At 43.3% G+C, this 124,489-nt stretch overlaps 9 protein-coding genes across 12 annotated transcripts in view; 2 read left to right on the plus strand and 7 right to left on the minus strand.

The window, feature by feature from the left end:
• pcare1 (photoreceptor cilium actin regulator 1) overlaps nucleotides 1–3,847 on the minus strand; it is a 5,595-nt gene extending 1,748 nt beyond the window's left edge. Inside the window, exon 1 of the mRNA XM_079527596.1 lies at nucleotides 205–3,847. Coding sequence (XP_079383722.1) covers nucleotides 205–3,698 — 3,494 coding nt within the window. The 5' untranslated portion in view covers nucleotides 3,699–3,847. The remainder of the gene's footprint in view (nucleotides 1–204) is intronic.
• A 1,287-nt stretch (nucleotides 3,848–5,134) lies between these two features.
• Nucleotides 5,135–11,201, minus strand: LOC306941958 (G-protein coupled receptor family C group 6 member A-like). Of its 2 annotated transcripts, XR_013792219.1 has the most exons (7): nucleotides 10,998–11,201; nucleotides 10,218–10,506; nucleotides 9,253–10,113; nucleotides 8,892–9,104; nucleotides 8,229–8,346; nucleotides 5,762–6,985; nucleotides 5,135–5,669 (listed from the first exon to the last, which is right to left on the minus strand). XR_013792219.1 is itself a non-coding variant. In XM_079527601.1 (5 exons), exons 1-5 carry the CDS (start codon nucleotides 11,186–11,188, stop codon nucleotides 6,941–6,943), a joined length of 1,599 nt encoding a protein of 532 aa, XP_079383727.1. In that variant the 5' UTR covers nucleotides 11,189–11,201; the 3' UTR covers nucleotides 6,831–6,940. The 2 variants fall into 2 exon arrangements, 1 of the variants encoding a protein (XP_079383727.1); XM_079527601.1 differs by lacking the exons at nucleotides 5,135–5,669; nucleotides 8,229–8,346 and having other exon boundaries at nucleotides 6,831–6,985.
• A 2,480-nt stretch (nucleotides 11,202–13,681) lies between these two features.
• On the plus strand, nucleotides 13,682–25,800 carry utp25 (UTP25 small subunit processor component). The gene is made up of 12 exons (XM_079527783.1): nucleotides 13,682–13,817; nucleotides 14,547–14,586; nucleotides 15,998–16,178; nucleotides 16,507–16,743; nucleotides 17,128–17,216; nucleotides 17,509–17,910; nucleotides 18,944–19,160; nucleotides 19,792–19,994; nucleotides 20,340–20,522; nucleotides 21,955–22,064; nucleotides 23,017–23,262; nucleotides 24,218–25,800. Exons 1-12 carry the CDS (start codon nucleotides 13,717–13,719, stop codon nucleotides 24,474–24,476), a joined length of 2,268 nt encoding a protein of 755 aa, XP_079383909.1. The 5' UTR covers nucleotides 13,682–13,716; the 3' UTR covers nucleotides 24,477–25,800.
• A 4,173-nt stretch (nucleotides 25,801–29,973) lies between these two features.
• LOC306942885 (b(0,+)-type amino acid transporter 1) lies at nucleotides 29,974–42,828 on the minus strand (the record flags this gene model as incomplete). Its single annotated transcript, XM_079529048.1, has 6 exons — nucleotides 29,974–30,204; nucleotides 30,723–30,810; nucleotides 31,169–31,293; nucleotides 31,807–31,936; nucleotides 36,810–36,943; nucleotides 42,127–42,828. The coding sequence occupies 6 exons, from the start codon at nucleotides 42,826–42,828 to the stop codon at nucleotides 29,974–29,976; spliced, it is 1,410 nt and encodes a 469-aa protein (XP_079385174.1).
• A 966-nt stretch (nucleotides 42,829–43,794) lies between these two features.
• LOC306942884 (mitochondrial ribonuclease P catalytic subunit-like) lies at nucleotides 43,795–49,427 on the minus strand. 2 transcript variants are annotated; one of them, XM_079529046.1, is made up of 9 exons: nucleotides 49,297–49,427; nucleotides 48,875–49,109; nucleotides 47,905–48,212; nucleotides 47,498–47,545; nucleotides 47,231–47,360; nucleotides 46,275–46,382; nucleotides 45,144–45,292; nucleotides 44,315–44,516; nucleotides 43,795–44,024 (listed from the first exon to the last, which is right to left on the minus strand). In XM_079529046.1, the coding sequence occupies exons 1-9, from the start codon at nucleotides 49,383–49,385 to the stop codon at nucleotides 43,860–43,862; spliced, it is 1,434 nt and encodes a 477-aa protein (XP_079385172.1). In that variant the 5' UTR covers nucleotides 49,386–49,427; the 3' UTR covers nucleotides 43,795–43,859. The 2 variants fall into 2 exon arrangements, with proteins under 2 accessions (XP_079385172.1, XP_079385173.1); XM_079529047.1 differs by having other exon boundaries at nucleotides 48,875–49,130; nucleotides 49,297–49,370.
• Nucleotides 49,428–50,146: 719 nt separating this feature from the next.
• Nucleotides 50,147–51,721, minus strand: LOC306941768 (C-C chemokine receptor type 7-like; the record flags this gene model as incomplete). The annotated part of the gene is made up of 2 exons (XM_079527412.1): nucleotides 50,147–50,151; nucleotides 50,506–51,721. The coding sequence occupies 2 exons, from the start codon at nucleotides 51,719–51,721 to the stop codon at nucleotides 50,147–50,149; spliced, it is 1,221 nt and encodes a 406-aa protein (XP_079383538.1).
• A 7,050-nt stretch (nucleotides 51,722–58,771) lies between these two features.
• On the minus strand, nucleotides 58,772–59,734 carry LOC306942385 (ubiquitin-like domain-containing CTD phosphatase 1; the record flags this gene model as incomplete). Its single annotated transcript, XM_079528237.1, has 1 exon — nucleotides 58,772–59,734. One exon carries the CDS (start codon nucleotides 59,732–59,734, stop codon nucleotides 58,772–58,774), a length of 963 nt encoding a protein of 320 aa, XP_079384363.1.
• Nucleotides 59,735–60,477: 743 nt separating this feature from the next.
• On the plus strand, nucleotides 60,478–60,918 carry LOC306941769 (succinate dehydrogenase assembly factor 2, mitochondrial-like; the record flags this gene model as incomplete). Its single annotated transcript, XM_079527413.1, has 1 exon — nucleotides 60,478–60,918. The coding sequence occupies one exon, from the start codon at nucleotides 60,478–60,480 to the stop codon at nucleotides 60,916–60,918; it is 441 nt and encodes a 146-aa protein (XP_079383539.1).
• Nucleotides 60,919–92,784: 31,866 nt separating this feature from the next.
• On the minus strand, nucleotides 92,785–110,230 carry mocs1 (molybdenum cofactor synthesis 1). 2 transcript variants are annotated; one of them, XM_079527731.1, is made up of 11 exons: nucleotides 109,906–110,230; nucleotides 106,367–106,502; nucleotides 103,804–103,971; nucleotides 101,418–101,582; nucleotides 99,375–99,436; nucleotides 97,324–97,435; nucleotides 96,735–96,847; nucleotides 96,413–96,523; nucleotides 95,912–96,032; nucleotides 95,492–95,539; nucleotides 92,785–95,003 (listed from the first exon to the last, which is right to left on the minus strand). In XM_079527731.1, the coding sequence occupies exons 1-11, from the start codon at nucleotides 110,152–110,154 to the stop codon at nucleotides 93,877–93,879; spliced, it is 2,412 nt and encodes an 803-aa protein (XP_079383857.1). In that variant the 5' UTR covers nucleotides 110,155–110,230; the 3' UTR covers nucleotides 92,785–93,876. The 2 variants fall into 2 exon arrangements, with proteins under 2 accessions (XP_079383857.1, XP_079383858.1); XM_079527732.1 differs by having other exon boundaries at nucleotides 94,863–95,003; nucleotides 95,477–95,539.
• Between the last annotated feature and the right edge of the window lie 14,259 nt (nucleotides 110,231–124,489).

Genomic DNA, 124,489 nt, shown 5'->3' on the forward strand with positions numbered 1-124,489 from the left:
ACAGTAAGAGGGAACAGTGTTCTGCAGCAATCCATTATATTTGTAAATGTTCAGTGTGTAAACAATGAAAATATGTATAATTTTAAAGCTTATTTCTACTTTGTCCTATGTAAAGTCAGACAAAATCAAAAATATGTTTTTAGTTTTTGTCATTTGAGTCAAGTATACATTTGCCTTAAAAGATGACGCATGTCAAACACTCACCCTTGTGTATTTATAGATGGCTCACTTCCACAAATCTCTGCCACTGAAAAGTTGCCACGTGGTCGAAGTGGCAGGGTCAGACTTCGATCTGAAAAGCTGCGCCGGATGAAGGGCTGGGGGCCTCGGACAAATTGCGGAAGCGTGCCCAGATTTCTCCAAGACTGTTGGAGAACAGAGACTCCAGTGGAGGCCCATGCTTGAGGTGGACAAGGCTGTGCCTTGAAGAGTGATGGGGAGACAGGGCAGAAGACGGAGCGAGCATTACTTTTAGGCCGAGTAGATGAGTCTTCACCGCTGTTCTCCCGTGTCCATCTTTGCACTTTAGGTGAGGCCGGTGGAGATGGCGCTTTGAAACGGTACGATGAGGCAGAGTTTGCGTTTGAAATATTCTGTCTTTGTACTTTAGGCGAGGCAGGTGGCGACGGTGCCTTGACGTAAGAGTGTACATAGTTTGTGTTTGAATTATTCCGTCTATGCACTTTAGGTGAAGCCGGTGGAGAGGGTAGACTGGAAGAGTTGGAGGATGCCGAGTTTACATTTGGAAAGCTCTGCCTCGCAACAGGTGAGCTTGGTAACATCCTCTGAACTGATGGTGGTGTAGGGAGTTTCCGGTTGGTTGGGGGGCTGATTGAGGACGAAGAGCTGGGCTGCTTTGTGAAAGAATGGGGACTGGGCAGTCTTCGGTGTGAGCTACTTGGAGTAGGTGTGGATGGTAGCATTCGGGCCCTAGACGTTGGTGGGGTAGAAGACGGTTGGCTACCGACTACTGAAGTGGGAGTCACCATACACAGTGAATCGTTAGAACCACGGGCCAGACGGAAACTGACGTCTTCTTCCTCTGCTGATGCTGCTGGGCTGAGAGCTGGTGTTGGAACGTGATAGCACAAAGAAGAAATGTCCAATGCAGAGTCTGACGAGTGCCGCAGGTGTATGATTTTTCTGGATTGTTTATACAGGGAAGCAGCGTGTTCTGCGTCTGAGTCGACCTCTGGCTGAAGGTCAGGTTGGCTCTGTGCTTCAGCAGATGTGTCCTGGTAATCTGTCATGGCAGTGGAAACAACCCTAGAACCTTGGGGCAGGCTCCCTTTGCTTGGCAGTACTGCCACAGACTGAACGGAGGCCCGCAGTCGTGACACCGTGGCCTTCTTCCCAACAGCCGACCTCTCTGTATTTGTAGTCCTTTCGTCTGTTTCAGAGGAAATACTTCGGGCTCCCTCAAATGAGTTGTCCAGTAATACTTCCAGTGGTGGCGGTGGAAGATTAGCCAGATCCAGGTCCTCCATTTTATATGTTGATATGGTTTCAGCTCGACAACTGGTCATTCTACTGCTGAGCGCGGCCTCCATGTTTCCCAAACCTGGCAGCACAGGAATGCCACACCTTCGCACGCCTTTGAGAGGCCCCAATACTTTGGGGCTCTCTAGTTCCTCTATACCCTGACTGAAAGTATCAATCAGTCTCTTGACTGAATTTCTACCTCTGGACAGCCCAGAAGATGGGCGTGATGAAGGTGGGCTCGGAGGTGGGGTGGCTTCCAATGGACTCTTAGAGGTTTTCTTTTTGTCTTTCTTTTTCTTAACCTCTCCCACATCTTTGGTTGCTTCTTGTTCTCCGTTGCTGTGCTTCATGAGGCCTGCCTTGTCCTTGATAGGTTGACGGCTGTTCTTCTCCAGTGCAGGATGTATCCGACTGGCTGCTACAGAAGGCATAGGCGCATTTCCCTGAGTTTGTTTGGATGGAACTTTGTTACCTGTGTTTGTCCCTGTCTGTCTGCACATTCTCTCTATCCTCTGACTTAGATCTCTCTGGGTTCTCTCTAATTCAAGAAGTGTTGGATCTTCTGCTTTGCTTCGCAGTGATTCTGTAGACCGTGTGCGCCGCTCTTTGGCAACAGGGCTCTTTTTGTTGGCTCCCTTCCGAACAGGAGCTGCCGTCTGGGGTCTCCTTGGGGGCCGATCCTCATCCTCTGCCCACTGACGTCTGCTCGTTTTGGGGCTTTCTGTTAACTTAGCTTTGGCACAGGCATGTTGTGACGGAACAAACTGTATCCGTCCACTGATAGCATCTTTCATCTTCAAAGTCATCTCTACGTTTTGAGGGTTCTCTATACGCTTCGGCGGCAGGCGGCAAGGTTTTTGGTCCGGTTTAGCAGGTGAAGAGTTTGATCGCTTCCTAACACACACTTCGCTATCTCCTGTGTCTCCATCTGTTTCCTCCTCATCAGCGTCTTCTTCCTCATCATCTAAGGAGACTGATCCCAACAGAGACTCTGTGTCTTTTTGGTCCCTAGCTATAAGAGTACATATAGAATCTAGGGAGTTGAGAGAAACACTAGGGCTCATTTTGCTTGAAACCTTTGGCTTTGATGCTCCTTGCCTCATAGTCCTGATGTTGCATCTCATAGGACTGGGAGTCGTCCTATTTGTCCCTGTAGACTCACCACTCCCACGTCTATGGTGTCTTTCAGAGCCAGCCAGGGATTCGTTCTCGGCCCCAATACCACTGTCCTCACTAAAGAGAGATGAATCCTCCGGTCCCGGCTTGCGCAGCGAGGCTACTTCTATTCGGGTCAACAGTCTCAATAGCCTGGCCTCTACTGCATGCTTTGCTTTGAGCTTCTCGACCAACAGCTCAGAAAGAGACGCAAAGTACTCAACGGCCTCCTCCATTGCAGAGTCTCCAATTCCACCAACAGTTTGGCTCACATTCCGCATTCTCTGAGTCGTATACTGAAGGAGCTGCTGCAACAAATCTGGCGGGGGCTCGCTATCCATCTTCAGTGACGAAGAAGACAGGTTTTTCATAGGGCTCGGCCAAGCCAGATGTTCCCCGTTCTCTTTCAGAAGCCTCTCCCCCTCGTCCACCACTCCCTCAAGGGCCCGGTTTATTTCCTCGTAACGTAGAACCATGAAGGCCACCATAGGCTGCACGTTAACCTGCGTTTGGGTTGCCTGTTCCAAAAGACCCAGTAGAATGTCATATTTATTTATACTAGGATTCAAAAAGGCATATGCAGCTTGGTGTGCTTTTACCAAAGGCTCTGGAAAATCCACTTTCTGCTCTGACAGTGTGGCTTTTTTCTCCTTCTCTTTCTTTTTCAGTGGTTTAACGCCTCTGTTATTCTTCTTCGGCTTCTTTGCAGTCTTTTTGTCTGTTGCGTCCTGCTTGTCTCCTTGTTTCTCTTTTCCAGGTGTCAGTCTACCGACGTCCATCCCTTGCGTCCCCTGTTTATCCAAGTTGACTGCTTCTGGGGCCAGCTCAGAAACTGAAGCTCTCTTTTTTTGCGGTGTGAGAGGGGGCTGAGCGCAGTGGGTCGGTCCAGCTGGCTTCCTTTCCCTGAGGTCCCCTTCTGCTGGTACTGCGGAGCCCCCACCCTCTCCATCGTCATACTGAGGCTCTCCAGGACCATCCTGGGTCCCAGGCAGCAGGGTCCTACCCCTTCGGAAAGGTCCCTGGGTCCCAAAATTGTTGCCCTTTGATGGAGAGCAGCCCATTTCAAATGTTTCAAATAGAAGAAAGCCTGTTAGTGCTACTCAAAAAGTGGCCAAGTAGAATTTGAAGTAAATAATACAAAGGAAAGGCATGGGCCCTTAGCCACCTTCTGTAGCTGTCGCATTCAGATGGCCCCTCTGCAGGCTGTTGAGTCTGAAAAAGCTGTATTTCCGAAACACCATTACCCAAAACAAAATATTGATAAATCCATCTTGAAAGACTATTCTACCAATCATAAATTGGCAAATATATCCAGAGAGTATTCTTCATGTTCCTTAAGTTACTGTACTGTATCCTCCTGTATGTCACGAAGGACAAGCAGCTGAAAGGATTAGTGAGGCTTTCAATGCACTCCTCAGTGCACACATGTCAGGTTAAAGCATATAAAACTGCACCCACTTGTAAGACCATAAGCTCATTTGTGTAATGACGGCTGGCATCAGGTAGCTGCTTATAGCTTGCTGCACAGTATCACTCACTTTAACCCATGGCAAACAAAAATAATTGTCCAAATTGTATACAATCTCAACAGTTGGAAAACCAAAGTTATGTTGTTTTAATTTAAATTAAAGCCTGAGTTATGCACAGGTGTCACACACTGAAAAGCGCATGCCTATATTACCAGAAACAACTGGTATATTATGGTATATGACCAATTAAGATATGTCAGATCTTCTTAATTGGTCATAATAATATAACACATATATACTATACCAGTTATTTCTGGATATTTAGTATGATGATCAAATGGCAGAGAATGATGGTAACCTGATTGAACTTTAACATTTTCACATATAAAACTCAGTTAGTGTTTGGCATGTGCCTTCAAGTTTGTTTTTGGTTCAACAGATCTGCTATCCCAATAGTCTCAGTTCCGTGCACAGCACACTGTGGTAGGCTATATGCTTTTCCTCTCCAAAGACAAAAAGGGATCTATGCATGTTTACAACACTTGAAGGGAGCAAAGCAACAACTTGTGGAGATAAAAGCGATAAAATGTAACATAAAACTTAAAAGCGGGTTTGGCAGCTAAATAGAAGTGTGCTTGGCTGAACAAGAACTAAAAAAATGTCAAATAGGAGAGGCACAATTAAAAAAGATCTCACAATGTGCCATTAACGACCTGAGGCCGATCCTGCAAATGTCTTTTAAATCCTTAACACTTGTCAGTGGTTCTCAAACCTTTTTCATGGCAAGGATCCCCAAAAATGATATGTATTTAGCCACAGATACGTATGATCCTAGATTCCAATGCATTTGATGTATTACCTTGTGTTGTCCTTGCTCTGGATTAAGAGCATCTGCTAAATGCCTAAATTGTAAATTGCTCGACTTCTTTCAAATGATTTGGGTAAATAATACATTTTTAACAACTTCATTTTTATGCTTGTTCCACTGGAAACACATGGCAGTCCAATCAGATTTGATTCATTTTGATTCATTTATTACATCCCCATTAGCTTGCTGTACATGACAGCAGCTACTCTTCCTGTACATACAGTACACCATTCACACGACACAACACAACACAACACAACACAACACAACACAACACACAACACAACACAACACAACACAACACAACACAACACAACACAAAATATCACCTCATAGCATGTCTAATACATTTGATAGCTAGCTCAAAGCTTCACATTAACATCAAAACAAATACCATATTATATCGGGATCAGTGATTATGAATTATGAATTCACTTCTTAAGACCAGAGAGAGAATGTTCACATCTAATAATTGAGATGACAAGCTGATCCACAGACTTTGTTGTTGTTATTCTGTACCATATTCCGCATTTTAAATGCAAATAAACTAAACAGAGACACTTATTTGTTGGATGCAGATTATTTGCTGTACATTTTTTAATTGAATGCTTCATTTTAAGTTGATCCTTACAGTTGTTGTATATTCAGGCTTCATGTCAGATAATACAGGGGATGACACAGGACATTCCTAACTCCTCAATTGGAGATTGTTTTATTTTTAGGCATGCAAAGCAAATACAATTTCATCAGATATTCCTATACATTAATACACATACATAAAAAGTACATTCCATCTGGCTGACATGTGTATGTCATGAAGGCAAAGAATAATGTCTTAAATGTTTTAGATAGACACACAGACACACATAAAAATAAAACAGTGGATCTTTATCTCAATGGGATTTTGATCTGAACCTTTGCCTAGTTGAGGATATGGCAATACACCTTGAATCGTTTATATCACTCATTGTTATAACTGCTATAGAAGATTCTACTGTGGATATGCCTGAATCTGTAGAATCACAACTGTTGACTGAATTCCCTCTACATGGTGCTACCGCCTCCACCGAATCAAGAGAGATATCTAACAGTATGGGTTTGGTGGAGCTGATTGAATACATGCGCACTCTGTTTAAGTAAGCCTGCTGACTGATATCTTTTTTCTTGTACAGCATCATGTAACACTTGGGCAAAAAAAGGCAGAAGAGCACACCAAAGTTGGAGACAACAATGGCAGATGCTTGGACAGATGAGCGCTGTTGACTTTTTGTCACATATATTGGGATGAAACACACCCAAACAAATAGGTAAATAAGCATGCAAAATATAATGTAGCCCGTCTCATTAAAGCGCTGCGGAACCTTTCTAGCTTTCAGGGCGAGAATGAAGCAAATAAAGGCAAGTAGGGCGATATAAGATAGCATAATTCCAAATCCCCAATTAGATCCTTCATTGCACTGCAGCAGAATGGTCATGCTTTGCCGCAAAATGTGGATCTCGACCTTTGGACCCCTAATGATCAACCATAACAGGCAGATAAGGCCCTGGATGGCTGTACCACAAATAACGATGACAGGGGGTTTATAAAGTTTGTTCAACTTATGCTGCCGATGTCCATCCAAAAGGAATGCAAGGAACGTGCGGAAAGCTTTGACCAGGATACAAGACACAGTCAGTGTGAAGCCAAAGCTGTACATGGTTTGACGAGATCGGCAAATGTGATCATTGGGCCTACCAATGAACAATACCACTGCGCTGAAGCTAACTGCTAGCCCAGCCATCATGATAAAGCAGAGATTCCCACCTGCAACTTGGAAAACAACAGTCTGGCGACTAATCACAAAAATGATCAGGACAGATAAAAGCAGCAGATAACCTACTCCAGTAGCAACAAGCAGGACAATTGCACCGATGTCATTCAGCCTCAAATAGCCTTCTGTTCTTGGCTCACATTTACTCCACCCTCTCAAAGACCATGTTCCATTTGGACATACCAGGCAGTGGGGAAGGTCTGTAAAAAAGGTTGCATTAATATATTAGGTAGTAGAGGTAGTATACAGTGGTGAAGGTCTGTAAAAAAGGTTGCATTCATATATTAGGTAGTAAAGGTAGTATACAGTGGTGAAGGTCTGTAAAAAAGGTTGCCTTAATATATTAGGTAGTAGAGGTAGTATACAGTGGTGAAGGTCTGTAAAAAAGGTTGCATTAATATATTAGGTAGTAGAGGTAGTATACAGTGGTGAAGGTCTGTAAAAAAGGTTGCATTAATATATTAGGTAGTAGAGGTAGTATACAGTGGTGAAGGTCTGTAAAAAAGGTTGCATTAATATATTAGGTAGTAGAGGTAGTATACAGTGGTGAAGGTCTGTAAAAAAGGTTGCATTAATATATTAGAGGTAGTAGAGGTAGTATACAGTGGTGGAAAAAATGTCAATACTGCAACGTAGAAATACTCTGTTCCAAACAAAAGTACGGAATTCGAAATTGACTTGAGTAGGGCGGTCCGGGAAGGGGGATAATTGTCACTGTACAACTACGGGCTGGGGAGGCACCTGTCAGGGGGGGTCGAGTGTTGGGCGGGAGGGGTAGGACAAAGCGGGATATGGAACATATTGGTGATTATCAGTTGATACAATTCGAAACGGGTGGGGCTCCTCACTGGCAGGTGAGTCAGTAGGATATGACAGCAGTGTGTGTGGAGAGGAATCATTTGGTATAACGACTACATTTGGGAGAAAAAAAGGGGTGTAAAAATAATTGGCTATTCTACAAAAATACCTCACAATTGTACTTAAAGGTATATTCAGTGAATTTACTTAATTCAAATATCACTTATTTTTTCTTTTTTTCTGGATAATCCTCCCTACTATAGAGTGTGCTGACCATATAAGGAGTTCCTCCCTGTCCCCAGTGAGCCCCTGGGGTAAAAAAACCCTAGTTTCAGTGTTGGTGGCGGGTGGCAAAGCCTTCATCCAATCAGGATGAGAGGGGCCTTCCTCCAATCATGATCGACTGGGGGCGGGCCTTGGTGCACATGCTGTTGGCCTGTTGCACTTCCCCCCACTGTAGAGCGTGCATGTGCACATTTTGTTGCCTGGGCGGACTGGGTGGTTTTCCAAATCACCCAAATCACTGAATGCTCCTTTAAGTACAGTAATTGAGTAAATGTAATTAGTTACTTTCCACCACTGGTAATAATACAACATATTATATTAATAATGTATTTAGTAGTAAGGACAGAATTGTGTACTGACTTGAACCATTGGTGTAAGTTCCTTCTTCACACTTGCTACAGTTATAGCAGCAGTGTATCATGATGATTTTCTTGGCTGTCCCTGGGGGGCAAGATTCTGAGCATCTCGACTTTGGAACCTAAAAGGGTCAAGTATTTCTTAATATCTTATTTCATTTAGCCTATGTTTGATTAAACCAGTGGTTTTCAACCATTGGTCCACCAGTGGTCCTTGGAGGGGTTCCAGGTGGTCAACCCGGCTAAATGATGGAGAGTTGGTAACCAAATTAACTCTTGAGAGTGTAAATTGACGCTTACGGGTCCATTTGGTTTCATTGTACGCTCTCAAGAGTTAAATTATTGTTAAACACCTGCATTAGGCTACTTAATTTACAAGAGGTCTACTGCCACAATTGGAGCACGTCAAATAATTCTTATTTTGATCAAAGTTTGCCTGTTATCTCTATGTTACCACATCAATACAGCATGGAATTGTGGACAAAACCTTACCCAATGATGACAAAATATTCTTTAGTTTTGGGTCTGTGAGGCAAAATCTGATCAACTGGTGGTCTGTGGCTCAAATGACGAATAAATAATGGGCCGTGATATAAAAGAGGTTGAAAATCACTTATTGAAAACCATGCAATAGTGTTGTACAATGTTACTATAGCGTTACTCTTACTGTTCCGTTTGGAGTTGCCCAGTTTATACTTGCTGATCTGATCTCCACAACACTTTCCATCAGATTATACCGTCCGATATCTTCAAAATGTCTCCTGTCTCCCCTCTTTGCCCAATATACCAAGTCATAGCCATCCGCAAAGCTGCCAGAATCATCAAAGAAAAACTGCTTATTGTCAAGAGTGAAATTAATTTTCTTCAGTTCCTGGAGAAGCTGAAACAAATAAGAGCATAAACACATGAACATCATCAAGTGTCAATAATCCTAACCCTGGAAAGGATATATAAAATGTCATTCATAAAAGGAAACAAAACAACAACACCACACCATTCCATGAAACATTGATTTAAGTTGTTCTTACTTTCCATGGTAGAATGTTTCCCTCTCCTGAACAATTAAACTGATTGCATTTGAGAAGAGATCGCAGTGCATGAGCAACTGACCATACGGCCAGTGTCTCTGAATATGTCAAGCTCAAATCGACTGCATCTGTTAGAAAGTCATCATTTGCATTTTGGGGGTCAGGCAGCGTGCAGGCAAGTTCAGATTTCAACATCAGGGAGTATGACAAAGGACAGTGGGCAGCAGACTTGCTCTTGAGGCACTCTTTGTGTTTTATTAGTTCTGGAGAACATCCAAACCTGGCATTTTTGTACTCTTCGATGAAACTGTTCACCCCTCCTGGGCCAGGCGCAAGATTTGTGAGGAAATTGTTGAATCCCGGGTTAAGGCCTTTGATGAAACTAAATCCAAAAATGTCGCCAATTGCATTGATACCTTTCACTGAGGCCAAAGTTCGTGACATGGACCAGCTGTCAGTGGCAATCCAGGTCTTAGAGATCCCTTTCCTGATCATCTCTTTAAACAGCTGTTCAACCAGCGCACTTCTCAGGATCAGTAAGACTACCTGTGCACTGGAAGACTGAATGCGGTCTGCCACCTCACGGATCCGCTGCACTCTGTCGCTGTGGCCCAGGTAATGAGGCAGGACCTCCTGAAAGGCAGCGCACACGTGTGCATTGTCAGCCTCTATCAGGAAACTCTGAAGAGCATCCCTGCCGTACGTATCATCCCCTGACACCACACCCACCCAGTTCCAGTCAAAGTGAGCCATGAGCTTGACCAGAGCACGGGTCTGGTGTTCATCGCTAGGTATGGTGCGCAAGAAGGATGGGAAACGGAATTTATCATCTAGGATGGCTGCAGATGACGTGGTGCTTATCTAAAAGGGACAAGAAAGTTATAAATAAAAGTGTTATGGCACTACATTTCAACCTGATTTTAATCCAATACAAGACACATTGTCAAATTGTTAACGCTCTGCACCTGAGGGACCATGTAGATGCCCAGGAGCCGAGCCACAGCGATGGACACTTCAGAGGTGCGTGCTCCAATAATGGCCTTCACTACTGGGCTCTCGGTGAAGTCGCATTGTGTTGTCGTGGAGCTGTTGATGGCCAAGAGGTGCAGGGTATTTTGGATGGCTTTGCTTGCATCCACGCATGTGTCACAGATGATGTAACCAAGACGAATGCCGGGCAGAAAGCCAGAGTCATTGATTGTATCAATGGTGTGGATGACAGCCAAGGTCTGAACAAATGACCGCAAATCAAACCTGGAATCAGAAAACAAGTACTCGCTTAAAACTACAATTCTTAATGAATTCACCACAGAACAGCTAAAAAAGTTATCCAACCCACCAAAACATAATTATAGTCATTACTTATTACAATTACATATTACTATATTTACAATAATCTTCAATAATCCACAAAATATGTCAAAATAAATGTGTCTGTAGGTATATTGTGTACATTTGAAAATGTATTGAGTTGTGGAAATATACCCTAAAGCTCATATGGGGCCGGGGCTCATATGTCATAGCCAATTGTCAACTGCCGTATATCTATATCTGCAGTAGAATATGGATTGTGAAGTTCAGAAATAACTATACGGCAAATTCCATAGTTCAAGAAAATGATTTAAATTACATGAATAATTAAAGCATAATTATTCCCAGCTTATTCTAAAATATGTGAATTCATCTCATTATGCTCATTGCAATTAAAATACGGTATGTGTAGGCTATACGCTTTGAAAACTTACTCTGTGCAGTTGAATCTTCCTGGCTGGATTAGACTGTGCAGGTTCTCACTCTCCACCTTAGCATGGCAGGCACACAGCATTCCAATTATAATGTCCCCTGGACTACTTGCCCCACATGTAGACTCACAGCTTGATCCCAAGCCCAAGAAAATGGTCGCAATCAGAATGTAACACCTCACCCAAGGGAACATGATAGCAACAGAGAGGGATTCTATCACACTGTGAGAAATACTAGGTCATCACTTCACTTTATAGACTGCATGCATGCTGTTCCCTCTACTACACCCCCACCTGTGAAATGAAGAAGGAAAAAAAGAAAAGAAAGAAAAGCCGTGGAGCTGTTGATGGCCAAGAGGTGCATGGTATTTTGGATGGCTTTGCTTGCATCCACGCATGTGTCACAGATGATGTAACCAAGACTAATGCCGGGCAGAAAGCCAGAGTCATTGATTGTACCAATGGTGTGGATGACAGTCTGAACAAATGACAAATCAAACCTGGAATCAGAAGTACTCATGCATGCTGTTCCCTCTACTACACCCCCACCTGTGAAATGAAGAAGGAAAAAAAGAAAAGTCTTGTTTGTTTAGCCTCCACCATTCTGTTTAACAGCGGATTAGGTAAAGTGTGTCATGACAAGAAAGTGAAATGGGGTAAATAATATACTGCCGAAACCCATTGGGGTTGGGGACATCATTAAAAACAATTGAATTCACCCATTTTCAACCTTATCTTCATATAATTGGTACCTCACTAATACTCATTATATGGTATAATTTCCATCTACTCGCTCTGCAGACATAAAAAGTTCAATACTAATAGAAAGTATAAACATTAAAAAATGAATATAGGCATAGGCACAACTGGCACACCGTCCAAAGGAAAGTACTCTACATAATGCAAAATACATGGAATAGCTGGGGGCTTGCAGATCATTTGGCGTTTTGTTTTGTTTAGCTCTGTTAAATGTACGTCTGTAAAATAGACAAGCGCATCAGTGATCACGGGAGGAAAGGTGGGACTGAAAGCTGTGATGATCCTCGCAGTTAGTTGTTTTGACCACTAGAGAGCACTAGAACTTTAAATAGTCATAGTTGATTTGAAACGCTTCATGATGAATATGCTTGTTAATGTTAATAGACTCGTCCTTATCTATTTGTTTTTAGGATCTATGGTGTAATTACATATTAATAATAAAGTCAATAGTCCATATCACTTATAATGTATTTTCATCGCTGTAAATGCATTTTAAATACGCCGCTTTGTCCATTTCTTATTGGAGCATGGCGAAATGCGTCATCAGTTCGTTCCAGGAAGTAGTGGAGGTTGATCAGTGATCAGATCAGAGTTAAATGTTTCGTTTATTGGTGCGTTAAGACACTAGACACACGTTACACACTTAATTACAGACTAGAGGGTTTTGATGTGTGTGACAGTTTTATATTTTTATTTTGTGGCAAACAATACAAACCATGACAGAGTGTGGTATGTTCCAGGGTGACTTGGCTCTCTCGAGTGTTGCTGCGGTATCGCTTCTCGGCCTTTTGGCTAAGATCAAGTGTAGTATCTGTTCTTATCAGTTTAATATCTGATACGTCCCCTACCCGGGGACCATATATTAAATTGATTTTTGGAACTGGGAGATGGAATAGGGGCTTGCTCCGTCCACTCCACGCATCGACCTGGTATTGCAGTATCTCCAGGAACGGTGCACCCCCCTTACATGTGAAATGAAAATCTTCTATTGGTCCTTAACTCCATGGCCATTCATTCCCTGTGGGAAATGTATTTATTTTGTATTATTGTGCGGTGTTGTAAATGGTATTTGTATTCCGTATATTTGCAGTGATGGAGACAACTCAGCTCCATATAGTCCAGTAATAATGAAGGGCTAAATTTGGCCATAGCAACTTGATGTCAGCACATTTGGGCAAGTTGCTATGGCAAAATGTAGCCCAATGAGTGTTTTTATGCAAAACTAATGCTTGGAATGGATTCAGCATCATGAAAACCCCTTAGTTTGATATGTCACATGCTACTTAAAGCATAAGGCAATTTAGAAAATATTGCCTTATAATAGGATGTCAATGGTGGCCATACTGTAGCCTACAGGCCATTTTCAACACTTTCCCCTCAGACAATTCCAGGCAACTTTTTTTCTGTTATTCAGGATATATTGAAGATATATCAGCTGAGTTCGGTTTTTTTGCAATTAGTTAGAGGTTGATCCTGTATTTTCCATAGATTTCCCTACTAATATGGAGATCTAAGGGTTTGAGGTCAGATGTAGAGTTGTTTGCTGGCCTGGCTCCATATACAGTATACAGATCTAAGTGATGATGATCCAGTCTTCTCCATGTGGCTATCCATCCAGGTAAGGGTTTGATGAGGTCAGTGATCTTTCTTCATATATGGAGACGGCCGTCACGGCCATATATACGGAGCGTGTCACGAGGCGAGACGGATTGACCCGCCGCCATATATGGAGCGTGTTGTCATGTCAGTAGTTAGTTGTAGGCTAGCTATATATTCGTTTTTATCTTTTGCCATTCTCTTCTGCAGTCGATGCTGCAATCCCACATCTGCACTGAAGATGGCAACAATGATACAACACGCCTGCCATATATTCCTGCCAACGCCAGAAGAAGACAGCCACATAAACACACGTGCAATCCACTCCACAGACAGAGCTGACCAGCAGCAGCTAAATGTCAACATCATGGGTAAGAGAAAACAGAATAAATCCATTTTCACAAGTCTGTCCAAAAAGCAGAAGAAGCACCTGAAAGAATTTGGAGAAGAGCATCCGTTCCATGATGTGTAAGTATAGTGCACGTGGACCTGTGACTAGACTATAATACACTATTATTATTGGTAGCTCAGTTGCTAGCCAGCCAAGTAGCCTTGGATTAAGAATGACTGACTGACTGACTGGTCGATTCCGACATTAATTTGTTTGTGCATACACAAATGTCAGAATCGATCTGATCGGACGTCTCACATACACATTACACAAATAATGTCAGAATCAACAGAAGAAATGTATGACAGCCTTTATCAAGGCTAGCCATCCAGTAGCCTCTGCTAGCTCTGGTCCCAACACTGGTCCATAGCCTTACTGCTTCTATGATTCTAAGCAGTAAGGCTATGGGCAGAGCCAAGCCTCCACTAGAACAGTGCGAACCAGGGGTTTCGATTAGCCCTAGAATGTCTGTGATCTTCAGTGTGTCGTCCACAGACAGCAACAGTATTTGTATTGAGTTGTGCTTTCATGTGAAATGTACCCATTCTGCAAACTGTTAATACATCTTTCAATCAATCAATTCATCTTATACATACATTTCATGTATGACTATAAAATTCTAGGGCTAGGGGTTTTGATCAGCTCTGGTCCATAGTGTTCGATGTTCTCCTTAACACTATGGACCAGTCAGGCTTTGATCAGTGTGGGTTAAAATGATGCATGAATTGACTCAGAGTCCAATAAGAGTACATTATTGCCAGGCAACAATGTACCGTAACTGAATTCTGATATTTATGTTTTCACAGCGTGAAAGAAAGGCCTGAAAGGACTAAAATAATAGACCTGGTGAGTACTCTACTGACCAACCTCTACTCATACTCTAGCCGCAATTTGCAACTCTAGATTGTTTTATAATGGGATGAATCTAGAGTTGCAATACCCTCCATTGACTCCCCACTCATCCATTTGCGTATGCGATCTGCTTGTCTTAAACGACGTTAAACTCACCAACATTGCAGCTGTAGTCCAAGCTTGAATTATCCTCTTTCAATCTGCCTAGCTTGTTTTTCATAAAAATCCCCCGTAGACATGTTATGAGCTACTTTCTGTCAAGTGCTGGAGTTTGGAAGCGCTCGTCGTAAGTCACTGAACGGCCCTGCATGCATCCGTTTCGCATTTGCACATAATGCAGGAGGCAGCAGCGCGACCCCTTAATAAAAACGAGCGCTTCCAAACTCCAACATTTCTTCTTCTTGACAGAAAGTAGCTCATAACATGTCTACGGGGGATTTTTATGAAAAACAAGCTCGGCAGATTGAAAGAGGATAATTCAAGCTTGGACTACAGCTGCAATGTTGGTGAGTTTAACATCGTTTAAGACAAGCAGATCGCAAACGCAAATGGATGAGTGGGGAGTCAATGGAGGGTATTGCAACTCTAGATTCATCCCATTATAAAAAAATCTAGAGTTGCAAATTGCGGCTACTCATACTCCAACCTCTACTCATACTCCATTAACCACTTTTTTGGACATGTCATTGTTGGCGTCGCACATAAAATAGCAGATCTACAAGCTGTGACACTTTTTGATCTTGTAAATCCAATTTCCATATTTGTTAAGTAGTAAGTAAGTAGCCTTGCCGAGCCATGAAGCCCATAGGGCAGGAGCCTATCTCCTTTTTCTGTAGCGTCCAATCCAACCCTTGATGCTGAGTGCCAAGCAGGGAGGCACTGGGTCCCATTTTCAGAGTCTTTGGTATGACCCGGCCGGGGATCGGACACTCTAACTACAAGGCCACTGAGCTGGTTAAGTTGTTAGGTAGTAATGGGTTGATTGAATACTTTATTAACAGTACAGAAGACTACAGTTTAATACTAATAGGGTGTTGTATGGGTTGGGGGTCACTACACCATGTGTCACAGCACATTCCTTGTATGTACACGTGTCGTGTACAGTACAGTACACCATAATCTGAAATGTGCACTGCTCATTGACAGACCTAATTTAAAATGGAAAGATCAATAAACATAGAGCCAAAAAGTGTAAATGCATTAGTCCATCATGTTATAGCCCATTTTGTAACACTTTTAACTTTAATTATATAGCATTTTCCAACTGTATATTTAACATCATATGCATGGCATGTTTTACCAGGTCATCATTGTCAAATACTTTATAAGATACAGTACTTATCAGCAAAGGGTGTGTACAAAGCAAAAGCTGAAACGTGCCATCATGTCATCCTCTGTGCTGTAGCCAGCTAGCCCTGAACGTTCTGGCAGCGACAGAGAGGACGAGGAAGACGAACCCGATGAGAAGACGGCCTATCAGAGGCTGCTTTCAACTCTCGGCGACCCTGCCAACCATGACCACAGTGAGGAGGAGGAGGAGGAGAGCACAGATGATGAAGACGAAGGCGAAGAACTTCTTGAGGAAGGCAGGTTATTTTCCAGGACATTGTGGAAACTCAGACCATTCTTTTCTTTTCTTTTTTCGTCGACAATCTGTTTATGTACTGCAATTAATTGATGTATGTGCTTACTGTAAGTCGCTAAAAGCCTATCCATCCATCCATCTTCAACCGCTTATCCGTAGTCGGGTCGCGGGGGCAACAGCTCCACCAGAGTGCTCCAGACTTCCCTCTCCAGAGCAACATTAGTGACTTCCTCCTGGGGGATTGCTAAAAGCCTAAATTAGACATAATACATATAATGCATAACAACAATAATAATAATGTTCCTGTTGAAATCACTGCTTGCCGCTAGGAGAGGGGGATGGAGATGAAGATGAGGAAGAACTTGATGGCGAAGACGTGACTGAACAAGCTGGAGGGGAGGAGAAGGGGGAGGATGAGGAGGAGGGAGTGGGGAAGGAGGTGGCAGAAGGAGACGAGGAGTTCATCGACAAGGAGAATGAGGCTCAGTTCTGTCTGGAGACCAACGTCACTGCTGAGGGAGATCAGGAGGAAGACCAGTGCACTGCTGAGCCAGACCACAGTACAGGTAAAAGTTCACATTTGACAGTTTGAATGCAATTTATTAGAACAGAATATCGTCTGGTGGAAAGTGTCCAAAAACCTTTCAGGATTCCAAACCTTACAGGATTCAAATTCCAAAATAGTAAAAGTAGTATGATACTAGGGTGTTAATTTACCTCCAAAAAACACAAAAAGTTAGACAACAGCGATATAAAACGATTGTTTGCCTAGATGCATGTTATTTATTGTGTGTGTGTGTGTGTGTGTGTGTGTGTGTGTGTGTGTGTGTGTGTGTGTGTGTGTGTGTGTGTGTGTGTGTGTGTGTGTGTGTGTGTGTGTGTGTGTGTGTGTGTGTGTGTGTGTGTGTGTGTGTGTGTGTGTGTGTGTGTGTGTGTGTGTGTGTGTGTAGACACTTGGCTGCAGCATGTGGATACAGAACTTAGTGAAGATGATGTGATGAAGATTACCTCTGGCACTAAAGCCAAGACAAAGGTCAAGGTAAGGTATTATTTTAAAAAAAAAGAGAAAAAAACAGAATTTTCTATAACACCTGTTGTCATCATGAAACTGTAATGTTAAGAATTGTCTCACAAAACCATTAAAAAGCTCATTTGTAGGGGATGGAAGGACTGTATGGGTATTGTTGAAAATGTAATCTTATACCTGCCCTTAATATTTTCTGGTATAATTGTCGGATTAAACACAATTTTGTTTAAAGTTTAACATTGTATTAATTCAGTAAAGTTCCAGATTGCAGCTTTAAACCTGTCTTCCTTCCCATTGCACGCAGTGGCCAAAACTGGGCACTCTTCTATGCTCCAGTCCCCTGGAGAAGTACGGCTCCATGGGCCAACGGAAGGACGCAGGCCCCCCTGTGTTCCACAAGGTCCTGAATGGCCGCTGGAAGTCTCTGAACCAGGCAGCGACGTCGGTGGCAGAGGAGGTCAGCCCTCTCCAGCTGGAGCTGCTGGCTCTCATGGGCTCCTATAAAGATCTCTACTTCTCAGAGTGCTCCCCCCTCGTCCAGGGCCCTCAGGTCCGCAGTGCCTACTGCCTGCATGCTCTCAACCACGTGCTGAAGGCAAACTCCCGCGTCCTGTCTAACAACGCCCAGCTGAAAAAGGGGAAGGCTGCTAAACCCGGAGCCGCGCCACAGGACGAGCCCAGGGACCAAGGGCTGACCCGCCCCAAGGTATAACTACACATGCATCTCCCCGATGTTGACTAAGGTCGCATTCACACCAGAATGCTTTACTGCGATTAAAACGAATCCTGCTGCGTATTGTCGGAAAGTGCGTTTCGTTTGGCAGGTGTGAAGACTCAATCGAAGTCTGATACGGAGGGGGTTTTGCTTCGCTTACAAGCGCACCTTACTTCGATTCACTACAGGAGTGAATGCAATCGCATCAAATAAAGGAAATATAACGTGAGGAGTAAACACAGTTGGAGACAGAGAGGGCATATTTTACGCAGCGCAAAGATGTCACGTTACCGTGGATAGACGTGGTTGAATGAGGATAAACGTCGGATAATTCATTTTGCACTCCTTTCTCCACTGTGCCTCTGCAATGTGCCCAAAAGAACAGTGTGTGCGTGCGTGCGTGCGTGCGTGCGTGCGTGCGTGCGTGCGTGCGTGCGTGCGTGCGTGCGTGCGTGCGCGCGCGCGCGCGCGCGCGCGCGCGCGCGCGCGCGCACACACACACACACACACAGTCCAGTCGCTGTCTCCCCGACAACACACTGCTGCATCCTTGCACGTACCGTCACTTTACATCCTATATTTTTAACATGCACCATAGATTTCACTGTGTAGTTTATGAATGGAACACATAAAATAAACGATAAAGGTCCCTGCTGCGTTTCCAATTGCTGCGGATGACAGCGCAGTGTGAAGGAAAACGCAGCAAATAAAATATGCAAAAACTATGCAACTTCTCCGCCCATTCGCATCAAGTCTACCGAATTAGAGGTGTGAATACGATTCTCTGATTTTGGGCATGTCATTATAGGCAAAGAGATTGTCAAACAAACTGAACTTTTTAAAGAATAGCAAAGATAGCCGATCTACAAGCTCACCATGTCACGTTGTGAGCCTCTAGATCGGCTATTTTCAAGTGTTTGTAATGTAACAAGTACAACCTAACGTTTGCTATTTGACTTTAAATTATTTATATTCATTACTATGGCTTTGTGAGACTAATTCTAATGCTTTGTGTTGGTGACAGGTGCTGATTCTGGTCCCCTTCCGCGACGGGGCGCTGCGGGTGGTCCAGACGTTGATCAGCTTACTGGAGACACCGGGCAAGAAGATGGACATCAGCAACAAGAAGAGGTTCAAGGATGAGTTTGGAGATGACGAAGGGGACAAGCCGGCCAACCTGCACAGGCCGGACGACTACCATGCCATCTTCTCCGGCAATGTGGACGACCACTTCAAAATAGGTTCAATATACTGAACTATTAACACTATTATGGTGGTCTTTATAGTAGAACTGTGAACTTGTATAATAGGTCAGGCTTAGGCCTGTCACTATCGCAATTCTTCTTTTCATAATCGTCATCGTCAAATTAAAAAAAGAAAGCAGAAATAGCAGATCTGCACGCTTGTCGATTTCTTTAAAGGATAAAATGATTCCATATGTCATTACTTTCTTTGTATATGATCTACGTCCTGTGCAATGTTTTATTACGAAGCCTTAAAGACGATCTGAAATTTAATTTCAATTCATATCAAAGTTCCAAAGTTAAATGCCAAAATCACAATTAAATTGTTAATCGCAATTATTTGTGTATTTGTAATCGTGATAACCCTAGTCATGCTATTTTACTGGTTAAATAAATACTTTTTTTCTTTCTTTCTTTTTGACTACTATTCCACTCTTCCTCTACCATGTGAAGCCCTCTTACTGTCTTGTTGTCTGTCTCCACCAGGCATGTCTTCTATTCCACTCTTCATCTACCATGTGAAGCGCTCTTACTGTCTTGTTGTCCGTCTCCACCAGGCATGTCTTCTATTCCACTCTTCATCTACCATGTGAAGCCCTCTTACTGTCTTGTTGTCTGTCTCCACCAGGCATGTCCATCCTGAAGAGAAGCGTCCGTCTCTTCGCCCCCTTCTACTCGTCGGACATCATCATCGCGTCGCCGCTGGGCCTCCGCACCGTGCTGGGGGCCGAGGGAGAGAGCAAGAGAGACGTGGACTTCCTGTCCTCCATAGAGCTGCTGGTAGTAGACCAGGCAGACGTCTTCCTCATGCAGAACTGGGAGCATGTGTTGGTGAGAAACATGGCACATGTCTAATGTATTTAGTGTACAGTTAGTCCAGATGTTTATTTGGCAGTGAGGATGGGCGCCCTTATCCTTATTACTTGGAAGAACTGGAAGAACATTTCAGGCGTTCTATGCACAAAGTTGCTTGTTCTCCAGATTTTCTTTACCGTCACTGTCACGTTAAAAAAATTACAACGCATGCCTCACATTGACCCGTTCAAAACTCGACGCCAAGATGAACCAGAATTTGTCTGCGAGACGTCCCATTCCCAATGCAATCCTACCTCCTGAGCCACTGCTGGTGTTGTGGTGGGTCGATGTTGTGTGATCACACCTTCTCTGCCCACACAGCACGTGATGAACCACATGAACCTGCAGCCACTGGCCTCCCATGGGGTGGACTTCACCAGGGTGAGGATGTGGAACCTCAACAACTGGGCCAGACACTACAGACAGAACATGGTGTTCAGCTCCATCCAGGACCCGCAGATCAACAACCTTCTGTCCAAACACTGTGCCAACTACCATGGACAGGTAGGGACTACTGCTACCCCCACAGTCTGTATTAGGATATCGGCGCTGTCGGGCAGAAACCTCAACTCCAGATTTTAACTTTTCTTTTTGTTACTGTACATTAATGCCCTACTTCAGTGGTTTGTCAACCAGTGGTCCTTGAGTCGGTTCCAGGTGGTCCCCAGCTAAATGATGGAGAGTTGATTGACAAATGGACCCTTACAGATCTTTAACTCTTGACGGCGTAAAATGGAACCATTTGGTTTCATTTTACGCTCTCAAGAGTAAAATTATTGTTAAACATTTGTATTACTTAACTCACAAGAAGTCTACAGTACAAAATCGTATCCAATGACAACAAAATATTCAAAGTTTTGGTTCTGAGAGGCAAAATCTCATCAAATGGTGGTCAAATGCCGACTAAATAATGAGCCTCGATATGAAGAAGATTGAACACCACTGCCCTACTTGATCATACTACAGCGTGACTCAAAAGTTGCAGATCCACACGTGACGTGTTTTGAGCTTGTAGATCTTTTTTGCTATTTTGAAGGGGCGCCTAGCCCCTTCTATAAACAGCTTTTGTCCCCACACGTCTCAAGATTTGCCATTGACAATGAAAGGGGAATGCCGGTCAAATGTCCGCTAAATCTTGTGTCCGTCCGTCCGTCCCCCTGCCTGTCTCAATATTTGCCATTGACAATGAACGGAGAAATGACAGAATTCTGCTAAATATGACGTAAATTAAACATTAAACGCCATTGACATTGAAGGGTGTCATATGTAAACGAGCAATTAGGCTAACCAATCACATGTTGGTGGGAGCGCTTGGCCAATAAGGGACCACCGTATGTACCTTATGTAGCAATGTCAAATGTCCGCTAACATAAATTGATGTACGATGACAAGAGCGCCCCTCATTTCACACGGGTGGGTCCGGAAAGTAAGGTTTTGGGCATATGATAGACGATATTTGAAAAAGAAACTGGTTCAAGGGATTTATTGTCAAGGCCATGACATACTGAAAGTGTCATTGACACGGGTCAGGTATTCACATTGGGAGCGTCAAATGTTCTATACATTATTGTTGCTTTGCATTTCTTTCCCCTGTACCTGCTGTCTTTAATGTCCCTCATTGCATCCTGTAGCCGGCCATCTTCTACACAACGGCACATCAGTTAGAAAATAAACAGTCCACTTGTATCCCGTCTGTGTGTTTGATACTTTTGTGTGATGCTGTAGTATGATCAAGTAAGGCATTAATTTACGTTAAAATACAGAGATAAGAGGTTTCTGCCTGACCGCATTGATATAGGCCTACTGTATGTAGACTGTAGAGCGAGAAAATGTGGAGTCCTAAATTCGTAAATTGATGAAAATAAAATGATACATGAAATGCATGGTTTGATGATGTTTCCCCTGGGGCCAATATTTCATGTGCTTTCTTTCCTAGATTGTCACTAAGAATGTTCCCAGTACTGGTTCCATCTGCCAGGTTCTGGTGCAGCTGCCTCACGTGTTCCAGATGTTCTCCTCTGACAGCTGCGTGGACCACGATGCCAGGTAACACAGCCTGATGCCTCCCGTCTGCTTCCTTTCTAGTTGCCATCAGCCTGAAGTTAAGGCTTGCTGGAGCATTGACTTGGCTTCTGCTAACACATTGTAAGTCAGTTGACATATGCAATGCCAGTTGGTACCACAAGGTGGTGCACTGCTTCCTTTTTGGTTGATCTTCAGTGTGGACAATATATATCTTATCACTTCCATTCTTCTCTTTGTAGTGTGTTGGCGCACATAGTAGACACACTACTGTATGTTATGTTCCCCTTTTGATTTATTATGTTAGTGCCGTAAGACCTGGCTTTATATGGTCAATGTTCAGATTTAGTTGGCTGCTAAATAAAATCAGCTTGGTCACCTTGGTGACATTTATCTGTGGTGTGTCACCTGGAACATCTGCTGGACCTATGCTACAAGACAAGTCCTCTACTCCAATCCCAACACATTACAACATACATAGAATCAAATGCATAGAATAAATGTCGTGATTTTGCTTGTCTATGGCACTGACTATTTACACTTGCCATTATGCTTTTTTAAGTGATTTGTAAAACCGTGCATGTATGCAGGACGGTGAATATTGTAAACAAGCCGTTGGTCCGGTAATACTGGTACATGCTTGTTTATCGAGCATTTCACAACTCGGCCAATCAGAATCAAGCCAACAGAAAGGATCTGTTTTATATAATTTTGGGAGAACTTTCAAGTCAAAGTCCTACAATTTGTCACACACACGTTACCGCAGTGAAATTTGTTCTGAATTTGACCAAACGCTTGGAGCAGTGAGCCGCCGCCGCCGTGCCGCGCTCAGGATTAATTTGTAGTTGATCTGACCCCCAACCTCCCACCCCAACCTCCCAGTTTCAGGGCGAACACTCTAACCACAAATCCACTGTCTGTTTCTTTAAATTGATTCTCTGTGGTTACCCCCCCCCCCCCCCTCTCTCCCTTGAAGGTTCCAGTTTTTTGTGGACAAAGTTCTGCCCCAGTACAGGGACTCGGTCATGTCCCACACCCTCATCTACATCCCCTCCTACTTTGACTACGTTCGGCTGCGCAACTACATGAAGAAATTGGACATGAACTTCACCAGCACGTGCGAGTACTCTAGTAAATCCGAGGTGTCCAGAGCCAGGCATTTCTTCCAGAAGGGAGAGAAGCAGTTCTTACTCTTCACCGAACGATTCCACTTCTATAAGAGGTCAGTTCTTCAACCATTTCACTTCTATAAGAGGTCAGTTCTTCAACCATTTCACTGGTTGTTTGTGTTGTGTTCTTCAGCCTTATTGTCTCCACCAGGCCGAAGGCATGGGGAGAGAGTATGTTTTGCACTCCGTCCGTGTGTGTGTCCTTCCTTCCTTCCGTCCAGATTCTACACTGATTGGCTAACATTGCCTTCTAAAGTTTTCAGGAGTGGCCCGTTTCGTTCAAAATGCTGCACATGTCCTGCTCATCCACAATTCTATCCTCAGAGATTCTATGAGTGATCTGGCTCTGCATTTCCTCAACAAAATGAAGAAAATTGTTGCAAAAAACAAACAAACAAAAAAACATGTTTATATTACTCCTAAACATTTTGCCAAACATCACACACACTCCTATCCTCCTGGTGGAGACCTGTGCCCAGAAGGGCACTTTTTCTAGTTTGCATTTGGATCTTCAATGAGGAAGAAAAATAAACATACTAACATTTTCTAGTTATATTGCTCTTTTGACCACAGGACATGAAACTCAATAGTTTTTCGTGTACAGGTTAGAAACTGCAGAATGGTAAGAACATGGCAGTCTAGAAAGCACAGCAGCAGCAACTTATAACCTATTAAATCTAACACACCCATGGCTGCAGCTGATTGCTTACTGTACATCACGCTGTACTATAAGGTCAGCATGCATGCTTTTACGACATCTGTAGATTTGAACCTGAAATGGTGGACATTATCTTTTAAAATATCGTCTGTCTGGTGCAAACCTCAAAAACTGTTACTTTTCAGGATTCAAATTCAAACATAGCAAAACGTTTTGAACTTGTAGATCTGCTATTTTTGATGCCCAACAGCAACGATATGCAGTCCCAACTACATTCATCCTAAAATCCATGATCTTATCTATGGTGCCATCATCATAACACCAGATTTCTACCTCTGTCCTCTCTCAAGATACACCATCAGGGGGATCCAGAACCTGGTCTTCTATGGACTGCCCACCTACCCCCACTTCTACAGCGAGGTGTGCAACATGCTGGCGGCCGGCGGCAGCCAGGGAGGGGAGGCCAGCTGGACCTGCACGGCTCTCTACTCCCGCTACGACGTCCACAAGCTGGCTGCCATCACCGGAGGCCAGAGGGCCGGGCAGATGCTGCACTCCAACAAGACGGTGCACCTGTTCGTTACGGGCGAGAAGGACAAGGCTTTCTGACCTGGCTTCCACGATGGCTTCATAATAATCAAGAGACCAGTTGAACAGAGGCCGTGGTGTAGGGCAGTGGTTCTTAAACCATGTTCTTGACCCTACCTTAACTCTGACAGTATACAAATGAAACCTATGCTATGGGTCCATTTGGTTCCATTTCTATAGGCAGAGTTACATTAGAACCCCTTCAGGGAACCGTGACAGTCCCTGGATCCCACTTTGGCCACCGAGGTTGAACCGGTTCCATTATTATTTTTTCCTTTCTAATTTTGAACCAAATGAATTGGTTCAGATCCTTAAAAAGTTGGTTTGGAACTGGAACCGAAAAAATACTTCTTATTGCTCTGAAGCGGGAACCAAAGTGGACGTGTCACTATTCAGGTTGGAAGATGCAGATGTGATATACTGTAAACCACCATAAAAAAAATAAAGAACGGTACTAGTTCTAGAACCAATGTTCTTTTGGTGGAAAAGGGTGCCTTTTAGAATCACTAGTGTAGGCCAGGGATTCCTTAACATTTAGTTTTTTCAGAAAACTTGGGTCAGGAGGATTTAAAAGGCATTTTTAGAATTGGCCTCATGTCTAAATGGGTTAACCACTTGTATCCTAGCGTCCCCCTATTCAGGGCATCTCTTGTGAACATTCGACGGTAATGGCAGATCCACAAGCCCCCAACATGACATGTTGTGAGCTTATAGCCATGTTTGCTATTTGATGTACAAGTATACAGGGTGTAAGTCAGGGGTGCCCACACTTTTTTGACTTTTAAAATGAAGAGCTCAACAAGATTTACCCACCCAAAAAAAAGAATCCCATTGCTGAAAAATACGTAAAGAATATGTATCTTCCTCCCATTCTGTATGGAATTGGCAGGTTTTCGGGTTATTTGCCTCGCACATTTTTATATAACTTTGTAATGCTACTGATGCTTGCACGCAACACTCTTGCAGTGGGGTTTTGCCTACTTTAAAAGCTGTAAAGGGAGCCGACGGGCCCTTCTTGATATCAATCAAGTCACCAGGATATTTTATAATTTTTAGGGGGATGTGATGTGTTCTACCTGCACAGCCTTTGAGATCAACCTTTAGAGCACACGGTGCTCTAGTCTATAGTAATGAGTACTATCAGAATAGGGTCGTTAGTGTCGTTAGTCCGACTCGCCTGTTTGCCCCATGTTCATCTGTCATGACATGTCCAGAATAGGGCATACTAGGGTTCATGTGGTTGAACGTGTTTGCAGTGTTTATGTTTTGCTGCTGTTTTTTTTTTTTTTTTTTACCTACAAAAAGACATTTGTATTATTATGTTAATAAAGATTCTGATTTCACAATTTTTATTCCAGTGTTTAAATTGTCATTTAAACACTGCATAGTGTCCACTGTTGAATACTACAAAATTTCCTGTTTGTGTCCCGAACACACTAACGTACTACTACACAGTAATAGTATGCTATTTCCAGATGACTATTTTCTAAGCACCAGGGTTTCACTTCAGACCTACTGACAAAAAAATGGTATAGTCTACTAAATAGTATAGTGTCTGTGCGATTTTGGCACCTGAATTTAGTAGTATGCATCTCAAGTACTAGTAGCTAAGCTTTCTGAAATAATAAAATGTAATTTGGTATACTAAATAGAGGTTATGAGTGATACAGTAGACATTATTAGAAGTTATTATGATCTACTTTCAAATTCTGCGCAGGTGTTTCTCAAGTGTATGATGATGTCTTGACCCACATGACATCACAGCTAGAGACCATGACTATAGTCAAAAATTATATGGAATTAAAAAAATCACACTCTGACCATGTCCCCTTTATGCCCATATATGGAGATAAATATATATATATATATATATATATATATATATATTTGATATATATGGGCCTGGCCATGGACAACTTGAGAGAATATCAGTTTCCTTATTAGTACATATTGGAATTAAAATAACCAGCTTGAACCCGAGCATTCCTAGCCCAAACATTTAGACGAAGAATCGAAAAAAAGAGTCTAAATGTTTGGGCTAGAGCATTCCTATTCTGGCATTAATAGCCAGCGAGGCGTTGAGAGCTGGCTCTGCAGGTTTACAGTAGATCGATAACTAAAATCGCCTGCTGTGGTTTAAATTCCGAGGCTACTTGCACACCTGCAAACTAAAGGCGACAGGTGCTACTGCTAGATGACCAAGAGGGCTCAAGGATCGGGAGGCTATGTCGTCCAATTGCCGCGCCCTCCCCCTCTCACACAAACACTAACCTTGCGTCACCAGGCTTTAGGCTACACAAACACTCACTGTTTTGTGTTTGTTACTAGCTCTGCTTTTGTTTGGAAGTTTAAAAAAAAGTCAAACAACTCAAAATATACTCGACATCGACATGAGTAGACAGTTGTAACTTGTCAGTGTTTAAGGTTGGTGAAAGAAAAAGAAAAACAAGAATTCTCTCCATCCTACCATGAAACACGTGAGTTTCTTCAGGTGTTATTATTGGCTAATTAGCTGCTTAGCATTAAGGAATTGAAGGACTTGTGTGCGTCCTTTGGTAAAGCAACAACTACAGGATGAATTGGTGTTGACTGAATGTTGTAGCCTGCCTATGTATTATTGTCTTGAGCTCTGTTTGTGATGCTGAGACAGGCTAAAGTAGGCCTAGGCTGCTGAAGTAGGTGCTTTTACTTTAGGCTACTGGAGTATTTCCTAATTTCAATAGCCTACATTTACTTCTACTCCACTACACATCTCAGGCAGATATTGTAGGCTACTTTTACTCCACTACAATTATTTGAAAACTCTAGTTACTAGGCTATTACTTTGTAGATTTTGATTATTATTACAAAACATACATTAACCACTTGTCCACTTCAGCCCAATATAGAGTGATATAAAAAATCACACCTGTGTGAAGTGAGGGGCTCTCTTATCGTACATGTCGATTTGCTCAGACACAGACATAAATTCTCCATTGTTAATGGGAATTTAATGTTTGTGTATGTAGGACAAAAATAGCCACTTTGCTCAGACACATGACGTAAATTCTCCATTGTCAATGGGAATGTAATGTTTGTGTACAGTGTAGGACGAAAATAGCCGATTTGTTCAGACACATATTATGACGTAAATTCTCTTGACAATGGGAATTTTGTTTGTGTAGGACGAAAATAGCCGATTTGTTCAGACACATATGACGTAAATTCTCCATTCATTGTGAATGGAAATTGAATGTTTGTGAAAGACAAAATCTACAAAGTCTGGCTTTTTTAGGCTTCGTAAACAAAAGCTGCGCAGCAGCACAGATGACAAATAACTTGCATATATTCAATAACTTAATACTAAAACATTAATAATGGTTGAAGTAGACAATCTATACAAGCTCGTAGATCGGCTAATTCCACTATTTTTTGGAAAATGTTTGAAAATATATGAACATTTTTCAACTGAAAACTGAAACCAGTGTCCTACTTTCATTTTCTTTTTTTATTGATTTTACAACATCAATGTTCATTACATGGACAAAACACACAACCAAGCAGACAAGCTTACAAAATAAAGGAAAAAAGGGAGGTTAAAAGATAGAGATACACAAATTAATGGTAAGTGTGCATCATAGAATAAATCATGGCTGAACCAAAAACAAAGGTCATCCCACGAGAAATGTAGGTTTATATATTATCAATATATTATCCAGCAGGCTTTCAAAAATGAAAACCGTTACCTTTGGTTATGAACCCATGCAGTTGCTATGCAAGTACTGTATTTTGCAAGGATTCCCAAATAATTGACACATAGGCCTACAGTAGGCCTACAGGCCTACAAAAAACAATAGAAGGATCTCTATGTAAGGGATAATGCACTGTGAGAAAGTCGGTTATGAGAAAATAACTGCACAATAGAGGGTATGTGCATGCATAAAGTGAGTTTAACATTGTTTACGTCGTTTAATGCAATCAGATTTCTGTTTGGATGTATGGGCCATAGACATATCTATGGTATGGGCTGTCAAGGCCAGAAAGTAGTTCTTTGCATACTTAGGCGTTCCCACATAACTTCCGGGTATGCCATGTGTTCTTGAAGCTGACTCGGATAACTTGCCAACTAATGCACATTCGTCTAGAAGTCAAGGAAACGTACATTTATTTAGGAAACGACCATGGTCATCACGGGGAGGTAAAAAATGGTAAATGTTGCATTTATAGCGCCTTTATCCAAGGCGCTTTACATAGATTGTGCATTACATTCATCACAGGGAGGTAAAAAATGGTAAATGGTGCATTTATATAGCGCCTTTATCCAAGGCGCTTTACATAGATTGTGCATTACATTCACCCATTCACGCACACATTCATTCATACACCGATGGCAGAAGAAACCATGCAAGGCACCAACCAACACATCAGGAGCAATTAGGGGTTCAGTGTCTTGCTCACTGACACTTCGACACCAACTCTGGGGGAGCCCGGGTTCGAACTGGCAACCTTGCGGTTACCATCCAGCCACTCTACCCCTGAGCCACCGCCGCCCCTAAGAGGAAAACTTACTAGGTTCACAGCTACAAAAATTAAGTGGAAATATTTAGCTCTGTCTGCACTGTAGCCATCACAATGAATTATTGTTTTCTTGTTTGTGAGGCCAGTCAAAACAAAACGTCAATGGGCCATGCATATGTTGTGGGCTTTTGGTGCAATTTACTTATTTATTCAAATTGGTATTTGTTTGTTCAAGCTTTTGTATTTGTTTGTCTTTTATGGACAGTCTGGCATTTCAGCTGTAAACCATGATTCAGGTTTCAAGAAACATTAGTAGGCCTACTTAAATGGTAGTGTTGTAGTCGAGTCCACCTAAAGCCAGTCAAGACTGAGTGTGGGAGGGGTCGAGTCTGAGTCGACACCAAGACCGAGGCGAGGCATGATTTTTTTTTTTTTTTCTTATTTGATAGGTAGCCTATATAGAAGACAATCTTGATCTGAAACACTGCAATTACATTTGACTGACTTTGGAAAAGCTCAAACTTGGGTATACTACAGGCTGGTCAGTTCTACGTTATGCCTGGCCTACTACAATGAACATATGCATAATCTCTTATAATGTTCATGTGAATGGGCTCCCCATTTGTAGGCTATAATAAAATTATTTCATTGAATTATTGTAGTGACTCGAGTGGACTCGGTGGGGGAAGAGTCCCGAGACAGAGTCAAATGATGGGCGAGACGAGACTGAATATATTAAAAAGTGGACTTGAGAGTTGAGACTGGACTCGAGTACTACAGCACTGCCACTATTAAATGGGGTGTGGTATTGGATTCTTTATTTGACCAAATGGAACAAAAATGGTAAAAAAGAAAAAAAAAACTTAAATACAAAAGTTATTGTTATATTACACGATGATGAAGTCACCCACTCACATCACTTGTTATGAGGTCTTACTAGTTTTACTTAATATTAACAATGCTGATTCAGCATTGAGAGGTCTAACAATTGTTTCAGTGAAACAGAGGCAATCAGTGAAAATCAAAGGTTTTTGTCTGCTGGCGAAACCTCTAATAAAAGCTGCAGAAACACGGTGAGCTTCTCCAACACACCAGGGCACAGCTTATAATGGATGAAAGGCACGTAGACCAGTACTCCACTGAAAATGAATAAGGTCACATACAGGTATTCTATTTGGGGGTCGTCTATGATGGGTGCCAGCACGAGAAAAACTGCCGCAATGACCACCAGTATGGGGAGTACAATTGGCACCTGCAAAGAGAAAAGGATAAATAATAACACACAGGCTATACCAATCTGCAATCTGTACTATTTCTTTACTTCTCTGAGTTGTGTATTCACATTTGGCTCCAATGTACAATAATACATTAATTAAAATAAGAAATAAAACACATATGGTATGAATGAATGATATCCCACCTTTTGAAGAATATAACATTACAAATACAGCAACACTTTAATCAACTACACAAAAAACGATTTAGTTTTCTTAATTTAGATAAGAGAAATCTGGGATTTGTCCAGAGCTCATTGTGTTTACTTGCTCCCTGGCAAAATAATCTGCTGAAAGGATTGGAAGGCAGTACAGACAAGTACACACATTAAACATACATTAAATTAAACAATTAAAAGTTAATTGCTTTCACAGCTATTTATGTAATTTAGTGTAATAGTGAAGACCCACAAGTGTTTCATCTTTCACACAGTTGTAAATGATAGTTTATGCTGTCATGACTGTAGCCCGTGCTCTTTGCATTTGTTGGACTCACCCTGTATGGTCTGGGGAGCTCTGGTTTCTTGATCTTGAGATACAGGAGTCCAGACAATGTGATTGCATAGAAAAACCAGGCAGTGAAACTGAAAATATCAATACAAATGGCTGTTAGACAAAGACAAAACAGACTGTAACATAAGATATTATACAATGTAAAATATATAAATATACACCATTTTGTAAAATAATCCAAAGCCTAATGCTGCGTTCACATGGAATCAGGCAAGCGGTAGACGGCAAAACCTGCTGGACGGCATGGAGCGGTAAAAAGATTAAATATTTTAACATTGATGCCGTCTACCGTTACCGTCGCCGGTTCTGGCTGCCGTCCTGTTCCGTTTACCGTCCTGCTCCCGTCCACTAAAATGACATGCCGTCTGCTGTCTACCGCTTGGCTGATTCCATGTGAATTCAGCATAAAGAACCATTTCTTATCCTTACCTGAAGAAGTTGACAATACTCTGGAAGTCCCCAGGGATCAATACTAGAAGGGAAACAGTCGTGGTAAAGATGAGTGCTGGAGAAGGAGTCAGTCTATGGACATTGGCCATGGCCAGTATACCTGGCTTTGAGGAAAGGCAAAAAGTAAAGTTTAGTGAACTATAAAAATGTAAAAGTAGTTGCAGTTATTTACCGGTATGCACTTTATCCCTTAGATTATTATGGCATCAGTATGACATAAAAATGGAAAACTCCATAGACCCACATGACGTCAGAAGTTACTCTAGAAACATATATAAACTGACAATAACAATAGTGTGGTTGCCCTGTGGCTAACCACAATAACAAAATAAAATACATACAATGTTACTGTATTTGAGTGTTTTGTTTTGGTACACATGGCCATTTTTGAGCTACTAAAACAAACACAGGGCAAACAGTCAAAACACCAAAATACAGCAAGAGGGCAGTGTTTCTGACCGCGGATATAGAGGGAAATGATCAATAAAAGGTAATAAAATGTATACATTGCTATGTTAAATGGCCTACTATGACTTAAAACGTTTGTCAGAAGCTGCTATACCCCAGTGGTAAAAAATAATGGCGCCAGAAGCAGAGAATGAATGTTTAAGTCTGACCATGTGTCCTTCCCTCGCTGCGACAAAGCACACACGACCACCACTGAAGAATGTCCCGTTCAGAGAACCAAACGCAGATAGCGCTGCAGCCACTGACATGATCCAACCCCAGCTCCCTAGAACTTTGTTCCTGTTAAAAAGAACAAGTGGTGGAAAAAGTTGAGATGTACTGATACCATTTTTATCCTTGCCGATATTGATTTCGATAAGTCAATAGCGAGTACCGATCTGATACCAGTGTGTAATTTAACAATGACACCTGTGTGAAGTGAGGGGCGCTCTTATCATTATATATCACCATACATCATCTCATGAAATGAATTTATGTGATTGGCTAGCCGATATTTGATGGAAATTTGACCTAATTTATCATTTCATTGTCGATGGCAAATATTGAGACGTGTGTGTGTGGACAAAAGCTGTATATAGGAGGGGCTAGCACCCCTCAAAAATCACACCCGTACATCATCATGATGTAACATGTCGATTTGCTCAGACACTATGACGAAAAATTGTCCATTAATTGTCAATGGGAATTTAATCTTTGTGTAGGACAAAAATAGACCCTAAGCCGATTTGCTCACACATATGATGTAAATTCTCCATGCATTGTCAATGGGAATTTAATATTTATGTAGGAAGATAATAGCCGATTTGCTCGTCCACATATGACGTAAATTCTCCATTGTCAATGGGACTTTAATATTTGTGTAAGACGAAAATCTACACTAATAGTTGAATATAGGAGGCCCTCAAAAAATCAAGGACAGCGGTTCTCAAAGTGGGGTCCAGGGACCATCAGTGTAAAATAGCTCGAACCAGTGCTGGTTATTTAGTTAGGACCCACGACAGTGGTGTTCGATACGAACTTAACCGGGATGTGGAAACCTCCAATGAAAAGCTCTATAATTTGCTTGGCCAGATATTCCGTCCTATCCAACTGACTCAGGCCAAAGATATTAGAAGATATTCTGCCCCCTTAAGTCTCTGACTGTAATCCTTTTATACTTTTTAGTTATATGTGTGTCATAATGACAATGCTATCCAATCGCATATGACGATGACACACGTGTACATCCCTATATGGGGTTCCCACATCAATCCGATGTCAGCATTGGATATTTCCATTATCTCCACATATGGGCCATAAATCATCATCATATGTGGAGATCCAAGTGACAGCCTTTTATCCCCATATATGGAGATCCATTTGAGAGCCTTCGCAACAGCCACCCCCAGATTTCCCATGGAAATATGTAAAATATCAAGAAGGCTTGAACAGTTCGCCCATTGCAAGCGTACCTGGCCCTTGGGCCACCCCATCGAAAGCGTACCTGACCCTTGGGCCACCCCATCGAAGGCGTACCTGGCTCTTCGAGCCACCGCATCAAGAGCGTACCTGGCCCTTGGGCCACCCCATCGAAGGCGTACCTGACTCTTCGAGCCACCGCATCAAGATCGTACCTGGCCCTTGGGCCACCCCATCGAAGGCGTACCTGGCTCTTCGAGCCACTGCATCAAGAGCGTACCTGGCCCTTGGGGTGCTACTACCGTACCATGCATGATGACTGTTCGTCTCCGGTTATGCTCATGGTTATTTCTGCAAGAGTGACCGTCCAGCCTCCTTGCTGGACTACTTCGGTCCCTATGAACCTGGACTTCTGGTCTGTCAGCTTGCACTTTCATCTCGATATCCTATCGGTGAACAAAGCCTCTGCCGTCCTCCGACTGCTCCAACATCTATGGGAAGGTTGATATAGCTCCGATGCCCTTGCATCATCATGCTGTCCAGACAATGCTCTCATGATATCCACCAGAGCGTTCCGCTTCCGTCCTCCGACTGCTCCAACATCTATGGGAGGGTTGATATAGCTCCGATGCCCTTGCATCATCATGCTGTTCAGACAATGCTCTCATGATATCGCCACATTGCCACCCCCAGATTTCCCATGGAAATCTGTACCATATCTAGAAGGCTTGAACAGTGGACCCCTCAGGCCACCCCAATACAAGCATACGGAGGCTTGAACAGCAAACGTCAGCCATTCAGGCCACCCCATTGAGGGCATCCAAGCGTCTCGCCAGACCTTCACCAACTGTGTCTTCCTGGTGAACGAGACCCTCGTCGGATGTTGTATCTTGCTGGTGAACGAGACCCTCGTCGGATGTTGTATCTTCCTGGTGAACGAGACCCTCGTCGGGTGTTGTATCTTGCTGGTGAACGAGACCCTCGTCGGATGCTTGTGTCTTCCTGGTGAGCTGGATCCTCGTTGGATGCTGTGTCTTCCTGGTGAGCTGGACCCTCGTCGGATGCTGTGTCTTCCTGGTGAGCTGGACCCTCGTCGGATGCTGTGTCTTCCTGGTGAGCTGAACCCTCGTCGGATGCTGTGACTTCCTGGTGAGCTGGACCCTCGTCGGATGCTGTGTCTTCCTGGTGAGCTGGACCCTCGTCGGATGCTGTGTCTTCCTGGTGAGCTGGACCCTCTTCTCTCTTGCTGCTTCTTCCTGCTCCTCGTCGGCTGCTGCTTCTTCCTGCTCCTCGTCGGCTGCTGCATCTTCCTGCTCCTCGTCGGCTGCTGCATCTTCCTGCTCCTCGTCGGCTGCTGTATCTTCCTGCTCCTCATCGGCTACTGCATCTTCCTGCTTCTCGTCGGCTGCTGCATCTTCCTGCTCCTCGTCGGCTGCTGTATCTTCCTGCTCCTCGTCGGCTGCTGTATCTTCCTGCTCCTCGTCGGCTGCTGTATCTTCCTGCTCCTCTTCGACTGCTGTATCTTCTGCTCCTCGGTAGATTCCGCCATCGGTGGTATATCCATCGTAGTCTTGATGTCCGAGCCTGCTCTGCTGTCCCAAGAATCGATTCCCATGCCGTTTTGAAGATGAACTCTCCTGTCCTACGCCGGGTCCTTCAATCTCTGCTGGACATGGAAATCCCACAACGTCGGGTCCCTGGCATCCAACCAACTGATGCCCAGAACCTCCGGAGCCCACCTGCTCCGAAGGCGAAGTGTGTCCCACCACTTCGGATCCCTGGCATCCAACCAACTGATGCCCAGAACCTCCGGAGCCCACCTGCTCCGAAGGCGAAGTGTGTCCCACCACTTCGGATCCCTGGCATCTAACCAACCGATGTCCAGAACCTCGAAGTGTGTCCCACCACTTCGGGTCCCCGGCATCTAACCAACCGATGTCCAGAACCTCGAAGTGTGTCCCACCACTTCGGGTCCCCGGCATCTAACCAACCGATGTCCAGAACCTCGAAGTGTGTCCCACCACTTCGGGTCCCCGGCATCTAACCAACCGATGTCCAGAACCTCGAAGTGTGTCCCACCACTTCGGGTCCCCGGCATCTAACCAACCGATGTCCAGAACCTCGAAGTGTGTCCCACCACTTCGGGTCCCCGGCATCTAACCAACCGATGTCCAGAACCTCGAAGTGTGTCCCACCACTTCGGGTCCCTGGCATCTAACCAACTGATGCCCAGGACCTCCAGAGCCCATAGACTCTGGAGGCAAACGTCCAGAGCCCGTAGGCCCTGGGCCCAAATGATGATTGTTGAAACTCACCTGCTCCACAAGCTATACCACCTGGTGTTGTGACCTCCTGGCTCCTGGGGAATCCGTCCCACCACCATCCTCTAAGGCCTCCGACATCCTGTTACTGCCGTACGCCCTAATCCGTTCTCGAATGGACCATGTAAAATAGCTCGAACCAGTGCTGGTTATTTAGTTAGGACCCACGACAGTGGTGTTCGATACGAACTTAACCGGGATGTGGAAACCTCCAATGAAAAGCTCTATAATTTGCTTGGCCAGATATTCCGTCCTATCCAACTGACTCAGGCCAAAGATATTAGAAGATATTCTGCCCCCTTAAGTCTCTGACTGTAATCCTTTTATACTTTTTAGTTATATGTGTGTCATAATGACAATGCTATCCAATCGCATATGACGATGACACACGTGTACATCCCTATATGGGGTTCCCACATCAATCCGATGTCAGCATTGGATATTTCCATTATCTCCACATATGGGCCATAAATCATCATCATATGTGGAGATCCAAGTGACAGCCTTTTATCCCCATATATGGAGATCCATTTGAGAGCCTTCGCAACAATCAGGGTTTCTTGAAGGGGTTCCAAATGGACCCTTACAGGTCTGTAACTCTTGAGAGTGTATAAATGGAACACGCCCAGAATTATTTATGAAATTAAAATGTTTTGAGAACCACTGATCTAGCAATAAATAAGTTCCATTAATAAATGTTAAAGTGCAGCTGCAAGTTAGTAAAATAATAACATCAACAAATGGGACAAAACAAATATAAAAGTACTTATTACTGGGCAGAAAACACAAACTGAAAATGGACAAAGCAAAGACTGCTAGTACTACTCTAAAAAGTGAAAAGAGTATCCATAAAGTGACAATGTTATTATGTATTAATGCCTATCAGCTGATTACCCACTTGGGTGTTTAATCTATTTATTAACCTTATTTTATAGGTAGAGAGAGGATGTGGTAGCCACTACTATGCTGTAAATGGGTATTCCACAAGGAGACACTTTATATTTGATGGAGAACTGCCCCCTGGTGGTGCCATGTGTTGGGACATGCAGCTGGTCTGCCTCTAGTAGGGTCTGAAAACTGGAATTTGGCTGGAGGTACTGTTTGAAGTGGTCTGGGAGATGGATACACTGATATTTTGTCTTGTAGGTGAATGCATGTTTGAAGGACATTTATATTGAAGATAGACAGTTAGGGTTGAAAACAGAAGTGTTGACGGATCCCATGGACTAGAATTGGTTGCTATTCTGACATACCTTTTTGTAGTACTGTATATAAAACTGATGGAGGTAAGAAGGACAGGTACTAGCCCACACAATGTTAACAATAAGTTGGGAATGGATATACTAAACTGTAGTATAAGCTTATTAAACAGGCTCTATTTGTAAATTTACAGATTTTCCTGGTGTCCAGGAGAAAGGGGAGTTGTGTCTTACCCCCAGGTAACCGCTACTGCACTGGAGGACATCAGCTCCTTGGGCGTCAGCACTGTCAGGTAGCTCACATTCACCAGGAGATATAACACTGTCACCATGGGAACGGCTATTAGAACGGCTCTGGGAAGGTTCACCTGATCGATGCAGAAAAGAAAGTCACAACTGTAGTTCGTTTACTATATGCTCAGTACGCAGCACACCCCTTTTTAGATGGATAACATGGAATAAATCACTATTATGTAGTAGTTAAATGTTTGTTTATGTTTTGTTGTTGTGTGTGCGTGTTCACAAGTTAAATGTTCTTATACAGAACATACATTAATCAAAACCTAAGTTCAAAGTTCAAGGTTTCTTTATTGTAACATTACAACATTACACAATTGTTTTGTTCTGAATTTCCCTAGACATTGTACTGTAGCAGTAATAACATTTAATAATTAACATATATTAGAACAACAAGGAAATAACACACAAAAAAGAATAATCAGAGAATCAAAGAATAGCAGTAGTATCAAGACATTTTGACCTTTGGTCCTGGTGCTTAGGGTGCTTGGGTGGTACTGTGTGCAAACCAGATCTTTACTCCTAACTTATAAACATCTACATGTATCTGTGCTAAATAGATGAAATCGGTGGTTTTACAAAATATCGGTCTGGCTATTTTCAGTGATGGAAGAAGTAGTACGGTACTCACATTTGTTACTATTTCATTTTCAAACCATTTTAACGTAATCAGTCTTTTGTGAGCACCCATTTCTTTTAAATGGCAGATCTACAAGCTCATAGGGCTGAAGTAGTTATAAATTGGAAATAATCAAACTGTACCCAAGTACAGTATTTGAGTAAATGTTTACTCTACACCACTGGTTATTTTTGGTTTATAGTCTTACCTCTGGTCTCTTCAACTCTTCCACCACATAGTTCAAGTTGTACCAGCCAGCATAGGACCAGAGTCCCTGATAGAAAGCCATCCCTAATGTGCTTACACCCAACTGAGTGCCATCAAAAGCATTTTCAAAGTTCAAATTTTGTGCTATCGTATCCGAACTCTGTGCGAGGCTGACAATCCCTCCGACCACAATTATGATCAAGCCAAACACTTTGGCCACCAAGAACACCACTTGAATTCTGATGGCAACGCGCACATTCAAAACATTGACTGTGGATACAAGCAGTATTGCTCCGACTGCGGTGCACTTCACTATCATTTCAGGGGGTTGGCAGCCCGGGTAAAAGGGTGCTATGACATATTCTGCAAAGCTTAGTGATATCGCGGCAATGCCTGCCGGCCTCACAACCAGCAGGAAGGTGAATGCCGCAAAGAAAGCAGGACACTGGCCATAGATCCGCAATATGTAGATGAAATCCCCACCGGATTCAGAGATGATTGTCCCGATCTCTGCGTAAGAGAGCGCTGCAAACATAGCTACAAGGCCAGAGAGAGCCCAGATCACTAAGCTTGCTCCCGGGCTTCCTACATTCGACAGCACAAACTGTGGAGACATGAATATACCAGATCCTATCATGGTTCCTGCAACCAGAGAGATGCCGCCAGGCAACCCAAATGACCGCTTCATTCTCAGTCGTTCAGGTTCTTTATTGTCAGCCATGGTGGTCAGAAAGCACTTGTGTTCCAGTGACACCGATGGTTTGCAAGAGCGATCGAATCACTCAAAGAAATTAGACTTGTTTGTGTGGCGGGCAGATCAGATATGGCATTGGCAAAAGATGAAACAAAGATAGTGTGTGTCAATCTGTCACTAGGTGTGAGTAAATATTAACTTTTACACAATTGTTTGTTGTATTGTTAGTTAAAGATTGATACATTACCCCCAACTCATATACAGTACTGCACATAGTATGACTATGCAGCTGCAGCTGCAGTTGTTTTGTATTCCATTATTTTACTCCGTTATTTGGGCACCATGCAAGTTTATTATACAGTTCAGTTCAGAACTAGCATAAGTATTCAGTGTCTTAAGCTGGTCATTAACTACTAAGATATCATATGAGTTATTGTGATTGAATCCAGTATATCTACTACTACTATAGCATTATGAATAGCAAATGCTGAATTTCCCACCTCTGGATTTTTCAGCTCTTCTGTAACATAAAACAGAGTATTCCATCCATCATAGGACCACAGGCCCTGGTAAAAGGCGATCCCAATAGTACTGACACCAACATTCGTTCCCTCAAAGGAATCCTCAAAGTTCTCCGTGTGGCCTTTGAAAAGCATCACTATGCCTCCCAGTATAATCCCCGATAGTGACAGCAGCTTGATGCCCATGCAAAACACCTGGATGAATGTTGCCAAACGGACGTTCAGACAGTTGATGATGGTCAGCAACATGATGGTTCCTGCAGCCACACACTTCACCACCAGCTCAGAGGGAGGGCACCCGCCATAAAATGGTGCCACGACGTATTCGGCAAAGCTCAGTGCTATTCCCGTGGCACTGGCGGGCCTCATGACAATGATGAAGCTTAGCACGAACATGAAGGCGACCACTTTCCCTGAAGTGCGCAGTATGTAGATGTAATCCCCTCCGGATTCGGGGATGACGGTGCCTAGCTCAACATAGCAGAGGGCACCCCCTATGGCTATCAGTCCACAGCAAGCCCAGATCACAAGGCTGGCCCCGGGGCTGCCGATGGTCGACAGCACAGTCTGGGGGGATATGAAGATTCCCGATCCCATCATGGTGCCGGCAATGAATGACACGGCTCCAATAATCCCCACTTCTCTCTTAAGGTTGAGTTTCTGTGTGCCATGGTCCATTCTGCAACTGTTCTATTCTATTTCTTCACCCCTTTGATCCAGTGTGTACGATGACAAGGAGTATCTAGTGAGCCTGTTAATTATTGCAGTATTGACACTTGGGTACAAGGACGTGGAGGACATGCGGCTGTTGTTAAATACTTCAGATCCCTTCAGTCTCAGTGAAGAGACTTTAGTGTACAGTAGATTCCTTCAAGGTGCAACACAAGGGGATAAAATGATCCAGGAACCATTAGAATTAAACAGGGTTCAGCCTTGAGCAGCTGTCCAAGTGACCCTTGAACACAAGCCTCCCTCTTGTCTTGTATTTTACGGTTAGGCCAGATTGTAAAACTGTAAAAACAATTTTATTATCCAAAGTCCAATGAAATGCGATTGACTCCTAATACTTTGTTTACTCTAAAGATGATTTATCAGAAAGGAGGACATACATTACAAGCTATGTTGCTCATTGAGATTGCAATAGTGCATCCAGCTATGTCAGCCTATACACATTTCAAAACTCCAATCAAGACAAATCAAGTGACGTTTACCATAGGTGAACATCAACAATGACAAGAATTGGCAGTAAAAATGCACCAATGCTTTTTACATCCTATAGTAATAGGCTAAGCATATCTTTGTTGTCATCTAACATTCCTAATTAAACTAATTATTTGGGGTTTTAAAGTGGTCTACGTGTCAAAGTGTCCCTGACTCCCTGAGCAGACATGTAACCCCTAACTGCTCCCTGAGGTGCTGCCCACTGCTCCTGACGGGATGGGTTAATATTACCACATTAGGCGTGCAGACCAAATAATAATCATTATAATTTATATATTGCAACAACACCAACACCACCGACACTACACAACACAACCTATTACTACTACCTGTTGTCTTACTGCAAGAACATCTATTCTCACTGCATGACATAATGAGCCATTTGCACACAATTAACCATTTATTTAAACTGTGTTTATGGGTTAAAAAAGAAAACAGACCATTTCTTTGCAGTCTCCATATATTCACCCTATTATTTTGAATAAAATAATAATGAATAATAATAATAATAATAATAATAACTAAAAAAAGTGCCCTTCTGGGCACAGGTCTCTGTGTGTGTGTGTGTGTGTGTGTGTGTGTGTGTGTGTGTGTGTGTGTGTGTGTGTGTGTGTGTGTGTGTGTGTGTGTGTGTGTGTGTGTGTGTGTGTGTGTGTGTGTGTGTGTGTGTGTGTGTGTGTGTGTGTGTGTGGCGCGACTTGGCCTGTTGTAGCGCTGATTTGAAAACTGTCAAGTGACATTGCGTTGAGGAGCTGTGACGATGTGTACAAAGCGGGTTACTCTTGAAAAAGGAGCCAATCGTATAGCCAATCAGGTTGGATTATGAGAAATCAAACAAACCCGTCTTGATCACATGACTATGGAGAACATGTGTACCGATTTGCGTGAAATTTAAAGGAGTAATATTAGAAAATGTGTTTTAAATATGTCGGCCTCCTGGTGGCGCTATAAAGAGCAGATGTGAAACATTCCATGCAAAGGTTTATCCTTGGCCTCTAGGGAGTGTGCATAAAAAGTTTTACACAGTTAGAGGTAAAAACACTAATCAGCCAGTTATAGTGCCACCATGAGGCTGAGTTGAAAATGTTCCAATGGCATTTCTTCCTCGGCCTAGTGGGAATGTGCGTGCACAATTTCATGGAAATCACACAATGTGTTCATGATTTGTGGCATTTTGTTTGAAACTGAGCACTCCTGCAAATTTTGGAATCCAATCTTAGCCAATCAGGATGGAGTCTGAACAATCTGAAAGACCTGTTTCGTTGAATGGCTCTAGAGAGACTGTGTACCAATTTGCGTGATGTTTGGACAAAATCTGTAGGTGTACTGTCCAAAAAATAGTTGTGCACAAAGCGGCCTCCTGGTGGCGCTATAAGAGGCCAATGTGAAAACCTTTGGGCAGAGGTTCAGCTGTGGCATTCAGGGAGTGTGTGTGGAGAGTGTGGCTGCGATCAAGCCAACGGTGCCGGAGATTAGCTGTCTACGGACGGACACATGGACACACGGATGGACACACACACGGACGGACACACACACGGACGGACGGACGGACGGAGTGCAAAACATACTCTCTCCCCATGCCTTCGGCCTGGTGGAGACAATAAACAAATGTAGCTTTGTCTCAATCTGTTCTTCCCATTCCCAGATGTGTGTGATGTTTATGACTACTAGATTTCAAACAAGATTTGGTTTCAATTAAACCACCGTCTAGTGGCAAGCGTTGTCTATAATTTAAAGATAGCCCTCTTCGACCAAACGTTTTTAATGTTCATACAAAGTTAGGGAACTACACTGATCGTTTGTTGTGCATTTTCTTCCGTTTGGGTGCTCCATTGACCTAGCACACACACACACACACACACCTAAACACACACAGCCCCCCCCTTGTCTTATTTGAATGTATGGATGTATTATGTAGTAGGCTATAGCTAGATGTTAGGTGGGGAACAGATCAACATAACATAACCTCCTGTGACCTGTCTTTCTATTTACCTCTGGGCGTTTCAGCTCTTCTGTCACATAATTCAGATTGTTCCATCCATCATAGGACCACAGTCCCTGGTAGAAAGCAACCCCAATTGGACTGATGCCCAAGTTTGTGTTGGCGAAGGAGTCATCAAAGTTGTCTGTGTGTCCCTTGATAAGCATCACCACGCCTCCTATAACAATTAGCACGAGAGCCAGGACCTTGGCTATCATGAAAAACACTTGGACCGACATTGCAAAGCGCACGTTCAAGCAGTTCACCGCGGCCAGCACGATGATCGCAGCTGCGGCCACGCACTTCACCACCTGCACCGGCGGGGTGCAGCCCGAATAGAACGGGGCCACCACATACTGAGCAAAACTCAGCGAGATGCCAGCGACACTCGCCGGTCGCACAAACACCACAGAAGTGAAAATCAGCATGAAGGCAAGGACTGGACCCGACGTCCTGAGGATGTAGATGTATTCTCCTCCCGACTCTCGAATGACGGTACCCAGCTCCGCGTAACAGAGCGAGCCCATGATGGCCAGCAGGCCGCAGCATGCCCAGATCACCAGGCTGGCACCGGGGCTGCCGATGTTCAACAGCACGGACTGGGGAGACATGAAAATGCCCGAGCCGATCATCGTCCCCGCGATGAGGGACACGGCTCCAACCACCCCCACCTCGCGCTTCAGTTGAAGCTTCTCCGTCTTACTGCCGTCCATTGTCAACAGTTAACAGTCGCCTGTACACGCCTTTAAGCTCCTGCCTCCTGGCCAAGAATGTGAAGTGTGAAATCTGCTGTCCAAATCTGCTGTCCAAAGTCACTCCGTCAAATTTTAGTTAATAATTATACATGTGGTGAATCTTGACTACAGCAACAATGCACACAGCCTGTCACTCAGTGAAACGAAAAAGGCCCTAAAAGTGTCATAAGGTTACCCAACTGTTATATAAACCACTTCATTAAATTAAGTAGGCAATAAAACCTGCTCAACTGGTTGACCAAAGAGATCCGCACTCCGCAGGTCAGTCTGTGTTTCTCAAATAGGAGTATAGTACCCCTATTGATCAATTATTGACATTTTATTTACAGTTTGCAGAATGGGTATACATTACACTACTATAGTATATACACTACTATACAGAAGAATAAAGCCAGAAAAAGCACCAAGACTTGTTTAGATAAGGGTCCTCCAAGGGGTACTTTGAGTGAGGTACTATATATGTACTGTCTGACGTCAGTGTATGTTGATCTCCATATGTGCATTTGACATGAGGCATCGAAGTCCCACCGAGTGACCGATCCACCCACCCATTATTAGACCATGTAATATAGGTTAGAAGGCAGTTACCCTTACTGGACTACCTTTCCTTCATTCAGTCATTATCATTTTAAAGTCATCATTTGTTTACTTCAGGACATAATCTTGGTTACTCTACCCACTCTACAAAACACATGAAAAAAAGGATGATAAAGATAATAATACGTTTGAAAGAGTTCTTCTGTTGCATTACATTTATTAGAGGATTTCATTTGCAGTTCCACAGTTGAATAATGAAACCATATGACAGTTTGATGTGAGTGGATTAATTTGTTCATTGTGGGTCCATTTGGTTGCATAAGTGGAGTTAAATCAACCACCTCCACATCCCCTATTCTGGGGATTTTGTGAGCTTGTAGATTTGTGGCGAAGAGATTTGCAGTAGAGTTGTTGTAGATGGGGTTAGGTGTAGAAATAGGTGAGCCCAGCTGTTATGAATGAACAGTTCGTCCCACATGAACAGTTTTGTTTGTCTTTGTGAGACACAGCCATCGTTGTGGTACTTCACAGCTGGTCCTCTCCTCATCCGAGTCTTCAAAAGGAATATGCCAAGTGTTGTCTCCACTCTGTACTATGGTGTCATAAACAGGGATACTCTGAAACACGCACACACACACACACACACACACACACACACACACACACACACACACACACACACAGACACAGACACAGACACAGACACAGACACAGACACAGACAGCAGGGAAGCAGAAATTGTGGACGTACAGTAACTGTGATAATATAGTTGGTCTCTGTTCTCTCATATCTGTACTCTACCTGAAATATGAGCAACCTATTTATCATATGCCCCCACAGCCATTTCAAAGACGGTAAACTGGCTAAACTTTCCCTGTCTCCTCAATGCTCCACCTCCTCCTCTCACCTGGAAACAGACACTCCTGTTGGCTGCGATGCATCCGTCCACCACCAGCCGTTGTCCTCGCTGCCATTTGAAGAACAGGCGTCTGGAGCCTCCATCTGGCAGGTACGCCTTCACATGGTCCCTCATCAGGGCGCTACTCAAGAACCGACAGTGTTTCCCAGAATGCAACGCGGCATACAGGAGGAATGAGGAGTCCTCTGAACTGATTAAAAAAAAGAAATGGTGATGGAGTGATGAGACGAGCAGGCGAATGGAGAGGCAAGTAGATGAATAGATGAGACGAGCAGGCGAATGGAGAGGCAAGTAGATGAATAGATGAGACGAGCAGGCGAATGGAGAGGCAAGTAGATGAATAGATGCAGATTGAGGTTATGTAAAGTACAGACTGGCAGAAAGAGATGGGTAGGTCAGAAAGAAGATGGATATATCTACTGCTTATAGGGTTAAAATCAGAATTCGGTTCAGTTTACTGTAGGTTAAGAGTTAAAATGGCTGTTAAAATCACTCTTTTATGACGGCTGACTGGAGTATTGGCCACTTTTTATTGACTATGTTTAGCAGAGCGGCTCAGAGCCTCAGTCTGATGGCCTCAAAAGTCTAATATCTCCCCCAGTCCATGGGGATTGTAGCCTGGGTAAACCCCTCCCCCTCGCCAGATTTGCAGCAGGGGGAGTGGGTTTACCCAGGCTATGGGGATTGTCCCTTTGGTCTAGTGGTTAAGATATTGGACTTTCACGCGGGAGACTCGCGTTCGATCCCCGGGTGTTACATATGGAATCACCAATGATCATAATGTATCTATGTATATTATATTCTCAGAGGGACTTACACGTTGTCAGTGAAGAAGCAGTGTGCCTTCTGCTGGATAAGGCTCATATGGTGTTGGTCCCAGGACCTGGATGGCTCAAGCATGTGTTCCCTGCCCAGAACCAACACAACCTGACCCTGACGCTCCAACTCCGACACCACCGCTAACACCTGGGATGGAGAGAGAGAGAGAGAGAGGGGTCACAGGTAGGGTAAAACAAATGCATACAGTAAAATGTGATAAGAGCATGCCATTTTGAGAAAGAAAAGCTTATTTGAACAGGTCATTCTATTCATGAATGAATCTTGAAATGTCAAGGGCATTGATTGTCTCTCTCTGTCATACTGTAGTATGTTACAGTAAAATCGAGAAACCAGTCAGATTGATAAACGGAGGGGGGTGCCCGTTTTTCTGGAGCGAGAGGCCGTGCCCGGGTCGGGGTGGGGTCTCTCCTCAGAGCACAGGTCTCTGCAAGGTTGGGTTGCCTACCCAGGGCCCCCAAAATGTGGAAGGCATGCATATATACCACCCCAGAGATGTGTATCCATATGTGTGAGGGAGTAGTAGAAAAAGGATTTTAATTGTACGACCTACGGTTCAAGAGTTATAAGCCAAACATGAAGGCATGAGGCCAATTTGAAACAATTTTGGCTGTTCTATGTGTTCTGAGTGTTTCCAGTGCAATGTGAAGTAGGCCCACAGTCTGCTGACCAGTACTGTGTGAATCAGTGTGGCAGACAGGCCTGAACATTTGCCATTTTTAACTTGTTAATAATACTTAATTAGCACACTTTTGACTTGAGCTTGTTAAAAGAAGACACAAAAAGACAAACATTTGGGGGTGTGCATTTTGATTTGTCCTGGATCACAACACATGCACCATCCGATGCGAGACGACGCAAAATGCGTCGCATAGGACCCAAATAGCCCATACCCGCTTTACCATGGGACCGCAACCATTACTACAAGTCCTTTAAAACCACGGTGATGCTATCCATACATCAAACCACTTTTTTTGTAGATGATTTAGTACCCGGCATATCTCTAATCTACAGTGTGTATGTGCCTATGTGGAACCTAATGGATGGCATCTCTTAGCTTCCAATCACACTTCATGTACAGTATATCTGTCTGCATGTCTGGTTTTCTCACCGTCTCCGACTGCTTGCCTTTGGTTGTGATATTGGCCACATTCAGTCCATCTACGACCACATTAAATGCCGGCTTCTGCTTCACAAATTCCTTGAACCTATTAAACTCCTAGAGAGAAAGAGAGTGAGAGAAAGAGAGAATGATGAGAGGATGTGAAAATGCTTAAAATAATTCTCAGATGTCAGAAGAAATCAGAACCCCTAATTAGAATATGGGTACAATAGATTCCGCCGACCCATGGATCATTGGACGACCTGCTCTACCTCTTGAGCCACAGTCACAATGAAAGTACCTCTTATACGAATGGGAAGTCAATCAATCAAATATGGTAGACACAGACTATTGCCTCACACAATTTCCAAATTTTCCCGCTGAAACCGATCTTCCGCCTCCCCACCTTCAGCTTTTGCTGTAGTGAAAATACCAAGTACTACTGCTGGAAACCAATTTAGTCAAAGCCTATAGATCGATGCTAATTAGCAGAAATGGAAATTCTAAAATACTGTAACGACCCTGCAAAAGATTGGGGTTCGACTCCAGCTCAGCGTGCTAAACGTTACATTATACTGTATATATACAATATACATGTATACAACATATACTTTTTAATACTTTTGTATAAATGGACATGACAAGTTACAGGCTGACGGTTGTGGAAGAGTTGTCTGGCTTGAGTCTACTAATATGTTACCATAGGAAAGCTTTTGTGAGTATATTACAGTGGCACTTCTGATTCCGATGTTTTCAAGTCTGCTGGATCGCATTTTATTACATTTCACTGCAAACACATCAGTAATATTTGAATGTCGGACCTCATTTCTTGTTCTTAACTTCTATTTCTAACACACACACACACACACACACACACACACACACACACACACACACACACACACACACACACACACACACACACACACACACTTTGCACCATTAGTCCAAATCTGTGTGTGCACCTCAGGTGTAGTTTTCTTGAAGACATCTTTTCCTTGGATGTTAGTCATTACTACATCTTTCTGTTGTTGGTACTCCTCGGTAGTTAGTTGAATGGACTCTAGCACAAACCCACAACATCTGCACACACCCCTAAATCCACACAGAATGACAATGAACAGCTTGATGACCCCAAAGACTATTTTGCAAAATATATATTCCTTGGGGCTTGGGATAATACACACAAACAGTGCAGTGAAAGAGTGAATATATATACTGTATGTTTTTACTTGGTGGTGATGGTGGGCCATCTTCCTTTCCATTTCTGCCCAGGAAGACTGGAGAGAGAAAATGAGAGAGACCGCAGGTAAAGAATAGTGTGGGAGATGGTGGGGAGGGTTTATGAGAAATCATGGTAGGCTAAGTTAATTCAAGCATTACTACAAGATAATTACACCCTTACTGTACGTATGTGGTAGGCTGTTATAAGGCAGGACGTAATATGAACAGGAAGGATTGTTTAATTTCAGTTGTTTTCGTTTTATTTTGTATAAAGTGTCATATAATCCCATATGGGATATGGGAAATAATTTGTTCGTTCGTTCATTCGGTTCCATTTATACCCTGAGTTAAATGAACACTGTAGTTGAGTGAATCGTATGTGTTCTGCTTGGGCATTCATTCTCGGCAGTCGTACCTTTCAAACCAGGTTTTGATGGTGCTGACTAGTCTCTGCTGTGGATACACCTGGTTGTCTCTCATGTTGCGCAGAATACCCAGAAGCCTCTCCTGCTGCTCAGACTGAGGACCGCTCCCTGGTTGCTCACTCCCTTCCTGTCCCGCCTCCCTCGGTCCTCCTCTGAACAACACTTCCCAGGTGTCCTGGTGTGGATCGTTTCCCATGTCGGTGAGCTCATCGTAGAGCGCCCACGCCGTGGCTGAATCGCCGTGCATGACGGCTCCACTGATGACTTTGCTGTAGTTGCGAGGCGAGGGGAGGGAGACCTGTGTTTGGGTGTTGACATTAAAACTGGGAGCAGCATATAACAAGGCACGTGTTTTGGGTTTCTCCCAATTGTGCCATTTTTGCTTCCCCAACCGGATTCAACCAAATGCTTCCTTCCTGGCGAGGGAAGCTAAATGGTTGCCACAAACCGGTGACAAACCGGTTGCAAACGTAGCTCAGAGATCAAATGGTATGTGTTTCATATCCATGCAAAGGTATGGATTTTTATAGTGATAAACTATAATACTATAATACTGTATATTATTATGTTTGTGCAGAATTCCACTCTATCATCAGCAGGTGGTGCTGCTACAGTATGCAACATGTTTTTAGCTTAACTGAGACCCTGCACCTGTGTGACTCTTTCATTCAAGTCCACAATAGATGGAGGCCAGCTCCAGTTTTATTTAGATGAGATTGCCACCGCTCAAATCTCTAATAAAGTTAATTAAAACACTTGGGGCAGTATTCAAAAGTAAAATGCATCACTTTGAATTCAATTGGAAATAACAATTGCATTACGCGATAAAGAAAATATCACATTTGGGATATGACATTTTGGTTATATTGCCCAGACCTACTGTAATACAGTACTGGAGTACAGTTCAATCGTCTCCAATGACTGAGATAAATAATATAATAATATGATAAGACAGTCAACCTTGTTAATATTCTGCAGGATGTTGAGGGCCTCCCTCCACCTCTCTGTCTTGCTGAAGGACTTGATGAACAGGGAGGAGGCAGCCGTTTCCAGCGATGGAAAACGTGCGCACATCATCTCGTACACGTCTGACACCTCGGTGTCATGGCCGCCCTTCACGCAGGCCTTAAGGTAGCTCAGCAACAACTCGTAGGACAGAGTGTCTGTCTCGTTGACGACAAACGTCAGCAGGGACCTAAGAATTACAGGGGGAGGTCTTTAGAATTATCTGCAAAAAATTTTTTTCTGTAGTTTTTAGGTGCATTTATATGGAATCTCACAAAAGGAGATGAAGACACTTATCTACGCACACATTAACATGTACCTTTTCACGCACGCACGCAGACAGACAGACAGACAGACAGACAGACAGATCTGCTTACTTGGCAATATCCAGGTCTGCCCTGTATTTGAACAGTGATGACATCATCTGATCATTAAAGCACTGAGGATCAGATGATGCCTCTTTCATCTCCCTCCAATCAGCATCAGATAGAGGGCAGTCAGGAAGACATTCCGGCCCTGGCAAATAAAATACAATTGGAAAAAATGTAGAAAAAATGTAATCCTGTCTGCAACTCCAACTAATTCTGTCCAATATAGAGCGTCACAGTCCCCTTCCCAATCCCAATCCCATTTTTCCCATTTCAAAACTTATTTATTTAAAGACCTTTTAAGCGTCGTATGAAGCCAACTCGAGTCGTGACAAATCATCACAACAAACTATTTTGGACCAAACAAATAATTACAAAGAAGAAAAACAACAAAAAAAGTGTTCCGTTTTTTTCAACTTTCTAATTCTTTGTTTGGCCAAAAACATTGTGTTTATTGTCATGATTTGTCACGACAAGAGTTGGCTTTGTCCGCGGCGTAACCGTCTTTAAATAAATACTTTCTGAAAAGTCTGAGGAAAATGAACGGGGAATCATTTCCTGGGCCCTGGTAGGGGGCGGGACTGCGACGCTCTATTCACACGCATCCATACACATAAGTCATGTGATCACAATGAATCACTCCGATTTTTGTATATTCCGTTGCAATTTACTATAGCGCTTTGGATACAAGCGCTATATAAATGCACCATTTACTATAACTGCCTTCTAAAGTTTGCTGGCCCTGGGTAGGCTACCTGACCTGGCAGAGACCTTTTCTTTTTTTGCATTTATTTTATTGTATTTATTTACAATTACAATTTACAACAGTTGTTTTGCATCAGAGTGGGTGGAAATTTTGCTAAACTGTGGCAGAAGGAGAAAAAAACTATACATAGCCGCAAAATGTAGGTTCGGGCATTTAACCGCGTGAAACCTACTGTACTGTACTGACATGCCCTATTATGGGCATGGCAGGAAAAAAGGCGAACATTCAACGAAAATAGCAGATCTACAAAAAAAAATCAATAACTGTAAATGAGGTTCTGAACTGCCCACAGCCCTATATGAGACACAGACTGAGTAGAGAAAAATGGTACCATTTTATCATGATTATTAGTGAGGACCTATTATATGAAGATAGGTGAAGTGGTCCTTTAATAGTTTTAGGGAGAGAAAGTAGTGGTGGTCTCAGTGTGGCCACTGAGCTCCGTTTCCTACCATAGATGTCCAACTGCTTCTGGTTCATGCAGACCCGGGCTCCTGCTGGGTTCCGTCTCGTAACACGGGTATCCTTGAGCTGCTCCTGATTAATGCAGACCCAGGATTCCTCTGGGTTCTGCCTCGTACCGTACGAGACGGTAGTATGAGTCATACTGCAGGTGTCCTTGTACAGACTAGTGGCTTCTTCTGCGGTCTGCCTCGTGCCACGGGTGTCCTTGTACTGCATCCGGTTCAGGTTCCAGACCCTGGCCTCTGCTGAGCTCCGTCTCCTACCGCAGCAGCCCCCCCAGGCCCTCCGTAACCTCCGTAGATCATTACGGAACGTCTGTCTAATGAAGATGTACACAACAGGGTTCAGGCAGCACCTCAAGAAGGCCACGCACTGGGTGATGTCGGTGGCACAAAATAGATTACTTTTCTGTTTGTAGTCCACGATTCCACCAATGTCCAGCGTGGCCAAAAGCAGAACCACGTTGTAGGGCGCCTGGCTGAGAAGAAAAACTGCCACCTCGGCCAACGCTAACTTTTGCCCGAGTTTAAATACAGGAATGTTGAACCTATATCTGTAAGCTGCTTTTGAAATGGTAAAGTAGTAGAAGCCCATGACCAGGAGCGGTATGGCGAAACCCACGACGACCTGACTCATCTGCACGCTGAATGCTGCATAAAGTGGTTCAGAGCTGCCAGCGTAAGGCGAGCAAGTCTGGTTGTTGATGGTGGTGTACATTATCTCTGGTGCAGAGAGGACGAGTGCCATGATCCATATGACAACGGGTAACACCTTGCAGCCCGGGGACTTGTATAAATTGATTTTGAAACTGATTTTGACATATTTAAAGAGGATAGATTTATACATGCTGATGAAGGACATCCACAGTATGCTGCTATAGAAGCTTACCTTGTAAATGGTGTACATGGCTTTGCACACTTCCTGGCCAAATGCCCAGTCTGATACGGAGTTGACTGCCCAAAAGGGGAGACACATGGAAAAGAAAAGGTCTGCCAAGGACATGTTGAGTCCATGCACTGCATACACCCTCCTCTTTTCGTAGTGGAATATACGAGAATATATACAAAATAGGATAGCAAGTATGTTCCCTGTGAGTCCCAGGGAGCAGATTATGTAACAGAAGGTGGGGATGAACCAGGATCGAAATTTGCAGTTAGATGCTTTGGCTTTCACACAATTCGTAGTGTTCATGTCAGAATCCATAGAGTAATCACAATAGTCCTGGTATAGAGTGGTGGTATTATTCTCAGTGGTGTTTGCCTGAGTGGTGGCATTCTCCTGAGATGAGGTCTGGAACATCAAGCAGATGTTTCAACAAATTAGATATTGATTACTTTGTGGTACTTTGCGATTTGCTTTTACAATAGACAACAATAGTATCCTTAATGTTTTAACATAATTTTTATTGAAGGAATATCCCAGGAAGATAAATATCAGTAGGCTAGTAGAAACCCTTCAAGTTTTCTGGAAAACAAAAAAACAAACTCACAAGACAAACACAAACCAGAAAAAACACAAAAAGAAAAGTGGAAAAAAAGAAAACACCATCCAGTAATGTATCAGAGATGACAGCATATGATAGTTACGCTTGTTGGTACAGCATATTATATAGAGTAATCTTAACCCAAACTGCTCTCAAGCACTTGAGGGGCCACTTGGGGCACGTGTTCCACCACAGGAGACTGACCACCTATCCAACAAGGACTGCCATATTTTCAAGAAGACGTGACCTTTTTTGTTGATTGCATAACAAATTATCTCCATGTGTAACACATTGCCCAAGACTATAAGCCACTGCTGAACACTAGATTCAGATTTCCATTGTTGCAAAATCAAATGTTTGGCCAGCCAGCAATGTACACAAGGAAATGGCTTGACCCTCAAATGTCAATGATCCAAACATAGCCATGTGGATCTGGCTCAATATTGTTCTTCAAGGCCTTTGATAAGTAACCGAAAATAATGATAATACTGTTGAAAGTATAGTGTTGAAAGTATGTCTGTCGTCTTCCTCATAATTCGTTATCCTCCATTACCTTTTTGAGCCACGGACGGACCTTCCCCTGACCTGCACGTACATCATAGGCTCAAAGTCATTATGCGCAAAATCAACAGATCCAATGCGTCACATCTCAACGAGTTGATACCTTATAGATATCACATCATGTGACAACAACCAACCTCCTACATATGGTGCTTGACTGGGATCCCCACGCAGCTGAACTGACAGTCATAGACAAATGATGCAAAGTAGAGAGAGAGCTTATCTCTGTCTCAAACTGCATTCATTGTAACACAGTAACGCTTTGCTACTTGGATCACTTTTATTATGTAATAATAATAATGTTACTGTCTTCGCAATTGTAATACCGGCCTACTATACACTTATAAAAAAATCACACCCGTGTGAACTGAGTGGTGTAAGGTCTTATATAGCCTGATCAGCCATGTGGTCTGACGTAATGTCTGACGTAATGAAATCACACCCGGGTGAACTGGGTGACCGTAGCAACCATGCTCATTTTTTGGTACGAACAGACAGACAGACACGTAAACTAACAAAGCCAGTCGTAGGAGTGGTTTACACCACTCAAAAAGCCAGCCGTAGGAGTGGTTTACACCACTCAAAAATATACAGTATAATATCAGTAATTATATTACTTTGTAATGTGTTAGTTCCCACCACCACTGTTGGGGGGGGGGGGGGGGGGGGGGGGGGGGATTGAAGATTGAACAAGTTGGTGAAGAAGGCAGTCTCCGTCTTCTGTGCTAAAATGGTCTGTGTGGAGGAAGTGGCGGAGCCAATGTGTTTGTATAGATGCTCAACAAAGCCGGATGCACTGCTGTGGATTCAACTGATCATTGATGTTCATGTTTTAAATGATGACTATCAACTGTTGCCCTCCATGAGGCGGTTTAGAGTCCCTACATTTAAGAAAAACAGACAAGAACTCTTTTGTACATCAGTTTGTCTTGCTTTTAAACCAAAATCGTTAGGAACAAGTACACTGGTTAGTGGATATGTTCTTGTTCCTGATTGTTTCTGTGAGTTTTGTCCTGTAATGTCTACCATATTGTATTGTCTATGTCTTGTCTGTATCTTGAACGGTGATGTCATGGACGCAAAACAAATTTCAGTGCAAGCTGACAAAGTTGTATTGTATCGTATCGTATAAACGAGAGCTTGCTGCAGCTGGCAATTATGACTGAGTCATTCGTGTTTTGCTATGCACACACACACACACACACACACACACACACACACACACACACACACACACACACACACACACACACACACAGAGAGAGCGAGACACAGAGAGAGAGAGAGAGAGAGAGAGAGAGAGAGAGAGAGAGACTGTAGATACCTTAAAATTCAAGGTCCATATCAGCAGCACCAGCAGACGAATCTGGAACTCTGAAAGTCAAACATTTAGAGGTGTACACTGTATTATAATGATTCGTATAACTGGTAAGAATCAGCGATTCTTGATTTTCTGTCTAATGCTGTACCCTCAGGTTATGTTGGCATAGGACACACTTGGGCTAAATGGAATAAAACTTGAAAACATCTAATGTCATTCAATAAACCAAGAACTAGATGTGAAAGCTCCCAAAGGTATACATATTCGATTGCACATACACACCACCACAACAACAACAACACAACAATGGAAACTTTTGGTAAGTTACTTGCCGTTAACAGAGGTCATCTGGACTGAGTAATTTTGTCTCCCGATCGGAACAGAGAGAGTTGAGAGACCTCTGCAGTCACATTAATCTCTCAAGACGGATTCCAGTGGGTTCCCAGATTGTTTCTGCATATACAGTAGAATAGATGAAGCTTGTTTTACCGTCAGTGATCGAAAAAAGCAGACAGTCCTCACACCTTCTTGTCTCCTCAGCTCCATCATGTGACAGGAAGCCAGTCTCATGCAACAGGAAAGCGCTCAGTGCGTGCTCCCTCCTGCACTTACCCATCACTGCATGGCGTAACAAACAATACATGAAACATAATTAATAAAAAAGCACATGTAAGGTGTAACATTGTACTGGGGTTTAAGTGTTTAAGCTGCCTCTCTGAAGGCTCCCCTTGGTGTGTGTGTGTGTGTGTGTGTGTGTGTGTGTGTGTGTGTGTGTGTGTGTGTGTGTGTGTGTGTGTGTGTGTGTGTGTGTGTGTGTGTGTGTGTGTGTGTGTGTGTGTGTGTGTGTGTGTGTGTGTGTGTGTGTGTGTGTGTGTGTGTGTGTGTGTGTGTGTGTGTGTGTGTGTGTGTGTGTGTGTGTGTGTGTGTGTGTGTGTGTGTGTGTGTGTGTGTGTGTGAGAGAGAGAGACACCACAGCCTAGAGGAAGCCTTTATGACCAAGGTCATAAAATACCAACCACTTCTACATAACATCTCAGAGCTGGGCTATAGGTGCAGACTATTTGTCTTTATATTTGGCAGCCTAGGGCATATGCACAGACTGGTTGTTAGAGGGTTCCAACAACTTGGGATGCCCAAAAAGGAGGCAAAAAGGCTGGCAAAGTATTGTGGTGTCTCTGCTATAATTGGCAGCCGTCATATATGGCGGAGACGCTGTTACTTATACCCATAGAGTACTGTGTGACATGCCTGTTGTATCATGAAAACACATACCATGACTTTGCAGATGTAACTTTAATGCACCTATAATATTTGTGTCCTTGTATGCATATCCTTTGTGTGGACATAAATAAATGGTTAAAATGTGTGTGTGTGTGTGTGTGTGTGTGTGTGTGTGTGTGTGTGTGTGTGTGTGTGTGTGTGTGTGTGTGTGTGTGTGTGTGTGTGTGTGTGTGTGTGTGTGTGTGTGTGTGTGTGTGTGTGTGTGTGTGTGTGTGTGTGTGTGTGTTTCTTTATTATATTTATTTATTTTGGGGGGGTAAGTGTTTTCTTTTGAGGGGTGCTAGCCCCTCCAATGCATGGCTTTGAAGATTATGACATATGGCAGCCAAGTCTATGGACTTTTAATGTTTGTCTATGGGGTACTTATTACGTAAATCGTTTGCCAGCCAAGTATATGGACTTAATGTTTGTTTATAGCACTAAATGATGACTTGTGATGTCATGTGGCCAATATACAGACACGGCACAGACACGAGACACGTGTTTTGTATATGTGAGAGCAGCCCTTTCTCCCTTCTGTTTTGTATATGTGAGAGCAGCCCTTTTCTCCCTTCTGGCTCCCAAACTATAGAATGAACTCCCCAGACTCACTCCCAATCTTCCTCTGTAGTCTGAAGACTCTTCATACTCCACCTCAGTCCACTCTTTGCGACGCTCTCATTGAAAACAATGTATTTAAAACTCTAGCTTGTCACTCTTGAGCGCTGCGTGGGTCACGTGACCACGCTGTTCTCTGCCCTTTCAATGGCGGCACTCAATTCAATTAAATTAAATTCCAGGGAGCTTTATTGGCATGAGAAAACATGCGTTTACATTGCCAAAGCAAAAGTGGAACAAGACAATTGTTAAATAGCTCGAACCAGTGCTGATTATTTCGTTAGGACCCGCTACAGTGGTGTTCGATACGAACTTAACCGGGATGTGGAAACCTCTACTTCAATGCTCTACGAGTTGCTTAGCCATTAGCCAGTTATTCTGTCTCATCTAGAAGACTCGTACCCAAGGTAATACAAGCCATTCAAGGTATATGGGTTGTAAAGCCAGATACCTTGATTCGTATATGTTGACCTGTTGGAGATACCGCATGCGTTGCCTGGAATCTCAGGTTTAGAAGCCATGGGAGCCGCCTTTTATGCTGTGCAAGTCTAGTGTTACGATGATGTCACCACTGTGTATATCCATCTTTGGAGTTTCTACATTAATCTGATGTCAGCGCTGGATATCGCTGTTGTCTCCATATATGGGACTATGGGTTATCCCATATATGGAACTCTAAGTGAAAGCCTTCGCAACAACAATCAAGATAAAACAATGTATGTACAATAAATATTGAATATAAATAGGAATAAAATGAAGGTGTAAACAGAGCTGTGTTACACTTTGAGTAATAAGAATGTGCATTTTCTGTCAGATATATATACGTAGTTATACATCCATATAGGAGACGTTAGCTTTATACTTTTGAAAGTTGACAGCAGTATTTCATTGTTTTTCACTTAGTGAAGTATAGCACTAGCAGTGATTTATTCAATTTCATTGATTCAGTGATTTATTTTTATGAACCAAGGTCATTTGCTGTAAACGGTATATATAAACGGTGTACACACAATGATTTGTTTTCCATTTGACATCCTTCTCCTGTCACAGCAGCTCACAAATCTTGCTGCTGTGATTGCACAATGTTACTTGTACTTCACCCAACAGATGGGAGGTTTTTTTTTATCATTAGTCATGTTTTCAAACTCTCCTTGCATGATTGTAATCTGTGGGAAGTATATGTCTCTGATGTCTTGGTACAAAGTCCTCTCTTGCGCAATGGGAATCATTTACGCCCGTTTCTAGCCACACATGGAGATCAACATGCACTGACGTCAGAGTGACACAAAATAAACCATCCATCCATCCATCCATCTTCAACCGCTTATCCGTAGTCGGGTCGCGGGGGCAACAGCTCCACCAGAGTGCTCCAGGCTTCCCTCTTCAGAGCAACATTAGTGACTTCCTCCTGGGGGATTCCGAGACGTTCCAAGGTCAGTGAGTCGATGTGTTTCCTCCAACTGCGCCTTGGTCTGCCCCGGGGTCTCCTCCCAGTGGGACAAAATAAACCAAATACACATATATGGAGATTTGATTTCCAACATGGACAGAAAGACTGTCATAGACATAGAGATTGTCAATATACTGCATGCAGCATAGGCCGTCTAGAGCACTTTCTTGGAGAATAATATAATAACTAATATACTAGCATCATATTAATCTGCCTACCTTTGCAGATGGCGCCTGTAGCTCATTACTGGAAGGAAGGTGTACCAACTGCAGGTCTTTTCTGCGGCCGGATCCTGTGCCCCAGCCCGGAGTCGAAAAACCCATGCACCACATGTTGAAGGTTGATGCTGCCAATAAATAACAACACCCAAACAACAAATCAAAACTGGTTGCCTGAAGCCCACCACCATGGCTCACCATGTAGCCAGTACTTGCCAGCCAGCCTCCAATGAGAGGCTGTACCCTCACCCACCCTAGAAAGGAAAGCTCAGAAACATCTAGTTTAATGCCGGCAAATGGTAAATTAAATAATTACAAGTAAGAGCACCACCCCCTGGCGCCTGAAATCTGCTGATCCCCCTGTCTAGATATAGACACAGCAAAGAGATGGATGGTGAGGCACTGGTGTAGCAGAGTGTCTCAGAGCCTCAGCCTGAGGTCTAATATCTCCCCCAGTCCATAGGGATATCCCTTTGGTCTAGTTGATATTGGACTTTCACGCGGGAGACCCGAGTTCGAATCCTGGACGTTACACTGGCACTGTGTATCCCTAGTAGTGAGCCTCCTCAGCAGCCGGTCCTTCGCCCTGGCAGAACCGGCTCCAGAGGAGTTCACAGACCCAAAGAGGCCACTGCAGGATCCCGCCAGGGCGCCACACTGGCCTCAGTTTCAGGAACAGCTATAGAGCCCCCAGGCCAAAGAAACAGACTCCCTCCTCAGCTGAGGAGTGGCCCCCAAGGCCCATTCTCAGTGGTAGCCACTAAAGGAGGAATAAGTTGTGTTACAGAAATTAAATTATGGGGGGGAAAAAGGATAATGTAGACCTGTCACAGCCAGGTATGTTAAGGGTGCGGGTGACAAAAATTGAGAAAACAAAAATCGAGTAAAAAAAAATATGTTTCTAGCATTATTATCTCCGCCAGGGCAGACGGCCAAAGGCTGTTTGTCTGAAATCTGAATATTTGTGGCACAGATGAAATGCTGAAATCGCCTTCATGGGCAGGCGTTTAGTCCACCCCCTCACCTCTACAGCCCCTAATTCTCTCGTCTCCAGCCCCTAAAGCCTGAGCGTTAAGCTGGGCCTACAGTAGGTAAGACAACTTTGTTTTCCGAAACTACAATTACAGCCTACAAATATGCTTTTACGCTATGACGTAAAATTGTTTGTTTAGGACAAAGTTTATACACTAAAAGCTGGACATAGGAGGGGCTAGCGACCCTCAAAAATCACTCGTGCTCTTATCATCATACATCACATTCCGTGCTCAGCCAATCAAATCATCACAAATTTGGTAACACAAACACACAAAGCTGGGCATAGGCCCTCAAAAATAAACTTCCCTTAATGATGGTGCTTCTTAGATAAGAACTTCTCCCAGTGTTTGTGGTTGAGACCAGTGAAGTCGTCCAGTTTGGCTATCTCTTTGAGGTACTGGGCCAGGTTAAACAACTCACTGTCCTTCTCTCTGTTCACATGAGCATTCATAAAGGGACGGATCTTCAGGCCGTTCTGTGGGTTCATGAGGAAGTTGCGTCTGATGTCGTCAAACATGATAGTGTTCTTCCTGCTGTAGAACTCGCCGTACTTACCCCAGATCACCCCCAGAGGTTTCACGTCCACTACCCCTTTCTTTGGAGTGTGTACAGTGATCATGGCCGCACTGTCCAGCATGAACGCGATCTTGTAGTTGGGGTTGCCCGTCACTCCCAGCTCCTTCATTTTGGCATCAATCCACTTCATACCTGTTGCGGACCAGATGACGATGTCATAGTCCTCGTAGGCCGAGGTCAGAAACTCGTGGAGGAACGGCCTCATCAGCTCCTGGCCCGTCTCTGCGCACGACTTGTGATCGAACAGCGTGTAGTCCACGTCCAGTACCAGCAGTCTCTTGCCCTCTCTGGGCGGGTTCTTCTCGTCCACCTTGTAGTCCTTCACTCTGCGTGTGATTTTAGCCAGGTTCTCCTCTCTCTTCTCTATGTCCATGACCTCCTCCTCGATATCAAAGTCGTTCACCACCGCCGCGTCCGTGTTCTCCGGCGGTGGGGCCAAAACGTCTCCCAGGCTCTCCTCTCTGGTTCCCATCATCATGATCTTGGTGTTGGGCTTCAGCTTCAGGGAGCCCAGCTTCACCTCGTCCTCCGCTAGCTTCCCGTGGACCTTTAGTCCCAACAGCTTCTGTCTCTCGGGCAGCACTCCGGTCACGCTCTTAATGGACTGTTTGAGATCCATGACGGTGTCTTCCTCCGACAGAGAGCTGATGGAATACTCCTGACCGCACCACTTAATGATCATCGATACAGACATGGTTGCTGGGAGAAAACCTGCGAAAATCACGACGACTCCACTCACGCACGCAGTTAGTTATTTCCACGCAAGTGGGGTAGACTACGGGGTTGAGCTACTGAGAAAAACAGACCAATAACTAATAAACCAAACTAGAAAGACGCAATCCTGGGGTATTGCGAGCGTGGTTGCCTATCTCTACCAGAATATTGTCCAATCAGAAAAGGGCAGGACATATACACATATTGTGATGTCACTGTATATTGTCACCGTATATTGTCCAATCGTATGAGGGCAAAAACGTGTATCCTGTATACACTTGTATAGGTAGGACCAGAACTGGGTAGGGCATGTAATCCTCGTCCAATCAGAGGAGAGAGAAAAAAATACATCATCATACATCACATCCTGTGCTTCAAACACAAACACAGCTCATACACACAGACACACAAAGCTGTGCATAGGAGGGGCTAGAGGCGAGCGCCCCTCAAAAAGACCAATAACAGTGTTCTTTATTAGCGTGGTTGCCGATCGGCAGATATCCGCAAATGAAATTGCCTTCAGTTGGTTTGGTCCAGTGACATCAGCAATGATGTCACCAATATACGAATAAGGAGAGACATGTAATAAGGGGAGAAATGCGGTGCGGCAACAAAACAGTTACATTTACAAGAGAGGTTTTTAAGATGCTGTCGGCTCTCTTAGCGAATAGGGTTCTTAAAATGGTATGTTGGGCACCATGGAGGCCAACAGTGACTGAGAGGATGTTTTTCGGGCACTACTGGGGTCAATTATGTCATCATGCTTATCATGGAGAGACACCCAGGGGAAACAAGGTCAACCTGAGTCAGGTCTCTTTTCCCCCATGGGAGGAAAAGAAAGGAGAGTCCATTGACATCAAGAGACGCCGCTTGCTCTATGAGAGTCGCAAGAGGGGCATGTTGGAGAACTGCATTCTGCTCAGCCTTTTTGCAGAACGCTACTTGGACACAATGACAGAGACCCAGCTGCTGCAATATGACAGGTTGATCAATGAGCCTAGCAACGACTGGGACATCTACTACTGGGCCACAGAGGCCCAGCCCACTCCTGATGTTTACCAAGGAGAGCTCATGGAGTTGCTGAAGGAGTTCACAAAGAACCGGAACCAGGAACAGAGGTTGGATGCGCCTGACCTGGAGTACCTGGACAAGGAGAGCCAGTGACTCAACCCTCTGAATCACTGTGGTTCTCAAGGTGGAGGGTCCCAGGGGGACCCAAGCTAAATTGCTGATACGAACCAAATTGACCCTGGGTCTGTCTAACTCGTTGACAGTACAATTGGATTTCACTACACTTTACTCCCTACTGTATATAGACAAATCCACGGAGGGGTGCCCTGCAGGCCAGCTGTAGGCGATCAATGTCAAGTTGTGCTTAATGTGACACTGCAGCTATGATTGCGCCCAGGCACCCCTCCATGGATTCATCTATAGGGAGTCACAAGGACTTTTGGTGAACTCAAAACATCTTTCCGGGCACTACTATGTCATTGAAGTTGCACAAATAAAACATCCCAGAGCAGCATTGGCTGATGGACTGATAAGGACCCCATGGGTGTATTTAAGGATGGAGTTCTGTGATGTTTGTACTTTTCTGTTTTGTATGTGTCTATGGAGTTAACATAAGGTGTGGTTATAATCATAGATATATATAAGAAAGCTAGATGGCTCACCCGCACTCTGGCCAATGGAGAGCGACGTTGCTACGTGGCGGCCATCTTACCTCGGGGATACATAACATTGTGTCTATGGGGCATGTACTTTTAAATAACCACAACTTGCTCAATTTTCAACCGATTTTCAAACGGTTTGGTTTGTTATAAACGTCAGAGACGTCTGCATACTTATATGCTTTTATATGACGTTCATATAAAAAAACTAAATTAAGCAGATAAGCGTCCTGAATCATAGCCAAGTTGACAACGTTTGTAATAAACCAACCCGTAAATCCGTCAAGATTTGAGCGAGTTATGACTGTTTTTGTTTGAGCTGCCATTGAACATACTGTACTGTATCCCCGAAGTAAGATGGCCGCCGGGTGAAGACGTCAGAAACTCTGCCTTAAGCCATCTAGACTTATATACTTATATATATTATATATATCTATGGTTATAATACTCACATTTATTTTCAAGTTTCTTCCTGAAAGCTGAAAGCCTTTGAGTCAAAAGGCCCAATTGAAATACACCACGTTTGTGACATCATAAAACTAATCCCACCCATAACCCCTCCATTTTGTGATGAATTTGGAGAAAGCACTTGTAATATTTGTTGTATTTAAATAGTTCTTGTTTCATTTTGGCTGACAAAGTTTCATGTGTTTAGCAGAAATATACAAATCAATAATGCATTCATACAATTTCTAAATTTAAAATTGGAAAAAACAACATGGGTACTGTATCTGTGTGTCTGTATCCTTTTATGCCCATATATGGAGATCCCTGATGTCATCATTAAAATAAATCATAGTATACGTGCGTCATACAGTACTCTAATGGGCACTGCACTTAGTACACTGACAGGTATTAAATAAACCAAAGGGCATGTGTGAGAATTATTGCCCTAGTGAAATTCAAGTTTTATGTACTGGCAGCAAGCATAAGTTTGGTTCGATCTTTCCAGCAGTTTGCAATTAACTCTGACAGAGATAGATCGCAAAGGCAAGTACTGTAGACAGATCAGCAGATACCCCCGGGTCGCAAACACTCAACCACATATAGCGAGATTTACCATCATCCGTTTTTACATCTGGAGGCTTCAGACTCGCCTCCTCGGGAGACCTGATGCAGATCTGAACCCATTTGATTTGGCGTCAGGAACCCGTTGCGACCGACCCTTGCCCTTGCTGACGTTGTATCGAGATACCAATCGCATATATGGATGCTGAACAGGCGACACGGTGGATTGACACCATAACCAGGTTCACGTTAGCGTCCATATGAGGAAGGATTATATGGGACGACTGACCAATTTGGTTTAACACTTTGATTGCTACAAGATCTCGGCAGGCCTATTTGGATGTTGCTACCGTTTAACATTGCACAAAGGCCTTGTTCGGGGGCCCACAGCAAAATGTTCTCTTATAGCGAGAATCACACGCATACATCAAAAGAAAGCTGAACTTGTCCACTTCAATTAAAAAAATACATTTTGATTTTACCATGTTCCATTCTGGAGATATTGACCTTTTTGCAACACCTGCATTTGCCTTGAACAGCGAGCAGAGTTATGGATGGTTTAAAGTCAGAGACATTGACAGGCAGATATAAAATTGAACCCAATAAATATCCTATACATCCTATACACCGAATGAAAGCCCTGAATGTGTACTTTTACGAGGAAAAGAGTAAACATTGATCCCATGTACAGTTAGACAGTAATTGGTTATTGAATGCAGCTTGTAACTTGATAACTTCAGAGAAGACATGGACGTGAACTTCTCAATATTCACAAAATAAGGCCTATAGCGACATATAAATACTATATACCGTATGAAACAGAAGACTCTCTGCTTTCATAAGAAAAAAACTTCTACTGTAGTAATAATAAAAATCACACCCATGTGAAGTGAGTGGTGCAACTCTGTCCCATATTCTGTTCTCTGCTTATTCAATACAGCTCGCTATATACGGACTGAGGCAGAAAGTCATGTAAACCTTTTATTTACAGTTTGGTATATACTGTTCTCTACAGTTGCGCGGTGCAACTGTAGAGAACAGTTGCACCGCTCACTTCACAGGGGTGTGATTTTTATTATTACAGTAGAAGTTTACAGACCAAACTGTAAATAAAAGGTTTACATGACTTTCTGTCTCAGTCCGTATATAGCGAGCTGTAGTGAATAAGTACAGAACAGTTGCAACGCTCACTTCACAGGGGTGTGATTTGTATTATTACAGTAGAAGTTTACAGACCAAACTGTAAATAAAAGGTTTACATGACTTTCTGCCTCAGTCCGTATATAGCGAGCTGTATTGAATAAGCAGAGAACAGAATATGGGACAGAGTTGCACCACTCACTTCACATGGGTGTGATTTTTATTATTACTACAGTAGAAGTTTTTTTCTTATGAAAGCAGAGAGTCTTCTGTTTCATACGGTATATAGTATTTATATGTCGATATAGGCCTTATTTTGTGAATATTGAGTTCGGGTCCATGTCTTCTCTGCAGTTATATCTGGTGGGCGCAATGTGCAATGTAACCAATTTATGACAAACTGTACATGGGATCAATGTTTACTCTTTTCCTCGTAAAAGTACACATTCAGGGCTTTCATTCGGTGTATAGGATGTATAGCATATTTATTGTGTTTATTGTTATATCTGCCTGTCAATGTCTGACTATAAACCTTCATAACTCTGCTTTCTTTAGACGATGATGATGATTGCCTCATTGTCTTGATCGCAAAACATTGGGGGGGGGGGGGGGTTCATGGGCACATTGGGCAGCAAAAGTCTTGATCCGTACGGCTATAAAAAGTCCCATTCCACCGTTCGGTTCAGAACTATAGTATAACGGTGAGACACGTTGTCATCATCAGCTGATTTTGTTTTTCAAGCTAGTATAGGGGAACATGCCTGGGCATGCAGGTTGGGGGCGATGGAGAAAAAAAAAAGATTCACCCGGCTGTGATGTCGACGACAACGGATCACAACACCACGGTTTAGGACGCGGAAAAGTTCGTTATACATTACACCCGGGTCGATTACGTCCCCGATGCGCTCATTGCGGTCTTATCACTACAATTATAATGAATAAAAAAGCGTTACAATCACACGTCCGAGCGATCTCCGATTATGACGGCTCTGCATGGCGATACGTGATCCCCCAACGGTAGACTGTCTGTTGTCATGGCGGCCCCTCTCGATACTGTAGTTCGTTTGTTAGTTCGTAGTATTGTAGGCTCGGGGATCGTTTGGTCGCTACAGTATGAAGAAGGAAACATGCATCTGTCCATGTGTGTTGCAGACGTTATGCAATGCAATGCCGATCGGATCCGGTGCATATGTGTTTAGGCAGCGATCCGTTCATCATGTTTTTTTCCGAGAGACAGAGCCAGGACAGAGCCCCCATCTCGCAAGGCCCTCCTCCTGCAGGAGAAACAGGAGGGGAGGGGGGAATCGAGTTTTATAGTGTTGTGTGAAAGCCAATAGGTGGAGGAAAGCCTGGTGAGGCGAGGTTAGGTGAAATTTGATTCTTTTCACACACGACTAGATCATTGCATGGGCGCGTCCATTTTACACTGGCTTGAAGGCTTCTACACGTAAAGCGGCCCGCCCTCCTGTTTTCAGGAGGGGAGGGTTCTTTTTTTTTTTTTTTTCTGATCACGTGAGCGGGACTAAGCAGCAATGACAGGGGGATGGTTCTTCATTGTCCGGGTGGGTAAAAAGATGAATGAAAGTATTCTATAAAAAAGTGATTAAAACGTATGGATACGTGGTTCGCACCCGACGTTTGATTAATTGATAACGTATTGATACGGGATTCGCGTCGGCTGTGTTAATAGACAGGCCGGCTAGCCAATCAGATACTTATTTTGACGTATTACTTTGCCAGTCCGCAAACCCGATGGTTTGGGTTGGCCAATCGGAGAAGCAGATTAATTCAATCTCCCACGTACAGATATTCGTGGTTCTTTGCATTCTTTCTGTCTGGATTACAGTTTGGCTCTGCACAGCTCTGCACATGTGAGACACACCGTGCCGGATGATGAGTTATACCCAGGCACAGGGTGACTTTTGTGTGACAGACTCCATAACATAGTATAAAGAGAGGGTGGGGAAGGCAGCACTCCAGGAGTTGGTGTTGGTTAGTCTGCACATCATTGTTACATGATGTGGACCCTATTGGACCCTATTGGAAACAAGTGTAATGCTTAATTGGGTCGTCCACTCACAGTTAACAGCCTTTGTATTGAGTTTGTGCTTGTACTGTAATTCTGCAAACTGTTAATACATTTTTCAATCAATCAATCAAAACACACTAGGGGTGTAACGATATATTTTAACAGCGATTAATTGATGCATCACGATACGGTTGACGATACGATACATGGGCGATATTGGTTCATTATGGCGATACAATATGATTCAATGATTTGAAATCGATACAGTAACTATTTTGCAAATACATTAAATATGTTTGAAACTTGTGGATAGTGCAGGTTTTTTAAGGGAACGATTTATTGTGGATATAAATAAGTAAACACAGTGATTCTCTGGCAAATAGATGGACATTGTATTTGAACACATTGACAAACCCACGCCTTGACATGAACACAGAGAATACACGCATGTATTGATAGACCAAGTGAAGTTATATGGAATGGAAAAGTAAATCAAAATATTATTATTTTAATTAAAAAAAATAGCAATTAAAATTGCTAAATACAATGCACTTAGTATTGATAAAATTGATTATTTCCATTGCAAAACGATACGACACAAAGTCAAATGATACAATACGGTATTTGCCGTTTACATATCAATATACTTTGATATTTTAAATTTAAATCAATATTTCGATGCAGTTACTATATTGTTACATTACATTACATTACATTACAGTCATTTAGCAGACGCTTTTATCCAAAGCGACTTACAATAAGTGTATTCAACATAGGTAGGGAACAAAAACTACTAATCACCAGAAGTCTTTAGTGCATTTTCTGCAAAAACAAGCAACCAAGAGTATACCTAGCGCTAAGGTAAAAGTGCAATATATCAGCTACCTATTTCCTTAACCAGATGAGACAAAATAGCTAAATCAAATGAGCATGAGCTAAAACAATTAAGTGTATCGACTAAACAAGATCCAATAAACAATACAACAATAGAAAACAAGCGTTCGTACAACTAGTTAACAACAAGTAGGTCAGGCAGAGAGGAAGGGTAGTGTTTCCTGAAGAGGTGGGTTTTCAACCTGCGGCGAAATATGGGCAGTGACTCTGCTGTCCTAACATCAGTGGGGAGTTCATTCCACCACTGTGGGGCCAGAACAGAAAAGAGTCGTGACCGTGTGGATCGGCCAGAAGGACCCTTGAGTGACGAGGCAATCAGTCGCCCCGAGGTGGCAGACCGAAGTGGTCGGGCAGGGGTGTAGGCATCGACCATAGCCCGGAGGTAGGAAGGAGCTGTTCCTTTCACTGCCCTATAGGCTAACACCAGGGTTTTGAACTGGATGCGGGCCGCTACGGGGAGCCAGTGTAGAGAACGGAGAAGGATGGTTGTGTGGGAGAACTTGGGGCGGTTGAACACCAGACGAGCCGCAGCTTTCTGAACAAGCTCCAGAGGTCTGATGGCAGATGCCGGAGCACCAGCAAGGAGGGAGTTGCAGTAGTCCAGGCGGGAGATGACGAGAGCCTGGATGAGCACCTGGGCTGCCTTCTCCGTGAGGAAGGGGCGAATCCTCCTGATGTTGTAGAGGAGGAATCTGCAGGACCTTGTCACTGATGCGATGTTTGCCGAGAACGTCAGTTGATCGTCCAGGGTCACACCCAGATTTTTCGCAGTCCGAGTTGAGGTCACCACAGCATTATCAATGGTGATGGCCATGTCTCGGTGCGGACAGCCCTTCCCCGGGAGGAACATCAGCTCGGTCTTGTCCAGGTTGAGCTTCAGGTGGTTTGTCGACATCCACGCCGAGATGTCAGCCAGACAAGCAGCAATGCGTGCCTCCACTTGGGTATCAGAGGGGGGGAATGAGAGGATCAGCTGGGTGTCATCGGCATAGCAGTGGTAGGAAAAGCCATGGGAGTGGATGACAGCACCCAGAGATGTAGTGTAGAGAGAGAAAAGAAGAGGACCCAGAACCGAGCCTTGGGGAACCCCAGTTGTGAGCCTGTGTGGTTCTGACACAGACCCTCTCAGCATCACCTGGTAGGAGCGACCCGTCAGGTAGGATGCAAACAGGGAGAGTGCAGAGCCTGAGACACCCATCCCCTCGAGGGTGGAGAGGAGGATCAGATGGTTCACCGTGTCGAACGCTGCAGACAGGTCCAGGAGTATCAGGACGGAGGAGAGAGAGTTCGCTCTAGCGGCATGGAGCGACTCCGTCACTGCCAGCAGGGCAGTCTCTGTCGAGTGACCCACTTTGAACCCAGACTGGTTGGAGTCCAGGAGGTTGTTCTGGTGGAGATAGGAGGACAGTTGTTTAAAGACAGCACGTTCGAGAGTTTTAGATAGGAAGGATAGAAGGGAAACCGGTCTGTAGTTCTTGATCTCAGAGGGGTCAAGTGTCGGTTTCTTCAGGAGGGGGGTGACTCTGGCAGTCCTACACACACCATGCGGGACTTTTTTTTTAATAAAGGTTCTTCCATGGACTATGGCCTATTGACAACGTGCATGAACTGCACAAGAACGTTGAGATCAGGTCCAACGGTTTATCCCCTGACAGACAAACAGACGGGGTTGAACACATTTGGCGCTGATCGGCCTAGTGGTTCACAAGATTTAGCCCCACAGACCAAATCTTCTTTGGACACAACAAAGGTGCTGCAAACAGTAAAGAAAGCAAAAGAGATTACATTACTTATTAACTCTCAACATTCAGAACTACAAAGAGGACTTTTCTCCAGTATGGAGACTGTAACGGCAATCGTTCACCTTCCAATCTTTGTTGCACGTTACTTCACAGGTGGTAGGAGTGATCGTACACAGCAATGCACACAGAAACATAATAGACGGATGTCCAGTCATAGAGCTCAGTTGTTGTGTTTATTGACAGATGAGATGAACAACCAGTGATAATATGTAGCAATGTTATTTTGTCTGCATGTTTCTGGCTGCTGCTGTTAAGAAATGGTGTGCTCCCATTCCCTGTGTCCTAGTCCTGTGTCGTTGTTCTAGGCTGATTACTGCACCTGAGTCACCCGCTAAATACACGCCCAGTGCTGTCAATCTACAGCCTGCCACCAAAAAAAGGATATGCCAACTAGTAAGTCACCATCCTAATGGCTCCTACAGAGACGCTGGTGTCTCCTCATGTGAGCCAACTCATTGAAATACTTGTCACAGTGTCGACAGTGAAAGGGCTTCTCTCCTGTGTGGAGGCGCTGGTGCTTCTTGAGGTTAGACGAGCTGTTGCAGCTCTTGTCACAGTGTAGACAGTGGAAAGGTTTCTCTCCAGTGTGGATGCGTTGATGTCTCTTCATGTTCCCCAAATCGTTGAAACCCTTGTCACACTGCTTACACCGGAAGGGTTGTTCTCCAGTGTGGACCCGCTGGTGCCGCCGCAGTCCACCTATCTCGGTGAAACTCTTGTCACAGTGTATGCATTGGAACGGTTTGTCTCCGGTGTGAAGCCGCTGATGGTTCTTCAGGTGGCTTGACAGCCTGAAACTCTTGCCGCACTGTTTGCAGTAGTAGGGTTTTTTCTGTTCGGTGTGGACAAGCTTGTGTTTGTCCGTTATCGGGCAGTAGAGGTTGTGGCTCCTCTTCATGTGCTTTTGGAATAGGAGCTGAGACGTGAAGGCATACGTACACTCAGAACAGGAGAAGACCTGGAGAAGAGTCTGGGGAGACTGGGACCCTGCGTCAAAGCTGCCACTATAGATGGCCTCTGATGAGGATGGTGTGTACTGGGACGTCGGTCCTTTTAAGAGCGCCAACGGTTCATCAAAGGTGCCACCATACATGGCCTGTGAAGAGAACAATGTAGACTGGGACCCCTCTCTTCCTTCCATGAGCAGTGGCTGTTCATTGTCAATGCGTCCGCTATAGATGACCTCCTGTGACAAGGACAGTATCGTAGACTGGGCGGGCCTCACTACTCCTTCCAGGACCGGCGGTTTATTGTCAAAGCTTTCAGTATTCATGACCTGTGATGGGGACAGTGTAGGCTGGCACGTCACTCCTTTCAGGGCTGGAAGCAGCTCATGGATCAAACTACCGTCATACATGATCTGTGAAGAGAACAGTATAGACTGGGAACTCCCGCCTTCCTTGAAGATGTCGTTATACATGGCCAGTGACGAGGTCAGTGTAGAAGTTGTGTTTAGGCCAGAAGATTTCTCCTCATAAAAACTAGTTGACTGGGAATTAACCCCACTGAAGATGACAGCAAGGAACTTAACCACCAATGATGTCTGCCTGTACAATCCAGGAATTAGTGTTGTGTGTGAGTACCAGAATAGTAATTACAAGGTTTATCTTTCAATATCAGGCCACAACCGTTTCTCTTGACGGCGGTGAAGGTTCATAAACCGTCCCTGTGGTACTCGGTGAAAACCCACGGAAGATTGAAGTCTGTGGTCGATACAGATGTACATTCCAGTTTTTAGCTGGCTTGCGTTGACACCCAGCCATTGTCAGACACTGTCAGCCATGCCCAAATATGGAGTTTCGGGTCAGTCTTGCCCAAATATGGAGGCCCATGTTCTCAGACTGCCCTCTAAGTTCTTTGAACTATAGCAACCTGGCCAGGAGCTGGCCTGTTCTGACATCACAAATATGTTCTGACATCTGCATAGACGCTGAAGTATCTGAACTAAACAGAGAGAACTGCTGTTCCTCTCAAACGTACTAGACTTAAATACTTAGGCAAAAATACGGAGAATGAAGTCAACAGCAGACAGGCATTGAAGGTTGTTCCGTAGTTCCATTTATTTACAGAGTTCAGAATACAGCATCACAGCCATGGGGCCAGCAAGCCCCATGGATCCTTCCATCAGCCTCTCGGCGTCCGGAGACTACTACCACAGTTACAAACATTTCAGTAGGGTCTTATACAGCTCAAAACAGAGACATCAAAGGGAAATGCAAAGGTGGTCTCAACCCCCCTGTACCAAATGGTCAAACATGTCTGTGCCCATATACGGTAATGGTCACCAGGAAGGACAGAGCTAGGAGGCACAGTAGCCTATGTGTCCCAACATGTGGCAGGCATCCCCCGACCATTTGTTTGGTCACTGGCTATTCTGAGATTCCTAGCCTGCTGTGTCATGTTTGCCCAGCTGAGAGACAATGTAATGTCACACTATACTAAACAGTTATTGAAGCTATATTAATGTAAATTGTGGTTCCAGATACCACAACGCCATATTTGGACATGCCTGACGTGAGTCGGGCTCTTATCATCATACATCACATTCCGTGGGTTTGGGTTTTCGGTAGGGTGTCAGACTATTGAGAATAATACCTGTAATACCTGTAATAATAATACCTGTAATAATACCGGACTGTTGGTATGTCGGACAAACACATGCACCCGTTGTCATACAGACCCTCATAATGACACGAGCACAAATGTATATATGACTGTGAATATATTCCATTCACAGACATTGCATGTGTATTTAGTATATGCTAAAATGCAAATTTGTGTATGCATATATGCACACACATACACCCCTATACGTCTATTCATGAAGTTAAATTCACACCTTTACACCTAACCCCTATAACCCTTTACAGGATAGTTTGTGTGGCTAAAGGGGAGACCCTTTCATTTCCAATGACTTATGTGATGTTTGATGTATGGTTAAATTGTGAAAATAAAGAAATGTAACAATTAAAATAATTAAAGCTGTATTAAAGCTCACTACATTGGCTCCCGGTGGTTTTTAGGATTGATTTTAAAATTCTTTTACTTGTTTATAAATCCCTAAACGGTCTTGCACCCTCATACCTCCGCGAATGCCTACCCAGATACGTTCCTAACCGCCCCCTCAGGTCCTCCACTGCTGGCCTGCTTGAAGTGCCTAAAAAAATGTCTACAAAAAAATATGGTGAGGCAGCCTTCTGCTTCTATGGGCCTACAGCCTGGAATCGACTTCCATTTCAACTTAGACACGCACCCTCTGTAGACATTTTTAAAGCTCAACTCAAGACTCACCTTTTTACTCTTGCTTTTAATTGAGTTTTAGTTTTAGTTTTAGTTGAGTTCTCTATTCTGACCTTTTGCGGTGTGCTTTGTTTCTCGTCCATCTATGTTTGTATGCTTTTTTTGTTGTTTGCTCTTTACCATTGTTTTATCCGTCTAACTGCTTGCCTGTGTTTTATTGCTATTTTTGTGTACTGCCCTGTGAAGCACTTTGAGTTGCATTTATGTATGAAAGGTGCTATACAAATAAAGTTTATTATTATATTATTATTATTAAAGCAGCAATGTCTGCCTTTTGCAGTTTGCACCTCTGTCCACATTGGGGCGGAGCTAATTAACTCCAGTGAAGGACAAGGACTTTCAACCGAGTCCAGTGAGGTGACTCAAAAGTATCTATGACAAGCAGGTTAAAATGTATGGCAAAGAGAAGAACTACCAAATGTCAACCAATCAGAACGGGGGGTGGAGCTGAGTAACACCACTGGAGGACAATGATTCAAAACAATTAACACCAATGAAGGACAAGGACTCTAGAAGACACTTTATTTGTATATCTTTCATACAACACATGCAGCTCAAAGTTATTTATATTCAAGAGATTACAAAAAAAATCAGTAATAATCACTGTTGGAAAGTAACTAAAGTAACTTATTAAAGTAATATTATTACCGTTTTTCAGTAATATAATTATTTTCACATTTTGAGGAATGTTAACATTTAGTATATTCCAAAACTAGTTTCACGAGCCTTGGTGGTACTCAGTGTTTGTTTATAATGGTAGACTGGGTTGGGATCGAGTTGCTTTGCAGGCTTCTGATAATTGGGATATGGAAACAATGCGCCCTTGTCTGTACGCATGAATTATCAGATGCTGAAGGGCGGGCCTTAAGCCGTAGAACAAACTGGTTAGTGTGATACTCGAGTCAGATTACGAGAGACGTAAACATGAAAAGGACTTTTGGGGACAAAAGATGCAATTACGTGGGGCGAGACAAAAAAGTAAAGTAATAACAAGTTACTTTAGTAATATAAAGCAATATATTACTTAATATTATTTTTGAGTAACTTTTCCAACACTGGCAATAATAGACTATAACAGAAGCACATAGAGCTAGCTCTAAATCTAAATGTATACTAGTGTACTGCCAATGTGCTGCACATGATGATAATAGGAAATGAAAAATACAGGCACTTTATTTTGAAGTTTCACTATGAAACGGAAAGCTGTGTGTTTTTTAACCAATCAGAACACCGCATCCCTCCAGGGTATGGGATGTAGCTCCACTACATGCGCGATGCGTGCGTTGAGTTTATTGTTTACATGTCACAGAGAGGCGGACAGCAAAGCGTTTGGCTTATTTCTAACCTGTAATGTTTTCAGATACATATTTTAGCGTGCTGATTAAGTTTAAAATGAGTAATGCCCTGTCTGGATGTCATCTTGAATGAGATTAAAAACGGAGTAGTTCTGTAGTCACCATCAGTGTGTTTGGAGGAATGCCCAGCAATGGGAATAAACCAGGTGAATGAAATCAATCTTCATTTTTATTCATGCTCGACACGACACTCGACACATCATCACGCATCACGTTTTTGTTCAAAGGAAGTAATTCAAATTTGACTTTTGATATAAAAATGGACGTTTTGGCATCCATTGTCTATGGTATGACCTCGGATATGGTAAAAAAAAACATATTTTTCATTTGACTAGGTCTTTAATCAGTATTCTAGTTATTCTGCAGAAAGCCTGGAGACTGGAGTCTGTTCTATGTATACTGATTGTATACATACAATACAGCAAGTATTCTGATTTCAATAATTGGGTCTTATCAATATAATTAAACAATGTGTTGTTTCTATTTCTTCAAAGATTTCCCACGAACATGGACAAGTCTTGCCAGTTGTCTGTATGGACACATGATGACCCTTGTAACAAAAGCATAGTGCGTTGCATAATGAAATTGAAATAAAAGAAAATTAAAGATGAATATACAGCTGCAATTCTCAAAGCACAGAATCAATGATGTGCTGTGTAACACATTGTGACGTATCACACCACGCAAGTCGTGACAGTGATGATTTCACTACACAACTCTTTCACACACGAAAGTGTAAGCATGAGAACATGTACGGTCGTTCCATCCGCTGTGTGATGCATGGGAAGGGGTGATAAAAAATGAAGCACAGTCTTCAGTATTGCGATCAGGCTGACCATGTGCCCAGTACCTGTAGAGGTCGGAACATTTAATTAATTTTACACTACATGTACTGTATGATATACACACTGCACTTAATGTTTGAGTCTTGTTTGTTTGTTTATTGCACAGCACTTCTGTTGTTGTTGCACTAATTGTTGATGTTTATTTTATCTCACCCTGTGCCTATACATATATATATATATATATATATATAGTTGCTGTGGAGTCTGGAAGTCTGAAAAAGCCGTGGAGTCTGAATAAAATCAGTAACATTATATTATGAAGTACATGTTTTTTTTGATTGTCACTGTCACTGAGATGTACTTCATAATGTTACAGAATTTTGGAAAAGACCTCCAGTTCTAGGCAACACAGAATGGGGAGGACTTTTTATTATTTCCACACAACAACAACTGTCATTTACTAATGACATAGTAAAATGTTGAAAATGAGTGGTGTTCCCCTTTAAGTGTTTAATCATGACCTTAAACTTCTATATTCTAAGATGTTAGATACAAATGAATAGTGGCTAGTGCAATAGACGGTAAAAACTGTCTTTGTGACAGTGTGGTAGGTCTGTATTTTATAACATTGAAAACCATTTAAAAAGATGAAATATGTGAAATGTAGTTATGATTGGTTGGTTGGTTGGTTGGTTGGTTGGTTGGTTGACATTTTCATTGACAAAAATGAATACACACTATTACATGAGCATAAATGAAGGAAGAATGAAGGTAAAGTCTTACGTTGGTGTGGTCAGCAGTGTTCCATCCACCCACTTCCAGATTCCTTGTACATCATTGTGACTCAAACCAATCCACACATGCTTTTTGTCGTCAACAATTCTTAAAAGAAGGTCCTGGACAGGAAAGCAGTAGGTTACTGAAGTACATCTGTACTACTACAACAACAAGAATAATAACATGCACTCTTGCACGCCACGCACGTATGTACGCATACACAATAATGTACCTCTTTTTCTTCACTCTTTATGATCATCAGGTGTGATTGTTTGCTTCTACAGAATTGTCTGCTCTCATTCCAGGTTTTCACCTCAGTAGACATGTAATAACACACACTACCGTCAAGTGTAAATCCGTCCGATCCATCTAACAAAAACAGAATAAAGTTAGCCTGGAAACCAGACAAATCAGTGAATCAGTGATATTAGTCTGGCCAGGCCAGGCTAAATCTCTCAACCATCTCATCACATCCCCAGGTGTCACTTTTCCTATGCCGTGGAAGACACAGCTGGTACCCCCCACCTCGATCCACTTCTTCAGAAAACCCACCCCACTATATAATATATACGCTAAGGTTATATCCCTTGTCATAGCAACCGTTTTAACTGTCTATGTAAGTCCTTATGCAGTGGTAAACGTCTGTGGAGAATGTCTGAAGTGTGCAAAGTGCAAACTCTGAAAAGTGCACAAATGACAGGCGTAGTAAATGGTTCATTTATCCAAGGTGTTTTACATAGGTTGTGCATTACAAAACAATTCTCAAATCATGAACACTGCGTCCAGTTGCATGGAACTTTGCACACACATTCCCATTAGGCAGAGGAAAAAATGCCACTCTCACATTGTCCTGTTATAGCGACACCAGGAGGCCAATTTTTACTTGGAACATTTTGTGCTATTACTCTTACTAAGATTTTGATCATTAGAATCAGAATCATCTTTATTGTCACATCACAGTTTTACAAGTAAAAAGGTGGGTGAAATTAAGTCATCATCAAGACGGATCTGTCTGCTTGTCCAACAGCATTCGCTAAGATTTACTTTTCTACTACCTGTCCTGGTGGAGACCTGTGCTCCGAGGTGTAAATCTTTCTGGCTATTTGTTTTACTGCAGTCAGAGATGGTGAGAGGAGATTTATCCCCATAGGTTGAGCCCTAGTGTTCACGGCTAAATGCTCATACAACATTAAATAAGTCATTTGTCTGCATAGGAACATTATTCCCTAAATTGGAGATCCACTATTTAAAATCTATCTATAAAGCACTTTGGATAAAAGCGCTATGTAAATGCACTATTTACCATTTACCTGAACATCTTACACTTGGTGGTACGGTGGTAGGTGAGAGTTCCACGGTGCGAGGGACGGTGGGAGTTCCTACGGTGGGAGGTGGGACTACCACCTCCTTACTTGCATTCTTGCATTCTGGAAAATACAAAAAGCAAAACATTTAAAAGTACATACATATAGTATATACAGTATAGCCCTATATTGTTACATCACTACCAAAGGGATATAACATAATATTACATACACATCCATCCTGCACAGTACAGTATGTGCATGAGGTTAGACATAAGGTAAATTAACATTGAAATCTCAATTCTCAATCATCCTCATCCTACCTGTGTTTTTGTTTGCCGTTCCTTGCTTCTCATGATAGTCGATGCTCAACTTAAAGTTAATGTCGGCAGCCTCACACAGACAGAAAAGGAAAAACAGCAAAGCACCGCAAGCCCTCATCCTTAAACGCAGTGACTAGTGATACAGCACAAACCGCAATGTGAAACTCACTGACTATTGATACACAGCTGTCTTACAGTATATAGGCCTACAACTCAAATGAACCACCCCTTTTCAAAGTGTTGTCCCAGATGTAACTAGAGATGTCCCTGTATCGGTATCGGATCATTTATGAAAGGATTTATGAAAGGATATTTGCATATTGTTTCCGTGTCTGTGTGCGTGCAATAAAAGCCATTTCATGTTTGACTGGATCATCTTCACGGTCTGTGCAAAGATTCTTTGCATTTAAGAATTTAAGATTCTCACTGGCATTTAACTCTTCAGTATCTACACAGCTTGGTAGGCTGCAGATAACCAGACCAGCATAGCCAGCGCAAAATGTATGCTCATCAACAACAGATAAATATCAGGAAATATCAAGAACCAGGGTGGAAAAGTAAACATTAGGGAACATACTAGGCCAGGGGTTTACAAACGTTTCAGCTGAGACTTGGAGACCTAATACTACAAAATAATACTACAACAAAATCGGCTACACCACTTAAGCCCCATTTCAAAAACTGAAAATAGCCAATCTAAAACCTCACAATGCATTGCATCACGGTGCATTGTGAGCTTGTAGATCGTCTATTTTCACATTTCTTCGATTCTTTGTAAATGGTCGGTTTTTGACACGGGGCGGGGGCATTCGAGCATGGGGCTAAATATGTATTTTTTTACAAAATTTTAGAGCGATTTATTTTTTTATTATTTACTATAGTCCTACTAAACCCCAAGAAATTACATCTGGCCACAAAAGATCACAAGATCTACTGAATGTGTCAAACTGCATATTGAGCCTATAACACACAGTGTGGCTTCCCCACAGTAGGCTACCTTCACATTCAGTAGATCCTGTGATCTTCTGTGGCCAGATGTAATTTCCTGGGGTATATTAGGACTATAGTAAATAATAAAATAATAAATCGCCATAATATTTTGTAAAGAAATACATATTTAGCCCCATGCTCGAATGCCCCCGCCCCCCTGTCAAAAGCCGCTAAAATCCCTAAAACGAAAGAAAGCAGCAAATGAAGAAAAATTAACACTCATCTTATACTTTCTCTAATAACAACCTAAAACATGAACCTTGGTTGAAAAAAACTAAAGTTGTCCTTTAAGTTAAATGTATTTAACATTTAACATAAATGTATTTAATTATAATAGTTTAGTCCCTACAGCTTCTGAAACAAGCTGTTACATATTTTTAAGATGTAGCATTTTCATGTAAAATAAGCCACCTGATCAGCTTGATCAGCTAAGATGGGCCACCGTTTTTTTTTAGCCTATTAGCTCCTTGCTTTTCAAAGTTGAACAGCCAATGGATGCACATGATTCTCGCTACAAGTGTACTTGACATAAAACAGTCTATGGTTGTTATGGCGGGACTCGGGAGATGCAATGCATCACATCTTATGATGCAACAGATGCAATAATATCAGTCATATATGACTACTCAGGGTAAATGCCAGGTGAAAGCAATCTCAGTTGTCAATGATAAGGTTGACAAATCAATAAAAAAAAACAATGGTGGCCTTCATCACGTATAATGCTGATGATCACGTATACTGCTTAGCCGACTTATTTTTTTATGTTCAGCTAAAATGGGCCACTCAAGCTGCAAAGAAAAACAGTCATTTCTGTTTTAACACAGCCGACGCGAATCGCGTATCAATACGTTATCAATTAATCAAACGTCGGGTGCGAACCACGTATCCATACGTTTTAATCACTTTTTTATAGCATACTTTCATTCATCTTTTTACCCACCCGGTCAATGAAGAACCACCCCCCTATCATTGCTGCTTAGTCCCGCTCACGTGATCAGAAAAAAAAACAAAAAACCCCTCCTGAAAACAGGAGCGCGGGCCGCTTTACGTGTAGAAGCCACTAAGCCGGTGTAAAATGGACGCGCCCATGGAATGATCCAGTCGGTGTGTGAAAAGAATCAAATTTCACCTAACCTCGCCTCACCAGGCTTTCCTCCACCTATTGGCTTTCACACAACACTATAATACTCGATTCCCCCCTCCCCTCCTGTTCCTCCTGCAGGAGGAGGGCCTTGCGAGATGGGGGCTCTGTCCTGGCTCTGTCTCTCGGAAAAAAACATATTGAACGGATCGCTGCCTAAACACATATGCACCGGATCCGATCGGCATTGCATTGCATAACGTCTGCAACACACATGGACAGATGCATGTTTCCTTCTTCATACTGTAGTGTAATATAGCTGAGTAACAGCTGTCAGGACGTAATATTTCAAATATCAATATTCATAATTTATGAATATGAATTATGAAAATATTACAATATAATAATTATATTGCTCACGTCACTGTAATGTAACATGAATTCTTGGACAGACTTGCATTAAATATTCAATACTGTATTGACCATAAACATATGATACATAGGACACAACCACTTCTTAATTCAAATAATCAATTTATTAAAAATAAACAAATGTAAAACATGGGTAGAAAGAATCAGGTTTAAGTGGTACTTTTGGTCATAGTAAGTGTCAATTAATGCGTTTATGGACAGGCAAGGCCTGTCACCAAAGGCATGATCACATCTCTGATGCTCTCATCAAAATCCTCTTTTGAGTTAGAATTAAGTGAGAAACATCAGTTTTGAAATAAAAACTAGATAAAACGAATTTAGTACGCCCACCGGAAGTAGGCTAAAGTGTTAGTAAAATAAGGTAAACTTTAGTTTAGGATATCGTGTGGAGAAAGAGAATAAACAGATCTTGGCCGGGTAGGCTAACAGTTGCTTATGGATAAGCTGTAGTGGTGAACTGAGGAGAGACAGAATGTCCGCCCAGAGGCGCGAACCAACACATTCATATTCCCATTCGTTGTGTGCCATAACTTCATGTTCAGTTTCATACAACCTTTTCGCCGGGTATCAGAGGCTGTCGGCATGTGGCGTCGGTTTTGCTCATGGGTTGAGCAGTGTCCCCTGACTCTAAACTGTAGTGTACCCCCAGGGGTAACCAGTGTTTTGAAGGCAGTGGCCTGTTGTAGCCGGAGGGGAGAACCGTCCATCTTCTTCCACAGCCATTTTGCCACTGTGGACCGGGGCGTGCAGAGAGCGCGCACAGGAGAGACGGCAGGAGAGCCGTCGTAGGTCGTTGGCAGGCTGGCGACATGGCCGCAGAGAGAGTAGAGCAGGGCGTTGTCAGGCATGGCTTTTCCGGTCAGTCCGCCGTCTCCTGTGAGTGGCATCTCGCAGGGTTGTAGAAGGTTGCGTGGTGATTGCAGTAGAAAGAGGGCGACAGCCGGAGCGGGTCAGAGCATCGGCAGGCCTGACTCGGCTGCACGCTGACCTCATGGGGCAGGATTGAAACCCAGGCAGGGCCTAGAGGGCTTCCCCTATAGGCACGTAGTGTTCAGACAAACGTTCACCAGGACAAGAGAGAGAGAAGAAGGATTGTCACAGTCTTTGCCCTGCTTTGGGGCTCACAGCAGACCCCCCTCCTTAGGAAAAGGGCTGTCTTTTCCAGTCATAATGTTACACCCACTTTGAACTGCTGTCTCATGGACCTGATCAATTTAACCTCTTTATTAATTAAACTATCATGCAGAAAATTAATGCATCTGACCATGGATCCAGACTCTGCATACACTTGGTTTTAGTGTGCTACCAAACATGACAGGTTGATGTCAACTAGAAAGTCAGTAAGGAAGCAATGTAATTAACAGGAGAAAAATCGCATTTAAACTGTCACAGTTAAGATATTGTTGCAGTACAGTGAACACCATGACAATGGAATATTCTCAGATCACAGAATATTATAGCATATGCAGTTTTAATCACATTCTTTGTTCTTCCATTGTGCTTGGTCAGAGCCAATACTGTGACGCGATGCGCATTCCACAGAGGGGAAATGAAATGTCCAGGGTTCCAGTGAGGTGTCTTATCTAGACTTCTGTCTCTTTTACGCTGATTGATAGGGGTCTTGCTTGGGCAAGGAGGGTCATTGTAAAGTCAGCTAGAAGGCAGGAAGGAGGTTCGCTGAAGTGTGGCCTTAGGAAGGAGGCCTGGTTAGCTAATTATGACCAATATCCATTGATATTTAAAAATGATACAAGATACAATTTTGGGCAACCATGTATTGACTGCACGATGGCTACAGTAGCGACCAAACGATCCCCGAGCCTACAATACTACGAACTAACCAGTGACCACAGTATCGAGGGGCCGCCACGACAACAGACAGTGTGCCGTTGGTGGATCACGTATCGCCATGCAGAACCGTCATAATTGGAGATCGCTCGGACGTGTGATTGTAACGCTTTTTTATTCATTATAATTGTAGTGATAAGACCGCAATGAACGCATCGGGGACGTAATCGACCCGGGTGTAATGTATAACGAACTTTTCCGCGTCCTAAACCGTGGTGTTGTGATCCGTTGTCGTCGACATCACAGCCGGGTGAATCTTTTTTTTTCCTCCATCGCCCCCAACCTGCATGCCCAGGCATGTTCTCTTGTTAGTAAATATACTTCACTAGCTTGAAAAACAAAATCAGCTGTTGATGACAACGCGTCTCACCGTTATACTATAGTTCTGAACCGAACGGTGGAATGGGACTTTTTATAGCCGTACGGATCAAGACTTTTGCTGCCCAATGTGCCCATGAACCCCCCCCCCCAATGTTTTGCGATCAAGACAATGAGGCAATCATCATCATAATCTAAAGAAAGCAGAGTTATGAAGGTTTATAGTCAGACATTGACAGGCAGATATAACAATAAACACAATAAATATGCTATACATCCTATACACCGAATGAAAGCCCTGAATGTGTACTTTTACGAGGAAAAGAGTAAACATTAATCCCATGTACAGTTTGTCATAAATTGGTTACATTGCACATTGCGCCCACCAGATATAACTGCAGAGAAGACATGGACCCGAACTCAATATTCACAAAATAAGGCCTATAGCGACATATAAATACTATATACCGTATGAAACAGAAGACTCTGCTTTCATAAGAAAAAAACTTCTACTGTAGTAATAATAAAAATCACACCCATGTGAAGTGAGCGGTGCAACTGTTCTCTACAGTTGCAACTGTAGAGAACAGTTGCACCGCTCACTTCACAGGGGTGTGATTTTTATTATTACAGTAGAAGTTTACAGACCAAACTGTAAATAAAAGGTTTACATGACTTTCTGTCTCAGTCCGTATATAGCGAGCTGTAGTGAATAAGTACAGAACAGTTGCAACGCTCACTTCACAGGGGTGTGATTTTTATTATTACAGTAGAAGTTTACAGACCAAACTGTAAATAAAAGGTTTACATGACTTTCTGCCTCAGTCCGTATATAGCGAGCTGTATTGAATAAGCAGAGAACAGAATATGGGACAGAGTTGCACCACTCACTTCACATGGGTGTGATTTTTATTATTACTACAGTAGAAGTTTTTGAGTGGTGTAAACCACTCCTACAACTGGCTTTTGTGTGCAGAAAAAAATGAGCATGGTTGCTATGTTCAAAATAATTTCTGACGTAATTAAATCACACCCGGGTGAACTGGATGACCGTAGCAACCATGGTCATTTTCTCTGCACAGAAAAAGCCAGTTGTGAAATCACATCCGGGTGTGATTTCATTACGTCAGATCAGAGCTGATCAGGCTACATAATACCTTACCTTATTTCATTACGTCAGACATTACGTCAGACCACAGCTGATCATGCTATATAAAACCTTACACCACTCAGTTCACACGGGTGTGATTTTTTTCTTATGAAAGCAGAGAGTCTTCTGTTTCATACGGTATATAGTATTTATATGTCGCTATAGGCCTTATTTTGTGAATATTGAGGAGTTCACGTCCATGTCTTCTCTGAAGTTATCTGGTGGGCACAAGCTGCATTCAATAACCAATTACTGTCTAACTGTACATGGGATCAATGTTTACTCTTTTCCTCGTAAAAGTACACATTCAGGGCTTTCATTCGGTGTATAGGATGTATAGGATATGTATTGGGTTCAATTTTATATCTGCAATGTCTCTGACTTTAAACCATCCATAACTCTGCTCGCTGTTCAAGATAACCACTTCCAGGCAAATGCAGGTGTTGCAAAAAGGTCAATATCTCCAGAATGGAACATGGTAAAATCAAAATGTATTTTTAAAATTGAAGTGGACAAGTTCAGCTTTCTTTTGATGTATGCGTGTGATTCTCGCTATAAGAGAACATTTTGCTGTGGGCCCCCGAACAAGGCCTTTGTGCAATGTTAAACGGTAGCAACATCCAAATAGGCCTGTCGAGATCTTGTAGCAATCAAAGTGTTAAAATAAATCACACCCGTGTGAAGTGAGGGGCGCTCTTTTCATCGTACATTATCCATTTATTGTCAATGGGAATTTAGTCTTTGCTCAGACACATGACTTAAATTCTCCTTTCATTGTGAATGGCATTTAATGTTTGTGTTAGGACAAAAATCGACACTATAGCTGAATATAGGAGGGGCTACCCTCAATAATGTCATTAGCCCTACATTGTATTAATAAAACCAGTAAGACGCCCTGAGGGCGAGAAGCGAGCATGCATGCATCCGCCTGGGTGACAGCAGACTGCTGGGTGAGCGCTGGCGCTTTGGCATGGGGGGATCAGATCAACATATGGAATGAATTCTGTACTGGCCATAAATGGAGCGTGTCTTTCTTGAGTGTACAGGGTTTGATGAGGTCAGATCAACATATGGAATTTCAGAACAGGTCAGCTCCATATATGGAGATCTATGGGTGGCAGCGGGGGCAGTGTCTTGAGCGTACAGGGTGTGATGAGGGCCCAAGTAGGGCCAGCCCTTAATTTTTGGGCCCATTGAGAACTCTAGTTTTTGCTGGCTGCCGGGTGTGGCTGCACTAATAACTTACCCAGGGGGCAAAGGGGGTTGACCTGCATTTGTCATAACATACAAAGTTGTCCACCAGAAATAATATCTATGACCCACTAGGATCACAACCTATATGGACAACCTGGTCAATTGTTGGGCGAAAGTCCAATATAGCCGCCCCAATATTAGCCCCTATTAGTTATAATGGGGGGTGAATAGGGCAATTTTTTTAACAGAGATATTTCCACGAAACTTCACAGGTTGATCAATAATATGAATATGAACATTTTTTGCATTGAAAGTTTCCATGAAATCCAATATGGCCGCCACAATATTAGCACCCAGAAAATAGGTTTGGCTCGAACTTCTGAACCAGATGAGCTAGAAACGCAAACTTGGTATCTATTTAGGGGTTTCTGACCATGAGATACTCAATGGAATACCTATTCTTATTATTGGGTGTGTCTGGACCCTTATTGTGCATATTTACAAGATGGTGGCTACCCGAAGTAGTGCTTTTCCATGATTTCTACCATTACTAAATAGCTCGAACTAGTGCTGGTTGTCTAGGCTAGGACCCGCTGCAGTGGTGTCCGATCCGAACTTAAACCGGGATGTTTAACGACGCTAATTGGAATGGTGGTCTTCGTAAAGCTATGCAAGGTATCTGGGTTGTAAAGCCAGACACCTTGGTTCGTGTATGTGTTGACGTGTTCTTGATCTTGGATCTTGTGTCTTGAGTGTGGTGTCTTGAGTCTTGTCCTATGTGCTGTATCCTGAATCCTGCGTCTTGCTTGACTGCTGTAGATTCTGAGGATTTGCTAAGGCTTTCACTTAGAGCTCCATATATGGGATAACCTATAGTCCCATATATGGAGACAACGGCGATATCCAGAGCTGACATCAGATTAATGTAGAAACTCCAAAGACCACCTATCCTTCCCGCCGCCAAGAGCTTGATGACCACCTTTACTTGTGCATGGACCTCTGCGCCCGTTTCGGAGGCAGCCTATTCTACGAATACCATCGTCAATTCTCCGCCAGGGCCGCCTCCAGACTCCAGCAGTTCAATTCCGGCACTTACTGGGGCTCCCTCGATCTGGAGCTGTACTGCCGGATCTTCGCCGGCAAAACATCAGAAGCTTGCAGTCTTTGCAACTGCCCCACCCATCCCACCACCCTCTGCACCTTCATAGCCCCAGAACCCCGCCCCCACGCTTCACGCCAAACCAGCTCCACGGTACCATCCCCTCCCTCCTCAGCGTCACCACCTCCAGCAAAGTCTTTCCCGCCGCCACCAAAGCCAGAGACAGGCGCGGCCGTCCGCTCATGTTCGTAGGGTCCAAGATGTTGTGCAACAACTACAACGACGGCGGCTGCGACCTGTCTTCTTGTCGCATGCTTCACATATGTTCCTTCTGTGGCAGCTCTCACACCCGCCTCAACTGCACCGACAAACAAGCAAAACATCCATCAGACTCACCTGGATAACCGTCACAAAACTCCATCCTTCGTGCAGCCCACGTCCCCGGCCCCAGAAGCCGACCCGACACCAACCCCAGTTCCACCCTTTCGGAATGACCTTCCCCTAAACCATCCGTTTCACCACCTCCTCACTCACTCCCGGCACATGATCTTGCAAGGCATTGCCCCATCCACCCTCTCCTTCCTACATCAGCTACCTCCATTCCACAACCGCCAGGTCATCAACCATCCAAGTCTACCCGTGCGGCATCAACTTCTTCACAAAACTCATTACCGGCTCTCCCCATCCATCCATACAACATCCTCAGATCACCCTCTTACTCAAAGGCTTCCAGAGGATCGAGCCAAAACTCCCCCCCCAACGCCAACCCCCCACAGCCGAATCCTAACCAGCTGCGTCCACATCCTCCGCACAGGCTACTCGGACCCCCACACCGACGCCACGCTCGAGGCCATGTTCCTTCTAGCTTTCTTTGGGCTTCTGAGATGCTCGGAGTTCACCTCCTCCAACTCCAAGTTCGACCCAGCTCTCCATCCCAGGCTGGCCGACCTAACCATCCACAGCACTCCTCCCTCATCTTCACCATCAAGCACAGCAAACGGACCAGTTTGCACGCTACTCCATCGGATCCCCTCTTCATAACCAACAGCGGTTCAGTCGCCACCCGCACCTGATTCCATTCCCACCTCCGCCTGGTCCTCACCAAAGCGGGAATCTCCCCAGAGCACTTCTCAGGCCACTCCTCCAGAATCGGAGCAGCATCCACGGCTTCGAGCAAGGGAGTTGCCGACCACGTGATCCAAATCCTCGGCCGGTGGTCGTCCCAGGCCTACCACGGCTACATCCGCACCAACGCCCCGGACCTGCACAATGCCCAGCTCTCCTTGGTCTCGTAATCCAAGGGTAAGATACTTTTGGGGTTTCTACACAATCGCACAGGCGCTCGCCTCGACCCCTAAGCCAAAGTATCTGGGTCCACGCCCCCTCGGACCTAATCCCTGTCGCCCACGTCCCGTGCTCTGACCATCTAAGCCGCACACCGCACGCTTGCGTGTGGTGATGACCTTCGATGACCAAGCACCCCCGTCCCGTGCTCTGACCATCTAAGCCGCACACTGCACGCTTGCGTGTGGTGATGACCTTCGATGACCAAGCACCCCCGACGTCATTCATGCCCCATGCCCACGTCCCGTGCTCTGACCATCTAAGCCGCACACCGCACGCTTGCGTGTGGTGATGACCTTCGATGACCAAGCACCCCCGATGTCATTCGTGCCCCACGCCATCTAAGCCGCACACTGCACGCTCGCGTGCAGTGATGACCTTCGATGTTCGTGCCGGCACCTCTAATGGCATCCTTCCCCCCGACCTGACAATCCAAGCCGCATGCTACACGTTCCCGAGTAGTGATGCCCCTGGATGGTCACGCCGGCGCCCCACATGTCATGCGTGCCCCGACCACCCAAGCCGCACACTTCACGCTTGCTTGAGGTCGTGACCTTGGATGATCAGGCCCGTTATGGCATCCCCCGCCCCTGGCCATCTAAGCCGCACGCCGCACGCTTGCGTGTGGCGATGACCTTCGATGACCATGCTGGCTTCACCCACATCTGTCCTGCCGTGGCTGTTTATGCCTCACGTCCCATGCCCCGCATGCGACGTGCCCATAAACGACCACACTCCACGTTTATTCAATAAACCATCTTAAAGGTTCTCATGTCTGATGTTTGGTCTTTCCTAGTGAAACATTTTTGTTGATGCAAAATTTGAATTAGGAACTTTAGAATTTCTAAGAAGCTTCCTTCTATCTCATAAGACTCATTAAAGATAGAGTGCTGTGATATATAGTATACTATGCACATAGGTGAGATTCGTCCTCTACATAACAACTAGGAGCAGTGAACAGCCATTATGTGCTATGTCATTTCAGCCTGACGACAGTTCCAACAGGACATGTATAATCTCAGGAAACACAGCCCATACAGCCCACAGTCTTTTTCCCACATGGCCATCAAAGCTTGATACAGTGTGATGACCCATATATCAGCACCATAGGGGCAGCAGATGGCTCAGGAGGTAGAGTGTCCATTTGGAAAGTGGAAGGTCCAGAGTTCGATCCCCGGCTCCCCCAAAAGTCAATGTCGAAGTGTCCTTGAGCAAGACACCGAACCGCAAATTACTCCCGGTGAGCAGGTTCTTGCATGGATTCCTCCGGCATTGGTGTATGAATGTGTGTGTGAATAGGTGAATGTAGCACAATCTCTGTAAAACGTCTTGGATAAACCACTTATACCATAGAGTCAGTACCATAGTCTGTACCACATAGTCGGCACCATAGTCAGTACCATAGAGTCAGCACTATAGTCCTTGACTCCTTACCATAGAGTCAGTACCACATCAGCACCAGAGTCAGTACCATATGAGTCAGCACCATAGTCAGTATACCATAGAGTCACCAGAGTCAGCAACATAGTCAGTATACCATAGAGCAGTGGTAACCATCCTGTTCAAGCCCAAGAGCCCATTTTATTCCCAATTGTAAGCCATGATCTACCACTAAAATTTGTTAAAAAAACACTTGTTTTTTGCGTGTCTGGATTCTCTGGAGTCTGGAGTCTCTGGATGTGTGCACACATCCAGAGACTATAGTTTAAGAATAAATAACTGATAGTTATATACTTAATGCCTAAATATTAAGACAAATGTATTAGAAATATACATATTATTATTATTATCTTATTTGTTGAGGCTTTTTTAATAAAACAAAACGCAAAGGACATGAAATGAATTGCTTATATAGCACAATATTTAGTTTCTCAGTTCGATGAATATTCACATTTACAGATGTTCAAATGACAAATGCATACAAATGCATACAGTACATATACAGTATATATACCAATAAAGCGAAAAGTGGAGATGTCATGTTTAAGATCATTGAAATGAATGGCAACAGGATAATCACGTCATTTCTTCGAATAGAGCTCTTATGTTCACTCATTCTCTGTTTGAACTGTCTAGTAGTTTTCCCAATATATGCTAAACCACAGGGACATTTGATCATGTATACCACATGGGTTGAGACACAAGTATATATACAGAACTGTTGACAAAAACAAAGAAAAAAGAAAAAAGTTTTCGGTAGCATGTGTCACCACATATTCTCCTCACTCTCGTAAGATAAAGGCTATGTTCAAAAAGCACTGGCACATTTTAACCTCTGAGTCTCTGGCCCTGAATTATTGTCATTATTTAAGTACCCTCCCTTGTTTTCTTTTAAACGAGGAAAGAATTTAAAAGACCAACTTGTACATTCTGACTTTCAGTCCCCTAAGGTTTCACTTAGACAGACCTTATTGAGTCCTCTGCCACAGGGCAATTATCCATGTGGCCATTGTGCCCAGTGTGGTAATACACACAAGACGTCCTCTTTTAATCACCCCCATACTGGCAAGAAGTTCAAGATTAACAGCATTATAACTTGTGTCTCAACCCATGTGGTATACATGATCAAATGTCCCTGTGGTTTAGCATATATTGGGAAAACTACTAGACAGTTAAAACAGAGAATGAGTGAACATAAGAGCTCTATTCGAGGAAATGACCGTGAATATCCTGTTGCCATTCATTTCAATGATCTTAAACATGACATCTCCACTTTTCGCTTTATTGGTATAGAACAAGTCAAACTACCAGCCAGAGGTGGTAACCATGATGTCCTTCTCAAACAACGCAAGGCTTACTGGATACACACATTGCAAACCCTCTACCCGAAAGGGTTGAATGATGAGCTATTATTAAATGTTATGCTGTAATCCATAAAATGTATTAATTATATTATTGATTTGAACTTCATGTCCAGTGGGGTACTAAAAGCACCATGCATCTTCTTTTTTATCCTTTATGTCCACTCTTGTTTGAGTATGGACCTTTTTGACATTTATTTACTTATTTAATTGTATGTTGATTTCCTTATGTATTATGGCATGATTTATATATTATTCCCTGTATTGTTGTAATTGGTGACTTTCAATAATATACTAGGAATGTTCTACAGAAGTACTGCACCTTTAAGTCACATGACTGGGTTCTTCACAGCTGCTATCTGATGAATGATTACTATATACAATTTGATTGGTTGTCTAAACCTACTGTTGTGTATTTAATGAATGTCAGCCTATTCTCAAACTATGCCTGAAGAAGGCCGAAAGGCCGAAACGTTGCTATGACTCTTTAAAATAAAGTTCTTGAACCAGCAAGTGGCGGTGTGCGGGTCTCTCCTCCTTCCTCATGCCACAACATTTGTGATCAATACAGATTTTGATGGCATCGTGACTACGAGCTGTGCGGCCTCTCTCCTTTCTCAGTCATAGTTATTTCCTGCGGTCAGCACCTCCCCACTACTGGTGTGCGCTCCTACCTTCCTGTTTGTGTGATCAATAATTTGACCATGAATACATAATAAACTAAATGTGCTGCACATTTTTTAAATTATACTAGAATATTACAGAAAAGTCAATTTACGGCACTTGGCCTATAATGACATGCCCAAACAAAATGGAGATGCCAGGGTTAAAGAAAACCTTACGACCACCAGGTGACTATAAGACGGTCATTAACTGTGGCATGATGACAGTTTATTCCATATTTGAGGTTTCAATAATTGGGTCTCATCAGTACAGTTAGTGCTTCCATCGCATGTTACATAACATGAGAAAAGGGCCATTTAGGTGCAGAGGTGAGTGGGTGCGTGTTATATGGTTATTGTAGAGATTGCTTGCTTTTCAGAGGACAGGGTTGCTTGAGGTCATGAGGAGATCAAGTTCTACCAGTTCTACCTTATCAAACCGAAACTATTTGGTTTGGTACGGTAGCTTCGATAGTTGGTGACATCTTGATTCTTGATGAGACATCCTAGAGACAGTCTTAGACCTTGCATAGCTGTAATGTCATGCATGACAATGGAACAATGGAAACAGAAAGATAAGAGTCAAAACCATCATGTACATGTACGTACATGATGAGTGATTAGATAACGATAAAAAGAGCATGCCAGGATTTAAAGGAATGCACTGTCACAACTAGTTCCATGCAAGGGCTACTGTAACTTTGATCATAGGTGAACAAGCTTCTAAGTGGAGATTGTGGAAGTTGTGCATAATAGTCAAACAAACAAACTCCACATGTCTGGGGCCATCACTGCGAGCTATTTTTTTTTAATGTTATTTTTGTGGCTTTCGCCTTTATTTAATTTTTAATGGAGGGACAGACAGTAGGCTGACAGGAAATGGGGAGAGAGATGGGGGGGAAGACATGCAGTAAAGGCCGTCGGGATCGGGAGTTGAACCCGCGGCACACTGCCAGACTGGATTACCAGCCAAGGTGCCTGGACCACTGAGCCATGGCCCAGGCCACTGCGAGCTATTCTAAATGCACATTCTGTGTATTGGTAGTGATGGACTGCCTGTCAGTCTGACACCCGCTCACACCGGGATCTACTTGAATGGCTCGTGCGAGCTACTGGTAGCTCGCGAACCCCTGGTTGGTTATCCCTGCCATAGAGTCACCAGAGTCAGCACCATAGTCAGTATACCATAGTCAGCAACATAGTCATTACCGTAGAGATAGCGCCATAGTCATGCACATATAGTCAGCACCATAAGCAATTTCCGATACTTAGCAGCCCATTAAATTGCAGCAGGGCTATGGCAGGAGAAAGCACACAAACTACCAGTGTTCCATGCATTGACGGGTTGTGACACTGTGTCAAGCATGTTGGCCACGGGAAAAAGACTGCGTGGGCTGTATGGGCTTCTGAGCTTATACACATGCCCTGTTGATATTCAGTTGTGAGGTAGAAGGAAGCTTCTGGCCAAATCCAAAGTTCAAAAATTGAAAAAAATTACTGATTTGACACAGAGATCACCCATATCAGACAAGTGATGGCTGCCATCTTGAAAAATGGCAGTGTCGTATCTGATGGAACCACATTTCATTAATATAGCATAAAATATCTGTTTTAAACTAAAAGTGTTACCCTGAGTCTCTCGTCTATCCTCATGGGTGAGAGGCTCAGGCTACGTGTTTGGGTAGACATTTAGGCACCATTCACCACAGCTTGCATCTATGCTAAATAGCTATTAGTAAGAGAAATCTATGAAAATCTGGGAACTAAATCGTTACCAAGAAATTTCTTCACCAATGTGTTTCTAAAGGTGTCTAATAACATGTACTAAAAGTTTGAAATTCAACTCCCGTGGGAAATTGAGTTATTAGCATAATATGTGACCATACCCCATAACATCCTATATAAGGTAAAAAAGTCAAAATTTCATCATTCTTTAAGTAGCATGTGACATATGAAACTAGGGGGTTTTCATGATTCTGAATCCATTCCAAGCATTAGTTTTGCACAAAAAAACACTCCTTGGGGGGAAAACGGCCTCACAAACGTGATGAGGTCAGCCCATTTGGTCAAGTGGATATGGCCTAATTTAGCCCAAGGAGTGTTTTTTGTGCAAAACTAATGCTTGGAATGGATTCAGAATCATGAAAACCCCCTAGTTTCATATGTCACATGCTACTTAAAGAATGATGAAATTTGGACTTTTTTGCCTTATATAGGATGTTATGGGGTATGGTCACATATTATGCTAATAACTAAATTTCCCACGGGAGTTGAATTTCAAACTTTTAGTATATGTTATTAGACACCTTTAGAAACACATTGGTGAAGAAATTTCTTGGTAACGATTTAGTTCCCAGATTGGTCAAATACCTGATAAAATGCCCTTACTATATAGGCCTACTTTGATCTAGCTTGTTGATAGCAGCTTCTAGACAGAGGTCTTTGTTGTTCTTCCTGTGACCACACCTAGTGACCTGGGACCATTTGGCGACTGTCTCAACTGTGTAATGTGTATTAGGCTTGTATAAAATCTACAGAACTATCTGTCTGTGGGGCAGTGTCCTGAAGGCCGTTCAGGCTGAAGGATGTAGCCATGGGGCTCTGGCCCCATGTGGCTGTGACTTGTACTCTATGCAATAAATCTGGACTCGGAAACCCTCATTAATTTGCCTGTCTGCCTCCGCGGTTATTCTGAGTACTTTCTTCTGAGTATTTTGGTACGTTTGTTTATGGGCTTTATAGAGAGAAAAGCAGTCTCTCTGTTTAGTTTATTTACTTCAGCAGCCATCTTGAATATTCAATGACAATTTTCAATTATGCAAAAGACACTTACCAAATACTATATGGTAAATGAGTCTGAAATATCATATTATATCCATCATTCATAAGAAAAATGGCTGCCATGGGTGCCATGTTGAAAATCCATGATGCCTCCACATCCAATTATTTTCGGGATGCCTTTGGCTATATGTGTACCAAATGTCATGCTTTTATCACAAACTGAACGATTGTTTTGGTTATCTGCTGCACTGTACCAGAATGAAGAGCCTAGGTGGTCTAGAACCTGAATTTGTAAAATAACAGCAGGTGGAGGCCATTTTGGAAAATGGCTGGCAGCTAGTGGATGGGGGGTGGGGGGGGTGCAAAGTAGCGGGTTTCAAGCAGGAGGCGGACTTATGTCACTGGAGAAGGAAAAAAACATGTACACGTGATGCGGAAATCCGCAGCGAGGAGACGACATACCCCACCGAGCCTGCACCTGATGTACACTCGCTCTATGCTGTCTCGGAGAGCCCACTCGGCTTCTCCACTCGACTCCACTCTCCTCCTCGATGGAGCACTTTAACAATCGGAACGTTAACCATTTCCGGGGTCAAGCTGGAATGACCCCGAGTGATCGAGTGGGAGTGAGCGAGTGGCCGAGATTTGGGGTATTGGAATTTGGCTTAGGAGGGGTACACAGTGTGTGCTGCTGTGCTATCCCGACCTGCGTAGCCGGACCGGCTGCTGCTCTGTTGACAGCTATTGTACGGTACGCCGCTGTTTATACACAGCAACGCAGTTTGGGCTGCATTCTGATTGGTCAGAGGTGTTGCAGTTCGCCTGCGAATGTCTGCAAAATTCGACACCGGAGCGAAAAAATAAAGAGCGAAAACTGTCGCATTTTCGCACATTCGCCAATAAATTGCGTCGCTAATTCGCCAGTGTGTAATGACCCTGCTCCTAAAAAAATCACATTACGGATAATTAATTTAGTCTTTCTTTTCTATGTTTTTGGTTTTCACAGATTGGTATTACAAACAGTTATGAAAGGCTGTTCCGATACACTGAGATTATTCATTAGCATAGTGTATTATTAGTCTTTCAGTTAATAAGCTTGCAGTAAAACTTTACATGAAAATGTGACAAGAGAGACATCTAGAGGTACAGAGACGTACTGTAACTCTGCTTTCAATGATGTTGCAGATAGATATAGGCATAACAAAATCAAAAATACATTCTGTGGCACTGAAATTACAGTTACCCAATCTAGGAAACACTGCTAAATCATGTCATACACAGTAAGAGCAGAGATTAAATCAGTTACTGTATATTGTATTTTCTTGGTGATGTATGCTATTGTGGGCTACAACAATGCTACAACAGAATGCTACAGTTACAGTACATGAGACTGTGCTATACAGCATAAGATGACAAATTTGGCAATCCATGTCACAGAAAGGCATTCATTAATGTGTTGAAAAGGCGTTCAGTTTGTAATATGCATTCAATTCAGTAATTCATTTTTAACTCTCAGAGTAAACCACTTAATCCTGATTTATACTTTATACATACTACATTATAATTCATTTCAGTTAACAAAATAACTCACTTAAAATATGACACAATACAAACACATATTTACTTTACTTACTAAATGTAGGGTAAAGTGTTGGCATCAGAGTTTTAAGCATGTTTATATTATGTATTATTATTGTTTGTGAGTTGTGACATGAATTTTCATCTTCATGTATTCCAGGCCATATTGAACGCTGCTTCTACAGCGACGCTACCTTCGAGGATTTTCACGCACTAGTGAGTGAAAGTCAATTAATACATTTTCACAACTCTAAATTTGATATTTTTTTTACAAAAGAGTGTAAAAATGGAACCAAATGGACCATAACAACCTTAACAGGCCCATTCGGTTCCATTTGTCCAAGTAGTTATTGGGGTCTGTGGCCAAATTGCATACCAAACTGGAGGTCCTTGAAATGAAATCGTTTGAGAACCACTGACACTTTTTTTTGGTGGTAATGGACAAGGGTAGAAATGGTCAGCGCTGACTGTGGAAGTCCCTCTTCCCTCCTGTCTTGGTGAGCAGCTGTATGTCCGTGATGACCATGTCGTGGCTCACCGCCTTGCACATGTCGTAGAGCGTGAGCGCCGCCACCGTGGCGGCGGTCAGCGCCTCCATCTCCACGCCCGTCTTGCCCGTGGTGCGGCAGCTCGCCGTGACCACTGCGACGCTTCGCGCCTCATCGAGCTCGAAGGAGACCGAGGCGTGGTCCAAGGGGAGCGGGTGACAGAGCGGGATCAGCGCCGACGTCTGCTTGGAAGCCATTATGCCGGCCAGCTGCGCAACGGCCAGAGCGTCACCCTTAGCCAGCTGGTTGTCCCGTAGCAGCCGGAAGGCGACGGGGCCGAGGATGATGGTGGCGCGCGCCGTGGCCATTCGGCGAGTTGGGAATTTTCCGCCGACGTCCACCATGGTGGCGCGGCCCTGAGCGTCCGTGTGGGTCAGCTTGGCTGTGGTCGTACCGTCTACCTTGTCGGCTTTTTCGGGGAGATTTGGGTCCGAATCGGGCTGCGTTGAGATCACTTTGTGGTCGTCTCTGGAAGATTGTCCGTGGCATAGTCTAACACTGTGGTGTTTGGAGGAACTTATTTTGGCATCCTTTAGTAGTGTGCAAAACATGTTAATTCCTGGGGTCCCCGTCAAGTGTCTCTTCGTGACATTGGGACTCCAGGTGTGTGCGTACCAGAGACATTCTGCATCAGAATGACTCTGTGGTTTTGTGCGTGTAGCATAGTCCGCTCTCACGGTGCGAGAACGGGCGAAAGGCAGTACATGAACAAACGCAGACGAACAGAAGGGTGCTGCGGTGCAGAAGCTGCCAGTCTCACGATGGTCTCCTTCATTTTCATGCGAACTAAGACGGGAAGCCCCTCTTTCAGAGGTCCCCGAGCGGTAAACATTAGATGCCCCTGTTGAAACAGTACTGTCTGAAAGGCACGGAACGTCCTCACCACCCAGGACTCCCTCACTGCCCGAGCGGTACAGCTGAGGAGACCTGGTGTGCCTGGTGAGGAGTGGGTCTGTAGGCTGGGAAACGGAGGGGGCGGTCGTCCCCTGGCTGTCTTGGGACTCTGGCAGATGAAGAGTCCTTCTGCACGTGGTGCCTGTCAGACAAGGAGGGTATTAACTTAGGCCGGGGGCCAATGTCAGAACTCAATGAAAGAACACAACTAATATACTGTCACTGCCTGGTGGAAGGCTTTTACTGAGGGATAAATAAACAGTGGTGGAAAAAGTAATAACAATTCAAATCTACAAAATAACTAGTAACTAAAGCTGCCAAATAAATGCAGTGGAGTAAAAGTACAATATTTGGATCTGAGATGTAGCGGAGTAGAAGTAAAAGTATTGGAAATTGGAAATACTCAAGAAAAGTACAAGTGCCTCAAAATTGTACCTAAGTACAGTAGTTAAGTAAATGTACTTAGTTACTTTCCATCACTGTAAATAAATATGAAGATACAAGATTTCCACCCGACAGTGACGACATTCCCAGTAACATGCAAACATTTGTTATGTTACTATGTGAAGATGCAGTGTATTTATCAAGGCACCATAAAGCGGCAATTTTACGTACAGCCACATCACCCACCGATGAGGATCATGGGTCTGTTCTTCATCTGGGAGATACTGAACATGCCTGCGTAGAGGAAGACATCATTGTAATAGTTAAAAATCACACCCATGAGAAGTGAGGGGCGCTCTTATCATCATACATCATGCATAATCTCATTCGGACCAATCACAATTTGCGTCCTCATTTTTGTCTTAAAAAATGGCCATTCATTTTCAATGGCATTTAATGTTTGTTTTTAGGACAATGTTTGTGTTTACACGCACGCTCAAAGCTGGACCGAGTAGGGGCTAGCGCCCGTCCAAAAAGTTAAGAATTATGTATAGATTAAAAAAATTATAATATGGAATTCTTCAGTGAAAAATTGGTCAAATTGGTCCGCGAGCGACATAACATACGTGTCCCAACTCACAGTTTGGGAAACCACACACACCCTACCTGCATGCTGTTTCTTCTTCCTGCCCACTGCAGCACCGATGATCTGCAGTAGCTCCTCCTCCGGCGCCCCGGAGCGCAGCACGTCCCTGAGGGACACCTCGGTGTTACCGAACAAACACACCTGAGTGGGTGGAGAGAAACAGACAGTCTGAAACATACAGCAATACAGAAGGGAAGAGACCTAATATCTTCATATGTTATGTTATGGGTTTTTTTGGGGGAAAGTAACGCCCCACTTGATCATGCTACAGCAAGCTCAAAGCGCAGCACGGAGCAACATGTTTTGAGCTTGTAAGATCTACTACTTTTGAATTTAAATCCTGCAAAGTAACGGTTTTGGACATGAGTTTTCGAACCGATACAGACAAACGATATTCTTGTTGTGTGACACACACACACACACACACACACACACACACACACACACACACACACACACACACACAGACACAGACACAGACACAGACAGACACACCCACAGAGTCAAAGTGAAGCTCTTACCTTGAGGTTACCGTCGGCAGTGATGCGCAAGCGGTTGCAGGAGCCACAGAAGTGTTCAGACATGGAGGTGATGAAGCCAACCTGACCCTTAAAGCCTGGCACTTTAAATGTCTGCCATGGGAAGGAAAACAAAGGAGGGAATCAAAAACTATATGGCAAATTTGTGTTAAACATTTGAACTACACACTCGCTTTGGCTCGCTCGTTGTTGCCTCACGTGGCTCAAGTTTTTTTTAGACGAGAGGCACTTCCGCGTTGCCCACAGAAGCGAGGCGTGGTTATAAACACAAGCGGTTTAAGCTTTACAATGTCGTGGCTCTGACCTTGGCAGTGTCTGTGTGTCCGGTGGGAAGCTTTTCCAGGGTGGGCCACTGCTGTCTTATGTGGTCTAACATTTCCTGGTAGCTTACCATCTTCTTGAAGTTCCACTTGTTACCTGCAAAGGATATAAGCATGTAAATATAAAGGCAGTTCACAAAATAGATAGACAAGTTCAGAAATCAAAACACCTTTTCCACAGCTAAAATGTTAACGCTACGCTATTGTCACTATGATTTGGCATAGGAAAAACATTATTTTTTTTTGTTTTAGTCAATGAAATGATCACTGATGTGGTTAGAACCATAGATGCTTCATTCGCCACTGCAGTCCATTGGAGGGACCTGTATCGTGCGGGTAGGCGGAAATCAAGCGGGAGTGCGGAAGGCACGCTGGCCACTCAAAGTGACTACTGGCCATTTGGACAATCACAACGCACCTTTTACAGGACAAAGTAGCTTTATTTGGCATGAGAAAACAGACGTTTACATTGCCTCTTGATTGGTCTACCGAATGTCCCCTTGCCTTCCCTCGAGGTACAGACGCCCCAGAGGAGGCTCTGTCTACCTTTCTATGTCTATGGTTAGAACTCACCATCAAAAGGCATGTATTCGATGAAGCGCACGTCCAGCGGCTTCTTCTCCGTCAGGGCAACAAAGTCCAGCAGCTCGTCTTCATTGAGGCCCCGCATGATCACACAGTTCACCTGCAGAGCCATGCATACATTTTGTGAAACGTCTTTTTTTTTTTTGCAACTATAACCAATGGGAGGGTGGGTTTGTGGGAGGGTTGGGGGGGAGAGGGTTAGCCCTGTGTTGAAGGAAAAAAATGGGGAGGGATAAGTGACAGGATGTGTAGGTGGGAGATTGTAACATGTTTGTTCCCCCCCCCCCCCCCCTCTCCCTCTCTCATTAGCAGGCAACAGTGCAGCACTATCTCTCTCTCTCTGTTTCTGGCACAACAGCGCCCCTACTGGTACTCACACATGAGTCACACACAAACATAGGTTAACACATAGGTTAACACTCACACAAACATAGGTTTCCTTGGAGTGGTTGCACCACTCAAAAACTTGGTCACAAAAAACAGTTCACCTGCATGATGGGACATTCTGCAGTGTATCTCACCAGAGATCCAAAATGGACCCTTACTATTATTATTATTATGGGTCTGTAACTCTGAGAGTGGACAATAGTAGCCAAATTGTCCTGTAGAACCAGGAGAGCTTTTAGTTAGGTAAGAATGCCACATCCGTCATCACAAATGTGATATGGTCATCACATTTGGGCAAGTGGTTATGGCATTTAGCCCAAGGAGTGTTTTTTGTGCAAAACTAATACTTGGAATGGATTCAGAATCACGAAAACCCCCTAATTTGACACGTCACATGCTACTTAAAGCATAATATGTTAATGGTAGCCATATGGATTTGGGGCTCTCACGAATTTTGCCCACATTTTTGCGAGGGGTATGGAGGCTCAATTTGTTTTGTAACCTTCATAGATGATAAATCCACTGAGAAACGGACCTTTGCTCTCCACAGTCACAGAAGTATCAGCTTTTAACCAACTATCTGGTACCAAGCACCTATGACCAGTGGTGTAAAAAGTATTCACATGTTTTACTTAAGTGCATTTTGACCTGAGATCAGATTCTAAAAATGTCTTCTACATCCTGACAGTTTTCTGAAAAAGCTGTTTGTCAGTCGTTCTTCGATTTTTCAAAAATAGCAGACCTACAAGCTCGTAGCACGCCACGAGCTTGTAGATCTGCTATTTTTCAATGGCTAAAGCATAACATAATGCTAACACCAAAAGGGGTTCCCGCCCAAAATGGGTTAAGTGCAAGACCACTTTGGTCGAGGTTTTGGTGATTTAACTCCAAATGTGGACAAGAAATCAAAAATAATTGCTCCAGTGATTGGAAATTGATAATTCCAAATATGCTCCTCATTGACTTACATTGTACGCTGAAACAGCTCTCAAAGTCACTCTTTTAGTATGTAAACAAACATAAACAAAGCTGATTCAGACAATATAGAGCATCACCAAACCCAGTACCGTTTGTTTTTCTAATAAAAATGTTATCTTCCCGAAGTTCCAGATCCATATTTTCAAATAGTAAAGTATAAATACTTCAATGTAGAAACACAAGTAAAAGTAATTTTACTTGTAAAGTCGTAATTCAAAATTTACTTGAGTAAAATTACAAAAGTATTGGTATCAAAATGTACTTAACGTACCAAAAGCAGACTGTAATCTATACAAATCTTTAGAAAATAGCAGATCTACAAGCTCACAATGAGTTGCATCGCATTGTGCGTAGTGTGTATGTAGGACTCAACTGCTGCTTTCATCTGTCCCATTGCATGATATGACAAGGTTCACATCAAACAGTACTACTAACCTTGTCTGGGTAACATTGACTGAAGCATTTTAGCATCTACACAAATTCAAATAAATCATTTAATTTACCTTATTACGAACGTATTATAGGTCATTACGACTGAAATTGCAACACCATTCATTTAATTTGGGGGATGTTCAGTACGCACATGTATCCTGTTGTACTCTTCAGGAAAGGGTGTGTGTGTGTGTGTGTGTGTGTGCGTGTACGTGTGCGCGTGCGCATGCGTGTCGCTCTACCTTGACCGGGTTGTAGCCCATCTCGATGGCCTTGTCAATGCCCTCCATGACCTTGTGGAACCCTGAGAAAAAGCAAGTAAACTTCCTGGTAAAAACGATCTACCGGTATGTCCCATCATAGAACGACCCTAAAATAATAATTCATAGCATTACACTTTTATTTGGGTTTATGACATCAGTATTTAACCAGCACAAACATTGAAGCCGTTTCTTATGCAATCTCATACAGTATTTCTAGGCAAGAATGGCTGTGAGAGAACAGGAAGGCTGGTGAACGTGTAGCAACTAGCAAGCCATAAAACTCACAACAGATAAGAGGGCTGTGGTAAAACTGTCACAGGAATTTACCATGACCTGAATGAAGGTGTCCGACAGCTTAACCTGTAATTGTAGGCGAAATGTTTTGGAAAAACCTTCATTTTCATGCCGTCTCTGTTCCCATCACCAATGTTGTTATTGCTTAGTTTTGTCTTGCTTTAGTTTATTTCATTTCATTATTAATTTTATTTTTTGAACACTACACAAATCGTATTTATTGCACACTTCTCCATATCTTGTCACTTACTGTAGGACAAGAGCACATTGTCATAAACCTGTTAACTTTCTGTATGGCGAGGTCTGGTTCGTAGAAATAAGCTTTCGTTTAGATGAAAACAAAAGAATTGATTATTGTGTTTTCATAGATATAAAATCTCATTTCTGTTAGTTGAATTGATATTCCATCACACCCGAGTCTACGGCTGGTACATTTCTGCCGTACGTGACTTCTCACAATAGCTGTCAAATGGACAATAATGAGAAACTAAACTAAACAGCCTGAGTTCATGCCAAAAGGCACCCATCGTAGATTGTGCAGTAATTTGGGCATAGATGTCATCTATAGCTAGGTGAAGAGACATTTTAACAGGCCACATGGACTGCATTTATATAGAACCTTTAGTTTATCCAATTCGCTTTACAGTGTATTTCACACACACACACACACACACACACACACACACACACACACACACACACACACACACACACACACACACACACACACACACACACACACACACACACACACACACACACACACACACACACACAGGTGGAAGCTGTCAGAAGCAGCGAGGGCTTCAGTGTCTTGCTCAACACTCAGACAAGTCTAAAAATATGGATTAAATATGGCATTTTTTGTTGTTGCCATTATTAGTACCGCTCATTGTCATTGCGGTGTATATTTAAGTTTAATATTAAAAAATTGTCATATCTGCCCCGTTCATTGCTTTGTTCCAAAAGCCTAAAAGGCAAAGAGATGTAATCGTTAATCACAATTATTTTGTATGACAATTGATTGAAAAGTGAAATGACATGATTGTGACGGCCCTGAGTAAAGCTCCTACTGTCACTCTCTAGTTCTCCCCTTCAGTCTCTCCCTTTTTAAAGTCACTCAGTCCATCTTCCAGACACATTACCGCCGAGAGCTCTGTCACTCTGTCAACTCCTGTACACCCCTCTGGCCCCCCACTGTGCGCTAAAAGCACTCGCGCTCTTTAAGTAAATTAGTGGGCTGCACCCAGTTGGCAACTACATACAAGTATTGATTTTTAGGCAATAAAAGAAAGGATCTGCTGGTGCCAGGGGGTTATAAGTGGAAGATGAAAATAGCATTGTCAGAGCTATGTGAGACTGTGCACTTTCAAGACGTACTGTTGTAGCTGCTCAGAGATTAGAAATCTTTTTTTTTTTAAATTAGCGATTATTTTATTGGTTACTTCCCCCCCAATACATTTGTGATGTATTTTTACATTGTTGTCATACCAAAGACCAAAGATTGGGGGTAAGTCCCTGCGACATACTAGCGTCATGTCCAGGGGGTGTAATTGTACATCAAGCTGCCTCACGCTACAGTAACACGAGATAGGCTCCTGCCCTATGGGCTTACTTATCCCCCCAATGGATTATTTAATTCAAAATAATTGGTCTGATTAAAATGTTGCCCCCTACATCTGAGGAGTTTGCCGCTGCAGCAGTCCACTGCCTGCGACACTGCCATACCTTTCCTTCTGACGATGAACTCAAACTTGGCAGGCACCAGGGAATCCAGGCTGATGTTGATGAGGTCGAGGCCCGCGTCCTTTAGCTTGGGCAGCATGCGTGCCAGGTTCATGCCGTTGGTTGTGACCGCAATGGTCTTGAGGCCCTCCAACTTCCTCAGCTCCGCTATCAAGAGAGAGAGACAGCACAGTAGTTAACGTACAGATACAGATAAAATCAATTAAATTTAGACCCGAGGTCGATTCTAAAAGTGCCTTCTAAATCCTAAATAGTTGATCTACAAGCTTACAAAGTGATGCCTGATGCATTGTAAGCTTGTAGATCAGCTCTTTCCGCTATTTTTGGAAAATGTTTGAAAATGCATGAACATTTTTCAACATAAAAAGATGATTGTGATTATCTCAAATGATTGCAATTTGGTGATTGTGTAATAATTGCGACAGGCCTACCTATGTTTGGGCAAAACGAAAGCAAACTCACAGTGCCGTTACGACATGACAGGATACACCGATATCGTTGACAATATCAACAGTATTATCAGTGCAATAACCACACCCTACAATGTTACTGAGAAATATAATACACAGAGAGACAGAGAATGAATGATGTGCAACTAGTATGAGAACAAAGCCGACGACAGAATGACTGCGGTGGAGTCTGGCATATCTGCTCCATCTTTTTAATAACTGTGTCACTGTCATGGTGAACTCCATGTGACCGACCGACCGACCGACCAACCACAGACACACACACACACACACACACACACACACACACACACACACACACACACACACACACACACACACACACACACACACACACACACACACACACACACACACACACACACACACACACACACACACACACACACACACACACACACACACACACACACACACACACACCACTGTTGTTGGTTTGTGTTTTGTAACACAAAATAATCCACTTCCCTCAAGTGTGTCTCCCACTAGGGCTGGGCGATATGACTTCAAATCAATCAATAATCAAGATTATTTATTTCTAACTTTTGTCTCATGTGAGGTCCCAGCAGGGATCAGTCAGGTGACCATGTCAATATACTGCTGATCCTCCTCACATGGCTTCTGTCCGCTGGAACATTATCGCTGGATAGTAGACACATTTGTTCTCGCGGGGGGATTTCAGACTGTCCGTTTCCCAGGTGGCCTCTCTCCCCGCTCAGCTATGTACCACATCACCCCCCCCCCCCTGACATGCTTGACTGTTAAGTCTGTACGTACGCTATGCCCCCCCCATTTACATTAACCATGCATTCGACATTGTGATCTTATCCATTCCACTCTCATGCATATCGCCTTTAGACTGAAAGAATGCATGGTGAGAAGAACCCTGCTTTAGTCCTGTGTGACACAACTCTAGTCCACAGGCGGAAGCGCAGGTTTATGAATCATTGATGGTCTTTGGTTCCTGAACGACCATTTGTCGAAAAGTAAAAGCCTGTCACAACATTCGCTTAGTCATGAAGTTAAAGCCATTACGAAAGCCATTTATTTGCAGGGAGGGCAAGCTGGCCAAACTGTCACAACAACATAAATGTACAGTATGTGCAAAGCAGCTTTCAACTGCCACTGGTAAAACAGATAAAAGAACCTGCAAAAATCGAGGCATGGTTGGTGTGACACTTTTTTATTAAGACACTCCTTGTTATCACAACAACCCCAAGACATAGCTTAAGTGACTGACAGGTGACACAGTATCTACTGTACACACAGCCTGACAGACCTGCCGAATGTCATCATCTAAGGCAGGGGTGCCCAAAAGGTAGCTCGTGATCTACCAGTAGATCACACAGGTAGACCACATGACATGTCCCTAAAATATACAATTTAAATAAATAAAAAACTATTTTTGTCATCTGCCACTTGAATTAAGGTGACTTCATTGGATTGACATAAAAAGGACAGCTCAAACCCACAATGCAATAGTTGTCAGTTGTCAAGTGTTTTGCACAAAAAAGGGGTCTACTTTCAGCAATGGTATAATATATATTTTTGGTGGGTAGATCTGGTTGAGCTGGTAATTTGGAAAGTAGCTCTCAAGTCTAAAAAGTGTGGGCACCCCTGATCTAAGGAGTGTAGTCACAAAAGTATGAATCTGACATGGTTGCCTTCTCTATTGTGCACAAAGATACATTTGGTATTGCCCCCTTTTTTGCTCTTCTACTTCATTACTCCGATGCACCACTCAGTAGTGTACAAACATACTTTTTCTTCAAAAATAATAATTTAAAAACGTTTTTGCTTAGTTTAAAAAGCAAAACTTACTCGCAACCCATGAAAAGCTGTTTGGCCTTTTTTATCAACCCCACTTTTTCCCCCCCATCTCCAAAAGGGCACCTTACCAATGATATCCAGCACGTCGGGTCTGATGAGGGGCTCTCCCCCTGTGAGGCGGATCTTCTCCACTCCCTCCTTGACGAAAAGACGAGCCAGAGTCAGCACCTCCGTGGCGGTGAGGAGCTGGCTGCGTGGGGTGAGCTTCACCCCCTCCTCCGGCATGCAGTACTGACCTGAGAAAGAGGGACAGGACTTTAACCACATGAACCCCAACCACAGTAATTATCAAACCTTTTTTTCAACCCCCAAATTGATACAGTATGCATTTGGCTGCGCGGACTCCCATCTGAAAAGAGTTTGGCAGAAGAGAAGATTTATGTTAAAAAAATATATTTACTGTATATACATACATACACACGTTTTCGATATTAATAGGTCACCCAGGGGTATTTCCGTACTCAAGGGGACGTGGGGGCGGACGGACGGACGGACAGACAGACACACATGTTAGTTGAAGTGGTAGGCACCGCTAAAGAAATTGCAGATGTACAAGCTTGCAGTGCGGCACGAAGTGACATGCTGTGAGCTTCTAGATCTGCTTTTTTCAATGGATAAAGTGGTTAAAATGATTGTGATGCTACTTTGCTGGGAACCCCACTTTGAGAACTGTTCCTATTCTGAGCAGGTCATAACAGCCAGATGATATTTGCCAGAAATAGGTGGACATTCAACAAAAATAGGCAAACATGAACAAACATGTGACACTGCCACATACATTTGTGAAGTATTTCCTTCTCTGGTATGTGTAAGTATTGAAAGAAAATGAAATTTAACATACTGTGTGTTAACAAGGGTTATTGGTTAAAATATGGTTGAATAATGTAACCCCGAAATGTAGTGTACAGAAAAAATCACACCCGTGTGAACTGAGTGGTGTAAGGTTTTATATAGCCTGATCAGCTCTGATCTGACGTAATGAAATCACACCCGGATGTGATTTCACAACTGGCTTTTTTTGTGCAGAAAAAATGACCATGGTTGCTACGGTCATCCAGTTCACCCGGGTGTGATTTAATTACGTCAGAAATTATTTTGAACATAGCAACCATGCTCATTTTTTTCTGCACACAAAAGCCAGTTGTAGGAGTGGTTTACACCACTCAAAAATGTTTGTGTAGTTGAATATGGTCATTCATTTTCTGTTGACAAGGTTTGATCATAGGGGGAGCTGTGGGGGAAAAGCAGGTGAGCAATAGTTCCACGAAGTGAGGTAACCGGAACAGCTATAACTACAGGAAGTGAGGTAACCGGAACAGCTATAACTACAGGAAGTGAGGTAACCGGAACAGCTATAACTACAGGAAGTGAGGCAGCCAGGGGTTCCATTTTAAGTATCAAAAGAGTGGGATAGTGTTTGGTGGTGGTTTGTGAAAGAGACTCTTTTAAGGCCAATACAGTAAACCATAATCAGAAATGGATAAACCACAGAGTTGTGGGGTGGCTACACTTTGAGATCTGGAAGAAGAAACGTTTGGTCAAGGAACATTTTTGAGGTTTTAGCTCTGAATCCCTTCAGAGCATTTGGAGAAAGGGGAGCCTGCTGTGGCCTCATGAAGGTGAGGAATATTCAATTTGTTTTCCCCACCATTTTGAGCAATGCATTGCCACATACAATTTTAATGTTCTGATTGTTAACACTTTGCAAAAACAGGCGAACTTTTGGCGAAATAGCTGATTTGTGTCGTGACTGTGAGCTTGTACATCAGCTATCTTTTGCTGTTTGACATACAATGGCGTATACAGCGAAGTGGTTAAAGAATAGCATTCAATCATGTCTTTCCTTTCATTCTAGTACACAATGTTTCCTTTCATTCTAGTACACAATGTTTCCTTTCATTCTAGTACACGTTTCCTTTCGGAACCCAAATCAGTTTGACCATTTGAAGGTGACCCTATGGGGCAGTGGTTCTCAAACTTGTTCATACCAAGCACCCCCACATTAATATGTAATTATGTATTTGGCCGCAGACCCCCATCTGAAAAGATTTTGTGCTAGGGAAGACTGAAGACTTTTGTGATGCTAGATTAACTACTTTTGGTAAGTGACCCTGGTAATTCATTAAATGGGTTTGAATGGCGGAGAACACCAGCGTGAACAAACCTACGCCCACTTTGAAAATCAATCCTGATACAGTCCCAATCTGAAGGACCGCCCTAAAGTGTTCGCATTGGTTCCACCTTGTTTTAGCCCATTCATTGAATTGGCCTATCTCACAGAATTTCCCCGCCCCCTTTCGGGGCTAGTGGTGATAGCGTGACGTCACTCCATAGACACTACATGTTAACAGAGGTCATTTAAGAAGTCTACAACTTTTGTTTTCTCAAGGTAAGGTTTGTTCTATCTGTTCGAGCTGATTTACCATCTTGTTTGCTTCATAATAATATTGGTCTGTCACATTTTTACATTAGGAAATGTACTTAGATTCTCCAGAGAAAAAAACGTGTAAATGCTAAATTACACCACTATCTACTGGAAGGGGGCGTGGAAAGGGGGCTGTGAGATAGGCCTATATTTCACCAGACGTTTCAGTGGGCAGAGATCTCCGATGAGGCCCAGCGTTAACTTACAGCGCAGGTTGCACTTCTCTGTCAGTGAGATGCGGAGATAGCTGTGCCTACGACCAAAGCTGTCAGTCAGGAACGCTGAAAAGGGAGTGTTGTCCTCATCTAACTTCCGTCTCCGACTCCCAGGGGAAGCCAGTTCCTGGGTAAAAACAAATAAATAAAAGAAAAGCCAAAAGGAAAAGGTTATGAAAACATTTTTCTAGCTGTTTTTTTTCCCCGGATCTTCTCAAATAGATAGATACATGTACACATGGTAAAGAAAGCTTTGCCAAATCGACAGGCTAAGAAATGGTTGTTTTCTCCGATCCATTGCAACAACCCTAAAGGCAGCATTGTTGTCTCCACCAGGCCGAAGGCATGGGGAGAGAGTATGTTTTTGAGTGGTGCAACCACTCCAACGAACAGCAATGTCCGTGTTCAACTAGCAATGTCCGTGTTCAACTATGTGTGTTTGTGTGTGACTATGCGTGTGACCAGTACCAATGAGTACCAAAAGTGGCGCTGTTGTGCCAGAAACGGAGAGAGAGATAGTGCTGCATGTTGCCTGCTAATGAGAGAGAGAGAGACAGAGAGGGGGGGGGGGGGGGGGATGCGCCACTCAGTTCACACGGGTGTGATTTTTCTTCACTGTTCTGTTTGTTTTACAGGCAAGCTTGTCGATCCACTTAATGTAATTGCAGTAAGGGACTATTTGTGCCTCAGTGTGAGGCAGAAAACAGATAATATATGGTAGAAAGTTTGAATGAGCTGATGCTTGTGGACCTGAGACCTGAGACAAACACAACTAACAAGACAATCCGCTAAGGCCACAGTGCAGCAACAATCTTCTCCCTGTTTATTACTGTACCGAGAAGCACGTGTTTCTGAAAATAACTCGGGGACTTCGGATGTTAATAAAAGGCTGCTTTACTTCAGTTTAACCCATTACAACCTCAGGCAGATTCTACAAATGCCTCAGTAGCTTTCAAACATTTCCGTGCCAAGGTCCCCCAAATTGATATATATATATATATATTTGGCTGTGGACTCCCATCTGAAAAACAATTGTGCCAGGGATCCCCAGCCACTTTCAAGATTTTTCTAAAATGTTCACTTGGTGCCATGCTGCTATTTTTGAGAACCACTGTTTTTCTAAACCACAGTTCTAAATCCTAATATCCTAATATAATAGTTGCCTGAAAAACGTAGGTTGCTACTAACTGTAGGCCTATGGCTAAAATCTAAACTAACAGATGCTTTCCCGGATCGAATAGTGGTATTATAATAATAATAATAATAATAATAATAATAATAATAATAATAATAATAATAATAATAATAATAATAATAATAAACTTTATTTGTATACCACCTTTCATACAGGGTTGCATTTCAAAGTGCTTCACAGGCAGGACATATTTCAAATACTTAACAATAATTCAGACATAAAAAGGTTAAAGTAATTGCAACAGGCAAAAAGAAGAGTTAAGACACAGCAGCTAGCAGGTTAACTACAGATCAATTGTCTATACCATACATGGGCAACTGGCGGCCCGGGGGCCACATGCGGCCCCCACCATCACTCAATGCGACCCGCAGGTTAATATCCGAACATTGATATATTATTGATTTCAGCAAATTACTAGTGTGAAAATCTTATCATCCAATGTATTTGTATTTAGTTCATAAAGTTAACATAGGATTTCAATTCAAATATAGCAAAAAAATGATCTACAAGTTCAAAACGCGTTGCATTGCGACGTGTTTTGAGCTTCTAGATCGGCTATTTTTTGCTATGACAGTAATATGCAACGTGGCCCTCAGGCTCTGGAGTGAGTGTGGAAATATAGTGGCCCTCTGGAGTAAGTGTGGAACTATAGTGGCCCTCTGGAGTGAGTGTGGAACTATAGTGGCCCTCTGGAGTGAGTGTGGAACTACAGTGGCCCTCTGGAGTGAGTGTGGAACTATAGTGGCCCTCTGGAGTGAGTGTGGAACTATAGTGGCCCTCTGGAGTGAGTGTGGAACTATAGTGGCCCTCTGGAGTGAGTGTGGAACTATAGTGGCCCTCTGGAGTGAGTGTGGAACTACAGTGGCCCTCTGGAGTGAGTGTGGAACTATAGTGGCCCTCTGGAGTGAGTGTGGAACTATAGTGGCCCTCTCGTTGTCAAAGTTGCCCACCCCTGGTCTATACTATAGGTACAGTATGTGAGCCAATATGTTATGATTCCCCTCTCTTCTGCCTTTATACAAAAACAATAACTACAATGTAGGGTCCGGGACTGCATACTGACTGGGTCCTCGTTTTACCATGAGTCTATTCTACTCTGACATTCATGAATTATATATCATTGACAACCGTTAATGAAACTTTGGAGACACCCTTACTATACATGTTGTGAAATATTCTGCCCCGGCAGGTCACTCACCCTGAAAGCACTGAGCTGCATAGTGCCTGTCCGCCAGGCTGAACAAACACATAACTGTCACGTTTATGACATTTTACTTGACAATTAATTGTCTCAAAATAATTGCGATTATTTACGATTTAACTGCATTTCTGTCGTTGAACATTGGAATACATGAATGAAATTTGCATTTTTGTTTTCCTTTTACTAGCCTTCATAAACAAAAAGCATGACAAATAACTTATAATTCAATAACCTTAAACTTGAAAGGGGTTAGGGTGAATGAATACTGGAAATATCCAATCTACAAGCTCAAAACGCTTTTGTGATTATGACTATTGTGCAAAAAAACAACTATTATGCAATTTGTGAAATGTCATCCACACTCGAGGTCAGACTGGGGTGAAATCTGCAGTAGTCCACATTGAATCCGGGTAATTTCGTGGTGTAAATAATTGTTTAAATATTCAGATATACAGTAGCATAGGCCTATACTGTAATAAGCAATAATAGTGGGGAATAGTGGGAATACTGTAATAAGCAATAATAGTGGGGAATAGTAGAAATAACACCTCGCCCAGATCATGGATTTGAACAAGAAAAATACACAGTATTTGACAAATAAACACACTTTGTTGAGCCTATTATGGTAAACTATTATCAGTTTACTTTAAATGGTCCAGTCAATAAACAGTTGCTGGTTCTCTCAATGGCTTCAGAGTGCATGCAGGGTCATAAACTAGAATGGCAAGTGGCAGCGGTGGCCGAACGGATAGCGGCGCGGTCTTGATACCGGAAGGTTCCTAGTTCGAATCAGCCGTCCGACACGTTAAAATTACCACCGCTGAAGTGCCCTTGAACAAGGCATTGAACCACTACGATGAAATGTGTTCTATGAGCAGGGCCTGGCTGGAAACAAGTTCTTGAGCTTAGCCCAGATACCCTGGGTAAATATAGATTTAATTTCATTTAATTTCAATGACTTGGTGGGATTAGGAACCAAACACGTTACGAGTGTGCAAATGGGTGAAATGAGTTATATCGTAGTCCAAGTCACTGTCACGGAGATAAAACTCAAAAAATCAATGGGGGTACGTGGAACCCATAATCGTGGATTAATCATTCATCCATAGACTATGACAGATACATAATAATCACCTGTGTTGGCCTAGTTTTCAATGCAGCGGTGAAGTTGGGCAGTGGGCTCGGGTCTCCTCCGTGAAGTTCTTCGTTGTCCTGCTGCTTTATAGCACTGGAAGACCTCTGAACGCTCCCACTGGTACCGCTGATGGGTGACAGCAGTCTGCCCGCCGCGTGTGTTGTGAAGTCCCTGCCGCTGCATGCACCTCTCTGTCTGGATATGAGGCGACAGCACCACATCATGCTGCCGTGAGACGCCATAGACATACTGTAGGCCTACTAGATGTGAAGCAGCAGTCCAGTCCCCCCCAGGGCCCCGGAGTTGTTGTTTATATATGTGTCCAAACTGAGCACTGTTCTTTTGGCAAATCTAGTGAGCAAATATAAGACTTCCGGTGGACGATCTCTTCAAAATAAGAGTACCCTCTAGAGTATTGAAAAAAAGTTTAATTTGCACATTAAAAATACAAATGAAGCATTTAAATGATGCTATATGATGCTATAAGACACACATTATGTTTCTGTGTAAAAATAAGTAATTAAAAAGTTATCTAAATGGATAAATGCTATTCACTGGAGTGCATGGACTTTATAAAGTGGACACTGGACAAAAATCCCTGCTATGTATCGACTAGTGTGACATACGCACATGTCCGTGGAGACCTCCTCTACAACACCACACTGTCCGCTAAGCAGCAGAGGTGTAAAACAAAAATTGGCACGCCATACAGCGAGGTGAAACATAAAAAAAATGTCCCATTTCCAGACTAAAGTCAACTAAAGTGGACACTGGACAAAAATCCCTGCTATGTATCGACTAGTGTGACATACGCACATGTCCGTGGAGACCTCCTCTACAACACCACACTGTCCGCTAAGCAGCAGAGGTGTAAAACAAAAATTGGCACGCCATACAGCGAGGTGAAACATAAAAAGATGTCCCATTTCCAGACTAAAGTCAACTAAAGTGGACACTGGACAAAAATCCCTGCTATGTATCGACTAGTGTGACATATGCACATGTCCGGGGAGACCTCCTCTACAACACCACACTGTCCGCTAAGCAGCAGAGGTGTAAAACAAAAATTGGCACGCCATACAGCGAGGTGAAACATAAAAAAATGTCCCATTTCCAGACTAAAGTCAACTAAAGTGGACACTGGACAAAAATCCCTGCTATGTATCGACTAGTGTGACATATGCACATGTCCGGGGAGACCTCCTCTACAACACCACACTGTCCGCTAAGCAGCAGAGGTGTAAAAAAAAATTGGCACGCCATACAGTGAGGTGAAACATAAAAAAATGTCCCATTTCCAGACTAAAGTCAACTAAAGTGGACACTGGACAAAAATCCCTGCTATGTATCGACTAGTGTGACATACGCACATGTCCGTGGAGACCTCCTCTACAACACCACACTGTCCGCTAAGCAGCAGAGGTGTAAAACAACCTTCCTCACACTCTCTCCAACCTGCACTACTGCAATCACATTCCCCTCGTTCAACACTTCTCCTGAGCCTTGGCAGGCCTGATCAAAATCAACAGCAGCACTTAGCTTTTCAGTGAGGGGTGAAGACTTCTTCTTCCATCTCAGCCTCTGACGCAGTGAAGGGATGGATGCTGGTTCCGCCGGTGTGCAGGTCGAGGCCCGATAGCAGGAAGGGGAGCAGACCACAGCAACGGAACGGACACAGACGATTCTGCCCCTGTGTACAGCATCCTTTAAAAGAAATAAGCAGAACGATTATAACAATTTAGATACTGCATGTACAGTAAATGTAAATTAGATGGAAATCAGCATGATAAATAAACATATTGTACCTTAAAGGCCATCAGTTTCTGTTCAGCTACTGACAGTTCCCGTTGCCTGTCAGCATGACCTATCGAACCCCGTTTCCTTGCGGGCCTGTGGTGCTGGCGGGGAGGATGTGGAGCTGGTTGTGTCTGCTGGCAGCCTGTACGATGGCGACGAACTGGTAGACTGTGCACTGCTCGGTACGGGGCCACTGGCTCTTTCACATGTAGAACTTTGTACGATGTCTGCCAGATGAGTTCACTCAGGACAACCATGCCATGGTCGTCACTCAAATGGATCCTGTCACTGCACCACAGCCGGCTGAGGGAGTGTAGAGCCCAGGATTACAGATTAGATAATTGACACTGGGTGAAAAAAATGTTACCAAATCGTGTGATAACATTTATAAAGAAAAAATAGAGTAGGCCTACCTCTCTGAGTGAGGGAAGTTCCTTTCTGAAGACATGTATCTAATCCCCATTTGAGCAGAGATTCGGTGGTACGCATTTTTTAGATGCTGCTGGTAATCCAAGCTGATGTCCTTCTCGAAATCAGCCCGACGGAGGGGAAAATCCAGAACAAAGACCTATGAAAAAGAAGAAAGAAATATAACAGTCTGCATGGGAAGAGACATATATGTATTTGGTGACATGATTTCACTGGTTGTATACCTTTGGCCATTTGTAGACAGCTGTGCGAAGCAGTCTCTGAAACGCTGTGGCGGCCTCTTCAATCGTTTTGCTGGATGTCAAGTTGTTACTGGGTGCAAGAAGACAGACTAAGTCGGGTGAGTAGGGAAGGGCTGAAGAGCAAATCTCTTCTCTGATATGGTCCGCTGATCCACCTGGCGTTGACATGAATCCGAATGCCAGCCGGCTGGCTGGCATGTCCACGAACCCATCAACTAGAGCTCTGAGGTGTGAATCGCCTATGATCAAAACAAACTGCGCAAAGAAACAGACAGTCAAAATCCATTTAGAATGCAAGATATCACAGAATTTAGGAAAGGACTTGTGACTTGTGTTTAATTCAATAACATTCTCAATGTCTAGTTACCTTTTAAAGGAACTACTACATGCATTTTAAAATTATATATGTTGATCAAACCCTGTACACTCAAGTACAGAATGAATTGCATGTTGATCTGACCTCTGACCTCTGAGTAATATATTACCCATTACTAGTTACCTTTTAAAGGAACTACAACATGCATTTTAAAATTCCATATGTTGTTGATCTGACCTCATCAAACCCTGTACACTCAAGACACGCACCATATATAGCCATATGAGACGTACCTCTTTGTCCTGGATGATGTCCACTGACGGAATCACTGTCCTGTGACGCTTCTTGGAAACCTCAGAGTGTGGCCATCGCAGCACTGTGTGACGCTTGCCAAAAACTGCCATGTTACATGCAACTTCGCAAGTCACTTGGAATTAAAAGTCAGTTCTATCTGACCTCAATTTATATTAAAACTGGAGGACACTCCCATGTTTGATGACAACAAATGGGAGCTGATCGTTGAAACAAAGACATTCCATTTGTAATACGACGATTGCCCAGGTGCCCAGGTGACGGTGCCCAGGTAATGAGGTGACAACGATTGATCGTTGTCACCTCATTACCTGGGCACCGCCCAGCCAGTGGTGGACAGCCAGAAGAAAGATGGTTGGGTTGTTGTTTGGTTGGGGATGAAATCAAGTACTTGGTTACTTTCCACCTGGTGTGTGTGTGTGTGTGTGTGTGTGGGCAGTAATGGCTGTACTCAAGTGTGCATGCATGCCGTTAACAACCTAATTTAGAGCTATCAATGTTTCACACATATGGCACACGTGTGATAGTAGTGATCTACATATCCTTTGCATATCAGTAGTCTGTTATAGGACAGTGGTAGTACTTAACTATGACTGTTAATGGTCGATCTACATAGTACTTCACAGTAATAGTACTACCATTACCATTCATGCAGACATTAGTGTTCCAACACCAGTAATTACAATGTCTGTTGTTACATTTTTGTTTTACACCTCTGCTGCTTAGCGGACAGTGTGGTGTTGTAGAGGAGGTCTCCCCGGACATGTGCATATGTCACACTAGTCGATACATAGCAGGGATTTTTGTCCAGTGTCCACTTTAGTTAACTTTAGTCTGGAAATGGGATAGTTTTTGACCTTTCACCTCGCTGTATGGCGTGCCAATTTTTGTTTTACACCTCTGCTGCTTAGCGGACAGTGTGGTGTTGTAGAGGAGGTCTCCACGGACATGTGCGTATGTCACACTAGTCGATACATAGCAGGGATTTTTGTCCAGTGTCCACTTTAGTTGACTTTAGTCTGGAAATGGGATATTTTTGTATCTTTCACCTCGCTGTATGGTGTGCCAATTTAATTTTTACACCTCTGCTGCTTAGCGGACAGTGTGGTGTTGTAGAGGAGGTCTCCCCGGACATGTGCGTATGTCACACTAGTCGATACATAGCAGGGATTTTTGTCCAGTGTCCACTTTAGTTGACTTTAGTCTGGAAATGGGACATTTTTTTATGTTTCACCTCGCTGTATGGCGTGCCAATTTTTGTTTTACACCTCTGCTGCTTAGCGGACAGTGTGGTGTTGTAGAGGAGGTCTCCCCGGACATGTGCGTATGTCACACTAGTCGATACATAGCAGGGATTTTTGTCCAGTGTCCACTTTAGTTGACTTTAGTCTGGAAATGGGACATTTTTTTATGTTTCACCTCGCTGTATGGCGTGCCAATTTTTGTTTTACACCTCTGCTGCTTAGCGGACAGTGTGGTGTTGTAGAGGAGGTCTCCACGGACATGTGCGTATGTCACACTAGTCGATACATAGCAGGGATTTTTGTCCAGTGTCCACTTTAGTCGACTTTAGTCTGGAAATGGGACATTTTTTTATGTTTCACCTCGCTGTATGGTGTGCCAATTAAATTTTTACACCTCTGGTGCTTAGCGGACAGTGTGGTGTTGTAGAGGAGGTCTCCCCGGACATGTGTGTATGTCACACTAGTCGATACATAGCAGGGATTTTTGTCCAGTGTCCACTTTATAAAGTCCATGCACTCCAGTGAATGGACTTGGGCACTCCAGTGCATGGACTTGGGCATTTATCCATTTAGATAACTTTTTTACATTATTTAATTACTTATTTTTACACAGAAACATAATGTGTGTCTTCACAATAACTGTAATGTAATAACAATACTAATAATGTAATGTAATAATTATTTAATTAACCACGCTTTTATTCTGAAAGCAACCGGATGTCTTAAATTTGCTAGCTCTCTGGCAGGAAGTTCTAGATTTGCCAAAAGAACGGAGCCTCAAAACTGCAGAACTGGAGACAGCTCAGCTCTCAGGACACTGCAATCCAAAAACAGCCATTCAGTTGCCATATTTAGTGTGTGAGAGAAATAAGCAACCACGAATAGGAAAACGACTCGAGCACAAAACCTATGCATGCTCGCGATAGATCGATCTATTTTCAATAAATCTTGCAATGAAATGTGGAATATTTGGAAACACTCGTCTATAACACAAAAATGCTCATGGCACAAAACAGTATTCGTATATTCGGTGCCATTTGTGTCCCCATGTCATAATACAGTTGTGTAAAATAAGCAAAAACACTAATTCCAAAAAGGTTATCTTATACTAATAAAGTGAAATAAATATAACATAATACCTTTTGATTGGAGTAGGTATGCTAAAATGCCATGTCCCCATCATATTTATTCAGCTTCAGTTACAAATAGCCTATCTAATCAAATGCAAACAAAATCTAAATTTTGAATTCTTATTATACTGTAGGCTATAGTTCTAATGATTCTCAGCAAATGTTATCAATTGTGATGTATTTTTAATGCTTAAAATCTTGAAATGAGTTTTCTTCGACGGGTGGCTGGCATCTCCCTTAGAGATAGGGTGAGAAGTTCAGTCACACGAGAGAGACTCGGAGTAGAACCGCTGCTCCTTCGCCTAGAAAGGAGCCAGCTTAGGTGGTTCGGGCATCTGGTTAGGATGCCTCTCGGGCGTCTCCCTAGGGAGGTCCTCGACGCACGTCCCACTGGGAGGAGACCCCGGGGCAGACCAAGGCGCAGTTGAAGGAAATACATCGACTCACTGGCCTTGGAACGTCTCGGAATCCCCCAGGAGGAAGTCACTAATGTTGCTCTGGAGAGGGAAGTCTGGAGCACTCTGGTGGAGCTGTTGCCCCCGCGACCCGACTACGGATAAGCGGTTGAAGATGGATGGATGGAAAATCTTGAAATCAGTGTAAATGTCCCCCGACTATTTCTCTAGCCACATGACTTCAGAAAGTAGCATATATTTTTGAAGAATTAATTAGCCTTTTTATCAATGTTTAATGTTGCATTACTGATGTGGTAAAGCATAACGCCCCCCCCCCCCCCTGTTACGCTTAAATATAGACCTAGAGGAAATTGAAACATTTTCATAATTCTGAAAATATGGTTGAGAAATATTTTTAAATCTTACTGTTCACAATGTGCTACCATATTCTTCATTAGGCCTACATGAGGAGTATATGGCCATCTTTAGCATAACATGCCCCCCCCCCCCCCCCTGTATCCATTTACAGTGTAAATGGAATGGATATGGAAAAATTGGAATAATGCATTAAACTGGACAAATACGTTTTTCTGACAGCTGCACATGCCCTCTTTCAGAAAGATTATAAAAATCCTGTCCAAGCAAAGTCGCTTACAATAAGATGACATGGCAACACTGCCATTCAGTTCCTGGAAGCAGAGGGCGTACACACCCCACCAGCCAATCCCTGTCAAGACCACAGTAGCCCTGCTGCCCTCTGGGTAATGTAGTCTTACATCCCATGGTCATGTGCTTGGTGCGGTTGTATAGCCTGGTTAATAAACCAGACCGAATCAGCCGTTGGCAAAAAAAAGTTGCCTACCAGCGGATTTCGGTCTGGCGAGGCTCAGTAGCACGCCTCTTTCCTACAATCGAGAACAGGTCGGACCAATCGGGACACGGTATGCAATATGGGCGGGCTTTGGTACAGTGACGTTCAATGCTTGAGACTTTTGACTGACAGTAGCTCTGACCAATTGCGTCAAAGAGAAAATGTTTGAACCCGCCCCCCGGGAAATGAAATCCAAGTGGAGCCAGCCCAGACTGATATACCGCGACAGTGTTGTGTGATATTAGTCTGGCTTATTAGGGACAGTGTTGTGTGATATTAGTCTGGCTTATTAGCCAGGCTAGCGGTTGTATGCAACTATGCATAGAGTTAAAATAAAGTACAAATAAAGTTGTATTTTAGTATTATCAACTGTTTTTTCTGTTTCTATGACTCTCATGTTGATGAATTATATCCAAATGATGCTGCAAAACCAAAAGGTTTTAATTATTTCATTCCTTTTCTTTTTTGTTTGTCTATTATTACATCTTTCTCTTTTGCTGGTGGGGATAATACCTAACCACCAGCATTTTGCTTTAGTTCTAAATAGTATTAGAACATATACTTACTTGCATAAAACGCATCAGTCTGTATAACATTGCTATAACTATATGGTTGCTACCCAGGATTTATCCACCAGATGGCGACACGGGATTATTGATTGTGCCAGATTCAAACCTGTGATTCAAACTCAAAACCCAGTTCCTAAAACCCTAGGCAGTGGTTGTCAAAGTGGGGTCCTGGAACCTCCAGGGGTCATTGAGCCTGGGTTTTCAGGGGGTTCCCAGCAAAATGACTTAATATAGCATCAAAATCAGTTCAACCACTTTAACCCTGTATAAATCGCATCATATTTGAAAATAGAATATCTATATTCTACAAGCTTAAAAACACACACACACACACAGACAGACAGACAGACAGACAGACAGACAACACGCTTGAAACATTTGGAATATATTTGAAACATTTTAACAACACAAATCTTATATGGGGATCCCTGAAACAAGATATTTTCATATGGGTGTCTGCAGACATTTCCATAATAATGGGGGGGTCCTTGATTGAAAACGGCCATAAGGAGGAAGATATTGATGTTTGCCAGCATGGCCTTCCTCCCATTATTGGAAATGATGTGCTACAGCTAGATAATCTGAAGATGCAGGGGAAGGAACCACAGGCCATTGAGTGGTAATTCCCTGCTTTTATTTACAGTTCATCATAAATCCATGAGAGAGACAAGATCTGTCACGTTCTTTAAGAGAGAACAAAACACTGGTGGTGACCCTTTTCCCGGTGTCCTCCTGACAGCCTCCTTATACGTGCCATACATAGTCATGCTCAGGACAAAGGGTTTGTGGTCCATTAGGGAACGGCCATTCATAAACATTGGAATTCCAGTCTAAATCTCTACCACCACACACACACACACACACACACACACACACACACACACACACACACACACACACACACACACACACACACACAGTTGAACACACAAGTGTGTTCAAATGTGAAGCTAATATGTTGTCCTCCGTGCTCTTGTGTTTTATCAAGGAGGGTAGCTTTTAAAGCTGCATTCCGCTTGCATTTACAGTGCTGTAAGTGATATTATAGGCCTATGGTTAAAATATAATGTTTTTTGTGGGGGAAAAAAGTTAACGCTCTATTATTCTGTAATTAGTAATCATCATCGCTATAGAGTGTTTGTTCAATAATTGGGGTCTCCCCTGCATGTCTCTCCAGTTCATTAATAAACAGAAAATAAGTTTTCAGGTGGGGTTTCCAATTGCATCCAATCAGGAGAGAGTACTAACGGTGTTCCAATATATCGTTATTGCGATATAACGCAATGCTTCCTTTTGAATAAATACATAATTCCCGATTTCTTCCCTTTTATGGTTATTTTTTCAGTTACAGATATTGTGATATATCGTTGATGAAATCTCTTGCAATATATTGAATATATATCGCAAATATTGTGATTATTGTTATCGAGTACCTAATATTGCCACAGATATCGTATCGTGAGGTACCCTAGAGAGTACCCATTTATCAGCTTCAATTTGATAGTGTTCCAGTTCCAATTCTGTCTGACCCTAACCCTCTTTGTGTCATTTCACTCGTTAATCCTGTATCCTACGAGTTCTACGTCTATCTCCTGATTGGATAACATTGGTATCCCGACCTGAAAACGCATTTTCTGTCGAAGAAAAATTCCGAAGAGACTGAAGAAACATTTTATAGCAATGATATGGGAATATAGTTATTTAATGCTTATTTTAACAAAGAAATATCACTACAGTACCAGGGGGTCCCCAGCAAAATGATTTAATGCAGCGTCACAGTCATTTTAATCACTTCAACCATATTTTATACTATTCAAAAATAGTTCATATCGTGGCACGATAAGTGAGCTACCGCTTGTTGATCGGCTATCTTTGGAAAACCGTGAGGCTACAACATTCTGAACTCAAAATAAAAATCCTTTCTTCTGCAGGCCCTGGCATAAAACATTTTCAGATGTGGGTCCGCAGCCAAATACATTTTGGGGGTCCTTGACATGAAAAAGTTTGAGAACCACTGGCCTAACTGTTAGAGTCTATATAGCACACTGAATTTAAATGATGTAATAGTGTTTTCATCCCATTTCCAGTTCCATTAATTATATCTCCTCGTCAATACCTGTCTAATATCTTCCAGGGGAAACGATGAAGGACTTCCTCATGCAGCAGGATGCCTGTCATGTCATTAGTGGTGGAAAGTAAGTGCATTTCCTCAATTACTGCAGTTATACATGCAGTAAACTGCAACTGCACTAAATCTCAGAGGCAAATATTGTACTTTTTATTGACATATTTTGAGCAATTCTCGTACTTTCACTTTAGCATGCACTGTACATTGTATTTTGATGCCAATAATTGTGTAATTTTATTACACAATTATTACACAATTGTGTCTGTGTGTGTGTGTGTGTGGGGGGGGGGGGGGGGGGCTAGGGGGGTCCCTGAGCTAGAGCCTCCGCGTTACCGCGTCACTGTGTCACTGTCAAACAATGGGCTTCTCAAGTTTTCTGTGTTGTTGTTGTAATTGTTTTAGTTATTATTTTGTTAATAGAAGTGGCTTAAATGTATTTGTGGTCGAGTGCGGTGTATTTGGTTAAATGTGTGTTAATGGCATTAATAGAATGTAAATCCTGTGTAGTGCATGGAAATATACAGGCGCATTTATTTGTAGTTATTTGGCTGGCATGTTCCCATCACATGCAGGAATCTCTTTCTCATGTAAATCCTGCTGAAATGCAGGTGAATGTTGCAGGCAAATGGACCATATGCAGGCCATCTTACCATATAAGTTAATGGCTGGGTGCTAACAAGGTGCAACTTATCATTGACAGCCCATTCATCCAAACAGAAAAGTCCTATCTGATTGTATTACACAACATCAAACATTGCAACTCTATGAAAAGCTTGAATTATCCTCTTTCTATCCTCAAAGTGTTTGTTTCATAAAAATCCACTGTAGACATGTTATGAGTTACTTTCTTTCCTTGCAGGTGATTCTTTTTCTAAGTGTTACAGTTTGGAAGGGCTCGTATCACTCGACTGTCCTGCGTACCTAACCTGACTCCGCCAGATGGGAGCAGGAGGGGGGAACCCAGTGTACTCTCTGCTGCCCCATCTGGCGGAGTCAGGTTACTGCGTACCACCTGTTTTGAATTTGCACATAACGCAGGAGGCATGCAGGACATTGCTTTACTTCCAAACTCTGATAGCAAGATGGCCGCGGTCTGCAAATGGTCAATGAACAGCTCCGCTTCGGAGGTGGGTGGGCGGGGGAACTTTTGCGACCATTTTCTCATAATCCGCCTGTGCGTGTAAGCATGCATGCATGTGTGCACGTGCGTGTGTGCATGTACGTTGCCAGTGTCCCACATCAGGGCTCTATACTTGTTCTCCTTTTCCCCCTCTACACCATCTTTTTTTTTTGGGGGGGGGGGGGGGGGTCCAATTGGTTTTAATGGGTTGCTTATGTTAGCGCTCCAGATGTTGCACATTGATCCCCCCCCCCCCCCCCCCCCCACACACACACACACACACGCACATAGCCTACACACACACACCTTATCTGTATTTGGTTGAAGCGCATCATTGTTCTAATATGGGCCTTTCTCGGCCACACCCCTCTCACATTGTTTATATTGTGTTTAGGATCCATGATGGCCGCAGCACCAGGTGGGGCGGAGGTGAGCGGTTGGGGTCGACATACGCCCTTACTGGGCTGCATTCAAGACACTTGCCTTGTGTCTGACACCTTACTTGTGTCTGAACACAGCTTTGATGGATGTGTTCTGCCCCCCCTCCCCCCATCAAACAAAATGTTTGGTCAAACCATATAGGCTTCCATTGGAAATGCATTGGAGCAGCCATTATACACAGACACAAGACAAACACAACACAGGTGTCTTGAATGTATGAACGCAGCCCAGTAAGGCCACCCCCTCATGGTGCTGCAGCCATCTTGGAAACTAAAACACAATATAAACAATGGGAGAGAGGTGGGGCCGAGAAAGACCCTTATTGTATCATGGGTGACAAAGCAACCAGTTTGTAAAGGATTCAGGGGAGTCAAATCTGTAACAAAGTGACCGCAGGCCATAATTGTGTAGCCTCGGCCGGGAGGCGAACCCGGGACCTCGTAGCACCAAGCCGTGTACGTTACCATTCGGCTAAAGAGACATGGCCCGATAGGCAAGTAGTAACGCAGCCACCTATAGCCTACAGTCGCCCCCCCCCCCCACACCTGGAAGCGTGTCCACGCGCACCAGCCATCTAGCCATTGCGTGCTATCATTCTTCACGAAATTCGGCAATATGGTAGAGGGCCGAGAGAATCCCTCAGGAACTGAAGCTCACAGTCATTTGTCAAAAGACCTCTGACCTTTAGATCTCCCAATGAGTAAATATTATGATTTGCTCGATCCACTTTTTCTTTTCGGCCACGCCAAAGAATGTCGTGGCCTTGGTAACCACTCCCCTTGAAATCGCATTTCCATTCATGCGAATGGAGTCTGGACTCTGGTTACGGGACTACAGCGTTGACAGACAACCCCTTCAGCCAATCAGCATAAGAAAAAAAGCTGCCGTCAATATTATTCTCCAGTCTACCAACGCCATAAAGTATAGCTTTTTTTCTTTTTTGTGTGTGTGTGTGTGTGTGTGTGTGTGTGTGTGTGTGTGTGTGTGTGTGTGTGTGTGTGTGTGTGTGTGTGTGTGTGTGTGTGTGTGTGTGTGTGTGTGTGTGTGTGTGTGTGTGTGTGTGTGTGTGTCATAGAGTATATAAAAGGATAGAGACTGAACTGGCGCGAAGCTCCGCCCCCCCAGCTATTCATGTCAGTGGAAGTTGCTCAGTGGCGTTTTGAAGCACCCGGAAGACTGCCGGAAGTCCCTCCTCCGGACCTCAAATTTGAGGTCCGGGGTGACGTTGGAGTGATGGTCCTACGTCACGACACAATGTTAAAGCCCAGCTGCACGGGGTTTCCCGGTCATGAATCCACGGGTCCGCCTGTAGTCCCTCCTCCTACCACTAGGGCCCAGAGCTTCAACGTTGAATAGCCTCACTGTCCCCTTGGTGTGTGTGTGTGTGTGTGTGTGTGTGTGTGTGTGTGTGTGTGTGTGTGTGTGTGTGTGTGTGTGTGTGTGTGTGTGTGTGTGTGTGTGTGTGTGTGTGTGTGTGTGTGTGTGTGTGTGTGTGTGTGTGTGTGTGTGTGTGTGTGTGTGTGTGTGTGTGTGTTTTAGACTGGAATTCCAATGTTTATGAATGGCCGTTCCCTAATGGACCGCAAACCCTTTGTCCTGAGCATGACTATGTATGGCACGTATAGGGAAGCTGTCAGGAGGACACCGGGAAAAGGGTCACCACCAGTGTTTTGTTATCTCTTAAAGAACGTGACAGATCTTGTCTCTCTGGATTGACTGAACACATACATTGAATATTTTGTTTAAACTATGTATCATGGTTAAAGGATAATAACATAAGTTGACAAATTAATTCACGAGGACGTATATTCATTTTATTATTGGATGATGTACGATGACAAGAGGGGCAACACAAACATTAAATGCCATTGACAATGAAGGGAAAATGTACGTCATCTTGTCCCCACACGTCTCATATTTGCCATCGACAATAAAAGGAGAAATCTGGTCAAATGTCTGCCAAATATGACATACATTTGTGGCAACAGGCAACAGGCATTCTGATTGGCCAGTATGAGATGATGCATGATGATGTATGATGATAAGAGCGCCCCTCACTTCACACGGGTGTGATTTTTTTTTTTAAACTATGCACAACCAACACATACAAACTATAGATACTATATTATACAAAGTACAGTGTAGTAGCCTACAACCATCCACAAAGGTCTCTGTGTGGCCTTGTGACATCTGTCACAAGAGAGTGAGACTGCTTTTATCAATTACCTAATAGGTTAACTCAAAGCCTCAGGACAATTACTTTGCACAATCATTGATTATGGAAATTGATTAAGACAGCAGTTGAGCCCAAACATGCCTCGTTGGCTAACGCTTCACTTGGTTTGTTTATGTGGATAGGCCATTGATCATAAAAGTTATTGATCAGATATTGTGCCCACACTGCAGCTGAACGTATACAGGGCCATCACCCCTGTGCTATATACTGTATGACATACTGTGTAGTATACAGTACAGTACTACTACTGTACTACAGTAGGCCTACTTGCCACAGTATGTGGCTCTGTGTTGCCATACTGTGGCTGTGTGTGGGTGTCGGCTTTCCTCCCAGCTTCCAGCCTTGGCACACCTGTCTGTGGTCACCTCATCGCACTCAATTGACACACCTGCCGGCCATCAACTCTTCAGCCCTGACAGTATTTAAACCCTGGTCTTCACTCCACTCATCGCCATATCATTGTACAACCTTTCATGGTAGTAGCTTGTCTCTAAACCTGTGTTTACGTCCTAGTAGTGAAGTTATAGTTTAGTAGTATTTATCCTAGGAATAAAAAAAAACAAAAAAAAAACTATGTTTGTTTTCCATGTAACCTTACACAATCTCCAATTCACCATATTGTGAATAAATAACTTAAATCTGCTCCTGTGTTTGGCTCTGCATTTGGGTTCAACTTTCTGCATACCATGACACTACTACTACTACTATATGGATATACAGAATGCTTTCTCTCTCTGCCCACCCTCCACTAACCTGACTCTCTGCTGCCCCATCTGGCGGAGTCAGGTTAACCCTCCACTGCGTTATGAACCTGAAGTACTAATTTTGACTCGCCTACAATTATTTGACATCTTCAAATAAGCCATATTTTATGCTTTAGCAATTCAAACGAGCTGATCTATAATACTCACATTGCGTTACATTGCGAGGCTTTGTGAGCTTGTAGATCTGCTATATAATCTGCTACAAAGTTTAATTTAAAAAAAATCACACTAGTGTGACGTGAGCGGTGCTGTTATCATCATACATCATCACATTCCGTGCTCAGCCAATCAAAGCATCACACAAAGCTGTGCATAGGAGGGGCTAGCGCTCCTCAAAAATAGCTCACATATAGCCGTGTTGCTATATGTGACAGGTGTGTGAGACACAGAGGTAGATCCTGGCATGAAAGGTTAGGTAAAACAATGTATAGGTTACACCAGGTCTAAATGTGAGCACTTCTTCCACGACTGCCTGAAGTACATTCAGCACCATGGACAGAGTTCAGGCTGGTCGGACTCAGTAGAGCATGAAATGGCAACAGAATGATGAAAGCATGTTGATTTCTCATTGAAAATTGCCATCCACTCA

This window comes from Electrona antarctica, assembly GCF_951216825.1.
Source record: "Electrona antarctica genome assembly, chromosome: 18".
Taxonomy (NCBI): domain Eukaryota; kingdom Metazoa; phylum Chordata; class Actinopteri; order Myctophiformes; family Myctophidae; genus Electrona; species Electrona antarctica.

Excerpts from the sequence above, each read along its gene's own strand:
- LOC306941958 (XM_079527601.1), bottom strand. The coding sequence starts at position 11,188 with ATGTTCCCTTGGGTGAGGTGTTACATTCTGATTGCGACCATTTTCTTG. Across the intron at positions 10,507-10,997 it reads GGAAGATTCAACTGCACAGA|GTTTGATTTGCGGTCATTTG; the intron begins GTAAGTTTTCAA and ends TTCTGATTCCAG. Across the intron at positions 6,986-8,891 it reads GGGCAACTCCAAACGGAACA|ACCTTCCCCACTGCCTGGTA; the intron begins GTAAGAGTAACG and ends CCTTTTTTACAG.
- utp25 (XM_079527783.1), top strand. The coding sequence starts at position 13,717 with ATGGGTAAGAGAAAACAGAATAAATCCATTTTCACAAGTCTGTCCAAA. Across the intron at positions 19,161-19,791 it reads GGACGACCACTTCAAAATAG|GCATGTCCATCCTGAAGAGA; the intron begins GTTCAATATACT and ends TGTCTCCACCAG. Across the intron at positions 22,065-23,016 it reads TGCGTGGACCACGATGCCAG|GTTCCAGTTTTTTGTGGACA; the intron begins GTAACACAGCCT and ends TCTCCCTTGAAG.
- LOC306942884 (XM_079529046.1), bottom strand. The coding sequence starts at position 49,385 with ATGAAAGAGGCATCATCTGATCCTCAGTGCTTTAATGATCAGATGATG. Across the intron at positions 47,546-47,904 it reads ATCAAAACCTGGTTTGAAAG|TCTTCCTGGGCAGAAATGGA; the intron begins GTACGACTGCCG and ends TTCTCTCTCCAG. Across the intron at positions 47,361-47,497 it reads TGGCCCACCATCACCACCAA|GGGTGTGTGCAGATGTTGTG; the intron begins GTAAAAACATAC and ends GTGTGGATTTAG.
- mocs1 (XM_079527731.1), bottom strand. The coding sequence starts at position 110,154 with ATGTCTATGGCGTCTCACGGCAGCATGATGTGGTGCTGTCGCCTCATA. Across the intron at positions 106,503-109,905 it reads TGAAAACTAGGCCAACACAG|GAACTGGCTTCCCCTGGGAG; the intron begins GTGATTATTATG and ends GTTTTTACCCAG. Across the intron at positions 95,004-95,491 it reads CAGACCCATGATCCTCATCG|GCACCACGTGCAGAAGGACT; the intron begins GTGGGTGATGTG and ends CTTGTCTGACAG.